The sequence below is a fragment of the Argentina anserina genome, chromosome 2 (assembly GCF_933775445.1).
Source record: "Argentina anserina chromosome 2, drPotAnse1.1, whole genome shotgun sequence".
Classification (NCBI taxonomy): Eukaryota; Viridiplantae; Streptophyta; class Magnoliopsida; order Rosales; family Rosaceae; genus Argentina; species Argentina anserina.
In genome coordinates, this window is record NC_065873.1 from 7,320,239 (window position 1) to 7,464,417 (window position 144,179).

Below are 144,179 nucleotides of genomic sequence, written 5' to 3' on the forward strand. Positions count from 1 at the left end.
AATGTGCTCGAGTTACTGATAGAAACTACAGTACTATTGGTTCAATTGCAAACCCATAAATTGGGCATAAGTATTGACTAGCAAAGCATCCTGATCGGGTACCAACTTGTAATTATTTTTGGATCAAGTTTCAATCGACACATGCTCCCGGTATTGAATAGTTCTCACGATTTGCCAACTCAATTAGGAACATGAACATTGTTGAATAACTTTGAAAGTAAGGCGCGCACAATCTTACTGCATATATATATAGGCGACGACTTCAGAAACCCTAGACTAATAGACATGATATTTTAACATTAGGTTGAGCAAGAACTAGGGTTAGACAACTGACTGGGTTCGACATCAGGTGGTTTAATTTTGCTACCCTTGATTAGCGTAACTGTTAAATTAGTGGATTGGATATAACCTAGAGGTAATCTTGTGCTGGCTTTCGAACTCTGCTTGCTTCAACTCACTTCTTCGAGCTAGTGTGGGCAGAAGCAGCTTGCTTAGCTAGTTAGACCATAGCTATAAAGTTTCTCACGTTTGAAATGGAGCACCAGTTCTAGTGTGGCCCAGCGATGTGTAAGTGTGTAACTCGATCGATCTCACCGCAGTTGATACCAAAGCCTAATTGACTCCAATAACAGTGTCGATCTTAGCGTCTCACAATACTATAGAGCGAGGTATTCATCAAAGCCTGTGGCATCACAATATATAGTATCGTACGCACACAAACCTTCACGACCTAACAATTCCAAAATCAATCAATAACGGTAAGAGGTCGATCAAACAATAAAACTAGATCATGATGGAGCAGATATATATCTCATCAACCATGCATTTTGAATAGAATGAGAAGCGCGCCAAGTCATGAATCAGTTGTATATATGGAAGTCTCTTCCTGTACTCCATATGACTGTTGACCCCGTAGATGTATAAGAACATCAAAACATTGAACGGTATTGAGAAACTATATGATGTTAGAGTAAATCTCTCTGCGGTATAATATGGCTGCAGTTAGGTCGCCCATTACATATATATCAAAACAAAGGAAGCCTTTTTGTGTTTGTTACTCTCAAACCATGCAGGCCAATTTGATTAAATAATGGCAATTAGCATTCTGCGTGTCGTGTATACAAGTTTAAACATCAAACCTGTAAATATGCCAAATAAAGAAGATGTTGAACGTAACTATAGCTGTAAACTGCAGAAATTCGTTTACTACATGGATGCTGTAAATTTTCCAAAAAGAAGTCGAAACTGTAAACTGCAGAGTGCCGACCAGGCGAATTGGAATTACTCATTATCCCGTTACTTTACAGAATATCTTAATTTGGACGCGCATTTCATCACATTTTATAGGAAATAACTTTGTTTAGGGATCGGAGTGGAACTTTCATATATGCCTGCATGCTATTTATCTACCTAACGAAATAAAACAGAATCCCATGCCCTTCTGTAAGAAGGTAAAAAGATTGACCTAAAATTCATAACGTCTTATTGAAGTATTGATCTGCAACTCGATCTTCCACTACCGTATGACCATTGTTGGCACCTAGCTCCAGAAGGTCCATATATAAGAAAATCCACTGTTGTCCTACAGGCATATCAAAATGCACTCCTACATTATGAGAACAGAACCAGAACTGTAATGTTTAATGACCACTTTTACCTAATTTTTTTTTATAGATGTAGGCATTCTATCTTTTGATGTACTCGATCAGGATATATTCCAGAAGGTAGTGTGGATATAAGATTGATACCCACATTTTTCTATAGTTAATGTGTATAGTTGATATGTGAATGTGTCTATTATATTAGCATAACGATATATCCTATCATAGTGTCTACTTTAATTAATACTGCTGCCTCTCTAATGTCTCACATTATCACTATAAGATGCGGGGGCAACTAGCTAGCTAGCTAGTCTTTATACATATATTCTGTACTGTTTAGGTCACAATATAAATACATGGGATTAGTTAGCTTTATGGTTATAGGATTATAGCACTATATATAGATGATCGATTCCCCTTCAGTGGTGACCCAACCTACAGTGTTCCCATGCATGCATGTATGTAACTTGATCAATGATTATATATAGCTAATATTTATCCTATACTTTGCTTCAAATCTTGTTTCAATTAATACATAAAATATTGTTCGTTTAAAAAAAATCATATATTGTTATGTCATTTGCATGTGAATTAACAAGTATGATGCGTTCACATATTATTTTGGATTCAAATTAGCATTACAGTTGCATGCAAGAAAGTTCAGACTGGCAATATGGTCATGATATTGCGTTTAAAGGAGGCAAGAACGAATTGATCTTGAAAGAAAAGTTGACTCGAAGCTCATAATCAAACAACTCTTGAATTAAAATTTACAGTTAGAATTACTTGAATCGATCCTAACATTGAAGATGAGGTTAACGCTGAGCATAGCTATAAGAAGACAAACTTCAAGAAATATAGACAAACCATATAATTCCAGCAGTTAACTAGTATGGTGAAAGCCTGATACCAATGGATTCGAACAAATCGCATATTGTAGACACTGGAGTCGAACAAGATAAGCAGTAAAACTAATACTAAATGGACGATGAGAGCTTGTTATGCAACATATTTGTTCTAATCTGAAGGAAAAATTTGATGAGAACTTGCAATCCGCATACAATTGTGACGATATTAATTAAAGAGATATAATTGCCGTCTCAAAAAAGAAGAAGATATAATTGATGATTCGATCTGCAATTTACATTCCATAATTTTTTTGGTACATTATAATTACGATGTTAAAAACAGGTATAAAGGCAAAACTATTTGAGATCATGATACATTTTTTCCCTTATTAATTACATGAGATGATTTCGAGCTGCAGAACCTTAAAAACTTAAGATGATAGGTTTTGAAAAAATTGCGTACCTGCAGGCATAAAATCATTGAATGGATTAATCAATTCATATGAAGAAGTAGTTGGAAGATGTCGTTGATCTGCTGCAGAAGTTGAAGTGTAGTAACTCATCTGGTGAACAGAAGGGCCTTGATCATAGAGGATGCCGCTGAATACATGGCCACCAATAGTTACACTTGTCTGATAAGCATACTGATCCAGATCCATCATGTCGTCCGTGGAGGTCATCCGAACACCCTGAAATTTCGCCATGGTATTCACTTCAGCAGGAAAGTTAGCTTCTTGATGATCTCCATCCAGCCCTACACTTATTAAGATATATAACTGGAGTAAAAACCCGGCCAATTAACAAAATTAATGAATCAATTAATTATGCTTATCCAATCAAGAAACTATTAAGTAGTAAAACACTGGAAACTAAGGAATTGATTAAAGATTTCTACATATGCAGGAGCTATTCTAGATCTCTAATAATTTCCATGGTTTGTCATTGCCAGAAGTTCAAATGCACTCGATCAATATTAGGGTTTTAGGTAGTCTCATATATATTCCTCAACAGAGAAACCCATTATCCTTTCTCTAGCTAGCTGTTGTGTGTGAAAACCAATTCCAGTACAGAGACACACCCCTCATATACTGAATGACCTAAACAGATCTGTACATGGTGATAAATAACTAGTTAGCTAGTACCTGCAGAAGACGAAGGGCGGCTGTGTTGTCTTAGCCTCTTATTAGGGTTGATGAAGATGTGTCCTTGATCAATAGCAAGGCGCTGTTTCTGGGGGTGATCATTGTAACTGTGCTGCTGCTCATGAAGTAGGCTTCTTTTGTAGAGAGGAACCCAAGTTGATTTGACGTGAGTTTGGCATTGATATCCTTTGTTGTTACAACAAGTCCTGCATCTCATATACACACAGTCTTTCTTTGCTTTATTCCCACAGTCCTCGCACCGTGACCTTGATCCCATTGTTAAACCCCGTCTGTTTCCTCCTTGCCTTAGCCTCGATCACCATTGATTCGGCATCGATCTCTAAGAACGAGTAATCACGATCTTGATCAAGAAATCGTAAAGTTTATAATCTCATGAGTTTCCTTCTGAATTTTTTATGGAATTAAGCAAGAGGAAGAAGACCGGAGGTTCTGGAAAATATCACTTCAATTTCTTTAGGTTGGTGTGCCTGCTGCTTTTTCAGATGCCTAGCTAACTCTTATGAGGTGCTAAAATGCTAAGTAGAAATTGATATCGTACTACTTCATTAGATTAGAACGTACAGTACCATTAATAAAGATATCAAATTATCAATCAATGGTAGTGTTTATACAATATGTAGCAGTAGAAAACTAGAAATAATAAGTTTAGTAGATTAGTGAATATAATGGCAATAAATAACTTAAGACCAATCCGCCATGGATTCTAGGCTCCTAAGAATACGTTTAGTAGTCACATCTTTCAAGTCATTGTCTCCACAGACTACTCAGCATCGGAATAAAAACAATTAGAAAGACATTAGCCAAGGTAGTACGATCGATGGCTGCACGGTGTGTTCTCTAATCTAAATGATTAATTTGATAATTGTGTTTTGGATTTGTGTATCTGTCTTGTACGTGGGGATATATCCATGTGTACGTCCTTATTCCTTAGTTCCTTACACATGAAAATCGTGAATGCCTTTACCCTATCGATGATCATATCGGACAATCATCCTACACATGAAAATCGTGAATGCCTTTACCCTATCTGAATAATTACTAAGAATTATTTGATTTATTTCTAAGAATTACCAATCGAAAATTTTCTGACTTAGCTTGTAAATGATTAAATAATTTAAATTGCCAGAAAAGGCAGTGATCTCTGGCTAAGTTTATAGATCGTAGCTAATTGCTCAGCTGTGATAGTTTTACTGTCACCTAGACACCAACACGTACAGTCATACACTCATACAGCTTTTGTAAATCAAGCCAAACAGTTGAAGCAATAACCTAAACGCCCATAAGAAGTGGATGTCAATCATTTTAAACAGTATAATTGAAAATTGATAGGGCCAGAAACGTGCAAAGTTTCTGAAATCTTACTCAGTCATCATCAGCTTTTTAGGTTGATACAATAATATTCGTCCTTGCACCCCGGAAATTCAGCGTTGATTTGTACTTGACACTTCAATATAGCCCTCCTCACTCTTAATCAACTTAGGGTTTTCCGCATTTCTTGATACTGGGAAAGATATGCAGAATCTAACTATTAATAACCGTCACAATTGTTTGAATTTTGAATAGTTTGGACTGGAATCAACAGTACGTTACAGTACAGTCTGTGTTCAAGAATTTTTGTTAAATCTTTTCTTAAAGTTAAACGACTTTGGGACTTCACCAACAGAAGTTTACACTACACTTGATTTTATCAAAATTCAGAGAAAAGTATTGTTACATACTTATATAATTAGTCCATATCCAGAATGAAGCTTAACTCTGAAATTACAGAGTGAAGTTTCAATTTTGGCACACTTTTCGGTCAATTTTTTTCACCATAAGCGATTCAATATTTAGTTATGTTATTCAAGATCATCTATACAAAATTTCATCTAATTCAGACATCGTTAAAGTATTGAAATTAGATTAAATCAATGAATAAATTAAAACTATTCAACGTGAACCGTTCGTGTAAATCTCAATTTTAAAAGCTCAAATCATTGTTAAATTGGATGAAATTTTGTAGAGATGATCTTGAATAACATACATAAATATTGAATCGCTTATGGTGAAAAAATTTGATCGAAAAATGTGCAAAAATTGGAACTTCACTCTGTAATTTCAGAGTGAAGCTTCACTCTAGATAGAGATTGCTTATATAATTATATGACTTACATCTGATAATTAAGTCATCAACAATAACCTCTGTCTCACACATCAATGGCCTACTAGTTTATAAACAACATCCTCCACTAGTTTATGCAGCTAGCCGAAGAGACTATATACTAATATATGTACGACTAAGTTCTATTATACTATATACGAAGTTGTCAACTGTGGTACTTTAGATTTTAGAATCCTCTTTGGCGCAACGAACTACTCTAAACAATTGGCCGAAGATCAGTTTCTTTTCAAACCAAAGAGTTGGTTCCGATCCCATCCTTGATGTGTTACATTGTACACTTTGTCAACATTGAGGTTGCCATTTCACCCACTTCTCCTAAGCAAACCTCTAAAATACACTCTTCAGGCAACTCTTCGAAGTCCAATACTTTCATTTGGACGATGCCATCAAAGATCTTGTATCCAGTAGCTTTAATACCCAAAATCATGCTCGACTTGCATTGACATTCTCATCCAGACAAGCGAAGAAGCATGTCTCTTTAGCTAGTCTGGCCTCTCTATTGATCTAATTTTCAGATTTCCATCGAAAAATGTCAGTTTTTGAGCCACCTCCTACACTCGAAGACAGCAAGATTGGCAGAAAGATCGATGGTGTCCATCGGAAATTGTAAGCAATGAAGCACCCTCCTAGGCTCAAGGACAACGCAATTGGCAAAAGGAGAATCAATGTTCGATCACAGAACCACAAATAGTGAGCTGGGATGGGCATCTGTTTCTTCTTCACGGTAAGGCATTCGAATCCAAGTTGTTATTGATTATTGAAGTTGTTGTATCGTATCCCTGGATTGGTTTTGTTTGTTCATAATTGGAGCTGACCCCTTGGCTCTGTGCAATCACTATGAACAGCCAACAATTTAAACACAACAACAATTGCACTTGTCCACTTGACCCATTCCCAGCGTATATAGGAATTGACAAATGCTATATTTACCGAGAAAACACACGATAAAAACATAGTTGTGCCATCCTTCTGAAGCTTAACATCTACGAAATCAGATCATTCACATTTTGTGGGTTATGGTCTTATGGATAGTATCACAACACTAAATGACCTCCATTGGCTGTTTTTTCTCCAGTAACAACAGTTACTACCTCTCGAGGTACAAATTTACCACTCAACAATGCAGGCCGAAATGAAAGCAAGAGAAGTCATCCAACTTCAAAAAAGATAAAATCCCATCCCACTCGCACAGACAACCCCACAAGTTCACGGACTACAAATTAGATCAGATTTTTATATAGACAATGAAAGATAGAGACAGAAGCCAATTGCCACTAGATAAAAACACTAGTTCTACCCCCAGTAATTACATCTCTACAAGTTACCCTCCCATCCCTCCTCCCTCTAGTAAATGTGCTTCAAGCCCAAGCCATGCTTGCCGCGAACGCAGCCGGGCCTGACAACCAATAACGACGACCTCTTGGAGCTCTGCATCTTCGCAAATGTCCTCTTCCCCAGTTTCCTCATCCTCTCCCTCCCAAGCTTCTCGCTCACCGACCACGGCACCAGCTCGTCGTCCAGCCCGTACCCGTCCTCCTCCTCCTCCTCCTCCTCCTCACCGCTGACGTCATCGACGTTGTCGTCAAGGCCACATCGGAGAGGAGTCTGGAAGGGAAGGTCAAGGACGCGGACGAGACGGGTCTGGCGACGGGGAGTCTGGGCCCGGGTCGGGTCGGTCGCTGGCGAAGCGATTGGAGTGGTGGCGATTGTGACGTCGGAGTGGTCGGTGGCGGAGTCGGCGTCGGAGATGTCGATGAATTCCCAGAGGGATTCAAGATCAGAGTCTTGATCGAATTGCACGAACTCGAAATCTTCGAAGGTCGCCATGGTTAGGATTGGGGTTTCGAATTTGGGAGCGAAAATTTCGGGGGTCAGGTTTTCAGTTTTCAGAGAGAGAGAGAGAGAGAGAGAGAGAGAAAACGTCTGAATTAATTTCTCTATTTTTGAGATGAGGATGAGTCTGATTTATATAGAAGTTGGGAGCGTGGAGAGTGCAAGAGATCTAGTCCCATTGGTGCACGTGAGCTAGCCAATTACTTACTCCCACGTGGATTAATTGGAAATATGAGAAATGTCGCTGATTTCTAAATTTCGAGAAAATAAATAATGGTAAGGCCGTGTTTGTTTGGATTTTTGCTAATGCATTATCGAGATGAACTTTGTCTACACGTAAAGTTAGCTTCTAGACGTGGTCTGCACGAAAAATGAGAAGATTCCTGCACGAAAAAAAAAATGTGTCACCCACAAATTCTATAGTGTCAATTTTGTCAATTTTTGTGGATGTAAAACTAGATAAAAAGTAAGAATGAACTAATTAAGGGAAAAAAAAAGACTCTTAGCTACTCGGTTAGGAGCGATCAATTCCAAAGGTTGTAGGGGTTCTAATGGTGACAAGAACTCGGGAAGTCTCTAGTTTAAATCTCTATTTTGAGTTACTCATTTTTTAATCTCATATTCATACATCTGAATCATGAGTCATTACAATGAGCATCATATAGTTAATGACTAGTTAATGTAATACTCGAGATTTTTAATCTTGTTTAAGCGACACATTAAGATTAACTAATCGACATTAGTTAAATAACGTAGTTTAATACGTCAATATTAAACTACACGCCACTACGAGCTCGGAAATGTCTTCGGAATATTTTTCCGACGCTTAGTTTTGTTTTTATAAATTTTCAATATTTGAAATATTTTCTGAAAATTAGATTTTTAGATTAGGTTTTGTTTTCCGAATTTTTAAGTGTGCCCAATCCTTTTTGACCCATAACCCGGGCCCAAGGACCAAGCCCACTCACTTTTTGCTAGAAACTCACAAACTCCTCTCTTTTTATTTTTTTCTCACTTTCGACAACATAGACTTATCTCTATTTTCTCTCATCCCTCCACCGAACAACATAGACTGCCTCTCTCCTCTGCCTCGTACCGTCGCCGTCTCAGCGAGATTCACACATGCAGAATCATCATCATCATCTCCTCCTTCTCCCCTTCACGACCATACCAACATATGGCTCATACATCAAAATTTTCTCCAAAACGAATTAAGAGCAGTGAAATTCAATCAGAGGATTTCCGATGAAGCTTGGAGCTCCGGTCATTCTTTCAATCTCTAAAAGGTAAGCTGGACTCTATATCCTCAGCACCCAGTTCGATTTACTTCTTAAAATTCCTGACTTGAAGCCTAATTGATGTATTTTTCTTCTGCTTTGTCGCCACCGTGTTCCGTCGCACCTCCACCATTGAATTCTCCATCTCTAGGTGACGACAAGGGCTCTAGTGGTCTAATTTGGTATATGTGGTAATCTCTTGTCATGTTCTTTGATTATGTATTTGATTTCCAACCCAATTGCTCAGATACGAACTCCTAATCTAAATCCCTTTTATTTTCTCCTTTGTTGATCTTGTCATGCCTTTATCCTCCACCGTCAGCGTCCTCTTTCACTTTCTGAAGACATAAGTTAGATAAAGTCTTGGAGGAGTCGATATGTTGAAGTAGTAGCAGCTTAGGGATGATGAAGAGAAGTGTTGCAAGCTTTGGTCGCATTTATGGGTTGACCATGTTTGTAACTCAAAGACTCTAGTATAGAATGCAAGAGTTTGTAGCTGTAAAAGCTTGTTTATTGAATAACTAGATTGTGGTTTATATAGCCATTACAAACAGGAATGATTCAAAGATGCATCCACGATTTACAAGACTATATTGTGGCTAGGATAAAGGAAGAACAATTCAAAACAAACAACTACTCCCTACAAACTAGGGTTATTCAACAGAAACACAACAAACTTAATCCATGAGCTGCTAGGACTTGGTCAGTAAGTAACCAGAATTCTAACAAACCCTCCCTTAAACTGAACTACCATTCAAGCAGTCAATTTACCTCCTGAACAGAGCACATACCCAGCAACTCCCTCATCTTCAAGAATGCATCTAACTTCAAAGGTTTAGTCATTATGTCAGCCAACTGATCTTTAGAGCCACAATGCACCACATCCACTACACCATCTCTGCTCAAGTCTCGAAGAAAATGGAACCTGATATCTATGTGTTTACTTCTTCCATGCATGACAGGGTTCCTTGAGAGCTTAATAGTTGAACTATTATCACAGTGAATAACACACATTTTTTGACTGAGACCAAGCTTCTCAAGAATTCGCAACATCCATACACTTTGACAAGCACAAGAAGCAGCTGATATGAACTCAGCTTATGTAGTGGAAAGTGTTACTACTGGCTGCTTTTTGAACTCCAAGCTATAGCTCCATAACTTAATTTAAACACATAACCTGAAGTGCTCTTACGGTCCTCAGTGTCTCCTGCATAGTCACTATCAGAGAAAGCAACCAACTGTTCTTCTCCCAAATCAGTTGTTCCCTTTAGATACCTGAAGACTCTTTTCACTGCTGCTTGATGTAACTCAGTATGAGCTTCCATATAGTGACTTATAAGACTCATTGCATACATGAGATCAGGTCTGGTGGCAGTCAAGTACATAAGACTACCCACCATTTGCTTGAAAGTAGTAGAATCCACCTTTACACCACCTTCATCCTTCGTGAGTTTGCAGCCAGGTTCAATGGGAGTCCTAATCGGGTTGCACTCTTCCATTTTAAACCTTTCAAGCACCTCATTGGCATATCTTTTCTGACTAATGAAAATCCCACCTGAGCCTTGCATAACTTCTGCTCTAAGAAAGTATTTCATTCTTCCAAGATCAGACATGTCAAACTCCTGCATCATTGACCTCTTGAACTCTTCAAACATCTCCTCATTGTTCCCGGTAAAGATGAGGTCATCTATATACACACTGACTACAAGTATAGCTCCATCTTCCCCACACTTCACGAAGAGAGTATGTTCACTTGAGCACCTCTCAAAGCCTTCATTGAGAAAATATGACTCAATTTTGCTGAACCAAGCACGTGGGGCTTACTTGAGCCCATACAATGCTTTCTTGAGCTTATACACCTTGTTCTCAGCACCCTTTACCTCATACCCTCTTGGTTGCTCGATGAACACCTCTTCATTGATCTCTCCATGTAGAAATGCACTTTTCACATCAAGCTTATACACCAACCAATCTTTACTTGCTGCAAGTGAAAAAATCACTCTAATAGTATCCCATCGAGCAACATGAGCAAATATCTCATTGTAATCAACCCCATGTTGTTGAGTGTACCCTTTTTCAACCAACCGAGCTTTGCATTTGTCTACCTCACCTTTCTCATTCAGCTTGGTCTTGAAGAGCCACTTAACACCTACCTTCTTTGCTCCTTTAGGCAACTCAGTTAATTCCCAAGTCTCATTCATCTCAATAGCCTGAATCTCTAAGTTTATTGCTTCTCTCCATTTCAAGCTCTTGACGGCTTCTTCAAAAGTAACAGGATCATTTGTTGAAGTAAACATGACAAGCTGTTGGATCAGACCCTCCCCGGACAGGCCTTCACCACTCATATAGTCTTCCATCCAATCTGGTCTTCTTCTAACCCTCCCCTGGCTCAGTGTACTCACATTAATTTCACCTGAGTCAGTAGATGTGGATGAACTTGAGCCACCACTACCACCTTGTGCATTATGTCCTTCAATATCACCTTCTTCCACGGTTGGACCCTTTTCTTCTTCTACTTCTTCTTCTATAGTTACTTCATTCTCTTCAGTGTCACCCCATTCTAACACATCACTAATAGCTTTTTCTTTTGTTTTGCTCCAACTCCATTTTTCTTCCTCTTCAAACACAACATCACGACTTATGACAATCTTCTTTGCCACCGGATCATACATTCTGTAAGCCTTGGATTCTTCACTGACACCCAGAAACACACACCTGAAGCTCTTGTCATCAAGTTTTGACATCTGGAATGTGAACATGACCTACACACCCAAATACTTTGAAATAATGAACTGAAGGTTTGTATCCATTCCAAGCTTCTTTAGGGGTCATATCTTTCACTGCTACTGTAGGACAACGATTGAGGACATGCACCGCCGAATTGACAGCTTCCGGCCAGTACTCTTTTGGAACTTCTTTATCAGTGAGCATACAACGTACCATGTTCATTAGGGTTCGGTTTCTTCTCTCTGCAACTCCATTCTATTGTGGAGAATAAGCTGCAATGAGTTGTCTACTAATCCCATTTGAACTACAAAACTTGTTAAACTCCAAAGAGGTGAATTCCCCTCATCGATCAGTACGTAAACAACATATGAAGTTCCATGTTTCTTTCTCTACCACACTTTTGAAACTTTTGAACATAGTAAGCGCTTCTGACTTAGCATGCAAGAAATATGTCCACATCTTACGGCTATAATCATATATGAACGTAACTATGTACCTCTTGTGGCTGTTTGATTCAGGAGTGATCGGGCCACAAATGTCGGAGTGTACAAGTTGTAAAGGTTGAGTAGCTCTCCACCTGCCCTTCTTTGGAAATGGATCACGATGTTGTTTGCCGGTCACATACTCTGCGCACAGCTTGGAGGAAGCTTTGAGAATTGGTAAGCCACTGACTAGCTTTCTGTATGCCAATGTTCTCAACCCTTTCATGTGCAAATGCCCAAATCTCTTGTGCCATAGACTTGTGTTTGTATCCTCAGAAGTCATCTGAAAACACGTTGATCCTGTAGGTATAGAACCTGTAGGTATAGAAGCAAGCAACACAAACATTCTATTTGCTGACATGTTTGTTTGCATGATCAAACCTCTTGTTGGATGAAAGATCTTACATGCACCATGTTAAATTAAGATGGCTAACTTCTTCTCTTGGAGCTGACCAATGCTAAGCAGATTATTTTTGAGCTCAGGAATATAGTATACCTCAGTGATTACTTGAGTTGTCTCTTGAACTTGCATTCTAATGCTCCCCTTTCCCATGACACTCATCTTTGTGTTGTTGCCAAGCTTCACCATATGCCTGAATGTCTCATCAAGTTCAGTGAACCACTGCTTATCACCACTCATGTGATTACTACATCCGGAATCCAAGAACCATACATCTTCTCTCTTTGACTGGTTCACCTCTACATAAGCCATTAGCAACATCTCTTCACTCTCATCAAGTTCAGCATAGTTAACATTCTTCTCCCAGCTAGGACACTCATACTGAAAGTGTCCTAGCTTGTGACACCTGTAACACTCCACGGTCTCCTTGTTGAAACCTCCTCTTCCTCTTCCACGACCTCTGCCCCTAAAAGCTCCACGTCCTCTTCCTCTACTGCTTCCCTCTCCATTAGTGATCTTTAAAGCTTGCTCTTCCCTTGAAACTCCATTGCTTCGATTCAATCTTTGTTCATGCACCAAAAGACTACTTTGCAGTTCATCCAAAGTCATTGAGTCTAGATCATTTGATTCTTCTATGGAGCAAGCCACATAATCGAATCTAGGAGTTAATGATCTCAGAATCTTTTCAACAATGTCAACTTGTGACATGTTTTCTCCACCATTCATCTTCAACTTGTTCACCAAGGTAAGTGTACGAGCAATGTACTCGTCCACCTTTTCTCCTTCTCTCATTTGAAGCACTTCAAAGTCTCTTTTCAAGGCTTGTCTGTGTGCACGCTTCACTCGGTTTGTGCCTTGATATTTCTGCTTCATGGAGTCCCAAATGCTCTTGGAACTTGACTTATCAAGTATGGTTTCCATGATAGTCCTATGGATGGCTTGGAATGGGAAGTTCTTGACTTTGAGATCATCCTCCTTCAGCTGCTCCACTCTTTGAGCAGCTCTTCCTCTCTTTCTCTGTGCCTCAGTCTGTTGTCTTCCCTCAGCCACGACTGAAGAGAAGGTTGCAACATGTTGATCCACCTGTGCTGTGGTAGGGATGCCTTCATCCATAAGCCTCCATAGCTTCCTTTGATGCAGGAAGTTCTCCATCAACATAGACAAATGGTCATAGTACCCATCGAATATAGGTACAGACACAAGGGCTAAACTACCTTCAGCTAGCAATTTCAATTGCGCAGCACTACTCTCAGCCATCGACTCTCTCTCTCTCTCTCGTGTTTCACTCTTTTCTTCTGCACTCACACTCAGGCCCGTTTCAGGGCTCTGATCCCACTGTTATAACTCAAAGACCCTAGTATAGAATGCAAGAGTTTGTAGATGTAAAAGCTTGTTTATTGAATAACCAGACTGTGGTTTATATAGCCATTACAAACAGGAATGATTCAAAGATGCATCCACGATTTACAAGACTATATCATGGCTAGGATAAAGGAAGAACAATTCAAAACAAACAACTACTCCCAACAAACCAGGGTTATTCAACAGAAACACAACAAACTTAATCCATGAGTTGCTAGGACTTGGTCAGTAAGTAACCAGAATTCTAACAAACCAGAGGTAGCAAACTCATCTAATTTAGCTTATGTGATGTAGTTTTGTTTGTTGGATTGATTGAGATGCATTAGAAGTCTTCTATGTTAGTTTGGAGTTGATCGGATATGGTTTTGGAGGCCGGATTGTGATTGGAGTAGATTAGGGTAAAATTTGGGTTTTACTATTACAGAGTTACCTTTTTACCAATTTACTGACCTTGTGAAATTACCATTTTACCCCTAACAGAAATAACTGTTTTACTATTTACCTTTTTACTACTTACGGTTTATCATTTAACTGTTACAGTTTAACTTTTTCTGTTATTTTTTTAACTAAAGGTAACTTAGTAAAAATGTAATTTTAATCTACGATGAAGACTAATCGATAGTTCCGATTTTCGTCCGGTTCGGAAATCGAGAACTCTCTAACTTAGAAAATGTGTCGGTAATCAATTAAATCGTCGACATGTTTCTAAGTGTCTTTAATAACCTTAAAGCATGACTAGTATCATCCGATAACTAAAGTTAGACTGTTTTTCGGGTTATCTGAGAATTAGTCGATAAAAGGTCAAATAAGGTCAACATAGTCGACTACTGGTGAAACTAGGAAAGACTTAGTCAACAGAAAGTCGAACTTTGACTTACCTAGTCAAACTAGGAAAGAAGGTCGAGTCATTAATCTACGAGTCTCAGATCTGAGATTGACACTTCTATATTTCGTTGGAATTTAGAAAAGGTGTTACAATAGTTGTTCGATCCTTGAAGCAGCAACAAGATTGGAGCAGGAGCTTACGTTTTGGACTCGGGATTTCTGCACGTCATTCCAGGTAGGGGAGCTAATCCTCTCATGTTGATTTGACCATAAATATGAAATTCATAGTTCTGGGATATCGGTCCAGGACCCCTCGGTGTTGAAACCGTAAAACCTCTAGAGGGGCAATGCCCTATTACTTTTCCACCTTGCGCGCTATTCCTTTATTTTAGGGTATTGTCTTAAATGGACACTCTCGCTCCCTTATTGTTTTTAGCAATACGGGTGGTTGAACAATGGGTAGTAATATTCATGAAGATTCTCGACTTAAGAGGTTACTCGTTCGCCTCTTAGTCGTTAGGATCGGTCATGTATTCTATTATATATATATATATATATATTACAATCCTATGAAAAAGCACCTACTGATTTGGCATGATGTGTTTATTAAACCTGCATGGTTTTAGAAAAGAGTTTTAACGGTACCAAATAACTTACCTTCAAACTTTTTATAAAATCTATTTTATATCCTTATCTGTTTTGGTTTTCAAACTCATGGGTGGGCTGGCCCCTACTGGGCAAGCGAGGACGACGCTCACCCCTACTATAGTTTCTTTGCATGTCGTTCTATTATTCGGAGCTAGGAGTCTTCCCTTAGAGAACCATCTTCCATATTTATGCCTATAGTTGTTTTCTTTAATTGGTATCATTATTTGTAGTTCTGAGGTTGTTTATATTGTACTTGTCACCACTTTGTAGTTTTCTAAATTTGGGTTGTTGTTATTTGTTAAACATGGGCCGGTGACATTTCACCGTCTTCCACATTTTTTTTGTAAACTCTGTAATTAGTAGAATTCGCGGAAGTACTTCAAGTTGTTTGTTCCTCATGTCCTTGTGAAAATTTACTCACAGTCTTTCTTTAGAACTAGTGAGTGTACAAACGAACTTCTACGTTTTTTGTGCTTGCTAATCTCTATTTTAAATCAAATGTACTGTTTGCATTCGTTTTCGGGATGTGACAGTTAAGAACCTCTTTAGGGTTTGAACATTTTCAAGATATCCCAAGCTATATGTGTTCTCTTTGTGGTCATGCCTTGGAAACCGTCGAACATTGTCTGTTGTTATGCCCTTGGACTGCAACTGCTTGGTTTGGTAGTTATATTGGCTACATCCTAATGAAGGAAGTTATCACCACTTTTTAGGCATATGCGTTTTTCTTCTAGTATTCAAGACTCTTTATTTTGGGGGTGTATATGATACTTAGGATACGGGTGGGGGAGATGTAAGGAAAATTACCAACCTGACCCTTAGCCCAAGTATTGTATTTGGTTATTTACTAAAATCCCCATTTGGAGGAGAAGGGTGGATCGTTAGTGTGGACGATTTGGAAGATATAATCGTAGAGCATGTATGGATTGATGAAGGGCTGTTGGCTATTCATCAAAACTCTAGTTCCATGGCTCCAAATTTTGAGGATTTATTTCCCTTAGTTTGTTTTCACTTATGGGAGGTGTGGAAGCAACGGTGCTCATCGGTAATGAAGAAATGCTCCCCTGACCCTCATGTTGTGATTGAATGTTCCAATAGAACTTTTAGCGATTGGATGATGGCTAAGGGGTCTCCTCTCGGTGATGAGAAGGTAGTGACTATGAAAAATACGGTCTCCTCCTCCACCTGGGTTTATTAAGGTAAATGTTGATGCGGCTTGGAAATGAGGCAAGAGTGGCATTGGGGTGGTGGCTAGGAACTTTCGAGGTTATTCTATCTCAGGTGCTAGGTTTTTGGGCTCTCACAATTCAGTGATAGAGGCTGAGGCTGAGGCAATTTTGCGAGGAGTCAAGTTAGCCGGCCACTTGAGTCTTAAGAAGGTTATTATTGAAGGAGATTATCATGAAGTTTTCAACCATATCCTTTCTTGTACCTCTACTGGAAATTGGAAGATTAACTCCACTCTTTTGAAGATGGGTGATTTGGGAAGGATTTTTGATGATATTCGGTGGAGATGGATTCCATGTGAAGCAAATCGGGTTGCTGATGCAGTTGGGAAGCTTGTCATGTTGAGGGAATGTTTCTTGGACTGGGCCAATAGGCCACTAGACTCCCTTATGAAAATTATGCAATGTGACAACCTGAAGCCACCTTAGTTTTGCTTGTTCATTCCCAGTAGTTTTCTTTAGCTGCTTTGTTTTTCTTCTTTCTTTTCTCGGTTGTTGTTGGTGCTTGTTTGGTGTTGTTGGTTCGACTGTTATTCCTTTTTCAAAGAAAATTCTCGTATTTACCAAAAAAAGAGGAAGTTGAGGACCTCTTTGATCGGTTTGATTACTCGACATCCATATTAACCGTTTAAGCATCGTTAGTAGTATAAAGCAAGAGGGTATCGTTCACAAACCGGGGATCCAACCAGGGTAACGAATCACAAATATTTAACAACGAATTCATAAGAGTTTAAAAGATTTGAGATATATTTCGGATCAAACAGAAAATAAACCTAAACTAATATATACAAGTGATCAATCAACCAACACATATGTAATCACCAAACAAATAACATAAGAACAAAGAAAATGAAATATAATCTCAATTAAGTTCATGTCGTAGGGTTCATTATACATCCTATAATCGGTTATGTAGTTAAGTTCCTCCCAAGGTTCCTAACTCAATGACACTTTAACACATTCGAACTCAGCCCCAGCCTCATTCGAAATCTAACATATTAACTTATCATGCAACCCAGCCACATAAAGAAATTAACATATTCAAAAGCACAAGTCTAACCGAACCTAGGCAATAATCGGTGAAGGTGACAAAGAACAAACAATTAATCAACTCCCAAGTATCAAAATCATTTATAACTTTGGATTATTACACATGCAACGTCAACTTCCAGGTATTAATCACACACATAGGTAAGAATTCACCGAAAATCCTTTAAATAAATAAATAGAAACTTATGACATAAAACCTAAAATCATTGAATAAAAATCGAAAACCTTAATTCATCATGTCATTCGAAAGTTACAAATATCTCATAGACAAGAATAAAAATAACTTTAACAAAACCTAAACAGAAATCATCTAAGAACAAAAGCATAAAAACCCGAAAACTAAACATGAAAATTATAGAGTTACACTTTATAATTCTCCTCCCAAGGTTCCTTACAAAGGTAGAATGAAATCTTCAAGAGTATGGTATCAGGCTCCCAAGCTTTGGACATAAAATATGGTGAAGGGTGGTGAATTCGGATTCTATGGTTCTTGGTGAATGAAAGTGTTTGGGCATAACTTTGATTATACTTGTGTGCAAGGTTGATGATCTTTTTATGTGGAAATAAGGTGCTATATATAGAGGAAAAAACCCAAGGGAGGCTGCCCGCAAAGTCCACAAAGTTGAAACCAAATTGGTTAAGGTTTTCTAGATTTTCTCAATTCGGCAGAGCTGACATTTGTGTCTTGTTGTCGCCATAACTTTCTCTAGAAATAGATATTGAGGTGATTCTAACTGCATTTAAAAATAGACTTCCGTAGCTTTTCATCCATATATCATACATTGTCTGATTCATTGTGAGTTGTCAAATAGAGCCCGTCAAAGTTGGATGACCTGCACTGGAAGAATTCTGATTCTAATAAGTATTGAACATTAATTGCATATCTTCTTCCTCCTTTAATGTTGATTTTTTTTGCACGAATTTCCTCATTTGAATTAGGGAGGCAGCAAAAATCTTAATTGTTGCAGCCTTGTTTGAATTTTCTTACCTCTTTTCATTTATTTGCTGCACCTTCCCTCACAATCCTAGGATCAAAATCAAATCAATGGCTGAGATAATTCTGCCGAGCTCACTGTACCTCCGAGTAATGATTCGTTCATATCTCCTTGTAGGAATAAGATATTGATTTGATTCCAAATCCTACAGAAACTAGACTCACATAGCTTTCTATCCATATATGATACATCTTCTAATTCCATCTGAGCTGTGCAAGGGAGCCCGTCAAAGTTGGACTACGAATCTTGACAGCTTTTTGATTCTTGCATAGATTGAGCTTTTAAGTGCATATCTTCTTTTCTTTAATAAGTCTGATTTATATACACGAAAATATCTTCATATACACCTTGGAAATCCATCTCCAATTTGGTTTTAAAATCCTACTCCTAATAGGAAACCATTAATGTCGCACGGCCTCTCCTTATTCTACTACGAAACTGATTTTGAATCTCTCATCTTTCCTTGCGCAACTAGGATTGCTTTCCTTCTCCAACATGGATTTGTCTTTCCTAATAAGAATAAATACGTTAGAAACAAATAAATAAGAAATGATGAATCATATTCAAAGAATGAATCATATCACAACAAAGATTCTAAACACTTAGCACGATTTCATCATCAATTCACTCATAATCGATATAAGCTCTACCTAAACACTTATTCATACAAAACAAACTAAAACATATTAAATAAGAGGTAACATAGAGTAAGAATATGACATAAACGTATTAAGAACGTCACACTTTGTACTCCTATCACTTTTGATTCACTTATTTTTCGATCTCATATTCATATCTTGATCGTAAGAGTCTTTTCAATAAGAGCCATTTTGTAAATAACTAGATATTATCTTCAAATTTGCATCCAAATTGAAAATTGTTAACGTATTCATAAATGTGATTTATTCATTATGAACTATAACTATTCAAGTTTAACAGTTTTGATTCGCTCGTTAATTTGATATACTTTAATACTTTCACTATCACTAAATCAGCTGAAAATTTGTATAACATATCTACTTATGCAGACATAGAATCTAAACAACTGAGATGAAAAAAAAATCTGACCAGGAAAGTAGTAATAAGAAAGTCTTCAACAAGTATGGCCCTCAACTTATGCCTACTGTGATATCTAAGCATATTCTCTTTGCATAACTTAAGGAAAGATATACATAAACTTTTGGAAATTATGAAGATCCTATCTGTTTGATAAATCAAAGGATGTTGATTACCAATTGTGGTCTAGTTTAGCACATTTGGTGGAACAGTTAAGTTATAAATAGAAGGTCATGATACCTTTTACCGAAAAGACTTCCGCGCTCTGTGTACGTAGAAATATTTGTATATTGTCACTATTATTTGTATCTAGATTATGTAGGTGCTTGTTGATAACAGGAAGATCAAAGCAAGGTGATCTGAGTGTACTGAAATCTTAGAACTGCTCCATACTGCACTACTACATAAAATCTTTCAATGACGTTTGGAAAACGTCATGAAAAGACTTTCATGACGTTTTTCAAACGCCATCCCAAACGACATCTATACGGGTGCCATCGTAGGGTTATCCTTCGATGACTACATAAAAACGTCATAAAATACCTTTTAATGACAGTTACAAAACGCCATGAAATGAGTTTACCATGACGTTTTCCCACTATCATAGAAAACAATTCCATGACATTTTTAAACTGCCATAGAAATTACTTTGATGACGTTTTTCTACTGTCATTAAATCTTTTTCATATTATAAAAAAATTATTGATTTTCTGATTAAATTCAGAAATCAAATATATTTATGTTTATACAAGGGAGACATAATATTAATACTTCCATTTAGATTTCATCATATAGTTCCACTACATCAAGAATCATCATATAAATCCACTACATACAACTACCCTAAAGAAAACAAAAGTTGAAAACATCTTAAGAGTATCCTATTCAGGAAGTAATCTTTAGTAAACTTCACCCAATCAGTTCTAAGTTCACGTGGTGCAGCTGCATACCTGTCCAAGTTACACAAAAGCATAAGATCGACTAGCAATCCAAATCAAGCATGGAAGACAAACAACCATATAGACCCAACCCTGATACTACGTTTTGGGACAAACGAAAGATCAAATTGATAGATAGTTATAATTTCAAAGAGCATTGAATTTAACCACATGAGTACATGTGAGATTCACAAAAAATGAATTTACTAACCTTGGCATTGACACCATGCATTGATGATGCGTGCCTCTGACTTCAACCACATAAAGTTCCACGTTAGATGCAATCCCCTAAAAATTAACAAAGCCACCCATTAGATTAAGTTCCACAAAACCAACTGAAAATCAATACAATGGACCACCACTGTGACTTTGTACAAACATGTATTCTATAGAGAAAATAAGACCCTCATATGACAATTATTTTCTATTTCAACTCATACATCCCTAGTCTAACACTTATTATAAAAAGAGGAATAAAGTAGCAGCTCAACCATATCAATAATGTCAATCCCTCCAAACATTGAAACAGAGAACATGGCCAACCGGTCTACAAATGCATTCACATCAATGAAGCAGCCACTGTAAACAAATAAACACATAACTAAGGACTAAAGGGAGGGACAAACTCTCATTTTAAAAGAAAAAACTAGGAAAACAAACAGAGTCCACCAAGCTAACAAACAAAAGGAAAAAAACACAGAAATATCAAAAACACAGTTGCATTCCAATGAAAAAGAAACACCAACAACACTACCTTCATATTGTGAAGAATGAAGAGATTTACACCCAAAGAGACCCAACAAAATGACCCCTATGCCATATTGTTAATTTCTATATTATACAAAAATAGTTCAAATCAAAATTATTCAAAAACCCTAGATAAAAATATTTAAAATCAAGAAATGTCAGTGGAAACATCAAAATCTAGGATACATATTTGTTATATAATCTATGAAACCCTAAATCTAAAAGGTATTACAAGCCCAAAAGCAACATATACATGAAATTATATACCTTTGATGAGTGCGGTCTATCAAAGGATGAGAAAGAAGCAATCTGCGTCCAGAACAACAAGAATAGAATAGAAGAAAAAGATTAATAGCAACAAAAACCACTCTCATGCAGTTGAGAAGCTCCATAGGCATAGAAAAGAAATTCCATGTTGAAAGTATCCCCCAAGCATTAGATTCTTTTGATGCTCAAAAAATTACCCTGTGGTTCTTTTGATACCCTAACACATAGGAAAAAAAAACTAATTCTCAGCACTTAATTTGATATCTCAAAGTCACTACAAGCCACATTACAACTTACTAATTTACAATCACATTTCAAATAGTTATTGAGAAATTATGGAATGAGAACTGGAGAAACTAGTCCAATTGTTTTAAGATTAAAATGTAATAATAAATCGGATCACTAAGTGATTATTCTCATTTAGATAAGAAAACAATTATTTTCATGATAACAGTCTAACAAATATAAGGATTAAGTCTGGTACTCTAGTACTAAAGACTCGCACTAAGTGAAATCAGAGAATACAATGTGAAGACATATAATGTTCGATCAGAAAGAATCACCAACTGTCTCACAATAAAGCCAATTCTAGGATCTACTGAACTCTCATTACTATAATTCTACCATTATAATCAATTACATATCCCAAAACCAAATCAAACATAAGTGAACAAAACTTAAACTTTCTTTCTTGATGGATAGAAAACAATAAGTTCCACAAACATTATAGACAATAACCCAAAGAGTAACAACAAAGCAAGCAGATTCGAGATGCCGTACAACTTACTAATAGGCTAGTTTTGCAACTCAAGCAGCCTTGGGTGGCGGAGCTAGCGGAGGAGCTGCAACGCTGATGCCTAAAATCCAAGGCGAGTTAAGAGATTTGAGTGATTAATTACTTTGAATTTGGTGGTGAAGAAGTCGAATTGTTGCAGGAACTTGGAGATCGAATGGCACAGAGAGCTTGAAGCTCCGTTAGTGGTGGCTCAATCTCTTAGCCTCGATTGATACCTAAGCTTATGGGTCGTGGTCTCTTCCATATTCATGGATGTGCGACGAAAGTAATTCCACAGGGGAGATCGCCAGAGGCGAAGGCTACATGAGTTGCCGTAGGCCTTCGATTTTTGGCTGGTTTTGGTGGGAAGAAAAAGCTATATCGAACGGTGGTGGTGGTGATATGCGTGGGTGCCCGTAAAAGAGGGTTATAGGAGTCGAATAGAGAAGAAGGATGGAGGAGGTGTCGGGAAGGAAGAGAGAGAAAGGGAGAGGCATGCTTTGAGAGGAAAGGAGAAAAGAAATTGGGATTTAGGGTTTCTTAAAATGAGAATTGGGTACAGAGGAGAGGAAGAATAGGATGTGATTGTAGATCGAGTTGAAGACGACCTAAACTTGGTTTGGGTTAGTATATATATTTTTTAATCATTAAAATAAGGTCTATTTCTAAAGAAGAGAAGACAAAAACGAAAAAAAGAAAATTTAATTCGGGCAATAAAATTTTTGGGCACGGATTTTAATTTTTTGATTAATTTTTTTTATCACGGTTTATAATTGTGGTGGCTCATGTTAGAGTTTGGGACACTTTTAAAACGTCATAATATATTATTTGCACGACGGTTGATAAACGTCATGAGAATAATTCTTATGACAGTTAACAAACGTCATAAAAACACATTCTATGACGTTTTAAAAATGTCATACTTTTAACGACTATCCATAAAACGTCATTACAAACTACTATTTATAATGACGGTTAATAAACGTTATAAAGATAAGCAGAAATTTAAATCCATGACGTTTGTCTTTTTCAACGTCATGAAAACAACATGTAATGACGTTTTAATAAAAACGTCATAAAATTTATGTCATGAAAGGCTATATTTGTAGTAGTGCTGTGTGAGAGTTTGGCGGAGTGTTCTAGTTGTGTGAGAACTTGAATTAAAGCTGTGTGGAGCTGGGTCAAGCCCAGTGAGAGCTTGTAGAAATAGGTTGTGTGAGAGCTTATTATATAAAGCTGTGTAAGAGTTTTTGTATCTTGATTGTGTGAAAATCAAGTAGATAGGACTGAGTGAGAGTTCTATTGATTACATGTATATATAAAGTTTGGGGTTTAGAGTTATTATTGATTGTAATCTGGATATTGAATTGAGAAAGAAATAATCACAGTGCGTTCCTTGAATTGAGGTCTTTGCACTGTGATCATACAATTGTCTTTGTGTTTACATTGTGTCCTATCTAATACTTACTTATACGCCATGAACAAAGAGCCATAGGATATCTAGACATTACTCATCTACAATCAACAATGAGAGTATGGAATTGACGTCTGCCGTCACAGATTCCGATGGACCTCCAACCCCTTTCCTAGTCACCATGACTCTATGACATCTTTGATTCCCCTATTTATGGTAAACACGAGATTTAGTCTTGTCGGCCGGTGAAAGTAATTTACTATATGCTGCCGATGGGGTTATTCTTACACTTTTCATGATTTTTTTGCCTTAGATGTCTTTGTTATTCACGCGACCGGTTAGCTAAACCCCTAAGGGGGTATATTGTACATGTAATTAGTTGGAGTTTTAAAAAACTCTATGGAATTCAAAAGTCTAGCTGTATTTAATATATATTTTAAAGTATCAACACAAGTCTAGCCGTCTAGGTGTATTTAATTAGGATTTTTAAAAATTATTATGGAATCCATGAAAGTCTGGAGGGATTCGATCATGATTTTTTAAAATGAATAGAAGTCTGTGAGTATTTAAAATATCATTAATAATTATGAAATTATAAGCTCATGGAATCTCATGTACTTTATAGTGTTAATTGTACACACCACAATCCAAAAATTATCTAGCCTCTATACCAAAGGTTTTTATAGACTTTTCCATTGACTTTCTCATTGTATTTAAAAATGTTCGCTCCGCCATTTTTTTATATTTTCTTTTTGTCTTTTTATTACCCGCCCAATTCTTTTTCTTACGACCCAACATGTTTATTCAACCTATGATCATATGATTGTTTTCTTCTTCTTTATGTTATGTTCTTACCTTGTATCTTTATACTTATCAAAACCTCATTCTCATATGTGAACACATGCAGATTCAATGCTAACAATAAAAACAATAACATTCATATAAAAATCAAATAAAAATAATAACAATGAAAGAAATACATAAATATAAAGAATAATAATAATCATATCAATGTTGCATGAACATAGGGGTGTAATTAGGCCCAAACGGTTCGGTTTTAGGCTCAAACCGAAAACCGAACTGAAATTGAACTTCGGTTCGGTTCGCGGTTCTCTAAAAAAAACTGACTGAATCTAGGGCCCGTCAACGGGCCATGCGGGATTTTGAGGGCCGGGTCTTGTATAAGAAAAAATATAATATTCTAATTTAAGGGTTTTAAACAATAAAAAATTATTATAAAACATTCTAAAAAAAAGTCACAAATAAATTATAGTTTTGAAATATTATTGATCGATACCAATAGATGTGATCGATATATATACTTAGGGACCATGTAAAAATTTCATCCGTTTTGAACATGGTTTAACCGTCCGTACCAACGGTCAACCAAAAAAGAGGCGTTTTCACATAATAAAACCTCATTGATCAGGGTTTTGCCAAATAAGTTTCCTCGCTGCGACTACGCACGATTGATGACAAAAATTAGGTGATTTCAAATATGTAAACAATTTTCCGCATTCACATCTTGGTAATGGGTCCTCCCTTAGGGCATATTAATGGTGGTTTTGGTTTACCGGAAATTCCGACGGTCAAACGAGGTCCGAATTGGATGAAATTTTAAAATGATCATTAAATATATATACTGATCACATCAGATGACGTCGATCAATTCCAAAAAGTTTCCTTCATATAGTCGCTTCATAATGTGATAGTTTTATTATAAAACCTAATATAAAGATTATAATACATTTGTGGACACTTCAGCGATCGACAACTCCAGTTCGAAATATGGTCGATCGACAACTCCAGTTCGAAATATGGTCGATCGACACTAGTAGATGTGATCGGTATATATATTTAGAGAACCCGTAAAAATTTCGTCCGTTTTGGACATGGTTTGACCGTTCGTACCAATGGTTAACTAAAAAAAAGGCGTTTTGACATATTAAAACCCTATTGACCGGGGCTTTGCCAAATAGATTTCTTCAGTGCACCCACGCACGATAGATAAAAAAAATTAGGTAATTTCATATATGCAAACGGCTTTCGGCGTTCACATATTTGTAATAGGTCCTCCCTTAGGGCATATTAGCGGTGTTTTTGATTTACCGAAAATGCTAACGGTCAAACGAGGTCCGAATTGGATGAAATTTTTATAGGGTTACTAAGTATATATACCGATCCGATCGGCTGGTGTCGATCGATCCTGATGAGTTTCCTTCATATAGCCGCTTCATAATGCGATAGTTTTATTCTAAACCTAATATAAAGATTATGATGCATTAGTGGACACTTCGGCGATCGACAACTCCAGTTCGAAATATGGTCGATTGACACAGTAGATGTGATCAATATATATATTTAGGGAACTCGTAAAAATTTCGTTCATTTTGGACATGGTTTGACCGTTCGTACCAACGATCAACTAAAAAAAAGGCGTTTTGAGATATTAAAATCCTCATTAACCGGAGCTTTGCCAAATTGGTTTCCTTGGTACGACCGCACATAATTAGTGACAAAAATTAGGTGATTCCAGATATACAAACGACTTTTGGTGTTCACATTTTGGTAATGGGTCTCTTCCCTTATGACATATTAGTATTGTTTTCGGTTTACCGGGAATTCCGACGGTCAAACGAGGTCCGAATTGGATGAAAATTTTACAGGGTCACTAAATATATATACCGATCATATCAACTAGTGTCGATCGATCCTGAGAATTTTCCTTCATATAGTTGCTTCATAATGCTATAGTTTCATTCTAAACCTAATAAAATATGTATGTATAATATTTTATTATATGGTGGGTTTTCACGGGCCGGGCCTTACGGGGTTAAAATTAATATTGTAGGCAACATAACACTCTCAATCCTTTATTTACACGACATCTTGAAATTTTATAGATGCGTATATGTAATTACACATCCGCTTATATATATGTGTAAAAATATTTATTCTTATATTATATATTAAGACGGATTTAGTAATTACACATCTGCTTATATATATATATATGTATGTTTATTTTAGCAAACTTATTTGAAACATACATATATGGGCCTATATATATATATACATAGATGATTATATACATATATAACACTACAAAAGAGAAACATATAATTATATATGATATAAACCTAAAATCACATTAATCAAATCAAATATTCGGTAAGATAAACGTAAAACTATATTGTTTTATGAATAGTTCAGTTTTTCAGTTCGATTCAGTTTCTTATGTGCACAAACCGGAAACCAAACCAATTGATTCAGTTCGGTTCGGTTTTCTAAATTTCAGTTCGGTTTGTGTTCGATTCGGTTTTTTCGGCTCGATATTCAGTTGTTCGGTTCGGAAGTGCCACCCCTACATGAACAACGACTTCCATTTATTTGGTATCTATTGGTTGATATTTTAAATTTGAAAAGTTTCTTTTATTTTCTTATAAATAATTGAGATTCTCTAATTTCTTTGTAATAGACACAAACAATAATTTTTCTTAGCATGCATAAAATCTCTATCCAATAGGACTCACATGGTATCAGAGAATCCATAAGGTCAACCTATATGCTTGTTTATGAAATCTGTAGAAGTTGTTCATAATGAACTCTGTGGATTTTAATAAATCAATAAAAGTCTGTAATTAAAGTCAATGACTTTAAAGAAATCAACAGAAATTTATGTAAGTTTGTGGTCTTTTTAAAAAGTCGGTGGACTATTCTGAAAGTCTATGAATTAAAAAAATCCATATACAATACTTCCTCCTAATTATCAAAAGAAAAAAAAACGAAACCCTGACTCACTGACGTTTATAAACTAAAACTGGACGAATCAAAACAACACCACACAATAATGGAGGGCCTGGAAGACCATCGGACCTCAAAACAGAGATAAATAGGAGGTAGCAAACCATCCAACCTCTTCACCCTTTGAATCAGAGTGTATTGAACTGGTATCCAATTCAATTCAACCATCCCTCCTTCCAAATACAACTCGAAGTTGTCGTCTTTCACCCTAATTTCAAACCTAGAACCGTTGCCGATGAGGAACCTAGTCTCCACATTGATTGATTTGTAAGTTAACTTTTTGTTTGAGCCAAAATATTCATTTTAGAAAATACGAGTTCTGGGCCAATTCCTGTGGCTTAACGCGGTTGAGATCGAGTATCTTGGAATATACGAAATCTAGGATTAATGGCAGGATGTGTGATGAATGCTCGATTACTCGACATCAATATTTAACCCTGAACACATCATTAGTAGTATAAAGCAAGAGGGTATCGTTCACAAACCGGGGATCCAGCCAGGGCTTAGGATCACATCAATTAACACGAATTCATAAAGATTTTAAGGACTGAGATATAAGTTCGGATTGAATCATAAAAACAGTAAATAAAACCTAAACTAATATATACATGTGATCAACCAACCAACACATTAACAATCACCAAACAACTCATATAAAAGAAATTGAACCAAGATCTATGACTCCCTTGATAATCATGCCGAGACTAGTCCATAAACAACTAAGGTTGGATCATGCAATTTAAGTTCCAAATCAGTAACCTGTATGCATAGACACTTAACACATTCAAGTCTTGCCACTCGGCTTCATTGAACTCTAACATGTTCATCTTACCATACAATCCCAAAGCCATGCATATCGAATTCATTAAGTATGTCACCTACTTAACCCCCAATCATGCAATTTCAAAAATCATATAGAAAAGAATAAACATGTTCATAGCATAAGTCTTTAATCCAACAACCTAAATATCATGCTACAATCGTATACACAACACTTAGAAATCGAAATTGATCATACATAGTACACGGCAGAAACCAAACATAAAATTCATAAAACCAAAACATGGATTCGAATCCTTTATATAAATTGAATCAAGTAGCTATTTCATAGACAAAATTGAAACAAGATTACACTACACAAATCGCAACTCATCCAAGAACAAGAATAAAACCAAAACCGAATTGAAATAAAGCGTGAATCATGGTTACACTTTATCAATCAATCGATCCTACAAGGTGTAGCCAAGACTTCTAGGGGAATGAAACCTCTTCTCAATCGTGCTTCAAGGCTATAGATAAAGGTGGAGAATGGTGGAATTTGTTTTAGGATTTCTTGGAAGGGTGAGGGATGAATTCGGCAGAGCTAGGCTTGTGTTTGTGTGTAAGGCTGATGATCAAAATATGGAGAGGCCGAGCCTCTATATATAGGAGTTTAGGAAGCCTCTTGCCGTCCTATAAGGAAGTAGAATCCAATTGGGAAGCTGAAATCCTCTTTGTTATGGATTTGATTTATGTACTCCATATCCAACTTGATGTAGAAAACCAAGTCCAATAGGGAGATCACCAATAGGGCTGCACGGCAACAATCTTGGTCCAATTAGGAGTAGCTAGGCCGGCCTCCTCTTCTCCTTCTTCAACTCGAATATGATTTCCTTGTTCAACTAGGAATGCAACTCGGCAACTTTTCTTCCTTTCCAAATATGATTTGTCTTTCCTGAAAAGAAATCGTCGATTAAGGAATAGGAAAGAATGAAAATAGGAAAGTAGAATCCTAGTCGAGTAAGGAATCCTAGCTCAATAAGGAGTTCTAACACTTGGCACAATTTCATCATCAAATCATCTAAATTCGGTATAGCTCTACTTGGAACATACATATGACAAATATGAACCTAAAACAACTAAATAAGAAGTAACAAAGCATAAGAATAGGGCATATAAACATTAAGAACGTCACACTTTGTGCTCCTATCAACAACCCCACACTTAGACTTTGCTAGTCCCTTAGCAAACACTAAAAAGGGAAATCAAAACATAAAACAAAACACAATACACTAAAACTAACGACACAACATTCTAATGCCTTCAACATTTTGTCTCAGAGATCTTCAAACTCATAGCATCAAGAATAACACTCAATCAAAATAGATATGATGAATTCAATGGTTAATAAACATGAGATTTCGTTTAACAAGTAAGACATGGCAGAAACAAAGGTGAAATTAAGCTCAACATGTTCAAAACAAATTCAAATTCAACTCACAAAGGATATGCACTCCAAATCTTTTCTCTCAAAAACATGGCATATGCTTAAAAGCTTTTGACACACAAGAGTTATGAACACAATGAAATCGCAAACCTCATGAAAGATACCAATCATATGCACAAATGAACCCAAACCATATGCTTACTCATGAAACAAACTCCACAGATCAAGAGCTACTCATTTTAAGAATCATGCGGATCTTTAGAAAAGGGTAGGCTTAGGCTCAGCATGGATATATTTTTCAGAATAAAGGAATCACAAAGGTCATCCTCAAGACTTAGCAGAGCAAAGCATCCACGTTATGTCGCCATACTCCATAAAAAAAGGGTCAAATTTCATCATGTTGGACCCATTCGTCACTTTAAACATTGTGAAAACGAACAAAGGCTAAAATATAACATTATTGAGCCTTCAACAAATACATCACAACTCCAAATTCACATAAACAAGATACCATGCCGTGACATCAATCAATCTTTTCATTCATTTTTTTTCTTTCTTTTCTTGCCGTGTATATATCTTTTTCTCTTCTTTTTCTCACGGCATCATTCATTTTTCTTTCTTTTCATACTCTTTTCACGGCATACATACATACAATAGCATAATCCCACACTTGAATCAAATCATCACTCCATATTAACATCCAAAATCGGCTCTGCCAAGCCTCAAAGACAAGGTAGAGATATAACTATACTAAGCAAGGATATAACATGTTGGTAATGAAAGAAAAGGCTTAACGTAGGCTCAAAGGGTTTAACACTAAGGTGTCCCAAACAGGGCTCAAATAGGAAATACGGCTTTTTGGCTTTAAGTGGTGGAAATCCTAAAAAGATCCAACAATCTTTTTCAAAATCAGAGTATATTATGACATAAAGCTTCGAAAGTTTCACAAAGTAAGTTCTAGCATTCTCTAGTTCATTGCAAATCTATGGCATATGAATTGATCAAAATAGATGTAATGAGGTTATAAAGCCAAGAAACGATAGAATAAACTCTCCAAAGAAAAGCACATATATATGGCTCGAATCTCACATAGGTTACATGAATTCAAAACAAGTAAGGAACATGCTCATTCTGTACCTAAGTTTCAAAATCCTCATCTACTACATATTCGTACAAAATCTACACATTGATTAACCATCAAATAACAATGAAGTTCATTCCAATATCATGATCATCTATCAACCACAAATTCAAAGATCAACTCATCCTAGACAGTTAAAGGCATACATAGGACTCAAAATAAAAACAAAACAACTAAACAACTTAAAAATCGAAAAACAGAACCAAAATGACACTAAAATTCGAAAATCAAAACAACAAAATTGAAACACATAAACATCAAACAATAGAATACAACGAATGATGTATATCCCACCCCACACTTAAAACTTACATTGCCCTCAATGTACAATATGATAAGCAACGAAAATTAAACAGAGATAAGGGATAAGAAAATGCAAACACTCGTTGATGGCTCCTTCATTGGCTTAAGTTTAGAGTCTATAGCCTAGACTATCTCCCAAGCATCACTTGCTTGCCGTAGGATCAAAGAGAGACGTCTCCTCTACATTATGCACCACAAAATTCTCATAGTACGGCTTCAAGCGATGTCCATTGACCGTGAATTCCTTATCAATCACAACACCTTTAATCCTGATAGCACCAGAAGGAAAAATGTGAGTAACAACAAACGGTCCAAGCCACTTAGAACGGAGCTTGCCCGGAAACAATCTAAGTCGAGAATTAAACAAAAGAACTCTCTGCCCAACGACAAAGTGTTTCTTCCTAATCATGCGGTCATGGAATGTCTTAGTCTTCTCCTTGTAAACCATTGCCGAATCATAGGCCTCATTTCTAATCTCTTCAAGCTCATGCAATTGCAACTTCCTATGTAATCCGGCCTCATCAATGTCCATGTTAAAATTCTTCACAGCCCACCATGCACGATGTTCAAGCTCCACAGGAAGATGGCACACCTTGCCATAGACTAGTTGAAATGGTGACATGCCAAGGGGAGTCTTGTATGCCGTCCTATAGGCCCAAAGAGCATCATCCAATCGTTGAGACCAATCCTTGCGTGATGGTCCAACAGACTTCTCCAAAATTCTCTTGATCTCACGATTAGATAGCTCCACTTGTCCACTTGTTTGGGGGTGATAAGGCGTAACAACCTTATGCTTGATTCCATACTTCTTCAACAACGCCTCAATGGTTCGGTTGCAAAAGTGAGATCCTCCATCACTAATGATAACTCTCGGCATACCAAACCTAGAGAAAATGTTAGAACGAAGGAAATCTGCAACAACTCAAGAATCATTAGTCCGGGTGGCCTTTGCTTCCACCCATTTCGAAACATAATCCACACAAACGAGTATGTACAAGAAACCATTAGAGCTAGGAAAAGGTCCCATGAAATCAATACCCCAACAATCAAATATTTCAACATATATAATCGGTGTCATAGGCAGTTGATCTCTAGATCCTAAGTTTCCCATGCGTTGGCACCTATCACAAGTCATGCAAAAATGATATGCATCTTTAAAAATCGTAGGCCAAAAGAAACCACATTCTAACACCTTGAGAGCAGTCCTACGTGACCCAAAATGTCCTCCACAAGATTCAGAATGGCAAAAAGTAAGTATAGAATGGTGTTCATGTTCAGGGACACACCTCCTAATGATTTGATCAACACAATGTTTCCACAAGTATGGTTCATCCCAAACATAATACTTAGCTAATGCCTTGAGTCTATTCTGTTGAGCATGCGATAAAGTATCCGGAAATTTCTTAGAAACAAGATAATTGACAATATCAGCATACCATGGCTCACTTACCTCAACTCGAAAGAGTTGCTCATCCGGAAAGCTCTCTTGGATAGCCAAGGGCTCGGCATCTCTCACCAAACGACTCAAATGATCCACCACAACATTGTCACTTCCCTTCTTGTCCTTGATCTCGAGATCAAACTCTTTGAGTAGAAGAATCCATCGAATCAATCTTGGTTTGACATCCTTCTTTGTCATTAAATACTTCAAAGCTGCATGGTCAGTGTAAACAATAACTTTAGATTGAAGTAAGTAAGAACGAAACTTATCTAGAGCAAAGATCACGGCAAAAAGTTCTTTTTCAGTTGTGGTGTAGTTTTGTTGAGCATCATTGAGTGTTCGTGAGGCATAGTAGATGGCGTAGGGCTGCTTGTCCTTCCTCTGCCCTAGCACGGCTCCAACTGCATAGTCGGAGGCATCACACATCAACTCAAATGGCAAGGACCAATCCGGCGGTGCCATGATTGGTGCTGAAGTTAGGAGCTTCTTCAAAGTCTCGAATGCAAGCTTGCAATCATCATCAAAGTGAAAGGGAACGTCCTTTTGAAGCAATGTACTCATCGGTCTCGCAATCTTGGAAAAGTCTTTGATAAACCTACGATAGAAACCTGCATGGCCAAGAAACGATCGAACATCCCTCACACTTGTGGGGAGGGGTAAGTGACGCACAAGATCTATTTTAGACTTATCAACCTCAATTCCTCTAAATGAAACAATATGGCCTAAGACAATGCCTTGCGTGACCATAAAATGACATTTTTCCCAATTCAAAACCAAGTTAGTTTCTTCACAACGTTTGAGCACAAGTTCAACATTTTCTAAACAAGTTTCGAAATCTTCACCATAGACAGAAAAATCATCCATGAAAACTTCAATTTTAGAACCAATATACTCAGAGAAAATGTGATACATACAACGTTGAAACGTACCTGGGGCGTTGCATAAACCAAAAGGCATGCGACGATAAGCAAACGTACCAAAAGGGCATGTGAACGTAGTCTTCTCTTGATCTTCTTCCGCAACACTTATTTGGTTATATCCACTATATCCATCAAGGAAACAATAGAAAGAGTGACCAGCTAACCTCTCAAGCATTTGATCAATGAATGGCAATGGCATATGGTCCTTCCTTGTTGTAGCATTGAGCTTCCTATAGTCGATACATACTCTATGAACGGTCACTGTCCTTTGAGGCACCAACTCGTTGTCTTTGTTCTTCACCACCGTGATGCCTGACTTCTTTGGCACAACTTGAATGGGAGAGATCCACCTACTATCCGAGATGGGGTAAATCACACCACAATCGTGCAACTTAGTGATTTCATCCTTTACAACTTGCATCATTGGTGGGTGAAGGCGTCTCTGACCTTCCTTAGTTGGTTTGGCACCATCTTCTAGCAATATTCGATGCACACACATGGTAGGGCTAATTCCTTTGATGTCGGCTAGGGTCCATCCTATTGCCGTCTTGTGTCTTTTCAACACTTCAATCAATCTCTTCTCTTGTTCCTCATTGAGTGCAGAAGAAATGATCACGGGCAATGTATCCTCTTCTCCTAAAAATGCATACTTCAAGTGGTCCGGAAGAACCTTAAGATCAAGCTTTGGAGCTTGCACCACAGAAGGAAGATTTTTGTTAGTAGTTAAGAGAATTAGACTAGGAGAGACAAAGCTTACCTCACGTGCAACCTCAAGAGAGGTCACGTTTTCAAGAATGAAGGATGGCACGGCATTGTTTGCTTCTAACTCTGAAATGTTAGAACCATCACTTGTAAATCCGGCCCCTTGGGCAATGGTGAGTGCCAACTTGTCATTAGCCAAGGTATCTAGATAGTTATCTGCAAGGGAATCAAGTATGTCAACTGAAAAACAATCACTTAACTTCGAAAGAGGATACCTCATAGCTTCAAAGATGTTGAAGCTAATCACTTCACCATCGAACTCAAAGGTGAGTGATCCACTAAACACATCTATTTTTGTTCGTGCAGTCCTTATGAAGGGGCGGCCCAACAAGATAGGGACCTCCTTGTCATCTGCCTCAGTTGGTTCCATGTCTATGACATAGAAGTCGGCAGGAAAGATCAAGCTCGAAACCTGCACAAGAACATCTTCAACATAGCCCAAAGGGACTTTGTTGGAACAATCAGCCAATCGAATCACAACATTGTCACGTTTTAAATCACCTAGACCTAGGTCCTCATAGATATAATACGACATTACATTAATAGATGCACCTAAGTCTAGCATTATCTTCTCAAATGTCATGTTTCCGATTGTACAAGGGATAGAAAAACTCCCTGGATCCTTAAGCTTTGGTGGTAGCTTCCTTTGGAGAACGGCAGAAACCGTCTCACTCATTGTGACAACCTCCTTCTCTCGAGTCATCCTCTTGTTGGTGCACAATTCTTTCAAAAACTTAGCATACCTAGGATTCTGTTGTATGCATTCAATAAGAGGCATGTTCACTTCCACCTTCTTGAAAATGTCGAGCATGGCTTGATCAGAGTCATCCTTCTTTTGCTTTGCAAATCTACTAGGGAAGGGAACACGAGGAAGATCATTAGTGGAAACCAAACCACTAGAGTTAGGATCCTTACCTTTGTCATGCACGGCATGATCTCCTTGTGGTAGAGGCACGGCATAATTGGCCTTAGAGGAGGCAGGGTCATTCTCTAAGTCTTTGACATTGAAACTCTCGGCCTCTTTTCCTTTAGAAGGCACGGCCTTCTTGTGTTGCTGTAATGGAGCATCCAAGATCCTCCCACTTCTTGTCATCATGGCCTTCACGTTAGGATTAGGCTCAGTTTGGCTCGGCAACTTTCCTCCTTCATGGATCTTGCCCATGAAGTCGATCACTTGTCTCATCTGCTTCTTAAGCTCGGTTATGTCCTTAGAATGAGCTTGTTGACCTGTAACTAGAGCTTGAGTAGCAGAGTTTAGATTTTGTTCCCCTTGAGCAAGAGACTTCAAAGGTTCATCATAATTAGGTGAAGATGCATTATTCGAACTATGAACATTAGAGTTAAAGGGAGCAGAACCTTGAGGTACCTGAGGCCTCACAAACAAACCTGAAGGATGAGGTCCTTGACCTTGAGCATTGGATGGTTGAGCATTGTTGCTCCAACGAAAATTTGGATGATCTCTAAGTCCAGGGTTGTATGTGTTCGAGTATGGATCGTACCTAGGCCTTTGTTGCCCCATAAAGTTCAACTCTTCTTCAGTCATTGCACCATTTGGACAATTGTCAGTCGTGTGATCTTTGAAAGAACAAATACCACATGCTTGATTGTTGATGCTCGAACCATTGAATGCCTTGACTAGAACGCTAAGCTTCCTTTCTAAAGTAGCCATCTGATTCCTTGCATCAACATCATACACCCCACAGCTCTTGCTTCCTCTCTTCTCCTTGGAACTAAATTGGCGATTGTTGTCAGCCAAGTCATCAATCAAGGTGTAAGCTTCTTGACCGGTCTTGTTCATGAATGTGCAGCCACATGCCGAGTCCACCATGCTCTTATTGGTGGTGTCGAGTCCTTCATAGAAGAATTGCACCAAGTCATCCAACGAAATACCATGGTGAGGGCACTTCCTTTGTAGTTCCTGAAATTTTTCCCAAGCCTCATAGAGTGAATCACCATCCTTTTGAGTGAAGTTCTGAATCTCCCTCCTAAGTCTTTTCGTGAGTTGAGCAGGGAAGAATTGCTTCAAGAACCTCCTAGTCATTTCGTCCCATGTAGTGATGATTCCTGCAGGCAAAGAATACAACCAACGTTTAGCATCATCCTTAAGGGTAAATGGAAACAAAAGCAACCTCAAGCCTTCTTGAGAAAGATGATGAATCGATTGGAGCTTGCAAATGTCCAAGAACTCCCTAAGGTGAACATTAGGGTCTTCCATTGAAGAACTAGAGTACTTAGGCAGCTGCCCAAGCAATTGAACAGGAATGGAGAAGTTAGCTTCATCAGGTGGAGTGAAAGCAATGCATGAAGGTGATTCAGGGGTGGTGGGAATGAATGCATTCTTGAGTGCCATTGGAGCACCAACATGAATTATGTCACGGTCCGCAATTGTGTCTAAGTCTGAATTGAAGATGAAGGAGAAGGAAAACTCCTCCTCTTCTTCTGATCTAGGTGAAGAGTTTAAGATTGAATTGCTTGGAGATGTTTCGAAATTTAAAGCTCCACTTATGAAAGAGTTGTTTGAATCTCTAAGTGCTTGAATTCAATCCTTGAGCTCTTGTGTTTTCTTAGAAAATTCGGACATGCATAGTACCTGTTGTACGAAAGTTAAAGAGTTAGCATTGAAGAATACACAATGAACACATATAATTCGTGCCTTCTCTTAGTCACACACACGCACACTTATGGGGAAGGGCACGGCAACTATGTCAAGTTTACAAAGAGTTAGTTCTTTACGTTTACAAAAGTTCATACAATTCACAAGTTCTTTTTGCCATTTCAATGATTGAACGATCGATTGATTCTAAGTTGTAAACCAAGGTGGACGTGCGGCCTAAGTATGGATGCCTAGACACAAGATCAAGTCTTTGTTTCAGAAGGCCTTTTAGCTCAATCAGAGATAGTGAACATGGTAGGACTCATTTGTTGAACTACGGAGAGCGAACTCTCTATCGACTCCATCACCAAGATGTATGTCAGTCATTAGTTCTCTGAGATCCAATTTTGGTCCCATGCACCAGAGTAATAAGAGAGCGTGCCCCTTACTCAGTTGGACTTAACCTTGTGTGTTAGACAAATCTCCAAGTGTTAATAAAAGCCGGCTCGACCTCATGCAAACTCGAGAGGTAGCATGAAGGGTTAAGGCTAATATTAACAAAAGGGACTTTACCTATTCCGTTCGATTTACAACCTACAACAATCATTCACTCAAGCACCAAAACAACAACCTAAGATACATTACTATATGTACAACGAAACAAGATAAGTATATACAAATGTACAATATACACAATGAATTCGCATTAAAAGTTAGGGATCCATCTCTTATGGATCCCCGGCAACGGCGCCATTTGATGGGTGCTCGATTACTCGACATCAATATTTAACCCTGAACACATCATTAGTAGTATAAAGCAAGAGGGTATCGTTCACAAACCGGGGATCTAGCCAGGGCTTAGGATCACATCAATTAACACGAATTCATAAAGATTTTAAGGATTGAGATATAAGTTCGGATTGAATCATAAAAGCAGTAAATAAAACCTAAACTAATATATACATGTGATCAACCAACCAACACATAAACAATCACCAAACAACTCATATAAAAGAAATTGAACCAAGATCTATGACTCCCTTGATAATCATGCCGAGACTAGTCCATAAACAACTAAGGTTGGATCATGCAATTTAAGTTCCAAATCAGTAACCTGTATGCATAGACACTTAACACATTCAAGTCTTGCCACTCGGCTTCATTGAACTCTAACATGTTCATCTTACCATACAATCTTAAAGCCATGCATATCGAATTCATTAAGTATGTCACCTACTTAACCCCCAATCATGTAATTTCAAAAATCATATAGAAAAGAATAAACATGTTCATAGCATAAGTCTTTAATCCAACAACCTAAATATCATGCTACAATCGTATACACAACACTTAGAAATCGAAATTGATCATACATAGTACACGGCAGAAACCAAACATAAAATTCATAAAACCAAAACATGGATTCGAATCCTTTATATAAATTGAATCAAGTAGCTATTTCATAGACAAAATTGAAACAAGATTACACTACACAAATCGCAACTCATCCAAGAACAAGAATAAAACCAAAACCGAATTGAAATAAAGCGTGAATCATGGTTACACTTTATCAATCAATCGATCCTACAAGGTGTAGCCAAGACTTCTAGGGGAATGAAACCTCTTCTCAATCGTGCTTCAAGGCTATAGATAAAGGTGGAGAATGGTGGAATTTGTTTTAGGATTTCTTGGAAGGGCTCGGGATGAATTCGGCAGAGCTAGGCTTGTGTTTGTGTGTAAGGCTGATGATCAAAATATGGAGAGGCCGAGCCTCTATATATAGGAGTTTAGGAAGCCTCTTGCCGTCCTATAAGGAAGTAGAATCCAATTGGGAAGCTGAAATCCTCTTTGTTATTGATTTGATTTATGTACTCCATATCCAACTTGATGTAGAAAACCAAGTCCAATAGGGAGATCACCAATAGGGCTGCACGGCAACAATCTTGGTCCAATTAGGAGTAGCTAGGCCGGCCTCCTCTTCTCCTTCTTCAACTCGAATATGATTTCCTTGTTCAACTAGGAATGCAACTCGGCAACTCTTCTTCCTTTCCAAATATGATTTGTCTTTCCTGAAAAGAAATCGTCGATTAAGGAATAGGAAAGAATGAAAATAGGAAAGTAGAATCCTAGTCGAGTAAGGAATCCTAGCTCAATAAGGAGTTCTAACACTTGGCACAATTTCATCATCAAATCATCTAAATTTGGTATAGCTCTACTTAGAACATACATATGACAAATATGAACCTAAAACAACTAAATAAGAAGTAACAAAACATAAGAATAGGGCATATAAACATTAAGAATGTCACACTTTGTGCTCCTATCAATGTGGAAACAAGTTTGCAAAGATGCAATTGTCTTAGTTGTTTAAACTTACGTAATATGCATGGAGATGTCAAAATGCAAGTGTTTTGGTAAGTTAACGATGCATTTCTTATGAGCATGACAATTATACATGGAGTACGTCCACGTCTAGAGGCTAGCATGCAAGGTAAAGGACTTGTGAAGAGGATATTTACATTCAATGGTTACCTTAATTGAAGGATTGCACGGCCAGGTGTGATCAGAAGGTATTTACTTTGAGAAGAAGTCATCTATATTCTGAAGGGCAATTAATCTCTAGTTGCCTACAACATCCATGAGCCAATATTTGTGGCTTTATTCCTACAACGTAATCTTATCAAAATCTATTTAGAGGTTTTTTGATATACTTAACCGATATTTGCAGTTAAAGATATTATTCCGGAGCCTAAATAATTATTTAGCAATTGTTTAGAGTTTCTGGCCCGTTAGACCGGTTATTTGGGGAAGCTATAAGCAGAGAAGATATTCTATCATTTTTGGAATAGATTTCGGGGATATTGGAGAATCCGAGTTGAAAAAGGAATTCTGATGACTTGATCCGAAAGAAAGAACAAATTGTGTTATTTATATAATGGGGTCTTTAGCACATAATCAGACATACACAAATCAACCAAACTTTTGCACAACAACAAAACCAAAGCCTCCCAACGGAGCACCGCTATCATATGCACGTTCGCTGCATGTAGCACAAGTCTGACTTATCTCGGCAAATGTCAAGTCCATCGAGTCACTACCTTAGCTTGTAACAAAAACCCAAAGTCTGCCTAGTCAGCAACAATCAATACAAACGTCTCTGCAATCTTGATTATTAGCTCTGCTTATTCCCCAAGTGGTTTGAGTAAGAGTCGGTCATCCTACAGAGGGGTGGAGAAAGATCCTAGCAGCCATCTGCCGCATGTCTTATTGGAACTTAGTTGCAGGTTTAGTCAGCATCTGTACTCAGTCGTTTGAGAAGAATGAAGTACGAGTGTCCATCAACAAGCATAATCAAGTTCTACCTGACTTATAGGTACTGACACACCAAAAGCATACACATTCAAGAACAATGCAAACCGCAAGGATTCACCGCGTGCTGACTGTTCGCGATAAGTGAAATCCAAGCTGAACACTTTCCACCAAGTATTTGTAAGGAGTTCTATATATTATTGGGTTGGTTTCTATTTCTTCTTTTGTTATGGTCATAATAATTAAGGTCGAAGCTTTTGGGAGCTTTTATGATTTGAAGGTGAGTTTTTTTAGCAAGTATCTTTTCTGGTCTCTTGTATTCAATCCCAACAGAGTATTTATTTTATTTTTTGGTCAATAATCCCAACAGAGTAATATCATACTTAATTTGAACAAAATCAGCTTGATGGTGGTTAATAATCAGTGTATCCAACTTGTAATTAATGGGAATGTGAGAATGTGTGTGTATTTATTTTTTTCTGAATAAATGGAAATGTATATGGAGTTGGAAGTTCAGTTTGATCTAAATAAATATCTAGCACGGTGCCAATGTGTCAAGAAGATCCAATACTATATTTCCTCAATTTTTATTTGAGAGGTAGTTATTTGAGAGATAGTCTTCTAATCTTTATTTCTATATGGCTGGAACATATATTGATCAGAATGATCGAACTATCTCAGAAGAAGAGCATAATTGATTTTCAAATCCAACCTGCCTATCCAGAGTTCATATGTTGCTAGGTTTTTTTTTGCAGTATTACAAAAGCACAAATACAATTCAATAAGAAGAGAACGAAATATTGCGAAAAAGGTATGCATTAGAAATTTACAATTCAATTAGAAGATTTTGACATAAGAGAGATAAATACAAAACCAATTACTAAGATCTCTCTAATGTAAGCCAATGTCAATGAATATCTCTAGCCTGCAATGTCCTCCACCCAAATATTGACAAATGTACAGTAGCTAATCTAGTACATGAAACACCCTAAACCTATTTTGAGAAATGAGTATCAAATAACATGCATGATGTTATAAATTCTACTTCAATCAGGCTCCTAAAGTGATGTTAAAAGCTAAAGACTTAATTGTGTTAACCAGCGACAAGCGTAACCTGTTGACTAACTGTACCGATACTATCACAACTTAGCCACCTCACATGTGTTAGGTTTTAATCACAAAAGACCTCGGTGTAATTGGACATTATCCACTCACTTATAAGTTTTATTTTATTTGTCACTTTTTAGATGTGAGATTTCTCCTCTTCAACAAATTGAATGAGTGTTAACACTGCCAATAATTTTGTTGTTGAATGAGAATTCTTATATAATGTTAATCTATACTTCGGTAGATGAAATTGTTGTTTGTTCTTATTGTTTTTTTTTTATGCAAAAGGAGTTCGACTATGAGTTTCTGGGTTACTGAGGAAGGAATGACAAAATGAATCTTTATCTTCACTGTTTTAATTTGGATATAAAGTATTTTGTATGACATGGTGAAGAATGAATAATGGAATATGGACATTGTTGTTATCAATTATCAATTGCGTTTTTTTCTACTGTGAATGAAATTGGGATTGACAAAATTGTGTTTAACTTCAGCTTTTTTTTTAGAATGAATGAAAGAAAAAGATAAAAATTTGGTTTGATAATTGATTGACAAAAAGTGACTTTAAAAGCCAAAGAACAATATTTATCCTGTTTCTTTTTCTTGAAGTAGAAAACGACTCATGCTATTTGTTTCTGTAATTATGCAATGTGCAGTGAAACAATTGTGATACCATTACATTGAAGGATCCGTGTTCTTAGATACAAATATTTCCAACATGTTAATGCAGTTCTATTTTGTTCTGCACTTGAAAAATGCAGGGAGGGACTGCATCGCGCGGGGCATGTTGCTAGTAGGCCTTATGAAGTAAAGTCTGCGTCTTTCACCTACCAAAGTTTGACATCTTTGAAGTTTCACTGTTTCAGTATTCACAGAGAAGATGCTTCCACTATTTCTCCGCCCGCCCAAAACCCTCCCGACCCTCCCACCCAAAACCCTCATCTCCTCCTTCTTCTTCTTCTCCTCCCAACCCAAACCCCACCACGAAACCAGCATCGGCTCCCCCGCCAGAGTCCAAAAGCTCATCGCCTCCCAACCCGACCCTCTCCTCGCCAAAGAAATCTTCGACTTGGCCGCCCGCCACCCCAACTTCCGCCACTCCTACTCCTCCTACTTCACCCTCATCCTCAAACTTGCCCGCGCCCACTACTTCTCTCTCGCCGACGACCTCCTCCTCCGCCTCAAGTCCCAACCCTCCCCCGCTCTTTTCACCCACCTCATCCAAATCTACGGCGACGCCCACCTCCCCCAGAAGGCCCTCCGAACCTTCTACACGATGTTCCACTTCAACTGCCACCCCTCTGTCAAGCACCTCAACAGAATCCTCGGCATCCTCGTCTCTCACCGCAACTTCCTCCGCCCGGCTTTCGAGGTCTTCAGGGACGCCCACCGCCGCGGCGTGGCGCCCGATACGAAATCCTACAACATTCTGATGAGGGCGTTTTGCTTGAATGGGGACTTGAGCGTTGCGTATCACTTGTTCAACAAAATGTTTGAGAGGGAGGTGTTGCCGGACGTGGAGTCGTACCGGATTCTAATGCAGGGGCTGTGTAGGAAGGGGCAGGTGAATACTGCCGTGGATTTTCTGGAGGATATGATGAATAAAGGTTATGTTCCGGATTCGTTGAGTTATACAAGTCTGTTGAATAGCCTGTGTAGGAAGAAGCAGCTGCGCGAGGCGTATAAGCTTCTTTGTAGGATGAAGGTCAAGGGGTGCAATCCCGACATTGTGCATTATAATACTCTGATTTCGGGGTTTTGTAGACAAGGGAGGGCGGTGGACGCATGTAAAGTTCTTGAGGATATGGAGTCTAATGGGTGCTTGCCGAATTTGGTGTCTTATAGGACATTGGTTAGTGGGTTGTGTAATCAGGGGATGCTTGATGAGGCCAAGAGGTATATGGAGGTGATGATGTCGAAGGGGTTTTCTCCGCATTTTTCGGTTGTTCATGGTTTGGTTAAGGGGTTGTGCAATGTGGGTAGGATTGAGGATGCTTGTGGAGTTATGGTGGAGCTACTGAGGCATGGGGAGGTTCCGCATAGGGATACTTGGTTGACAATAGTTCCGGGGATATGTGAAGAGATTGAGGTGGTGACAATGGAAGAAGTTGTGAGAGAGATGATGAAGGTAGAGATCAAGCCTAGCACCAGAATAGTGGATGCAGCTTTAGGTTTGGAGAACTACTTGATCAACAGAATTCATGCCAGTAAATCAAGGAGGGCTTGAATGTTTCGTGGTATGTGGTTTAGTGTTTAATTTCATTGAACTTCTCGTAGAATCTAGCATGAGCGTTGAAGTTATTATCTGTACTTTGTTGTTGTTCACTATATCTGGATATCTGGTGAATGGTGATCCTCCTACATGTTACAAATACTCTTGCATAGTCCTTGTTTAAATTGCACATAACATGCATGTTCGTAGGGCGATGTTATCTATGTGCTGCAGAGTTGCTTGCGTAGGGCGATATCCACTTTGAATATCAGCTCAGTGATTGCTGTGTTGAGTGGCGCCAGTGGTTTGTTGAGTAATGAGTACCATGAGACTTTGCAACAGAAAATGAGAAAGGCCAATCTTGGCATGAAGCTGTTCATGGGTGGTGTTGGTGTTCAAAAGACCCGGAACAGAGATTGCCACAGTTTTGAATAACATGGATGTGAGTAGTGAGTATGTGCTCAAGCTGAAACATGAGATTGAGAAGCAGTGTTTGGAGGTAATTGTAGTGCTTCTACTTTTTAGTTTTTCACATTATACCTCGCTTTGGGTTAGGTTCAAAGCCCCAAATGCATATTTAGATCCTTACAATAGTTGCATTACTGTATCATTGTATTTTAGTGTAGGAAGATATGTGGTTCTAGGTTTTATAATACTGATCTTGCTTGTTATTGCTACGTAGCTCTCTTCTGCTTTTTACTTGCCTTTTAAAATTTCATTTAGAATGCTGCAGTTTATGCTTTTCATATGATCAGATTTATATATATACCAGGAGAAGGTTGTTTAAAGTTGCCTTTGGACACATGCATATCTGCCCTTACGGACCACATGATCTGTTCCTGTAGCTGTTTCATATATCTTGATCTTTTGACACTTTCAAGTCTGTTGCCAAATTTATCTCTAATTTTACTGAACTCTTGCTTATAGTGATAGAGATGTAAATTGAAGACAGTTTTTGGACTCAGTTAGACAGTTGTTTAACCTATCTGAGATCCCTTCTGTTACCTGTAAAATGCTCTTGAGAATATGTAGGTTTTGTTTGGGGTTGTCCACCAACAGGCTTATCACTTTGTTGGCTGTAGAACTACTTCTATGTATTTTTGTGTACCGTCCTTCTGTACGTATAGCATTATGAGCTTCCCTTGACACCATAATTCAATCTCTTTTTCTACGATAATCAATGATGCTTTCATTTGTTAAGTTGGATTAGAATCTATGGTACGAAATGTCCTTATCAATGTTATTCTATTATCTTTTATATATTGATGTTTTTATTTGTGCAGGTATTCCCTGCACCAGCTGACAGATAAAAAGTTCAGTCTTGTTTGTCCGAGATAGGAGATATGAGCAACACATTCAAGCAAGCTTTGAATGCCGGCTTGGAGCAGCTTGTGGGAACTGTGACACCACGTTATATCCGTCCAGTGCTTGATAATGTCACAAGCATCAGCTGTGAGCTGTCAGAGGCTGAATATGCTGATAATGAGGTCAATGACCCATAGGTTCAAAGGCTGCTTCATGCTGTTGAGACAAATGCAGCATGTCTGCAATCACTGATGACTGCCAACAACTACGACTCATTCATACATTTGATAATTGAATTCCTTGTTAAGAGGCTTGAAGTAATTATGATGCAGAAAAGGTTCAGTCAACTTGGAGGCCTTCAGCTGGACAGACATTGTAGGGCATTGGTGAGCCACTTCTCTAGCATGACTCAAAAACTGTTAGAGACAAGTTCGCTCACCTCACTCAAATGGCAACCATTCCGAACTTAGAAAAAGTCTCTGAGATTCAGGATTTCTGGGGTGAGAATTCAGGACCTACTAACTATTCTTCTAGTGTACTTTAATATAGCAAAATTTAGATCATACTTCTTCCTGTCGTAAGTGCACATTCTTTTGTCATATTGCACTCCAAATGGGTTCAGAACCTTAAGTCTTTATCTGCTTGGGGATGAATGAAAGCCGCCCTCATCCCCTCATTGGAGAAATTTGAGGCTTAATAGAAAGCGCAGATGTAACTCCTGCAGCAGTAACTGACAAGCGTATAACGAGTGGTGATGCAAATGTTGTTCTTCAAGGGATTGTCAAAGTCCTCAAAATATGATAAGGAATAGTTGGAAAAGGCTACAAAGATACAATGAGGGAGGGAGTCATGGGGACTAACAGAGCAGAGAGGCCATAGGTTCCTCCAGATCGAGTCGGAAGATCAGGATCTCCGAGCCGGAGCAGCACGATCAGCTCATGGAGTCGAAGAGGCTTCTCGAATCGATTGAGAGGAAGAGGCTTCTCTAATCGATTGAGAGGAAGAGGCTTCTCGAATCGATTGAGAGGAAGAAGCTCTCTGCCGCCGTGGACCACAGAGACCATGGCAATGTGCTGAGATTCATTAGGCTCTACACACCATCAGGGATAGAAGAGGGCTTACAAGCCTATGTGAGTAACCTGAATGTGTGCCATTTCAAGTATTAGGAGAAGCCATCAAACCGTTTTTGCGTTGACTACAGAGCTGACTGATCCTATTGTCCTATGGGTCGATGTTTGGGTCTCAAACCTCAGCGTTAAAACGCAGCGTTTCGTAGTTCTGTCCATGTGGCAGGCACGTAATTCTCCATTTTCGAACATGAGAAATGATAATAAAAGTCTGTTTCTCTTTCATTTCCATAAATTAGAGCTAGAAATCCAAAGGCCGTAACTAAAACCCAGACAACAAGTTACATGGTATATAATCATATACCATCTAATTCGCTAAGCCTTTTGCTAAACCTGTCATAAGTGTACTTGCTGATTTTGATCCAAAATAAAGTCACTCGATGAATTCTTTTAACCAAAATTGAAACTTGTTTATGACGCCTGGTTCTCTGGCCAGATTGAATGCAATAGATCTTTACCTGACTTCCTAACTCAACATACTTCATGTGAAAAGGAATCAGGTTCCAGATCGAGTTGCCTACCATTTTCATTAGTTTCCAGCCAATTGAAAATTGAACACATCCATCAGCTGCTTTAGAGTTTAGACTAATGGTTCGGATGAAGAAAAAAACGGAAAATTGTACTCAATTCCTCTCTAACCAAAATGTTAAAGTGTGCAGCTCATGTCAGATTACTTGTGTGAAGGAAATGATTACTAAGTTGAACAAACAATTCATTACTCTCAGACTCAGTTATCATAGCACGCGGAAGAGACCATGAGATCATAAATATGAAATTTACAACATCCTAAAGTAGGCAATACAGCATAATGTGAGTTTCCTCTTCTCTTTATTGACCAGCTCTTTTCCTCCGTCACTATCCTCAGACAGAACTACTACTTTTCCTTGGTCATTCATAGAAACTACAGCAATCTGTACTGCAATATGTGGGAGTTAAATGCTACACAACTGTTTAAATTATAATTATAAATGCTCTCTATTCACTTGTAGTGTCATTTATGCAATCTTCTTTCCCAACCTAAGTCTAACTCTTTTTCGGAAGAGGATACAACTCCTCTGACAACACTATTATAGGAACAACATTCTATTTATTACTGATGAATAAAAATAACCTTTCTTTTCTAAATCAACAGACTAGGGGCCTCACATGTATGAAACAATACCACAGATACCAAAATAAAATTTTGAGCTAGTTTAGTGGTAGATCAAAGTTACCCTTTTTCATTTCAAACATCATATAAACGGGTTTTATATAGAAGAAATTTTTCCAAACAAGTACAAAACATAAAGAAGAATAGACACTCAAGAGAGAGATGCAAACAAACATTCATGACAAGAATATACAGCATACAGCAGCATTTGTGACTTATTCTTTCCTTTCCTGCCTTTTGCAATGCATATATATGAAATTCAAAGTCTCAATAAAACCTGATAATTTGAGTAGTATAATGGGGTAGTTGGATGTTGGGAAACTATAATAATTCTGTACGGTGTAACCAACCAAGCTCGTCATACAGTGAGAAAAGGCAGCGACTGCTGGCAGCATCAAATAGAGCACCATCGGCATCCAAACAGTATATGTCCTGAAAGTTCCAACAGAAAGTCTTTCTTTCAGCATCAAATAAGTATAAGAGTATGCTTTATTTGTGTGGTAAATCAAGCAACTTGTGCTACATCAGGTTTTAAATTTTTGGTTTTTGTTCTCCCATATAATTTCTAAGGGTTCCAGATTCCAGTATATGAACTGTAGATATGTTTAGCAGATCTGTGTCCACCAAATTACCAGAAGTAAAAGAAATTAAGAAAACATGAATCTGTCCACTTGTCCTGTCCTATCTAGATCTGGATTCTTGTAGCAAACTATGAAGAGTGAAGACTACGGCAGGGAGTCTTTGTTGAAGGAGAGATCAACTTGTATGATTGTGACAAGTCAGGACCTGCAATTGCTGGAAATTATCAGTTAACCATACATCGCTCTAGTAGAGATAAGTCCCAGAAACGACCCAATGTGACACTTGTGGTTGGTGTCTCTTTAAAGTCTTTGGAGACTCTTCAAAGTCATTAGTTCTTGGATTTACTAGTACACAACTCATATCAATCTTTCTCACCTAATTACTGATTGAGGACTTGCGAGTCATTTTGTAACAATAGTGGAGAATGATGAAATCAAAATATCCGGACAATAAGGCTATAAAAATTCACTTGTGCTATGCATCCCATGCATCAGCAACAAACAAACATAGCCTCATATTAGTTATGGATTTCTATGCTTACTTCAACCCCTCTCCCGGCTCACTCTGCACTTGCTGCTCTTGTTATTTTTGGACTCTTCATGCCTAAACATTAATAGTACTGTGAAATCATGCATGGAGGAAGAGAGACTGGCACTTCTTAGCTTCAAACAACATCTCACTGATCCGTCTGGCAGACTTTCTTCTTGGGTTGGTCATCAATGTTGCCGATGGAGGGGGATTTCATGCAACAACCACACTGGTCATGTCACAGCCATTGATCTCCATAATAAATATCCAGACACCGTTTCTGATTACCTGTGGAACTCCACGGAGCATGAAGAATCTATATTGTTTGGTGAGTTGATTAATCCTTCATTGCTTGGCTTGAAACATCTGAGTTGGATTTAAGCAAAAATGACTTCAAAGGGATTCACATTCCAAAATTCATTGGGCAGCTTACGAGTTTAAAGTATCTCAATCTCTCATATTCCAACTTTACAGGAGAAATTCCCTCTTCTCTTGGTAACCTTTCAAACTTGAACTGCGTAGACCTCAGTTCTTCATATTACAGTGATGTGTCTTCCAAAAACTTGAATTGGCTTTCTCATCTCTCTTCCCTAGAATACCTCAATCTTGGACGTGTTAATATCAGCAGCACGGGAGCTAGTTGGCTACATGATGTTAACATGCTTCCTTCACTCTTAGAGTTGCATTTGTCAAGGTGTCATATTCAAATCATTCCACACTCACTAGAATTCAATAACTTGACATCAATTGCAGTCCTTGATATGTCAGGGATTGATCTTGTCAATTTTTCGTTTCCTAAATGGATTTTCAATCTTTCTAGCCTTTCAAAACTTGATCTAAATTCTAATTCTTTCAGTGACCTCTCCTTTGTTGATGAATTAGCACCACTCATATCTCTAGAACACCTTGAATTATCTAGCACGGGACTCAAAGGTCAAGTTCCCAAATTCGTTGGAAATTTGTGCAAGCTCAAGTCATTAGCTCTTTCAGAAAACATCTTTGATGGGGGGATTGAAGAGTTTTTGAGTGGTTTTTCAAATTGTTCATTTAATAGAATGGAGTCACTAGATTTCTCTGATTCTGGGATAGTAGGCAAATTGCCTAGTTCGTTGGGAGTGCTAAAACGCCTGCAGCATCTTGACCTGCGAGATAATGGTTTCTGGGGATCTATCCCTCAAAGTGTGGGACAACTCTCGCATCTAGTTTCTCTTCATCTTAGCTATAATGATTTCAACAGTTCCATTCCTGAAAGTCTGGGACAACTCTCGCAACTAGTTTCTCTTGATTTTAGTAATAATGCTTTCAACAGTTCCATTCCTGAAAGTGTATGACAACTCTCTCAACTTGTTACACTTCATCTGTCGAGTAATTCATGGGTTGGGAGTTTAACAGAAGCTCATTTCATAAATCTCACAAGATTAGAGTCTTTTACAATAAGCACAGACCAACATGTGCCTGTCATTTTCAATTTGACTGATTCTGAATGGATTCCTCCTTTCCAGCTTCGTGAACTTTTCATGGTGAACCGCCGAGTAAATGCCCCAGGCTTCCCTCTGTGGCTTCAATCTCAAACTAAGCTCATTTATGTCAGACTTAGGAATGCTGGAATCTCGGGTGCAATACCAGATGAATGGATGTCTAATATCTCTTCTCAAATCCGATACCTGGATTTACCTAACAACCAAATAAGCGGGATGCTTCTGTTCCGTTTCAACTTTCCAAATTTATATTATATAGATTTAAGAACTAATCAATTTGATGGGCGCCTCCAGCTTTCCTCCACTAATGCTCCAACGTTAGAATATCTATATCTTGGTTATAATTACTTGAATGGAACTATTCCATCATCTATTTGCACTATTCAGTCTATATATTGTATTGCTCTGAACAACAATCAGTTTTCTGGGAAATTCCTTCAAGAATGGGGTTCTTGGAACTCCATAGGAGTTGTGGATGTCTCGAACAACTTTTTGTCTGGTAGCATTCCAACGTCAATGGGTGTTCCGAGTTCTTTGCAAGTATTAAGAATGGACAACAACCATTTTAGCGGAGACATTCCTTCTTCCTTGCAAAATTTGTCAACTTTGGACAGACTTTATCTCGGAGGCAACAACTTTACCGGAAGCATACCTTCTTGGATAGGATCAAAAGTATCTTTATTGGAAGTGCTACAATTGCGATCCAACTTTTTAAGTGGACATATACCTATACAATTGTGCACTCTTTCTAACCTTCGGATCCTGGATTTGGGTCACAACAACTTATCAGGGACTATTCCAAAGTGCTTTCTTAATCTGACTTCTCTAGTCAATGATCGTGGTTACTGGAACTCCTCAAGTTATTGTGGTCATGATTTAACAGCTGTGACATTAAAAGGAAGAGAATTGGAATATGAGGAAGAATGTGCTCAACTTCTAACCTGTTGGCGTGAGTCAATATACAACAACCGGATCTCACCAACCAAATCTCTAGCCGTAGTAATTGACAAACAATCTTTGGTTTCATACTTGATAATTTGTAATCTAGAATCCTATAAATACATTGATCAATCAATAAGAATTCAATCTATATTCTTTTCATCTTGGTATCAAAGCAAACAAAAAATGCTCTGTTTTTCTGGGTTTTCTTTTTCCGGCAGATTTTTTCTTTGGAGCTCCTCCTGCTCCTTTCTTCCCTGCCGGCCGCCCTCACTTCCGTCGAGCTCACACGTGCCAACCCACCGGACATCTGCTAGTCACTTCGCACGTACCCCGACGGTTTCTTCTTATTGTATACACCCTGCGACGACGACGTACTCCACCCCCGGCGCCGCTCTCTACCACTGTGCGTCAAACGACGCGTAACTTCCAGCCGCACGCCATCTTGGAGCCGACTACCTTGCTGTCACCGCCAGCTCGGAGGAACCGCACGCCATCTCGGAGCCGACAACCTCGCTGTAACCGCCAGCTCGTTCTGGCTCACCCGTTCCAGCTCACTCCTCCATCTCCGACGACCACCAGTGGACCGCTCCACGTTCTTCCCTCCGCCGCATCCAGTCCGACGCTCACCCGTTCTAGCTCACTCCTCCATCTCCGACGACCACCGGTGGACCGCTCCACGTTCTTCCCTCCGCCACATCAAGTCACCGCCAACCGGTATCACGCTCCGACGCTCCGGCGTCGAGTTTTTCCTCCGATCGAGCATCTCTAAAATCTGCAGTCGATCCGACCCGGCCTGCAGTCAATCCGGCCCGACCCACATACGATCCGACCCGGCCTGTAGTCAATCCAACCCGGCCCGCAGACGATCTGACCTGACCCGCAGACGATCTGACCCGGAAAGCTCTGACCCGGACCAGATTCAATCCGACCCGCTCCAGCCCAGAATTGATACCTTTGTATTGGCAGTGTAGGTGCACCGACAGTGCACGTGCACCCAAGACAGATTCTTATCTGTTTTTTGGTGTTTCCGCTGTATAATTCCTAATTCTGTTTTTTCCATTTCCTTTTCAATGGGTTTTGGAGACGAAAGTGATGTTCCGAAATTTGAAGTATCTGTCAAGAGTTCTGATAGTGGGTCTTTTGGGGGTACTAAACTCAATGGGACCAATTTGCGTAAATGGAAGCGACTTATAGCGGCTCATCTTCGAGGCATGCACAAAATAGGGCATGTAACCGGAGTCACTCAGGCTCCTAGTAAAGATGATATTATTGCCTACACTAAGTGGGACGATGATGATGGCCTTGTGATGTCCGTCTTGTGGAAAGCTATGAATGACGAGATAATTGATCTGGTGGAGGCATGTGACACTGCGCAGACAATATGGCTGACACTTGAAGACTTATATACTAATGACTCTGATTTTATACAGGTTCATGAGTTAATGTGCACCGCTTTGGCGATGCAACAAGATGGGCAACCGGTGGCGCAATATTTCACCAAATTAAAAAATATTTGGGCTGAGATTGATGTGAAACGTCCTTGCATGATCAAACATCAGGAGGATATTGTTTGGTACCAACGTGGGAAGGAGCTTGAGCGAGTTCACCATTTCCTGAAAGGTCTTGATACTAAACATAACAATGCGAAGGGGGAATTGCTCCGCCAAACCGAACCCCCAAGTTTAATTACAGCTTTCACATATATCCGTAAGGATGAATCTCACCAGGAAGGCCTTCATCAGACACAAGTTGAAGTTTCCAGCCTTACTATTCGTGCTAGATCTTCAGCACCACCTCTTCAGCAGGCCACTTCATCTCCACTTCATCATTGAGGACCACCACCAGGCTTCGGGAATCAGCCCCGCCATCCTTGCTCTTATTTCCATGATACAAACCATGCTCGTGCAACCTGTTGGAAGTTGTATCCACACCTTAGGCTCCAAAGGCCTAATTATCGTCCTAAGGCAAAAGCAGCTATTCAACTAGTCCAAGAACCAGATATTTATGGTGTAGTTGGACATGATCATCATACGGCAGGAGGAGAAACACCCACAGCATCAATAGCTGGTCGTGGTAAGATTGGTATGGCTTTACATATTTCTCACTTTGTTAGATTTGATACATGGATTATTGATTCTGGTGCGTCCGATCATATGACTTATGACAAATCTTATTTTACTATATTATCTCCTCCACCAGTATCATATGTTACTAATACTAATGGTGAGGCCTTCCCCGTATTAGGGAAAGGGTCAGTTCGTATTACTCCCACAATAGAGCTTCACAATGTCTTATATGTACCTACTTTATCTCATCATTTGATATCTGTCCCACAGTTGAACACTGAAGCTAAGTACTCTGTGACATTTTTTCCCATGTATGTGATATTTCAAGATCTTCTCACCGGGGAGTTAATTGGTCGGGGGTATCTACAGGGCAGGTTGTTTCATCTGGATCAGACATATGCGGGAAAGAAACCAGGGGCACAGTCTTGGATAGCTTTACTCTCCACTTCTGATAAGCTAAGTGAAGTTTGGTTATGGCATCGTCGCTTGGGACATCCTTCATTTATTGTTATGAAAAAATCCATGCCTACTTTGTTTATTGGTGTGGATGAGTCAGTTTTTCGTTGTGAAACTTGTGTTTTGGGCAAGAGTCATCGGTCTACATATTCCCCTAGTACTTCTGATAAAAGCATTCTTCCTTTTGAATTAATTCATTCTGATGTTTGGGGGCCCTCCAAAGAGTCTACTGTGTCGGGAATGCGGTATTACGTGTCATTTATTGATGATTGCACACATCTTTCATGGATTGTTCTTCTGAAAACCAAAAATGAGGTTTTTCCAGCTTTTCAAGCCTTCTATACCAGTGTCCAAACACAATACCATGCCATAATTAAAATTCTTCGTTCTGATAAGGGGGGGGTATGTGAATCGTGTCTTTCAGGAGTTCTTTAACGCACACGGCATTGTTCATCAAACAACGTGTCCTTACACACATGAGCAAAATGGAGTTGCCGAAAGAAAAAATCGTCATTTACTTGATATGGCTCGGTGTATTCTCTTTAGTGCTCATATGCCTAAATACCTTTGGGGTGATGCTGTCATAACTTCTGCTCACCTCATTAATCGTCTTCCATCTCGTGTCCTTGACGGCAAAGTTCCATATGAGGTGCTTGAATCCCATGTTTCTTTACCCTCTTTTCATAATCTTCCCGCCCGTGTTTTCGGTTGTGTTGCTTTTGTCCATCTTCCAAAATATCAGTTGTCTAAGTTGGATGCCCGAGCAGTTAAATGCGTGTTTGTTGGATACGGAAGACATCAGAAAGGGTACAGGTGCTATCATCCACCTACCAGAGAGTATTATGTCACTATGAATGTTACTTTCTTTGAGGACATGAGCTATTTCACGTCTTTTGATACTGCTCTTCAGGGGGAGATTTCATATTTTGAAGAGCTGTATCATGGAGAGGGGGAGACAAGTCATCCAAGAGATATGGTGACAGGTCCGGTTGAGATTACTGATGATTCTGGCTATTTACTACAGAGATTCAGGTACTGGAAGCTGACCTGGAAGCTGACAGCACAACTGCCCCTCCTGCCTCCCCTACTGTTGTTTATACCCCTGACCAACGTTCCCCTGGTACAGAAGATCACTCATCTGAGGTTAGTCATTCTATTGGGGCTAATACTAGTAAAACTAATGGTAGACAATATGTCTTGCCAAATAGGTCTACTCGAGGTCAGCCAACAAAAAAATATGAACCTACCATTCATGCTAAAGCTAAGTATCATGTGGCAAATTTTATGTCTAACAAAAGATTGTCTAAGTCATATGAATCATTTGTGAATCAAATTTTCTGCTATATCAATACCTAACAAAGTACAGGATGCATCGAGAGATCCAAAATGGAGGAAAGCGATAGAGGAAGAAATGGAAGCATTACATAAGAACAATACTTGGGAGCTTGTATCTCCACCACATGGCAAGAAGGCAGTGGGATATCGTTGGATGTTTACAGTGAAGCATAATCCAGATAGGTCAGTGAGCTGGTATAAAGCATGCCTAGTAGCAAAAGGGTTCACCCAAACATATGGTATAGACTATGATGAGACATTTGCACCTGTTGCAAAGATGAACACTATTCGGGTATTGCTCTCCAGAGTTTGAGATGAAGGACTTAGGTACACTCAAGTACTTCTTGGGCATTGAGGTAGCCCGGGGAAGTGATGGTATCTTTCTATGTCAGAGGAAGTACATCTTTGATCTACTAACAGAGACAGGTATGTTGGATTACACTCCAATTGATACTCCTATTGAGCAGAACCATCGGTTAGCAGAATACCCAGATTAGGTGCCTACTGACAAAACTCATTATCAGAGGCTAGTTGGACGCCTGATTTATTTATCACATACCAGACCAGATCTTGCGTATGCAGTAAGTGTAGTGAGTCAGTTCATGCATAATCCCAGTGTGGATCACATGGATGCTGTTGTGAGGGTTTTGAGGTACTTGAAGTCAGCTCTAGTGAGAGGAGTAATGTTTTCTAATCACAACAATATCATTGAGGTTTGTGGCTTCACAGATGCAGATTAGGCTTGAAATATTACAGATCGGAGGTCCACATCAGGGTACTTTACCTTTGTTGGGGGTAATCTTGTTACTTGGAAGAGTAAGAAACAAAAGGTGGTAGCTCGATCTAGTGCTGAAGCAGAATACAGAGGTATGACTCATGGAGTGTGCGAGTTATTATGGCTTAGAAATTTGCTACAAGATTTGGGTATTAAGCCTAAGTGTGTTATGCAGCTGTACTGTGACAACAAGGCAGCTGTTGATATTTCACAGAATCTTGTACAACATGATCGTACAAAGCATGTGGAGGTTGATCGTCACTTTATTAAGGAGAAACTAGATGCTAAGATCATTAGTTTTCTTTTTGTTCCTTCGGAAGATCAACTTGCAGATATACTCACAAAAGGAGTGTCTAAGAAGACATTTTATGACTCACTTAGCAAGTTGGGCATGATCGATGTGTATGCACCAACTTGAGAGGGAGTGTTGGCGTGAGTCAATATACAACAACCGGATCTCACCAACCAAATCTCTAGCCGTAGTAATTGACAAACAATCTTTGGTTTCATACTTGATAATTTGTAATCTAGAATCTTATAAATACATTGTAATTACATTGATCAATCAATAAGAATTCAATCTATATTCTTTTCATCTTAACCATCATTGATATTTCGTCAAATGGTTTGGAAGGTGAGATTCATGAAGAAATAAGCGGTCTCATGGGATTGAGTACCTTGAACTTGTCCATGAATCAATTAAGTGGAAATATCCCCTCAAACATTGGAAACTTGAAGTTGCTTGAAACTCTTGACCTCTCCCAAAACCAGCTTTCAGGCCACATTCCTCAAGGTATTTCTTCTTTGACATTCTTGTCTCACATGAATGTATCCTACAACAAGTTGACAGGTAGGATTCCTTCCGGGAATCAACTTCAGACACTGGATGATTCATCTATTTATGAAGGCAATCCTTCACTATGTGGATTTCCTCTTTCAAAATGCCAAGAAGAAGAAGATGATGATGACACGCCTCATGCTGAAGAAAATAAAAATCATGCAGATGCTGGTGAAAAGCTTGGTATCTATAGCAGCGCCGTGCTTGGCTTTATTGTAGGCTTTTGGGGTGTTTGTGGTACACTAATTTTGAACAGGCCATGGAGGTACGCCTATTTCCAATTCTTTGACACTGTCAAAGAGAAGATAGCACTAGCAATTGCATTGAAAGTAGCTGGTTTACAAAGAAGAAATTGATCAAGAATGAAAACAATAAAAAGTAGATTAATATGGGTGTTATTCTCTATCTAGCTCATAATGCGTGTATAATATCGACCTTACAAACAGCAGAATAGAAAGCAACAAGGCCGTGATCCACGGAGTGATATGGCCTAGCCTCCCATTTCTTTTTTGCACCTTTTTATCAATAAATTTCGACTAAGGGCGAAGAATTAGTCTTTATTTCACTTTCTAAAGAAAAGAAAAGACAAATTAGTAAGCGATAATAATTCACAATACTAGTATGACCTTTTTATTCTTCTGTTCATAGTTGTCTAAGATAAGAACTTGATAATTGTCATGATCATATGGCAGATAGTAGAATTGTATAATGACAATGCAAGTATTGTTGATTGTAATTAGCTTGAAACAACAGAGTAACTTTAAGCCTCTTCAAGCACTCTTATCTAGTATGGAATATCATCTCAGTGCATAGCAGTTCAGTATATGACTATTAATGCTACTTTTCTGAAGCCTTTCACTAGAGTAACTAATATCGACATTCTTGCAATACACTTCGCGAGCTTTGGCTGCAAGTATCTGAATCTGAGGCCAGTGGGCTGCACACTTGATTGTTTCCACATCTATTAGTTACTGTGTTGCACAACTCAGATTCCTTTGCAAAGAATCAAATAAACACAGTTCACAGTCAAAACAAAACACCCTTTATTTCAGTAATTAGGAAAATTTACTTCAAGGTAAGGTAGAATGAATATCCCTACCATTTTGGCTCCTGGTATAATTAGAATCAACTGAAAATTGTAGGATCTTTATGTTGTTCAGTTTTGAGGGTATAAAAACAACCTAAGGCACTTAGCCTTAATCATTCAAATGTAGAAGACAATGATGCGTAGGCCGTTTGATACACCTCTCTGATCTAGGACTTCAAACTGTCCACATGCAACATAGATATGTCTGATTCTAGAGTCAACAAAGAAGATCATTTGCTACTGAAGTACTACAAAAGATTATTGCAAACGAAAAACAAGTGTCCTGGAACAAGCAAAACTGTAACAGAAGCATTCATGCATAACTCTGGTTAATCTAATTTGAAATTGTAAACGATGCTTAGTTAGTTGAGTAAAGCTATGCTCGTCAAAAATTAAAGTTAACTGAACAAAAAACTAGTCTTAAAAGGCATTATAATCTGGTGTCTTTGCTAGTACATTTGGCCATTTTGGCTTTGCTATCTAAGCTATAACAAAATCAATAGACCATTTTAAGAGTAACTCTCAACATACATCATGTGAAAAGGAATCAGGTTCCAGAGTTGCCTGCTATTTTCATTAGTTTCCAGCCAATCGGGTGAAGAAAAAACTGGAAAATTATTCTCAATTCCTCTCTCACCTTTTGGTGCAAGTATGCAACTCATATCAGATGACAAGAAATAGTTTTAAAACCTTAGTGACTAATGTGTGAAGGAAATGATTACTAAGCTGAACAAATAAATTATTACACTCAGTTATCAGACCATGAGACCAGAAATCTATAATTCATAACCGGTCCGCTTGGCTTGTACAGAGACACCAGTTGACCAGATGAATCCAAAACCACGGTTACTAGAGTTTCCATAATGGACACGTTCTCTGCCGTGGGTCAGCCAAAATGTAATTCTTATGGAGTAAGCATGTTAGTGAAAATGGATACAGCATAATGCGAGTATCCTCTTCTCTTTATTGACCAGCTCCTTATCTCCCTCACTTTCCTCTGACATAACTACTACTTTTCCTTCGTCATTCATAGAAACTACAGGAATCTGCACTGCAAGATATGTGAGTTAAATGTGTAGACATATGAAATTTAATGAAGTAAATTATCTTCCTTAAATAATTAAATTGACCAAGAACCCGACAAAATTGCACACGTGACCCAAAAGTCAACAAAGTTTGTGCGGATCCGAATAAAACTCGTGTCAGCACATAAACGGATTAGCGTAATTGAAGCTACATGATTCCGACTTAAATCGAAAAATTGAATATCATTGACGATTCAAAATGATAATCGGACATTTGATTAAATTAATAAATTCTTTAACGGTTATAATTAAGTCAATTATTTTATATTTAATTTAGTTATGAGAATAACTAATTTTAATTTAATCGGAAAATACATATTGATTTAATTATACAATTAAAGAAATTTATTATTTTAGTGTCATTAATATATTCTACAAAATAGAAACATTGACATTATAAATACCCCCATCAACATGAAGAGAGGGGACTTGAGAAGAAGAGAGAAAATCACTTGAGCAAGATCACTCTCGAGAAGTCCCGAAATCTCCCAAGTCCACGAAGAATCGTCAAGCTACCAAATCGCTCGTTCTTCAATAAATCCAAATTCAAACTCAAGTCCACGAAGAATCGTCAAGCTACCAAGTCGCTCGTTCTTTATCAATCCAAATCCAAACTCAAGTTTATGAAGAATCGTCAAGCTACCAAATCGCTCGTTCTTCATCAAGTCCAAATCCAAACTCAAATTCTCAAGATCAAGTGCATGTCACCCTGGAGCCAAGTTACATACGGAGATAGAATCAAAGGAATTCACAAAGATTGTAACCCCGCGCTTGATTATCAATAAATCACATTTTATTTGTACACGTGTCTGCATTCTCATTTGTTTTCAGATTTTCATTCTACAAATTGGCACGCCTAGTGGGACATTTTTGGCCTCTCATCTCCTTCTCCGAAGAAATCTTCAAATTCGTTTGTGCGATGGCTTCCAAGAACAACCAAGCTGTTCCATCGACGAAACCCAAGTTCACAACCGCGAGGTCAAAGGAGAGGCTGAGCCGGTCAAGAAATCCAAACAAACATTCTCCAAATCAAAGAGTGAACCGATTGCCCTTGTTACCTAGAGAGTGGCTAGAGCTCAACCCACAACATTTATGGCACTTGCTAGTAAGCCTCGTCAACCAATGATCACCTTGGAGAGCTTGGGAGCAATAAATCATGCCTCTGAGAGTGGGAAGAAACAAGCGTCGAAAGAGAAGGAGCCAAAGCATCAATCTCCTCTATCCGTTCATGGTGATGGCCCTATCCTGGAAGACGTTTTCTCTGATGATGAATCAAGCACGGCATCATACCATGGAAGTCCCAAAGAAGATGGCGATAACTTTCATTCTATGGCGCATGAATCCTCTTCTGACAATGCGTAGGTCTTGGTGACGGGGGCATCCATGATCGAGGAGCAACTCTCCAATCTATTTGAGATGGTTTAAAAACTCACCCGAACGGTTGAAGAAAAGGATGTGCAAATTGCTGAACTTTATAGCAAGTTGGAAGATCACGATGCTGAGAACTCCACCAAAGGGTCACCTGGCAGGAGCAAAGTAAATGAAAAGGGAGAAACGTCCAAGAACGATGGCGACTCGCTTGGTTCCTTATCACTCCAGCAATTGCAAGACATCATCACCAACTCAATTCGGGCACAATATGGAGGTCATTCTCGTGACTCCCTCACTTACTCCAAACCTTACACTAAGAGAATCGACATCTTAAGGATGCCGCTGGGGTATCAGCCACCAACGTTCCAACAATTTCAAGGTAAAGGGAACCCAAAGCAACACGTCGCCCACTTTGTGGAGACTTGTAGTAACGCCGGGACAGAATGCGATCACCTTGTCAAGTAGTTTGTTCGCTCGTTGAAGGGAAATGTCTTTGAGTGGTATAATGACTTAGAGCCGGAATATGTTGACAGTTGGGACCAAATGGAGCGCGAGTTCCTCAATCGATTCTATAGTACAAGGCGGACGGTGAGCATGATGGAGCTAACTAACACGAAGCAACGAAAGGATGAACGCACGGTCAACTACATCAATAGATGACACTTACTTAGCCTTGATTGCAAGGATCGACTATCAGAGGTGTCAGCCGTTGAAATGTGCATCCAAAGCATGCACTTTGATTTGCTATACATCTTGCAAGGAATTAAGCCTCGTTCTTTCGAAGAGTTGGCTACTCGAGCACACGACATGGAGCTAAGCTTGGCAAGTCATAAGGGAAAGAATGAGTACATGGTTGACCAATGAAAAGACAAAGTCTTCGGAAGCAGATTTGACAAGGTTGTGAAGAAGCCTTCCAAAGAATCAATGGTCATCAATACTGCTCCAGTTAAGATCTCTATGCGGGATAAGAAGGAGTTCAATAAGGTGGAACCTCCTCGAACCTACAATAGGAGTAAACGCACATTGAAAGAGATGGAGCGAAACACATACCCATTCCCAGACTCTGATGTGGCGGGCATGTCAGAGGATCTGCTCGAAAACAAGATAATAGATCTTCCGGAGTGCAAGCGTCCAGAAGAAATGCATCGAGTCAATGATCCGAAGTATTACAAATATCATCGCCTCGTTAGTCACCCTATAGAGAAGTGCTCTGTTCTCAAGGATTTGATAATGAATCTCGCCAAGAAAGGGAGGATTGAGCTGGACGTTGACGACGTTGCTGAAGTCAATTGCACTACCGCTACATTCGGGTCGTTCGAGCCAGTTCCACTCTATTTTCACCCAATAAAAGCACCGTCCCATTTCACAAAGGATGAGCGCGAACATAAGAATACCAAAGAAGTTAAAGAATGTCCTGCTTCCACACCTATCCTCTAAGTGGACCCTAATGCCAATGATGAAGGATGGATATTGGTCACCCGGAGAAGAACTCGCAAAGGTATGATGTCAAACTCACCGGTTTCCCAACCAAGTCATAAGAAATCACCTCCACGATGGGAGGAGAACGGACGAGGACGTTTTGAAACGAAAGTCGTTCCATATTTGTGGAAGCCTCTTCGCCGGAACTTGTCAATAGAGCAATTTCCTACAAAACAACTAAAGGTCACTTCAATGGCCACAAGTTGTGAAATCAACTCCAAAGAAGATGAAGAGCCTGAAGCAAGATAAATAGGTGCAAGTCAAGTGTTAAACAAAAATGAGGTGTTGAAATAATTGAAGAGTCTACCTTTCCAACTTAGCCTCTCTGACTTGATGCAATTGTCAAAATCAACGAGATGCGCACTTGTGGAGTTGCTTATCGACGTAGGAAAACACTCCACAAGCATGAAGGAATGTGGCGCGTGTGATGCATATTGTGATACCATTCACTTCACAGACGATGACCTCCAATTGTGCTCTAAGCCACATAATCGCCATCTTTTTGTAACAGGGTGCATACGAGAGCGGAAGTTGAATCGCATGCTCATAGACTGAGGGTCAGCAGTAAATATCATGCCCAAGTTAACCATGTCTCAACTCGGCCTCAACGTTGATGAGTTATCAAGGAGTCGTCTCATGATCCAAGGTTCCAACCAAGGAGGACAAAGAGCGATAGGGATGATCAGACTAGATGTAGACATTGGAGAGCTAAAATCAAACACCTTGTTCCATGTCATCGATGCGAAGACCTCGTACAACTTGTTATTGGGATGACCATAGAAATGGCATCGTGCCATCCACTTTACACTAATGCTTCAAGTTCTATCGCGAATGTGTGAAAACTGTGGTAGGAGATACCAAACCATTCCAAATCAAAAGACGTTGAATTTCATGGTGAAGTGTTGCAAAAAGTCTCATCTGAAGCAACAACATCATCTGCGGAAAGAAAAGTCAGCCATGCCTTTCCAGTCCTTCGCTATATTCCGAAGTCTAGACGAAGGGAGGGGGAGTCGCCATTTGTGGGGGACAAAGTCACAAGAGAGCCCACGAAAATTAAAAGATGATGATGTGAAATTGTTGAAGGAGGAGTCAACATTGCCATTAATAAAGGTGATCAACCGAAATCCTACAAAGCAGCCACTAAAGGGGTTTGTCAAACCAATTCAAGGTAAGACGGAACATGGATTGTTTCCCAAGAAAAGAACAAGTGAAGGGTTCGACCCTAACGCATACAAGCTGTTAGAAAATGCTGGATACGACTTTAGTTCATCAAGCAAAAAGGACGACCAAGCTGCAGCAAAGATGGCGCATGAGCTTGATGAGTCACAAAAGAAGTTAAGAGAGCAAGGGGTAACATTTGATTCTTCTAAAGCTAGTCTCGGTTTCACTTCGAACAAGCCAATCAAAATTTTAGGAAGAAGAAGGGCGGAACGAGGCAATGTTCAACATATCAGTGTCGAGGTGGTTGAAGAGAAGAGTCAAGAGGTCCAGTCAACCCCTCGCATTTCATTGTTCAATCGCATTCGTCCAGGTTCCCGAAGAGAAACATTTGAACGTATCGAAGGGTCAATCACAAAGGCGTCAGTTTTTGACCATGTGAAGATGACATCAAGTAGAGGTTCAGTCTTAATTCACATCGGTAGTACAACTACTTGGACTTCCGTATTCAAAAGGATGTTAAGTTCAGACAAAGATAAGAAAGAGTCAAACCCCATTCCGCGAAAGCCTGCATTGGAAATGATCCAAGCACCTAAGGAACGACAAATATGCAAGAGGAAAACGACTTGTAGTCGACCAGAGAGCAAAGAAATCTGAAATCTTATCCCGTCACGCATGAAGAGGCATTGTGTGTTAGAAGTGGATTCCATGGATCAACTCAAAGTGAAGCAACATACCATCATATTCACTGGCCAAAAAGGATATAGCAACCTCGATAATGGCGATGAGGATGACATTATCCAAACCTCTTATGTCACGGTGGCAGAAGCAAATGATGTAGAGGAAGACGGCCATGAAGATTTTGAAATTGAAGTAGACGAAGCTCCTCCAGAACTTGAAGACGGGGGGCAAGCCACTATGGACGAACTTAAGGAGATTAACTTCGGAACAGAAGAAGACCCAAGACCTATTTTTGTGAGTGCGTCTTTAAGTTCTGAAGAAGAAAAAGAATATATTGATCTGTTGCTCGAGTACAAAGATGTCTTTGCTTGGACGTACAAAGAAATGCTTGGCCTGTATCCAAAGGTAGCAGTTCATCGACTTGCTGTCAAACCGGAGGCTCGGCCAACCAAGCAAATACAAAAACGCTTTCGAACATAACTTATTCCTCAAATTGAAGCAAAAGTTAATAAGTTGATTTCCGCAGGCTTCATTAGAGAGGTTCAGTATCCCAAGTGGATCGCAAACATTGTTCCTGTCAAGAAGAAGAACTGACAAATCCGCGTTTGTGTAGATTTTCGTGACTTAAATGAGGCATGTCCAAAAGATGATTTCCCTCTGCCAATCATAGAGCTCATTGTGGATGCGACAACCGGGCATGAGGTTTTGTCATTCATGGACGGATCATCATGTTACAACCAGAAATGGATGGTCTTAGAGGATGAGGAACTCACTGCATTTCGAACTCCCAAAGGAATTTATTGCTATAAGGTCATGCCATTCGGGTTTAAAAATGCCGGTGCAACGTACCAACGCGCTATGCAGAAAATTTTCTGTGACATGCTGCACAAATATGTAGAATGCTATGTTGATGATTTGGTTGTCAAACCAAAGAAAAGAAGTGATCACCTGCAAGATCTATGAAGAGTGTTCGACAAGTTACGCAAATACCAGTTAAAAATGAATCCTTTGAAGTGTGGCTTCGGCGTTAGTTCTGGAAAATTTCTTAGATTCATCGTGAAGCACCGAGGCATCGAGGTAGACCAATCCAAAATTAAAGCCATCTAGGAAATGCCAAAGCCAAGAAATTTGCGCGAGTTGAAAAGCCTCCAAGGACGACTTGCCTTCATCAGACGGTTCATATCGAAAATGGTGGGCCGTTGCCAACCATTCAGTCGACTCATGAAGAAAGATGTTCCATTTGTATGGGATGAACCTTGTCGCAATGCTTTTGAGAGCATAACGAAATACCTAGCGAATCCTCCGGTGTTGGGTGCACCTATCGCCGTGAAACCTCTTATACTTTACATCGCGGCTCAAGAGAGATCACTTGGGGCCTTTCTTGCCCAAGAAAATGAAGCCAAAAAAGAGAAAGCCTTGTACTACTTAAGTCGGACCCTCACCGGACCTGAGCTGAATTATCCGTCGATAGCAAAGATGTGTCTTGCACTCGTCTTCGCCATTCAAAAGTTGAGGCATTACATGCAAGCTTACACAATGCACTTGGTGGCGCGAGCCGATCCATTTAAGTTCATATTATCTAAACCAGTTCTAACTGGGGCGCATGGCTAAGTGGGCATTACTATTACCAATACGATATTGTATATGTGCCCGCTAAAGCAGTGAAAGGACAGGCGTTGGCCGACTTCCCGGCATACCACCCTATTCCAGCGGATTGGGAAATCTCAAATGAATTCCCGGACGAGGAAGTTTTCCTTGCAGAGATCCTCTCTACTTGGAAGATGTTTTTCGATGGCTCATCTAGGGCAAACAGAGTAGGGGCTGGTGTTATCTTTGTCTCTCCACAAAAATAAATATTGCCTTATTCTTTCACTCTTGGGGAACTGTGCTCCAACAATGTCGCAGAGTACCAAGCTTTGATCATGGGATTGCAAATAACATTAGAAATTGAAATCCAAAGTCTTGAAGTGTACGGAGACTCGAAGTTGGCGATTGGTCAACTGCTCACTAATTACGAGGTCAAGAAGGAAAATTTAGTACCTTATTTCCAACTCGCCACACAACTCTTGAAGGTCTTTGATAATGTTACACTCATACATGTGCCACGGAAAGAAAATCAAATGGCAGACGCATTGGCAAACTTGGCGACAACTTTAGCATTGTCTGGAGACGAAATTTTGGACATCCCAATTTTCCAAAGGTGGGTCATGACAACAAAACCTTCACTCCAGTGTGCTAGTTCTCATGTAGTGTCAGTTTACACCATTGATGTTAAATATTGGAAGCATCCTTTTATCGACTACTTTGAGCACAACAAGCTTCCTGAAGATTCGAAGCAAAGGTGGAGCATCAAGAGGCGAGCACCGCGCTTACTCTACTACAAAGAAACTTTATATCGGAGGTCATTTTCCGGAGTACTTCATCGATACTTGGAAAAAGATGAAGCGGTTAAAGCCATGGAATAGGTTCATTCTGGAGTGTGTGGAGCACATCAGTTAGGACCGAAGTTACATTTTCAAGTAAGACGACTAGGGTATTATTGGCCCGCCATGGTCAAGGATTGTATGGATTATGCACAAAAATACCAAGCTTGTCAGTTTCATACCAACTTCATTCATCAGCCACCTGAGCCGTTGCATCCGACAATTGCTTCGCACGCATTTGACGTATGGGGAATGGATGCAACCGGACCCATCACTTCGAAATCATCGGCCGGTCATATGTACATTCTGGCAGCCACGGATTCATTCTCAAAGTGGGCAGAGGCGATACCACTGAAAGAAATAAAGAAAGAAAATGTTGTGTACTTCATTACGGGAAGCATTATACAACGCTATGGTATACCACAGTGCATCATCACAGACAACGCCAAATATTTCTCGAATACCGCAACAGAAAAGTTGAGCAAGAAATTCCACTTCAAGCTTCACCTTTCTTCGATATACAACGCCCCGACAAATGGTTTGGCAGAAACATTCAATAAAACGCTTTGTAACATTCTGAAGAAAACTGCCAACAAGAAGTAGAGGGATTGGCATGAGAAATTGAGCGAAGCTCTCTGGGCTTATAGAACGACGTATCGGACAGCCACAAATGCTACACCTTATTCTCTCGTCTATGGTGTCAAAGCCATGTTACCATTAGAGAAAGAAATTTCGTTATTGAGAATCGCTTTAGAAGAAGGTCTCACAAATGAGGAAAATGTCAAGTTGCACCTACAAGAGTTAGAAGTTTTGGACGAGAAGAGGCTTGATGCACAACAACACCTGGAATGCTACCAAGCTCGGATGTCACACACCTTCAACAAAGGTGTTCGACCGCGGTCATTTCAAGTTGATGATTTAGTTCTTGCTGTTCAAAGACCCATCATTATGACACACAAGACTGACTCCAAATTCAAGTCAAAGTGGGATGGTCATTACGTCGTCAAAGAAGTATACACCAATAGAGCTTACAAAATTGTGGCGGAAGACGGTCTGAGGATCGATCCTATTAACGGCAAGTTCTTGAAGAAATACTATGCTTGAAAATATCAAAGTATGCTCTAAGTCTGCACGAGCATAAAATGCACAAGACAAATGATAATAATAATAATAATAAAAACTCTTGAACTACGTGATGACTTGATTCCTTCTTTAGAAGGATATGTAGGCAGCTTGAGAATAACAATCTAAAGTTCAGTCACACCAAAATAAAAATAAGGGTTTGTCCATCAAATAACATAGAAAATTCTTATTTCATTGATAGTAAGTTGATTTTGAAAATCAACTTATTACAAGATGATTGAAAAAAAAAACATATAACAAAAAAAAGGGCAAGTCTCGATCATTCAAGTCAGCTATCATATCCAGGTCAAACCCTTGAAGCTACTACGATGTTCTTCAAAACTAGCTCGCAACTTCTTTGCCTCTTCAATCTCTGCTGTAGTCAATTTTAGAATCACTCGGATTTGACACATCTTCTGTTCTAGATCAACAAGTCTCGCATCGTGAAGAACTGCATCTAGCGAGTCCAACGTCTGCCCTAGCTTCTGTTGTTCTTTCTTCTAATTCTCAAGGCACTCAAGCGTAGATTGATGCTGATCAAAAGTAATTTGTCGAATTTCTTAAGCTGTCTTGATTTTGGACTCTGTCTCTGCCAATTTTTGGGCATTTGTGCCCATGACGCATTTGTGAGTGCATGCAAGTCTTGCCGAGTCATACAAGGTAACGCTTGTCATCAACTACTCCAATTTGTTTTTTATTGTTGATGGGTCGACTTTATATTTGCAAAGTTCATTCGTCAACATATCAAGCTCATTCTTCCCAGCAATAATCATCTTTAGAGAATACGTCGTTATCAAGCCTTCTATCTTTACACAAACTTCCGCATCTACTCGTATGCGGATATCGCGAAGCCATTAAATTGTATCCACTATCACAATATCGCACACAAAAGCTTCAGGAAATATTGTTCTTTCTGAAGGCTTTGTACTCTCCGTCGCCACGGACAAACCTGAAGAAAAAAAATTATTGAAGAAATACGGGAAAATAATATATAAATATGTTCGCGTGTACCTCGCTGATCAACTGGTTGTGGTTCACTCTCCTTTAGACGTAGTTCTTTTTCTGGGAGAGTATTAGCTGCACACTCCTCAAAAGGATATTGAACGCCGTCACCTAAGCAGACTTCATCAAAATAACCGATATCTTCAAGCTGGGAGGAACAAAATTGAGTCAAGTCGGCAATAAGTGAACTGTTGAATATGATACATTCAACATATTTAAATGGGACAGAGTACAAAAGCAACTACAACAAAAAAATTTACCTCAACATGAGCATGCACGAGTTTTGAAAGACCAGGAGCATCCCCAAGAAAATTGCCGCCAAGATCAAAATTAGCATTGAGATTGTAGTAAATAGGGCCAAGATCAGCATCATCCCACTTTTGACGTTTGAAACGCACGTCACTATGGGTACTACTGCTGCTTCTGCTATGCCTTCTGGATGTAGCAATCTTCTCCTTCGGCCTGGGGCTAAAATCTGATGCATCTTCGATTCCTTCCAAAACTGGAGGAGGTGGAATCTGATAGTTATCAACCGGAAGCAAAGCTTCGGCAGAAACAAAAATTTGAAGAGGAGTTGTCACATAGTTGTCTCGTTTAGCTTTTGGAGGCTCTTGTTGCGGCAAATTCACAATGGTTATCTTCATAGGCTTCTTCAATGCACGATGATGGACTTTGAACCACCATCGGACGTAGTCCAGAGTAACCATAAACTTCGTGATGTCGCTTTTCATAGGCAGGATTACCTCATTCTTTGTGCCAAGCTTCGTCAAACTATCCCAAAACGAGTATGTCTGAGCCAAAGTTACGGGCCGATGATCTTCGTGGGAACCTCAGGGAACACCCTGAACATATCTGAATTGTCGGCTGAATCGTTGAGGGCTATAGGTTTCGACTACTCGCCGACTATCTTGTCGCAAGGACACAAATCCGGAGCGAAGACTAATCAGATAGGCAGAATCCGAATGAGAGGCTCCATGGGTGTCAACAACCAGTTTGCGCACACTCAGGACTTTGGCACGTCATCACAACCAGTGAACAAGGCACGGGCTTGCCCATCCTCGAAATCTGTTGCCGAAAATTCCCCTGAAATATGGACCATCAAGGGCCTGAAGCTTTCTGGATGCCGAAAGAAGAAATGGGTGCCAAAATATTCGCCCAACCACCTATACAAGCAATGAAAAGGAAGCGCGATTGGACAGCTTCCTGGATCATTAGAGACAGATATGGCATTCAAACCCTGATATATACTCGCCAATACGGGAACCGCCAAACAATAGTTTTGACCTCGGGACATTCTGTGAGCGATCCTAAAAACTCTTGGACGAATAAAACCTGCATCATTCTTCGGGTAAACATATTTCATGCTTGCTTCTTCTACGCTTAAATCCTCGAATGGTGAAAGGTCTTCCAGAGTTCGCTGGCGAATTCCCGAAACGACGCCTGATGGATTGTGAGTACTAGCGGGCACGTCCCTCTTTTTCGTGTACTCTTGGCGGGAGGTCTCTTGTATCTCATCTTGCATTTATACCAATATTGTATCCATGTAGTTATCTTCACGTTGCTACGCTCTCTCTTGCACAATCTATGGTAAGCAAGAAACAAATAACGACAGCTTTTAGGGATGAGAAGCTCTCGTTCTTTGCTCTTTGCAGAAAACTCACCAATGGGTGGAATGACTTCTTCATAAAACCTACCAAGGATAGGCAAGCCTCCAATATGCTCAAGGTCCAAAACTTATATACACATCTCTCCTTGCGATGTGTGTAAAGTGTTCGTAGCAGTGCACCAATATTCACAAAAAGCTTGCACCACGGGAGCAACACGATCATAGGTGAATAATGACGCAAACACTGCTCGATAGAGGCCCACCTTCTTGATGAGGTCTTTGTTTCGGCTTAATACATCTTCTACCCACTCCCAGTAACACTATGTATACGTAAAGCCGTCGGTAGTTTGAAACGTACCCCATCGCACAGAGTTGTTGGATATAGAGTTGTTGAGAAGCTTGAATGACACCATAAGAGCATCTTTGTCAGGATGTGCAGACTTCAACATCAAAACGTCTGAACTTAGCTCCTCGTTGCCTGACTTGGGTGATTGGAAGCTGGCTACTTGGTAATTCACTGCGTAAGTCCAATGCGAGACGGGAGTTGAGCTGCCATAGAATGGAGCTTTAAAGGCGAATGGCCCAGTGAGAGAGGGGTATACGGTTAAAGTGGTGCCTTCTTGTTGCTCATCTTTAACATTGTCGAGGATAGTGATCGTCTCGTCCTTAAAACTCTTGAAAGCCGCCATGGTGAATGTGATGCGTAAAGCCTAAAACGCTTTTATTGAGTGCTGTCAAGTTTATGAAATGAAAGCAGTCAAGCGATTAGGTCGTTTACGTTCTTCAAATTCACAAGAAATCAACGCGTTTCGAAAGCAGTCGAATGGCTAGATTGACCGCGGCTCTCAGATTATTGTCAAAATCCTACAAAAAAAAGGTCAAAGTCAGAAAAAATCAAAAGTTAAAGTCAGACTAAAAAAAAAGGGGTCAAGGTCTGAAAAAAAAATCAAAAGTCAAAGTCAAACTAAAGAAAAGGTCAAAGTCAGACCAGTAAAAACAACTGGTTGCACTAAAGCACAACCGCACTGAATGATTCAATTATACTGCTCTCGGCTCTACTCCGATCCCCTTGTGTTTTTACCTAACAATGGAGCTGGTATAAAAGCAGATCCTCACACTCTGTGTCAAACTAAGCCAACTGATGCCGAGGGAGATGATGAGGATGGTGGACTTGTCGAAGGAAATGTACGACGCCGGAGATCACATGAAGTTGGTCTTCCAATGGTGTTCACTGTCTCGGTTCTGTCTTGGTCGGTTCTTGAGTATGGTGATCATATGGATAAGGTGGATCAGTTGGACAAGGCTAAAGATTCGTTGAAGTGGATCACTGACTTTCTTGTCAATGCTCATGCCGATGACAGTGTTCTACATTCAGAACATTTACAATTCCACAGGATATGGAGATGAGCTTCTACGGGCAGCTGGATGGCTTTACCATGCAACTAAGGATAATACTTACCTTGACTTTGTGACAGGGGATGGAGTAGAGTTTGCTGGATTTGATTTCTTGTATTCGTAGGGGATTATTATTTGCAAGGGATGGTGAGTAAGGAGGCGAAGCTGAAATTGGTATTGAGAGCAGAACGCAAAGCTTTAAATAAAGTATATGCAGAACTTGAAAAAGAGAGGAGTGCTTCTGCAATAACATCCAACCAGACAATGGCAATGATAAAGAGGCTACAAGAAGAAAAGGCAACAAGGCAGATGGAAGCTTTGTAGTACCAAAGGATGAGTGATGATCACATGCATGACTTTCCATGTATTATAGGCTGGACCTTACTTATAAGAGGAATTTTGCAAAAAGCAAGAGCCTTGTGGGTGCGCATGCGTAGTGATGAATTGGTACCTCTAACGTGCGCATGATTAAGAACAGGTAGCCATGTGCCTTCTCTCACTCCTCTCTTTTAGATTCCCATACCTTCTGTTTGCTTGCCCTTTTAGGAAATCCAACTTATTCAACTACCTGGCCCTTTTTATTGTGTGCGACATTGTGGCTTCCATGTGTGATCGAAATTGGAAGCAATAATAATAATGTTGTGGTGTGGATGAAAAAGCATGCGCACTTGAAGCTTTTTCTTCAAGTGTTTGGCAGACCAAAAGAGCAATGGTGGAACTAGTGCTGACCTGATTGTTTCTCTTGGCTTTAGAAAACATCAATCTCTTCCTCTTTGGAGCCTATACAATTCACGATTCCATCATCAATGCAACATAAAAAGAAAGATCCATCCCCAAATCAATGAATATCAGCTCAAGCTTGAAGTGCAAAATGCTGGGTAAAACATGGAAGACAATGGCTTTATGTTTGATCAGGAATCTGATGATCGTCGGAAACATAAATCTCATAGAAGTAAAAAGAAGCATTCTCAAGAAGAGCACTCAAAACTTCAAAACAAGATGGATCCGATGAAAACACTGGTTCAAGTTATGAAAGTGAAAATGATGATCATTTGCAGAATGGTAAAAGGCACTCTGGAATAGAGCAGCAGTATAGGAAAAAGCAGGGGCACAAGTCCTCAAGAAAGGTTGTTATCCGCAATATTAATTATATAACCTCTAAGAGGGATGGAGAAAGTGGGTCTGAGGAAAATTCATCCAACGAGGACGGATATATTAATGGAATTCCATTAAATAGCAGGTAGAGGAAGTTGTTGGTTCATTGGAGAAGATACTTAAATCAAGCTCACGTCGTCAAAAAAAAAAGTGGAGGCAAGTTGCATGGCAGTGTAGATAAATCAAATGGAAATAAATTTAAAAGTGAAGATGCAAATACACCCGAGGGAGAAAAGTAAAATGCCAACTGTAGTGCTTTCCAGAATCTTCTTCATGAGGGATGAGGGTCCAAGTTCTTTTGCTACAAAATCACATGATATGCAGATTGAGAATGAATATATTTCAAATAAAACATCTGGTGAAGGGCGATCATATGAATTTAACCAGGAACAAGAGAAAGTAATGAAGCAAAGAGCAACTTCAAGCGAGTATCCAGTGGTGACTTGAGGGAAGATCGTGATAGGATGGAAACATTTATTTTACAAATAAAATAAATTGACGGAGAGATCAATAATTTTCCTTCATGTCGAACTAAATCTCGGAAGTCATAAGGAAATATTACTACAAAATTTGCGGAGCCTCGGAAGTCAGTTCCACAAATTCTTCAAATCAAAGTGCATACTTCAAACTGCGCTTTCGGCACGTGATGACGACATGTCTACAACACGACTTGAAGTAGGGGCATTTGTAGACATAACAATTTATTGAATAAGAAAACGCAACTACTTCATAAAAATTGATAAATCATTAGTTACATAACAATTTAAGAACTAACCAGAAATATATGAAATTGCACACGTGGCCCAAAAGTCAACAAAATTGGTACGCATCCGAATAAAACTCGTGTCAGCACATAAGCGGATTAGCGTAATTGAAGCTACGTGATTCCGACTTAAATCGAAAAATTGAATGTAATTGACGATTTGAAATGATAATTGGACATTTGGTTAAATTAATAAATTCTTTAACGGTTATAATTAAGTCAATTATTTTCTGTTTAATTTAGTTATGAGAATAACTAATTTTAATTTAATCGGAAAATACATATTGATTTAATTATATAATTAAAGAAATTTATTATTTTAGTATCATTAAAATATTATACAAAATATAAACATTGACACTATAAATACCCCCTTCAACATGAAGAGAGTGGACTTGAGAAGAAGAGAGAAAATCACTTGAGCAAGATCACTCTCGAGAAATCCCGAAGTCTCCCAAGTCCACGAAGAATCATTAAGCTACCAAATCGCTCGTTCTTCATCAAATCCAAATCCAAACTCAAGTCCACGACGAATCGTCAAGCTACCAAATCACTCGTTCTTCATCAAATCCAAATCCAAACTCAAGTCCACGAAGAATCGTCAAGCTACCAAATCGCTCGTTCTTCATCAAATCCAAATCCAAACTCAACTCCACGAAGAATCGTCAAGCTACCAAATCGCTCGTTCTTCATCAAATCCAAATCCAAACTCAAGTCCACGAAGAATCGTCAAGCTACCAAATCGCTCGTTCTTCATCAAATTCAAATCCAAACTCAAGTCCATGAAGATTCATCAAGCTACCAAATCACTCGTTCTTCATCAAGTCCAAATCCAAACTCAAATTCTCAAGATCAAGTGCATGTCACCCTTGAGAGCCAAGTTATATACATAGATTGAATCAGAGAAATTCACAAAGATTTTAACCCCGCGCTTGATTATCAATAAATCACATTTTATTTGTACACGTGTCTGCATTCTCATTTGTTTCCAGATTCCCGTTCTACGAAATGCTACACAACTATTGAAATTATAATTTTAAACACAACTACTAGCAACATAAGATTTTTGTGATATACATTATGCAACTCCCCATTTGCTCAGCTAGATGATATTCATTGTTTCCTTTTTAAGTATGATTATAGGAAGTACACTTCATTTACTTCACCCCACATCACTTGAATCATTCATCAACTTCACCTCTCTATTCACTTGTAGTGTTATGCAATCTTCTTTCCCAACCTATATCTAACTCTTTTTCGGAAGAGGGTACAACTCCCCTGACAACACTATTTGATCGGTTTGATTACTCGAAATCAATATTAACCCTATAAGTATCGTTAGTAGTATAAAAAAAGATGAAATCGTTACAAACCGGGGATCCAACCAGGGATTGGATCACAATCAAATAACAACAAATTCACAAAGAGATAAAAGTTTCGATGGATATGGATTAAGAACAGAAAAATAGAACCTAAACTAATATATACATGTGATCAACCAATCAACACACAAGTAATCACCAAACAGAAAACATAAAATAACCAATGAATTCGCATTCTCATCTTATGCATGCCGAGCCTTAGGGGTCAATTAGAGTTCACACATCACAACTAGGGCATCTCTAAATCGAAACATGATCACTGAATTCCTAACTTAGGGCATTAGAATACCTTAGCATGTCATTCTCAATCCTACCACTTCATTTATCTTTTAAGCATGTCACCTACTTAACAAATCAATATTGGTTATAATCTAGTGATTACTAACAAGTCAAGCATGTCACTTACTTTAACAAGTTAACAAGAACACTAGAGAAACCTATATGCAAAACTAACTTAGGGCCTTGAATCACATATAGTTTAAGCATATGAAAGAAAATCATTGAATTATGGCACATAAACTCACGACATACATAGAAAATTATTGAATAAGAAAACGCAACTACTTCATAAAATCTTATAAATCATTAGTTACATAACAATTTAAGAACTAACCAAAAACATAAATCATTACAACAAAAACCAAGGAAATCACAAACATTGTAAATAGAAGAAATGAGTTACACTTTATCAATCTTCATTAGGGGATTCAAGACAAAGAGCACGGTTCCTAATTGAATGAAAATCCTAAACTTTGGGCTTATGATTGAATAGAGAGGAACAAGATGGTGTTTACGGCTTGAATGACTTTGTAGTAACAAGGATGTGTTTGTGGGCAGAGCTTTGGCTTTCTTTGGTGCGAGTTGATGATCATTCTGATGTAGATACTTGCCTCTATTTATAGGAGAAACAAGGTCTCAACTTCCCCTCATAACCCTTGAATCAAAAGCAAATCAATTGCTGAAATAATTTTGTCGAGCCCACTGGATCTCCGAGTAATGTTTTCGTCACAACTTCCTCCATGAATAAGATATTGATGCGATTCTAAATTCTACATAAACTAGACTCATAGATATTTCTTTTCATATATGACACATCTTCCAATTCGTTCTTAGCTGTCCAGGGGAGTCCGTCGAAGTTGGACTACGAATCCTGGTAGATTTCTGATTCTTATATGAATTGGGTTTTAAGTGCATATCTTCAACCTCCTTAATATTAGAACATTTATGCATGAAAATATCTTTAATAACATCATTGGAAAACGAACTCCATGTCCAATATGGCTTTGACTTCACATCTCATGCTTCTCCATCTTCAACTCGGAGATGGTTTCCTTGTTCTCCTAGGAAATAGTCACAGCTTCACTTATCCTAATCCATATAGGATTTTTCTTACCTGAAAACAATAAGCAAGTTAGAAATAGGAAAGAATGAAAATAGGAAAGTAGTGTCATAGTCCAATAAGGAATCATATTTCAATATGGATTTACAACACTTAACACGTTTCGAACATAGAATCATACATATTCGAGTTAAGCTCTTCCTAAACACTTATTCTAACAAAATGAACTAAAACACACTAAATAAGAAGTAACAAAGAGTAAGAATAAAACACACACACACACACACACACACACACACACACACATATATATATATACAGTTCCTATCCAGACTGAAGGTTCACTCTGAAATTTCAGAGTGAAGTTCCAATTTTGACACACTTTTCGGTCAAATTTTTTCAGTATAAGTGATTCAATATTTAGGTATGTTATTCAAGATCATCTCTACAAAATTTCATCCAATTTAACAATGATTTGAGCTTTCAAAATTGAGATTTACACGAACGGTTCACGTTGAACAGTTTTAATTCATTCATTGATTTAATCTAATTTCAATACCTTAACGATGTCCGAATTAGATGAAATATTGTAGAGATGATCTTGAATATCATACCTAAATATTAAATCACTTATACTGAAAAGATTTGATCGAAAAGTGTGCCAAAATTGGAACTTCACTCTGAAATTTCAGAGTGAACCTTCACTCTAGATAGAGACTATATATATATATATATATATATATATATATATATTAAGAATGTCACACTTTGTGCTCTTATCACTATTATAGGAACAACATTCTATTTATTACGAATGTGTAACATAACCTTTCTTTCTAAATCCAACAGACTAGGGGCCTCACATGTATGATACAAAACCACAGATGCCAAAATAAAATTGTGAGCTAGTTTAGTGGCAAAAAAATGTTTGACAAATTAAAGATACCCTTTTCATTTAAAACATCATATAAACAAGTTTTAAACCTTTTTCTATAGAAGAATTTTTCCAAACAAGCAGAAAACATAAAGAAGAATAGACACTCGAGAGAGAAAATACTGCACAAGCTTCAGCAACATTTTTCGCATATTGTTTCCTATCCTGCTTTTTATAGTGCAATATATGAAAAATCAAAATAAAACCTGATAATATGAGTAATATAATTGGGTAGTTGGATGTTGGGCAACTATAATAATTATGTATGATGTAATCAAGCTACTTACACAAGGAATTATTATAGTTGCCCAACATCATACGGAATGCTTCAAGAAAATGAACCAATATGTCACCAATATTTGGGTATTGGCTTCAAATAAATTATTATCTAAACTATGATTCACCAATATGTCAGCCACTATATTTCTCTCATGATGAACATGCATTATGGAGCAAGACTCAAAATGATTCATCAAGAAAAATAGGAAAGGCTAGGTTTAGAAAATGAAACCCGGTCCTATCCTCTGGCACGACCCTAAAATCCCGCCATATATAGTCCACTTAGGCCCTTTTAATAATTGATTTAAAAAAAATATTTTTTCATATCTTATTTGCAATATAACTTACCATATTTTGTCATAGATTATATAAGGTTTATTTCTATAATTTCTATTTGTTGTGAGTAACAATAATTGATTTTGAATGATTTAGATAGATGATATATAAATATAACTACTTATACTTATATTTATAAATGTACAAAGTTGAAATTAATCTACAAATATATGTAAAATATATTTGTATAATTAATAAAGAATCTTGTGTAACACGTATGCACCAATTAACAAAATTTTGATGAAAAAAATTTAATAAATATATTATTTTTGTTAAATAAAAAAATTCATGTTTGGCAATTCTCGACTCTATTTAGTCCTATTTAGAAAGCCGGCTTGATCCGTCCTTTTAGCCTTAATGGAATGGGCCTTTAGGGCGTGTTAGGGATTGCATATTGAAGTCTCGACCCTATCCTACCCAGCCCTAAAATATGTTAACCAAAGTCGAGCCCGGCCCAACCCTACAGGCCGGAGCCCATGATGACCCCTACTTCTCTGGATAAAAAAGAAGAGGGGATTATTTCAGAACTGCTTATAATGTTGCTGTTTTTCGATGTGGATTTAGAACACAGTATTTCAAAACAGAACGTTGATATTTTTCACTCCTTGTGTAGGTCAAGTTGATATTTTTTGGAGCAGCTTGTGGGAACTGTGACACCACGTTTATATCCGTCCAGTGCTTGATAATGTCACAAGCATCAGCTGTGAGCTGTCAGAGGCTGAATATGCTGATAATGAGGTCAATGACCCATAGGTTCAAAGGCTGCTTCATGCTGTTGAGACAAATGCAGCATGTCTGCAATCACTGATGACTGCCAACAACTATGACTCATTCATACATTTGATAATTGAATTCCTTGTTCAGAGAGGCTTGAAGTAATTATGATCAGTGTTTTAAAACGCGAAGGCGTACCTGATAGGAGCACTTTGTGCGACGTTTTTAACATGTTTTTACCTCAATTTATACTTTGCTTAGCCCTTATTGTTGTATTATTGAGTCATTGAGTCGTAATAAGAGTCTTGAGCGGTATTGGATGCATTTTTGTGCTTACATGAGTTAAAACGCATAATTGGTTTAGAGTCCTAGTTTGACTAGGAATCCTTGTTAGATTTTGAAACTAATTATCTCTTACTTATGATTTTATTTTCTTATTTTCAGATTGGATTAAAGAGATAATTAAAGAAAAAAAGATGGAGCCAAGTCATGCAACAATTAAATAGAAGATGATCATTAAAGGCATAAAACATGGCATGTTTTAGGGAATAAAACATGACATGTTTTAGGGATTAAAACATGACATGTTTTAGGGATTAAAACATGACATGTTTTAGGGAATAAAACTTTTCATGTTTTATGGATTAAAGCATGGCATGTTTTAGGGAATAAAACTTTCCATGTTTTAGGGATTAAAGCATGGCATGTTTTAGGGAATAAAACTTTCCATGTTTTAGGGATTAAAGCATGGCATGTTTATAGGAAGAAAGAAGCAATTTCAAACCCTCCATCTTTCCTCTATATATACATGGCTTCACCTCTCAAATAGGATCACTTCTCATTAGCATTCAAGAGCCAAAACTCTACCAAAACACCACCATAAACTTCCCTCACAAATTAGCCAAGCCGTCCACCCCAAAACCATCATCATCTCCACCGAGTTTCACCATTGAAGACACACCTCCAAGGTTCCTACAACGTGTGATTCTCGCAACTCATCTCCATGGCTTCGTCTATTTGTGTTAATCTACAATTCTTTGTCTATGAAGATTGTAAGTTGTTGTTTATGTGGAAATATTGGTTTTGTATTTGTTTTAAATTTCAGTTGTATTTGATATTTTTTTGAGACTATGCCAAATCTATGTTCTTATAATTAATGAGTTGGTATTTCTATTGTTGTGTTCTAATCATCTTTCTCATATTTTTAGATAATTTTCAGATATGTGCATATGAATTTAGTGGTTGGATGCAATCCCTAAGATTGTGTTTGAGTGCTAGATTCATCAACCATATTGACACAAATCGAATCATGCCCTAAGTAGGTTCGGTTTGTGTTGATTAAAAGTGGTAAAAATTCTGAAAATTTGCATGTGAAACCATGGTGGGTGACGCCACACATGAAACATGTCTCCAACAAAGATTTGGTGTTTAAATGTAATCTTGTTTGATTTATACTCTAAGTGTTATTGAATTCGATTGCATGCAAATTTAGATTAGGCCCTAAGTCAATCTAAATGTTAATTGAAATCTTGCATGATTAGATGATCCCCTAAGGCTCTAATTGTATTGGTGTCTAAAAAGTATGTAATTGGTCGAATTAGAATGCATGATAGGTTCGAACTTGTAATTATGTGCTGTAATGGTAAATTGGTTTAAGTTTGTTAAAGAGAAGTCGATCATGTAAATAGTAATTTAGGTTTTATTTTAGTAGTTAATAATCAATCTCAAACTCCTCATTATTTGTTAACACTAAAAGTTTAGAATTCCCTTCAATTCCCCGGAAAGAACGATCCCTGCTTATTCTATACTAACGATGATGTTTTACAGGGTTTATTATAGACGTTTTAACAAAACGCTCTATCAGTACCTCAAGGCGTTTTTGCGAGAGCCTTAAGCCTTAACGCTTTAGGCGTAAAAGGCGTAAGCCTTACGACATAAAAATGATAAACACACCTATTTAAATGTACATATTATTCTTATACATACCACTTGAAGAATAACTTGAAAAACATAATAATTGTCATGCATATATATAATAAGTCAAGTAGCAAAAGTCTAGAACCATACAATTCAACAAATCTACCAACATAGCTTGAAATCAAAGTTTAAATTCTCAAAATTGAACAACCAAATATATAGAACAATTGTTAAAATATGCTTCATGCTTCAAAATCATCATCCTCATCAATTAGAAGATCCTCATCCAAACTATCTTCACCACCATCAAACTCATCAACACCATCACTGCAATCACTATCATCATCATTAATACTAACACGGTGTTCAAAAAGAGGGTTTGTATCATCATATGGATTCTCTCTAATGTCATCATCACCTATAATGTCGGCAAGGCGCATAGATTTTCTTCACCACCATCAAACTCATCAACACCATCACCGCCATCACTATCATCATCATTAATACCAACACGGTGTTCAAAAAGAGGGTTTGTATCATCATATGGATTCTCTCTAATGTCATCATCACCTATACTGTCGGCAATGTTCTAAAAATCCCCGCCTAGGACCGCCTAGGCGGCGCCTAGGCGCCCGTAGACCCTTGGCCGCCTCGATTTTAGGCCGATTAATCCCCGATTAATCCTCTGGGCGCTGGTTTTTAGCTGTCCGCCCGATTAACGCCTAGCATTTTTTAGAACCTTGAATGTCGGCAAGGCGCATAGATTTTCTTGGAATATTTTTTCTACCTATATAAAAATATGATAAACAATCAATAATAAAGTTAACAAATTATTTTCTAATAAAGTAAAAGAACATAGGCTTTTATTTACAACTTACTTGAACTTGTCACTTGAGTAGATTTTCTTTTGTAATTTCTAAGAGACTCATCAAGAATAGGCTCATCAAGAGGAGGAGTAGGCTCACGGGGAGGAGGAGTAGGCTCACGGAGATGTGTAGGCTCACGGGGATTAGATGCTCCTTCAGTTTTTTTATGTGATTTCCACAAACCAAACAGTTCAATAGAATGCCAATGACAATGTAACATAAGTACTCAAGAATGTACAAGAACGTTTCTAGGTATGGGGTTAAACATGGCCAATATTACTCCAACTGATGGCAATTCTCAGGTTATCTAAAACTTTATGTTACCCTATATCTCATCATCGAGCAACTTATATAGATCACAGGTCCCTAAGAAACTTCAAAGTCATACAATATTGTTATCTGTATTTCGTAAAATAAGGGGCTTCCCTCATATACATGCTTAGCTATAATGATCATTAAACAAAGATCAACGGTCACAGTCTGTAAGGCAGTTCTCCAATAAAACCCAAAACTGTCACAGCAAGGAATGCCATAAAAACGTGCCTGCAAACGTCGTGCCTCATCTGCCCAAGGACATAACCCAGGAGAACCATCTAGAGTATTGAACCATTGACTCTTCAGTACTATATTCAACTAATTTCAAATGTTTTGCAAAGGCTATAAGAATGTGCAAAGATTTCCAAGATATGGTTATATGTGATTGATGATCCTATCTTTTGTCTTCAAATCCACTGCAGGTATCTAACAAGCGACAAAGGAATTCAACCAATTCCGATGATCAAGATGCTTTTATTCCTTCTAATCCAAGGTTTTTCAATATTTTACTTCTGGAATGCATACCATTTAATAGATGACGATATCAAGCAAGAGATTTCAACAAAAACATTTTGGTTAAAGCTTCTGCTTTGTTCATCTAATGAGTTTAGCTTACCTTTCTATCAATAAGATTTGAGATTCCACTTTATCACAATTATACAAAGATATATCAGTGGCAGCATCCGAAATCAAATCAATGGTAAGATGAGTTAGATATATTATATACAAATAAAAGAGTGCTTTGAGGGAGGGGGTTTGGATCGGAGAGTCTCAATATCAAGATAGGATTATGGTACTTAACCGTAAGAACATCACAGTGAATTTCAAAAAATAAACAGAACCCAGCCCTCAGTTGAAGTGATTGAATGAACTCAATGAAGTCACTAACAAAATTAAAGCAATTTGTATCATACCTTCAAAGCCCAACCAACCGAAACTCCTGAAAAGAAGAATCACGATCTAATCGTTTGCTTCTTTGCAATGCAGCTCTTGAAGAGGAAGAAGAATAGGTTTGGCTGAGAGCTTGAGACTTTTCTTCTGTTTGTAACTTTGTATTGAGGGTCGAAACTCTAAAAGAGAAGAATCACCGATCACGATCTAATCGTTTTTCGTTTTCGTCTTTGCGATGCGGTGCTTGAAGAGGAGGAAGAATAGATTTGACCGAGGGCTTGAGAAATTTTGTTCTCTTTATTTTCGTTAACCCTCAACTGAAAACGACATCGTTTTTTGTCTTTCGGGTTTAAAAAAAAAACTTGGAAGCGCGCCTTGTATGTGCGTTTTTTACGCCTTTATGCGCTTTTTTTGCGCATGTGCGCCTTTCTAAAAAAGGCGACTCATTTTCGACTAAGCCTTGAGCTTTTTAAGCCTCATGCGAGTTTTAAGGCGAGTTTTTTAAAACACTGATTATGATGCAGAAAAGGTTCAGTCAACTTGGAGGCCTTCAGCTGGACAGAGATTGTAGGGCATTGGTGAGCCAATTCTCTAGCATGACTCAAAGAACTGTTAGAGACAAGTTCGGTCGCCTCACTCAAATGGCAACCATTCCCAACTTAGAAAAAGTCTCTGAGATTCAGGATTTCTGGGGTGTGAATTCAGGACCTACTAACTATTCTTCTAGTGTACTTTAATATAGCAAAATTTAGATCATGCTTCTTCCTGTCGTAAGTGCACATTCTTTTGTCATATTGCACTCCAAATGGGTTCAGAACCTTAAGTCTTTATCCGCTTGGGGATGAATGAAAGCCGCCCTCATCCCCTCATTGGAGAAATTGGAGGCTTAATAGAAAGCGCAGATGTAACTCCTGCAGCAGTAACTGACAAGCGTATAACGAGTGGTGATGCAAATGTTGTTCTTCAAGGGATTGTCAAAGTCCTCAAAATATGATAAGGAATAGTTGGAAAAGGCTACAAAGATACAATGAGGGAGGGAGTCATGGGGACTAACAGAGCAGAGAGGCCCGAGGTTCCTCCAGATCGAGTCGGAAGATCAGGATCTCCGAGCCGGAGCAGCACAATCAGCTCATGGAGTCAAAGAGGCTTCTCGAATCGATTGTGAGGAAGAAGCTCTCTGCCGCCGTGGACCACAGAGACCATGGCAATGTGCTGAGGTTCATTAGGCTCTACAAACCATCAGGGATAGAAGAGGGCTTACAACCCTATGTGAGTAACCTGAATGTGTGCCATTACAAGTTTTAGGAGAAGCCATCAAACCGTTTTTGCGTTGACTACAGAGCTGACTGATCCTATTGTCCTATTGGGTCTCAAACCTCAGCGTTAAAACGCAGCGTTTCGTAGTTCTGTCCATGTGGCAGGCACGTAATTCTCTCCATTTTCGAACATGAGAAATGATAATAAAAGTCTGTTTCTCTTTCATTTCCATAAATTAGAGCTAGAAATCCAATGGCCGTAACTAAAACCCAGACAACAAGTTACATGGTATATAATCATATACCATCTAATTCGCTAAACCTGTCATAAGTGTACTTGCTGATTTTGATCTAAAATAAAGTCACTCGATGAATTCTTTTAACCAAAATTGAAACTTGTTTATGACGCCTGGTTTTCTGGCCAGATTGAATGCAATAGATCTATACCTGACTCTGACTTCCTAATTCAAACTGTGAAATTGCTCTCATCTTAGTTCTGAGAATCAGGCAGCGTTTCTGCATGCAGTCCCAAATCCATATTCAACTCATGAACATGTACAACTATTGCGGCTTGCCCTCTAGTACTTGAACAACTTGCTCTGCTCTCGATTGAATGCCGTTCAGGTACTCAGAAAGAACACGTTGCTGGTATGAACCACCCTCCTGATAAAGAAAATCACAACCAACTAGCTGAAGCCTCGGGACCGAGAAAATACAACCGAAATGAATGCCAAAAGGGTTGTTCTCACCGTTCGGATCAGAGTCCGTTCAATCCTTTTCTTGATGACAGCATAGAGGTCTGGTGGTGGAATATCACCTTTGCCAATTGACAATCCATTGAGTAACAGCTTGTTCCATTCTTCCTCAGGTGCTGCAACAAATAAGAATGCCTATAAATGGCCCATATACACCAGACATGAACTAATTAAATGGAGCTCCCACTTAGCTGTTATAAAAAATTTAAAAAAAAAAGAAGATAAATTCATGAGGTGAACCTACATCCATCCTGCATATTGGACCTACTATAAAACGTATCTTCAAGGACACAGCGAAATAAAAATAAAATGATCAAAATGCAGAGGGAAAATCTTCCACATATTTCCTTTGTGCATCACAATTACTTGACACTAAACTACAAGTAAGCAATTCAATCAAAACTACTGAGGCATACATAATCAAAGAGTAAAAGCTAACGACCAAATTGAACAAGTACTAAGATAAAAACTCTAGCAGCAGCTGCAGCATTCAGTGTGCCATATACCCGACACTCGGAGCGGAAGAAAATTTGGGTCCCTCACTGACCTTGAAACAGACTCTTTCCACTGTTTCAACCCTTAGATAAGAAGACATTCTCAATGAGAGTTCAAATTACATCAGCCTAAAGGTGTTGATGTGATCTGAACTTAAGTAAGCTCCTGACCATTGAGTTGATAATATCTCTTGGGAGTACAAGATGCCTTCATCCGCTGTTGACACTTACACAGAAACCCAATGTGTTTTTTTCTTAAAAAGAAGATTCAAATTTACAACCTCATCTCCAAGGTATTACTTCATTATAATAGGAAGAATTGTTGATTTTAAAATACCCTAACAATAGCAAAACCCTCTAACACAAGACATACAGAAATCAGTTAACCAGGCATTCCAACGTCCCCATTACTTATTTACTATACATTGAGTCTATAAAGATGATCTAACAACCTATGCAGGTAATAACCTATGTAGCACAACAGAAGATAATGAGATGTGCAAATTCTCTTTAGTAAGAATCCAGAAGCTTCATCAAATACATGATTGGCAAATAAATAGTAGTAAAAGATTTTCTTACTGAATCTGAAAGAAGAGCAACACACCTTTAATTATGGTTTCAAGAAACTCCTCAGCCTTCAGAATTTCATCCCCTGAAAATTAGTAAACACATAAAATTAGCAAAACCAAATTCTGAGACAGTTCACAATTACTGAAAAAAAAAACTTGATGATAAATTTAAATTTTCTTTTGGGATGGATATTTCATATTTTATAAACAAAGAACAAACAAGGACAATGAATTTTGGCAGCAGGAACATTTATTCTGAGATATAATAGTTTTTTTTTTCTTATGGATAGGAGATAAATACTGTAAGCATATATTCTTAAGATAAAACGTGTCATGACTTATGACTCATGCCCCCCATCCAGTCACTTCAACCTTCTTGACTATGTGCCTTGGCTAATCAGTGTTTTGGTCAAATGCATTGACTCGCACAGACACTTCTTAGGCCATACATCTTTTTGTGAAAAATGTATCCACATGCCTCCAGAAGACCTTAAGTTCTGATATTATTTTGTGAAAAATGAGAGGCATATGGTATACCTACGATGACTTCACTTTGTTGTTTAGGAAGTCTAGATCAACCCGACACACAACAGATGTGCGAGTCAACAGATGTTCCTCCAACTAACACAACAGAAAAGATATCATAAATCATGGCTCAGACTTTTGACCAATGTTCTAAAAATCCCCGCCTAGGACCGCCTAGGCGGCGCCTAGGCGCCCGGAGATCCTTAGCCGCCTAGATTTTGGGCCGATTAATCCCCGATTAATCCTCTGGGCGCTGGTTTTTAGCTGTCCACCCGATTAACGCCTAGCGTTTTTTAGAACATTGCTTTTGACAGTGTGCAAACATGTCATTTCTCATGATGTGGGGGAACTCACTCATCGAGATCACCTAGGAATACTAGTGAGTAAATCAGTCTCCAAGAGATCGCTCAAAATACCCATAGATAGGTTTAATAAACAAGCAATGCAGAACTAGAACATGCTCATGTAGATCACACCAATAGACCAATGTATTTACCTGGTGCACAGAGTTCCCTAGTTGAAATGTCACCAAAAATAACAAAACTCAAATACATTAGGATTACTACCAAGGCATGCTCACACAACTAGCCACTACACCATATCACTTGCTTTTGTACAAGTTCAAGCAAACTATATGATGTGAAAACACAATGTGGACGCTGGAACTACCTTTCTTTGCGTAACTACGTTTGGATAGAACTTTAGAAGCGTAGAGTTGCAAAACCTTTTGTAACATAGCCTCAAGCCCTGGCTTATCACCATCTTCTTTTGCCTGCAAAAAAAAAACATTTAGCAAGTGTATCATATATGATGATCTTGAGATCCCCTAAAATAGTAGATTCAAGCCATACAACAAAATAAGTTTTCAGCTTGATTTGAGTTGGACAGACGCTTAGAAATTAGCATCTAACTCATCAGAGTGAAGGTAAAACTTTGGTAGCATTTGTGACAAGTATTGATTTTGAGTTTAAAATCTTTCCATTTCTTTATTTTGATACGAACTTTTACCCAGAATTTTCACATAATTTCCACATATTGCTTTGACTTAAACCATAAGGGGCTGTATGAATTTCCACATGAATTTTCACATCAAAACATATGATTGTAGTAGTATCACTTTGAACAAAAACAAAGAACATAGAATGAATGGCAATACTGAAGATAATGCAAATGTAAATAGATGTAGTAAAAACCCAAAATGCAGTTTTACTGCAACGGAAAGGTTGAGAACTTTACTAGTAGTATGAGATTTTACAGTTCCTACTGCAGAATATTCAGGCAGGTAGCACTACAAGCATTGAAAAAACTAACTTGTCTAAGCTGAGCATTGACTTCTGAAAGGAAGCCTTCATCCAGTAGCCCTTCTTTTTCCTTTTCAGTGATTTCCTAATGATAAAATAAATAAATAAATAATAATAATAAAAGAAACATGGAATAAACGATATTAAAAAAAATTCCCGGGTTTGCGTTGAAAATTAGATGAAGATGGACCATCAAACCGAAAGTATATTAGTTGCAGAAGAATGAGTAATAGATTAGTACACAACAATTTTACCATCTGAGGTCAGATTGGGCCAAACATGTGGATCAATATATTTGTTGGCGTGGACCATATGCACCTAAGTTGCACCTAAATGACTAAACGTAAATTGGAATAATGGAGCATGTCTTAGAATATTTGATGTAGTATTTTCATGTCCGGAGAAACCTAGGATTTATACAATGAGATGCATGTCTTAGAACATTTGATGTAGCATTTATTTACTCGTAACACAATTAACAAGCAATAATTTCATTTCTGATAAAACATAAATAGAAAAAGGGAATTGAAATCCACATACTACAATCCACACTCCTTTCCTCTTTTACTAACTTTAAATTTGTCTCTAGTAACATGTTTTTTGTCTTTTTATAAAAAGTTCGACTGAAAGAAAAGGAGTGTTCTGTAACCTGGATATCACTCCCCAAAGGGAATTCACTTCCCCCTATCTGTTTATTCTTGCTGAGAAGAAAAAAACAAGCAGATATATAGACTATTTTAACCGGTTAATCAAAATCAATTTTTCAGAGAAAGAATTAGAAATGCTAGTCATTAACTTCTTTAGTTCTCAGATACGTCATTCTCATCCGAAGAAGTGTGTTATAATCTATGACATCATTGCCAAACTAAACTTGTAATCCAGTAAGAGCAATAATAAGGACGGAAAAAAAAATTAACAAGACAAAGCTTGATAAGGACCCGCCTCCAAAGGTTACACGCTAGAACTAACCCTTAAAACACAATTGACTATATGCAATAAAGTGAGTTAAAAAAAAAAAGGACTCACTTTCTCCATTAATTTTAGAGACTCAGGATCTCTAGGAGGCCACTGAATCTCTACAACATCATCAACTACAGGTTTCAGAATCCCCTTGAGGACATCAGTAGCTGAATTTATCTTTTCCTGCAGGGAAAGGGGGTAAAAAGAGAAAACAAATAAAAAAAACTACGTCGTACTTGAACCACTCAAGAATAAGTTCTCTTTCAGTATGAGAGAAGAGAGAGGGGTAGGTACATTGGTCTTGTGAACAAGGCGGTCCACTATGCTCATTACAGATATAGCCAATTCCTCATAATCTTTCTGAAAAAATGCAAAAGAGTAAGCATTTTTACACAATTCTAGAACTGGAAGGAGACCAACAACGACATTATCATCATAAAATCAGAATTGACCAAGTTGAAACCATGCTTTATCATCTTCTGATTTGCAGGTATCAGTTCTTGCTGCAAGCCGTATCCAAAAGCCCTCGTTAAATGCCAACACATTTTCTACAACAAGCTTCTGAAGCTGTTCACAAAAGGTAACAAACAATAAGTTCCAGTGACATACGTACACATGCAAGTCAAACAACGCTCTGCTGCCTCTCAGGTAAGAAAATATTGATTAGCAATTGATCAGACAATTTATCCCTGGACTGAACATCTTTATAGATGAATCACATGATAGATAAATTTAGAAACAGTAGTGAAAAAAAGTTTACTTTAGTCCAAACTCCAAAGGTTTCCTAGCAGGCGAAAAACAGTACCAGATCTGAAATACTGACAGAATTGCCTTTATGGTCTTATGACTCTCATCTCAGTGTCAATTAACTCAAAAATTTAAATGCTCACTTACAGCTACTAATACTTCCTTCAGAAAACAATGCTAAAATAGGAGACGCAAGTAAGAGAATCCAATTCAGTTGAACTAGTTGCTAAAGAAAATGCAAAACACATATCTACTTACTTCAATTGGATTTGCATCCCTCAATTTGTCAATCAACCTATCAACTTCTACAGTCTTTTTAAATGCTTCCTCAGCATCTTGATTGACTGCACAGATCAAAGTTCTCCTGCTTTATTAGATTGAAACACTCAATTTACTATTGACAGCTCCATCAACCAAATTCAAAAATGCTGGAACCAAACGAGAGATAATTTCCTAATCAAATTACCATCCGCGGGTTCTATACTTGAAAATAAAAATAATTAAGACGACAATAACAGTACACCACCAAAGGAGAACAAACAGTTAGAAAGACAGAACAAGAATAGTCATTTCTAACTAACTGAATGGTACAACAGTTATTATTGTTTTTAAAGTAGTTTCAGTTGTCAACGAAATAGGCAGTACAATTTCAAGTAAAACATTCTACCGATGGCTACATGATTCATCGACTCATATATTATGTCAACTAAGAAGCTGATCAAATAAAATCGAAACACAAACGGCGGCACTCATTGACAGTGAAAGAATTACCTCTTCTTACAATCTATCAAATAAGCCGAACGCAACAGCCTCGGCCTCCACATCCCCGAAACCACAACATCTTCCGAGTTCTTTAGCAACGAAAAGCTTATACCAACCTATTCAATGTGTGAAACAAAGCGCAGAAAATCTGAATCAAAATCACTCACAACAGTATTGGCTTTCATTGGATTTGATACAGTAGAGACATAGAAATGCAGAGAATGAAGTAGGAAATAGTAAAAGAGTGAGAAGAAGAAGTACCTGGTGACGGTGAGAAGAGCATCGGGGAGGTTGCAGGGAGAGAGAGGAGGGCATGGATAGTGATGCGGAGGAAGCCATTGGAGTTGTGGCGGGCTACTGATGACCGTTCAAGTTTTTTCTTCTTGTGATTTTCTTGGCTTTATCACCTTGTGTTTTTGTTGTGGATAATTTTCAGAGGACGGGAGAGTTTGGGCCTAGAGGGGGTCCAAAAGTCCATGTTTCATGTTCTATTTTTTCCTTTCTTTTACATCTAATTAAAGACAACAATCCTTCAAAAAAAAATTTAAAGACAACAATCAAAGTAATTGGTCGAAATTAAAGACACTTAGAAATACTATTCTTCATATTTGTAATCTCATCGAAAATAAATTGACTTTACAAGGAACATGCTAAAAGTCTCTCTTTTAAGTTTGATGATAAGAGTTAATTGTCTTTTAGTTTGATGATGTGTGTGTGGTCAAGTGACTTAAGAGTCCCTTTCAGTGCAAATTTTAAAAATCATAGAGTATCCAACATACTGAGTTCTAGCTCTAATGACAAAACCTACAACATACTTCTTGTTGTTGATAACTAATCGGGTGCATCTTTGTTTGTTTGTTTGTTCGGGCTAATATAACTATGCCGAATAAGGAATCTAATTTAGTTAGTAACAATGTTTAGTGGCATTAGGTACAAACTGAAATGAGCTTATGTAGCGTCTGGTTTTCATTTTGACATCTTTAATTGGTCTTATGGTGGATACTTAAATGAGTTTCTTATAATAATAAAAAAAGTCGCATTTCATACGTGAAATTAGAAAAAAAGTCAGGTAAGATTTCAAAATTAAAAAAAAAAAGAGTCAAATTCTTAAATCCCTTATAGCGTTATCACTGAAGTTTGAAGTATTTACAAGAATGTCACTATGGCTATCTCTTGGCCTAAAACAACAATCAGTCTTTGAACCAATATCGCATCTACGCTTGCAGATGCCTTAGTGGGGAGGTATGAGGTTCATTGGCGCAAGGTGAAGGCGTGGGTTTGCAGGCTCAGTGGAGGCACCAGATCGTCGGCACGGGGTTGACATGTGGTCTGCAGACGCAAGGGATGTGTAGAGTGGAGGCGTGAGATCTTCGGTGAAGGGTGGAGTCGTGGTTTGCAGACGCAGTGGAGGTACCGGGTGGAGGCGCGAAGTGGAGGTGGAGGTGTGGGGTTGAGACACGAGGTGGAGGCGCAGGTTTACTGCACTCAATTAGGGAAGATGAAGATATGGGTACCCAAAGCAATTCTCTAGGTGGCCATCATAAATCCAAATGTCAACCCCTTCAATCCTTCACCCCTTCTTGTGTGTCTGATTTGGTATCATATCTCATATTTACCTGTCACATTATCTGTCACATTATCTGTCACACTACTAGCCACACTACCAGTCACACTAACTTTCTATTGTGACAAGTAGTGTGATAGCTAGTGTGACAGGTATTGTGGCTGGTGGTGTTCTGTACGATAACATGTGTGTCAATTTAGATCGTATGAGTTGATTTGAGAAGTTCAAGATCACATAACAATAAACAAAGGTTCATTATTTATAGTCATTCTTCTTCTTCTTCTTCTTGTCACAACATAGTATCATAACAGTGTGACAACGAGTGTGACATGGGGTGTGATAGGTAGTGTGACAACGGGTGTGTTAGGTAGTGTGACAGTGAGTGTGAAAGGTAGTGTGACAGGGAGTGTGAAAGGTAGTGTGACATGAGGTGTGACAACGGGTGTAATAGGTTGTGTGATAGTGAGTGTGACAACGGATGTGAGAGGTGGTGTGAGAAATTTTTTAAATATGAGAAATTTTGTTAAAATTCAAAGGAAATTAGTATGAGTATGCTCAGAATGAAGAGAATAATTAGAATTAAAAAACCTTGAGCTCCGATTTCGCTGGAATTGCTTGGAACACCGCCATCAACGGCGGCGACCCCTTGCGAGGATTGTTGCGCCTTGTACAGTGGTCGGTTCAGAGTCGGTATGGTATCAAATGAAAGAGGGGAGATAGATCTTTCCAACGGTATTAACCACACTCAAATCCATTGACAAACGATAAAATTATGTCCGGAATAAGAAAAAGAAGGAAAAAGAAGAAGACAAAGAGTATAAAGAAAAGTAAATAGTTCGGAAAATATAAAAGAAGTGATTATTTTCTAAATTTTGTTTGAAACTTTTTGACTATTTTATAATTTCAATTAAAATGAGATGACATTTTTTAATGGGAAAATAAGTAGTGACATTTTTCTAATTTATGATGTGAGATTGTACTTTTTTTTTTCTAACTTGGCTTACTTAAATTTGTCATTCTTAGATAACACCTTACTTCAAAACCATAACCAAAACAAATTACTCTCTAATAACACCAAACATAAGTCAACATTAGTTCTCATTAGTCTGAGATAGACTTAAAAGATAAATAGGTCTAATGCAAGAAATACAATATCGGTCATTTACGGAAATATTGAAAGTCTAAAAAATGGAATTTTTTACGGAAATTTCAGAAAAATATCGATCTTGAAAAATAATTAAGAAAATTGATGGAAATTTGAATTAAAACATGGAAATTTTGAATGCAATTTTGAGAGATGTGTCTTTGTTCAATTATCTACTATATTACATAAGAAATTATTGTATGACTATTAGTCTATAATGAATTATAGTAATTTGAGGTGAAACAGTCGTCGGGAATTTTGAAAAATTGACACTTAAAGGTTTAAACATCTAATTTTTTATAACTGGGAACCCAAAAAAAGGCTAGACCATCACAACTTATATACATATGAATATAATAGATTGAGCATGAAATTGCATGAGTGATTTATAACAACATAGATGATGTATGAGATATAAAATTTAAAATTATTAGGACTTTGTACATAATTTTAATTATTAGAACCTTATACCACATAGAGAATTTGGTATAAATATTAATTTATAGTTATAGTGAGTTGTATTATAAGTTAACATTATGGTACATACTTAACCATTGAGAATTAACAATAATTTACTTTATTTATCTAATTCATGACCCAATAAGACATGAAAAATAGGATAATGATCATGAAAGGTGTAACTAAGAATGTAGTGAAATTGAATTTAATTAAATAGAAAATTATATTAAAAGGTACTAAAAATTAAATTTATTAGAAATATCGGAAAATATCGGGAAATATGATCGGAGCACTTTACGCGACGTTCTTAACATGTTTTTACCTCAATTTGTACTTTGCTTAGCCCTTATTGTTGTACTATTGAGTCATTGAGTCGTAGTAAGAGTCTTGAGCAGTATTGGATGCATTTTTGTGCTTACATGAGTTTAAAACGCATAATTGGTTTATATTCCTAGTTTGACTAGGAATCCTTGTTAGGTTTTGAAACTAATTATCTCTTACTTATGATTTTATTTTCTTATTTTCAGATTGGATTGAAGAGATAATTAAAAAAAAAGATGGAGCCAAGTCATGCAACAATTAAATAGAAGATGATCATTAAAGGCATAAAACATGGCATGTTTTAGGGAATAAAACATGGCATGTTTTAGGAAATAAAACATGGCATGTTTTAGAGATTAAAGCATGCCATGTTTTAGGGAATACAACTTTCCATGTTTTAGGGATTAAAGCATGACATTATTATAGGAAGAAAGAAGCAATTTCAAACCCTCCATCTTTCCTCTATATATACATGGCTTCACCTCTCAAATATCATCACTTCTCATTTGCATTCAAGAGCCAAACCTCTACCAAAATACTACCTCAAACATCCTTTACCAAAACAGCAAGCCATTCTCCCCATATACAAATTCCATCTCCACCGAAATCACCATTGAAGACACATCTCCAAGGTTCCTACAACGTGTGATTTTCGCAACTCTTCTCCACGGGTTTGTTCGTTTTTGATTTTTTACAATACTTTGTCTATGAAGATTGTAGTATGATGTTTGTGTGGGATTATTGTTTTGTATTAAGAATCGAAATTTTCAGATTGTTTTATTGGATTTTTGGTTCTTTGCCAAATTAATGGTTTCCTATAATTAATGAGTTTGTATTTCTATTGTTGTGTTCTAATCATCTTTCTCATACTTTTAGATAATTTTCAGATATGTGCATATGAATTTAGTGCTTGGATGTAGTCCCTAAGATTGTGTTTGAGTGCTAGATTCATCAACCATATTGACACAAATCGAATCATGCCCTAAGTAGGTTCGGTTTGTGTTGATTAAAAGTGGTAAAAATTCTGGAAATTTGCATGTAAAACCATGGTGGGTGACGCCATACATGAAACATGTCTCCAACAAAGATTTGATGCTTAAATGTAATTGAATTTGATTTATACTCTAAGTGTTATTGAATTTTATTGCATGCAAATTTAGATTAGGCCCTAAGTCAATCTAAATGTTAATTGAAATCTTGCATGATTAGATGATCCCCTAAGGCTCTAATTGTATTGGTGTCTAAAAAATATGTAATTGGTTGAATTAGAATGCATGATAGGTTCGAACTTGTAATTATGTGGTGTAATGGTAAATTTGGTTTAAGTTTGTTAAAGAGAAGTCGATCATGTAAATAATAATTTAGGTTTTATTTTAGCAGTTAATAATAAATCTCAAACCCCCCATTATTTGTTAACACTAAAAGTTTAGAGTTCCCTTCAATTCCCTGGAAAGAACGATCCCTGCTTATTCTATACTAACGATGATGTTTTACAGGGTTTATTATAGATGTTTTAACAAAAGGCTCTATCATTTTGGCGCCGTTGCCGGGGAATTGAGAAAATCTCAATTCTTTGAAGTGTTAATTTTGTACTATATTGTATATTTGTAAAAATAAATTCGTGTAAATAGTACAGTGAACAGTAACATTCAATAAAAACAATTATAAGTTTTTTTTACATCTAAAAAAAAAGTAAATCTCTGTAAATTGTTTTTACTTTTTTTTTTGTAAAGTGTAAAAATGTAAAATACTTGTAAAAAAAAATAAAAATAAATTTTGTACAGTAAATAAAAAAAAGAATAATAAAAAAATAATATGTATATGAACAGTAATCGGTAACAGTAAAGTACTCACAGTAAATAAACAACCGTGAACAGTAACTTTGTAAAAAAATTAACTTTTTTTTTATTCTATATTTTAGTGATAAATGTTTTAATTTTGTTGTAGTATGCATATATGATACTTGTTACAGTTAGATAATTAAGGAAACTAAAATGTTTATTTATGCTTAGTTTATTGTAAGTTATAAAATGAACGGAATAGGTAAAGTCCATTTTGTTAATATTCGCTTTAACCCTCCATTTGTATCTTGCTAAGGTCACTTGGGGTTGAGGGCGGCTTTTATTAACACTTTGCGAGCAGTTTAACACACAAATTTATTCCAAGCTGAGTAAGGGGCATACTATTTTCATTACCCTGGTTCAAGGTTTACAAAATTGGATCTCAGAGGCCCATAGACTGACATACATCTCGGTGATGAAGTCGATTGGGAAAGCATCCTTTCGAGGATGTGGCCCCCGTGGTGTCCAACAAATGAGTCCTGCCTTGTGACTATCTCTGATTCTAGCTATCCAGTCTTCTGAAACAAAGGAATGAGTTTGTGTCTAGACGACGTACTTAGGCCGCACGTCCACCTCACTTTATAACTTAGAAAATAACTTTGTATAAATAGATGTATATAGTTTCAAAAGAAAATGATATTGTAACTTTTAAGGTATATCGGATAAAGCAAGACTCTTACCTGGGACTATTTCAGTCCATTGCACAGTTAGCTCCTCTGCTCCACGTACCCTAAATGTTAGGATTGTGTGTGAATAAAATCAATTAGACTTAGTAATACTTTACACTTGTAGATTTTGTAACAAAAAAAAACAATCAATCAGTAACAAACAAAAAAAGAAAACGAAAGTGAAAAAAAAAAGTTTGTATTTACTTATACTTGTATTTCATACTTTGTAAAGTTACTAATAATTGTTCTTTTCAGGCTCATGAATGTCCAAGATTAGTGGTTGGTCCGAAGAGTTTAGTGCACACTTGAAAAGAATTCAGCCTCAAGATCAGTTTGATAACGTTTCCATTGAGTCAGATTCATTTCAAGAAGAAAGAGACTTTGGGTTCATTTCGCCATTTCCAGGTTCATCAAGTTGTGGTAGGCTCAATCCATTGTTCTTTGAGGATCCAGAGTTAGAATTGTTGACAAGTCTGTGTCCTTTGGGCCAATTGAATTTCGATTTACCTGATCCAGTGCCCACAGTTCAAAGCCGAACAAAGGAAAACCTAGTTCCAAAACCAGAAATGGCATCGATCAGAGAGCAAAATGGCCAAGTAGAAGGAGCAGTTGAGGGGACATCATCCTCTAACATAGCGTACCTTGTTCCAGAGGAGGGCAAGACGAGTGATTTTGAGTTGAAGAGTGGGTTCCTACATCATTTGCCTAAGTTCCATGGACTCTCAGGAGATGACCCCAATCAACATCTCACTCTGTTCCAGTTCAACTGTGAGACTATGTGCCCTAGAGGAGCAGACATTCAGATTGTAAAGATGAGAGCGTTTCCTTATTCATTGGAGGATCGTGCTCAAAAGTGGTTGTTTGAGGTACCTGCTGGTAGGATTACTTCATGGACAACAATGGTCAATGAGTTTTTGTCGAAGTATTTTCCCTCATCAAGGGTGACACACATCAGGAAGCAGATAACAGGAATCAAGCAAGGACCAGATGAGTCATTCTACAATTACTATAAGAGGCTCAAATCTCTTGTAGCATTATGCCCAGCCCATGGGATTAGAGAAGGTATGTTGCTTCAATATTTCTATGAAGGATTGCTACAAATGGAAAGAGAGTTCCTTGATTCAGCTGCTGGTGGATCGTTTTTGGACAAGAGCAATGTAGTAGCAAAAGATCTTTTGGAGAAGAGAGCTATGAACAACCAACAATTTAGAACATCTGCTAGTTCTACACGGCAAGTACATGAGACTAACTCGAGTTCAAGCTCTGCTCTAGAGGACAAGGTTGATAAGTTGTCCAAGATGATGAATCATTTCATGAAGATTAGTGGAGCTCAAGTTTGTGGAATCTGTACGGATGGGCACCTTACTGATCAGTGTCCTCAAGTTGCTTCTAGTGGAGGGTATGAGGAAGTCAATGCCCTTGGTTATCAAGGAGGTCAAATGTATAATCCATTTTCGAATACATACAACCCTGGCCTACGTGATCATCCAAACTTTCGGTGGTCCAATAATGAGAATGTACTAAGGCCACATCAGAATGCTATGCAATTTGGGCCTCGTCCGGCTGGTTTATTTAGACCACAAGCTCCATTACTCAATGTTCCACCTCCCAACGTGGCTAGTACTCCTAATTATGATGAGATGTTGAAATCTTTAGTTGCTGGACAAAGTCAATTGAATACCGTGATTCAAACTTTGGTGGTGGGTCAACAAGCGAATAGCAAAGACATTGCGGAGCTAAAAACGCATATGGGTCAGGTAGTAGACTTCATGGGCCGTTTTTCTGAGCAAGGAAAGTTGCCAAGTGGTGTCATACCTAACCCAAAGAATGAGCAAGCCCAAGCTATCATGACAATGAGTGGACTCGAGCTAAAGGAGCGGCCTAGTATTGCTAGGAAGGCCCAAACAACCCATGTTCTTGAGGAGGGTGACGAGATGACTATGATGAATGTCTTGGAGAAAGATCCATCTACCTCCAAGAAGGAGAGTGTGCCGATCCATGAAGCACACAAAGGTACAAATGCTAACTCAAATGAATTAGTTAAAACTAATCCTATTTCGTATGTACCTTTCCAATCTAGGTTTGCAAAGAGCAAGAAGGATAAATCTGATGAGGAGGTGTTAGAGGTCTTTAGGAAGGTGCAAGTTAACCTTCCATTGTTAGAGTGTATCAAGCAGATCCCTAAATATGCGAAATTTCTTAAGGAGCTTTGCACTTCAAGAAGACAAATTAGGGAAGAAAAGGTAGTGAAGATGAATGAGACAGTTTCAACTGTCATACAAAGGAAGCTACCCCCTAAGATGAAGGATCCGGGAAGTTTCTCTGTCCCATGTAAAATTGGTAACACATTATTTGATAATGTTATTCTTGATCTAGGTGCTTCGATAAATGTCATGCCATACAATGTTTATCAATCACTAGGATTAGGACCTTTGAAGAATGATAATGTGATTATCCAATTAGCAGATCGATCTAACAAGTACCCTAAGGGGTATGTTGAGGATGTCCTTGTGCAGGTCAGTCACTTGATTTTTCCTGCAGATTTCTATGTGCTAGACATGGAGGTATCACCATTAGAGACAACTCCACTACTTTTGGGGAGACCGTTCATGAGAACTGCAAGGACATGCATCGATGTTGCAAATGGGAGTTTGACGATGGAGTTTGATGGAAATGTTATCAGCTTCAACATTTTTGAGGTAATGAAGTACCCAGTTTCTGACATTAACTCGTGTTATTCTGTGGATGATTCTATTGCACAGGTTATGTCAGAGACGTTGGAAGCATAGCAATTAGCTATGGAGCAAGGGGCCGGATTTGACAAGCATGGGGACCGTGTCCCAAGAGAAGAGTGGGCTGACTTTGAGCCCAAAATTTTTGAAATAGTGAATGAACTTGAAGCTCAACCATACAAAAGGTATCCCTCTTTCTTGTCAATTCCCATTTCCACTAATAAATTGTTACCATATGTGGTACAAGCCCCAAAGTTAGATTTGAAGGAGCTTCCAGATCATTTGAAGTATGTGTACCTTGGAAAGAATGATACTCTACCAGTTATTGTGTCATCAACACTGAGTAAGCAGCAAGAAGCACTACTACAAAGTTCCCCATTAGGGACTCTTAGCATCAGTGTCTATTGGGGACAATACACACTGATATCAGTGTGTAATCTCATTAGCACCTCTGTAGCCACTAATAAAATATCAGTGCCCTCTATAAGAGGTGCTAATGGGGTATTACACTAATAATATATCAGTGGCAAAGTAACAATGATTTATTTAAAAAAAAATGGGTGCCAATAGGCACCTCTCTAAATTCTTACAGTGTTATACACTTATACAATACAACCAGTAACAGTAATATCAAAAAATATACATAACCCTCAAAATCTAAACACAGGAAATGATAAAATTCTTCCCAGGTAACCAGCTGTCTTTAAAACACCACATTTTCTAAGCAAATGCAACCTGTGTCCAATACCTGAAGAAAAATCAAAGAATTAATTAGTTCTAGCTACCTAGAAATCTTAGATAATTAAATTATGTTGCAAATGATACTTGTTATATATTCAGCACGCAATCATGAACGTGGTACAGTTATGACAATTTCATTTACGCACAACTTTCAGACAGATATGCTAAGTAAAGGAAAATCTCTAGTTTTACATATAATAGCATCAATATATGTCAGAATCTATCATCATGATTTAACTATATGTGCCAAAGGCAATAAGAAGGTTGTCCGACGTAACCAACCTATGTAAGACCATAGATCAACTAAGTCACATATATTTACATGTCAAGAAGAAATTTTACAAATGATAGATGCAACAGAAAGAAAAAAAACCAAGGCTGCAGGATTTGTCAACATACAACTGTTTTTAAGAATATTTTCACTATACATACAACTTAAATAAGCAATTGTTCCATTGAGGTAAGAAATTTCTCTAAAAAAGATATATATTGACAGCCAACACTACTAAAAAATAGTAGCTACACTTCATGACTAAAACCAGAGAGTTACCAGTTCAATAATGCTTGGATCATACTCCCAAGTTTTCAGGTCTCGGATCTCTCCCTGCAGCAAACTGGACATGTGGTTTAAAAATTACATATTAGATACCTCATATTGTAACAGAACAAAAAGGAGCGATGGAGGAGAACACGGAGAAATAAATATGAAAGCAACACAAATCACGAACCTCAAAGCATCTTCTTAACTTGTCCAACTTTCCTCTTACTATGCCCTGAAAGAAACCAACCAATGTAATAGTCAGTGCGTTTCTCCTTCATGTTTCAATACATTTTCATACCATCCACATAACATGTTATCTTTAAAAGGTTATCTACATTACCAAGTGAGAGAGTGATTTACTTGGTTCCAATCAGGATATCAAAATGTTCAAGTTTTATTTTTATAAGATATTAGTGCAATTGGTTCCAACATCACTCATGTGTTATATACTGGTTTTTACATTACAAATAGAACACCAAACTCATTACTCCTATCATAAGTTCATAACTGAAGCTTATTAGTTTTGTTTGATATATTGCTTGTCTCAGACCCCACTACAATATGATTCAGTACAGTAGGCTAAGAAATTGGGGTAGAAGTACGAAAGAACAATTACCGCATACATGCACTTATTAATGAGAAAATTCTCGAGTTCACGTACATTTGCAACATCTAACTCGTGCATTAGCTGATCATATGGTAGTACCTGGATAAGCAGCACATAAGAATATATTAGAAAAGAATATCAACAAAGGCAATATGAGACACTTAAACATGCTACACAGAGGAGGGGGTCTCAAAATCCACCAGATTACCTTCATATCATCTACTTTCTAGCAATGGAAATTGCCTTTCAATTATATGTTTCTTTTACAGAAAAATAATAAGCGTATGTAAACAAAGTAGTCTGACTTCCGGTAATCACATTGAGAACCACATACCAGTAACAACTCTGTTCAATTAGAAAAGTAAACCATTTACAACTTATGTTAAAAATAGATAAAGATGATTATGAGTAATAGGAAGTACATACTATGTGAGAAGAACATAGTTGAGAAGCTAAACCTGCAAGGCAAAAGCAGTTTCAGTGATCAATAAAAGGAAAAAAAAACAAGCAACTACAAAATCACGTTTTTACTCTCACAATCGTAAGTACAGAAATCTCAAGTCATTATCACGCCAATTGCTGACTGTCAGGTTAGACCACAATCATAATTTTCAAGACTTTGTTGGTTTTCAATTACATCACCAAGTGGTCTAATTCGCACCAAGGCAAAAGCAACAGATGTATGAACCTTTAATAAGTGTAGTGTAGACTATCGAAAGATGAGAAAGTGAGAGGCGTAATCAAGGGGAGAGAAAGGTTGGCTTACAAGCACTCCTACATTGCTAAAAATCAGAACGCGGATGAGGGTGTATTAATCGGTGTCAGACTCGTGAAAGACGATGGAGAAGTGGTCGGAGGTTTTGAGCTGGTCGAAGGTGTAGACGAGTTTGACAAGATTGGACTTGAGAGCGCCTGACGTGGATCCATGAGTCGCAGGTGCAGAGGAAGAACCTGACCCGGTAGAGGTCTGGATCCGAGCCGGTTGGTTGCTGAGAGAGGGAGATTTTGGAAACGTTGAGCTCGAGGCGGCCTTTGTCGTCGAATAGGATGATGGGGCGCTAGTCGCTGTGGATGGAAGAGCTAGATTCGGATCTCAATGGAGGAGAGAGACAAAGCGGCGAAGAAGAGAGTGAGGAAGAAGATGAAAGAGGGGAGAATGTGGATTTGGATCTGAGGGTTTTGAGAGGAAATTGGGAATGAGACTCTTCTCAATTTTTCTTTCCTTCTCTTTTCTTTAACAGTCGCAGTGGTTCTATTGGACGGGTTCCACAATTTTTTTTCACACCAATTACCAATATACAGATTAAAAAAGTATTTTTGGGATCAATTTTGTGTGGAATAGATATGAGAGGGAAGAAAAAGCCCACTGATGGTGTTCATCAGTGTGATACACAAACGATAAGGTAAACTTCCACACCGATGTACTGTGTAAGGAGGTGCTAATGGGCCACTTTGTAGTAGTGAAGCTAGATTGATTGATGTGCTTAAGACGAACAAGATCGCTATTGGATGGACTTTGGCGGATATCAAGGGGATCAGCCCTACAACTTGTGTTCATAGGATACTTTTGGAGGATGGCGCCAAGCCTACACGTGATGCTCAGAGGAGATTGCACCCACCAATGATGAAAATCGTGAAAAATGAGGTGATCAAGCTGCTTGATTGTGGAGTGATCTATCCTATCTCGGACAGTCGGTGGATTTCACCAGTGCAAATTGTGCCTAAGAAGAATGGGGTGACTGTTGTGAAAAATGAGGCGAATGAGTTGGTACCCCAGAGGTTGGTGACCGGTCATAGGATGTGCATTGATTATAGGAAGTTGAATGCTACAACACGCAAGGATCACATGCCTTTACCGTTCATGGACCAGATGTTTGAGAGATTAGCTGGACACGAGTTCTATTGTTTTCTAGATGGGTACAGTGGGTATAACCAGATATGCATTCATCCGGAGGATCAAGAGAAGACGACATTTACATGTCCATTTGGCACTTTTGCCTATCGACGCATGCCTTTTGGTTTGTGCAACGCACCAGGTACATTTCAACGATGTATGCTTGCTATTTTCTCTGACTTTATCGAAAATATCATTGAGGTCTTTATGGATGGTTTTAGTGTTTATGGAAAAAACTTTGATGCATGTTTAGAGAACTTAGAGTTAATCTTGAGAAGGTGTGTAGAAACTAACCTTGTTCTTAATTGGGAAAAATGTCATTTCATGGTGAATCAAGGGATAGTTTTGGGACATATTATATCTGCTAAGGGTATTGAGGTAGACAAGGCTAAGGTTGATATTGTGCATCACTTACCCTCTCCCACAACTGTGAGAGAGGTTCGTTCTTTCCTTGGTCATGCAGGATTTTATAGGAGATTCATCAAGGATTTTTCCATGGTGGCGAGACCTATGTGTACCCTATTGCAAAAGGAGGTGTCGTTCATATGGGATGATGCATGTGAGAAAGAGTTTGTGAAATTGAAAGAGTTGTTGACTAGTGCACCCATCATTTGTCCTCCGGATTGGAACCTACCATTCGAATTGATGTGCGATGCTTCAGACTATGCAATTGGGGCAGTGTTGGGCCAAAGAAGAGAAAAGAAGCCTACAGTAATTTACTATGCGTCTAGGACTCTTAATGAGGCCCAGATAAATTATTCGACTACTGAAAATGAGCTTTTGGCTGTAATCTTTGCTTTAGAAAAATTTCGATCATATCTTTTGCATTCTAAAGTTATTGTGTATTCTGACCATGCCGCATTAAGATATTTGATGACTAAAAAAGATGCTAAGCCCAGGTTGATCCGGTGGATACTGTTGATTCAAGAATTTGACCTTGAGATTCGAGATAAGAAGGGAAGTGAGAAAGTGGTGGCTGATCATTTGAGTAGGATCGTGCGAGATGAGGAAAGAGAGCCACTACGTGAGACTTTCCCAGATGAGCAACTCTTTGGGATGGAGGTAAGTGTGCCTTGGTATGCAGACATTGTCAATTATTTAGTTACTAAGACTTTTCCTAGTACACTTTCGCATGCTAATAAGGCTAAATTGAAGAAAATGGCTAGACATTATATGTGGGATGAACCGTATTTATGGAAACAATGTAGTGATCAAGTCATTAGGAGATGTGTCCCAGAAAATGAGCATAGGTCAATTCTTAACTTTTGTCATAATGAGGCATGTGGAGGTCATTTTGGGCCTCGTATAACAGCTTTGAAGGTGTTTGAATGTGGATTTTATTGGCCTACTATTTTTAAAGATGCATACATGTTTTGTGTTTCTTGTGATAGGTGTCAACGGACAGGTAAGATTGGTCCAAGAGATCAAATGCCCCTTACTCCTATTATTACTGTCGAAATTTTTGATGTGTGGGGTATAGATTTCATGGGTCCATTTCCTTCATCTAGAGGATTCGTGTATATCTTATTGGCTGTTGATTATGTGTCAAAGTGGGTGGAGGCAAAGTCTACCAAGTTTAATGATTCAAAAGTGGTTGCAGGTTTCTTGAGAACTAACATATTTTGCAGGTTTGGAGTACCACGTGTTTTGATAAGTGATGGAGGTTCTCATTTCTGCAATCGGACAATTGAGGCATTGCTCAAGAAGTATGGAGTAACCCACAAAGTTTCGACACCATATCATCCTCAGACAAGTGGCATGGCAGAAGTGTCTAACAGAGAAATCAAGAGAATTCTGGAGAAAACTGTAGGTCCAACAAGGAAGGATTGGAGTGATCGGTTGGATGATGCATTATGGGCCTACAGGACCGCGTACAAGACGCATATTGGGATGTCACCATTCAAATTGGTGTATGGAAAAACATGTCACCTTCCAGTAGAGTTAGAGCACAGAGCATGGTGGGCGGTGAAGAAGTTCAACATGAGCTTGGATGAAGCAGGTCTACATCGAAAGTTGCAGCTCAATGAGCTTGAGGAGATTAGGAATGAGGCTTACGATGCTTCGTGGATTTACAAGGAGAAAACCCGTGCTTACCATGACAAAATGATTAGAGGAAAGAAGTTCCAAGTGGGCCAGAAAGTTCTGTTATTCCATTCGAGGCTTATGTTATTTCCAGGGAAACTTCGTTCGCATTGGGTTGGCCCATTTGTTGTTACTAACGTGTTTGCTCATGGTGCAGTTGAGATTAAAAGTGATACAGCAGGGAAGGCATTCAAGGTGAATGGGCATCGACTTAAGTCCTACTATGAGCCATTTGAGGAGCACACGTATAAGGAGACAATTGTGAGAGATGCGCCTAATGGAGAATGAACATGAGAAAGTCTAGGCTGAGAGACTATAAAACTCAAGCGCTACATGGGAGGCAACCCATTTCAACCGTATCTGTGGAGGAGTCGTCTACGGGAGTTTGAATTTTCTAATCCCTTCACTCTTATGATTGACATGTATATGTGTTGATATGTGATCTTATTCTATACTTGTGAATTACATTCTTACTATTGAGCTTACATTGAGGACAATGTAATTTTCTAAGTGTGGGGTAGGATTGCAAGTTCATTAATTGTTTGTGTCATGATATAAAAAAAATCCTAAAAAAACAAAAATTATTGCTTTATTGAGTCTTAGGATGCCCCTAAAGTCTATGATGATTAAGTCTCTAAAATACATAGATGATGGTTTTGCATTTCGTACGAATTGAATTGTAAGTTTCATTGATAATGTGGATTTGGTATGAACATGTGAGATTTGGATTAATTGATTATGACATACATGTTTTGGTCAGTTTAAAGTCCATAACAACCTGTGAGTTTTTGAGCCTATATGTACTTTCTTCATGAGATGTAATTTGAAATTTCGTGGTTGTTTATGAACCTCACTATTCTTTGCATATTCAATAACTATGTGTCATAGCTTTTAATGGACTCTAGAATTTACTAGAACTCACTTTTGTGATTGTTGAAACATTTAAGTCATAAAATGCTCTGATTTTGAAAATGACTTATGGATCATTTCTAGGAATACCACCACTTTAGCCAAACAACCATGTATCCCTATATGTGCCATGTTTGGGACCCCTTAGTTGAACCACATTTGAGCCTACATTGAGCCTTTTATTCATCACCTATGTTATCTCCTATAGTTACATCTACCTTGTCCTATAGATTTGGCAGAATTCTTATTGAGATGATGTTGTGATAATACATGAAATAAGTGTGGGGTGGAAGACATTTGAAAAAAAAAATCAACAAGATTTTAAGCAAGCATTGCCAAAAAAAAACAAGAAAAAGAAAAAAAAATGAATGATGAACTCGGCAAGAAAAGAAAAAAAGTTATGTTGTCTTTCATTTGTGATTTGGAGTTGAGTTGTAATTGAAGGTCTAAAAAATTTTACTTGACCTTTGTCCATGTTCACTTTGTGGTTAGAATGATGATTGTGCCCAACTTGTTATATTCGGCCCCTGATGGTGTGTGGTGTCATAAGGATGATGTTTACTCTGCTAAGTCTATAGGATTACCTTTGTGATTCCTTGATATTCCATGCCTTTAGCTACGCCTAAACATTTACCTTATCTAATGATCCTAATGATTCTTAAAATGAGCAAATCTTGATTTGTGGAGATGATCACAAGAGTTGAGCATATGGTTTTGGTCCATTTGTACACTTAGTTGTTAAATGAGGTTTTCCTATGTTATTCACAAACTGCTTTCATTTGTTGAAATATGCAAGTTATTTGATGCCTTAATATCTTTTCTCTTGCATATACTTATGTGTGAATGATAACCATGAATCTGAGTGGAAAAAAGAGAGTATGCCTTGTGAGGAGGATTGGATTGACGAAACATGTTAAATGCTTATTGTCTAGTATCTGACTAATTCATACTATGAAGCATGTTTATGAAACTTGGAATTTATGTGCTTACATTCAAATGCTTAAACTTGAAAACTATGTATTTTGAGATTCTGAGACAATCATTTAGGGGCAATAGTGTCTCATTTAGTTTTGTTTTGCTAAGGGACTAGCAAAAGCCAAGTGTGGGGTAGTTGATAGGAGCACTTTGTGCGACGTTCTTAACATGTTTCTACCTCAATTTGTACTTTGCTTAGCCCTTATTGTTGTACTATTGAGTCATTGAGTCGTAGTAAGAGTCTTGAGCAGTATTGGATGCATTTTTGTGCTTACATGAGTTTAAAACGCATAATTGGTTTATATTCCTAGTTTGACTAGGAATCCTTGTTATGTTTTGAAACTAATTATCTCTTACTTATGATTTTATTTTCTTATTTTCAGATTGGATTTAAGAGATAATTAAAAAAAAAGATTGAGCCAAGTCATGCAACAATTAAATAGAAGATGATCATTAAAGGCATAAAACATGACATGTTTTAGGGAATAAAACATGGCATGTTTTAGGGATTAAAGCATGCCATGTTTTAGGGAATACAACTTTCCATGTTTTAGGGATTAAAGCATGACATTATTATAGGAAGAAAGAAGCAATTTCAAACCCTCCATCTTTCCTCTATATATACATGGCTTCACCTCTCAAATATCATCACTTCTCATTTGCATTCAAGAGCCAAACCTCTACCAAAATACTACCTCAAACATCATTTACCAAAACAGCAAGCCATTCTCCCCATATACAAATTCCATCTCCACCGAAATCACCATTGAAGACATACCTCCAAGGTTCCTACAACGTGTGATTTTCGCAACTCTTCTCCACGGGTTTGTTCGTTTTTGATTTTTTACAATACTTTGTCTATGAAGATTGTAGTATGATGTTTGTGTGGGATTATTGTTTTGTATTAAGAATCGAAATTTTCAGATTGTTTTATTGGATTTTTGGTTCTTTGCCAAATTAATGGTTTCCTATAATTAATGAGTTTGTATTTCTATTGTTGTGTTCTAATCATCTTTCTCATACTTTTAGATAATTTTCAGATATGTATATATGAATTTAGTGCTTGGATGTAGTCCCTAAGATTGTGTTTGAGTGCTAGATTCATCAACCATATTGACACAAATCGAATCATGCCCTAAGTAGGTTCGGTTTGTGTTGATTAAAAGTGGTAAAAATTCTGGAAATTTGCATGTAAAACCATGGTGGGTGACGCCATACATGAAACATGTCTCCAACAAAGATTTGGTGCTTAAATGTAATTGAATTTGATTTATACTCTAAGTGTTATTGAATTTGATTACATGCAAATTTAGATTAGGCCCTAAGTCAATCTAAATGTTAATTGAAATCTTGCATGATTAGATGATCCCCTAAGGCTCTAATTGTATTGGTGTCTAAAAAGTATGTAATTGGTTGAATTAGAATCCATGATAGGTTCGAACTTGTAATTATGTGGTGTAATGATAAATTTGGTTTAAGTTTGTTAAAGAGAAGTTGATCATGTAAATAATAATTTAGATTTTATTTTAATAGTTAATAATCAATCTCAAACCCCCCATTATTTGTTAACACTAAAAGTTTAGAGTTCCCTTCAATTTCCCGGAAAGAACGATCCCTGCTTATTCTATACTAACGATGATGTTTTACAGGGTTTATTATAGACGTTTTAACAAAATGCTCTATCAAAATATCGGTAGTGAAATTGAATTTAATTATATAGAAAATTATATTAAAAGGTACACAAAATTTAAAATTATTGGAAATATTGGAAAATATCAAAAATATAGGGAAATATCAGAAAATATTGAAAATTTCGAACGAAATTAATTTAGTATAACAAAGATATATCCTTACCTAAAAAAAAATGAAATTATCGCCGAAATATCGACGATAATTTCGATTTTTTAGTCCTTGGTCTAATATAGTTCCACGTACCTAACATTCACTTAAAGTATCTCTCATAATGAATCTGGGCTATGGAACAAGATTTATCAGAGGAAGTATCTCCATTATGCTTGTTTGGTGCTAAATTGCTCAAGCAAGGTCTTAAATAGAGAATTGGTAATGGTTTTGCTGTTAAATTTTGAACTGATAGATGGTCCCCTTGTGGTATTCTAGAAAAAAATTCTCTTGATCACTCTGTTATTAATCGTAGCGCCAATGTGAATGATTTCTGGGCTAATGGTATGTGGAACTCCTCGTTGTTTGCTATTCATTTACTTGAGCATATAGTTGATATTATAATTACTATTCATATTTCTAGTTGTGATTCTCCTGATAAAATCATTTGGAGATGAACTGCTTCTGGGATTTTTTTTCTGTGAAATTTGCTTACCAGGTCATGTGTGAGGATATAAACTTTCAAAGTATCCCTGGTTGAAGATTTGGTCTCTAAATATTCCTCCTAAGCTTAAGATCTTCTTTAGGACCTTTATTTCATGCAAGATTCTTACTAATGTCCAAAGATTCAAGAGGAAGCTCACTGGTAACCCTTCTTGTATTCATTGCAATGATATTCCTAAAACTATGATTCACTTATTCCGTGATGTCCTAAATCTATGCTGGTTTGGAAGTCTTTCAATATCCCCACCAACATGTTAGCTACTTTTTCTTTAAATTGGGAAGATTGGTTGTATGCTAACTTGATGCAGAATGATTATCAATAACTTGAACTGGAATGTCTTCTTTGTATTTTGCTGCTGGTATATTTGGAAATGGAGATGCAAGAATATTTTTAAAGAAAATTATCAATACCCTATTAACCCTGCATATTTCATTCTCAGCTATGATTCTGAATGGTCTAAGGCAATGGCTAAATCTATTGTTCAAATAGTAAGACATGTGGAATTATTATCTTGGATTAAACCTGCTTGTGGATTTATGAAACTGAATGTGGATGGCTCAAGGAATAGAAATGGAGAAATTGGTGTTGTAGGTGTGTTGAGGGATAGCAGTGGTGCTTGGATGGGTGGTTTTATGATTAATATTGGAACTGGTGAAGTCTTGCAGGCTAAGGCATGAGGTTTCTTTTATGGCCTACAATTAGCCTTGAGTCAGCAAATTGCTAAAGTTGAAGTGGAATCTGATTCAGCCATTATGATAAATTTGTTAAAAAGATTCTGATGTTGACATGCACCCCTTAGGCACATTTGTGATGAATTGCAGAGCTATGATGCAACACTTTGAATCTATTCACATTAGACATATCCATCGTGAAAAAAATACAGTAACAGACCTATTGGCTAATAATAATAACCTTAATACTAAAGGAATTTTTCTTTTACATGAGCCACCAGTCTTGGTTACAGAAACTTTGCTTGATGACATTGTGGGAACTCAAAGGAGTAGAAGTTTTAAAACCAACAATGCTGGTTAAGTTCTTTTTAATTTTCTTTGTTTTGGGCTTCTAGCCTCATCCGTATCAAAAAAAAAAACATCCACTTAAAGTTCAATATGACAAAGAAGTCTGGGTCAGTCAAACAGTTAAACTAGCTTCTCTTCTTGGCCGATTGAATTCCCACGCGGAGTGCCCATAATAATTAGGCCTAGGCTCTTTGTGGGTTCGATTTTTTGTTTTCGGCTTGCAATTTGTGATGAACCTTGGACATGCTGCAATTATGGTGGATTTCGACAGTGGGCTTTGGTGTTGGTTTTGAATCTCCATGGTGTGTTAGACGACCACAGTTGATAATCTCAATAACAACTATGCCATTTTTCTTTGCCTCCTACAAGTCTCCAAGGTTCTTAAGATCTAAGAAGACCATTCCCTTCCATTTGCAGGGGTTTTAAATTTTTTCGGATTTTTATTTTTTCATTTATTGGAATAAAATTAATGTGGGGATTGAATTGCAGCTGGTGTGGGTACAGATAATGACAAAATGCTCTATGATCAAGTGAATGGCAAGCAACAACTGGCTACCAAGAAATAATTACAAGCACAAGTGCTACGGTGGAAAGAGGTGTATATATCCAATGTCCAATTTGTTCTTTACTGGAATTGATGAATTGGATTTTAATTAGATATGTTTCAAGGTAGCTAGTTAGAGTGATGTGCATTTATAAATGCTTTACTAGAGATAAGCTAAATTTTGAATGCGTAATTGTAATGGCTTCCTCAACTAGCTTTCTATTTTGTTTTCTTAACTAAATTTCTAGCTTGAATGTTGCTTGAATGTCTAATTGGGATTTTAGGGTTTGAGGTTTGTCTACTTAGATTGCTAAATGCTAATAATTAGTTTCCACCTAGTATCACCCATATTGACCCCAAGTACTCCAAATCGATCTCCAACCTTTGCCTCCATTTGTTCTCCATCATATTACACTTCATTGCTAACACACTTAAATCTACCCCAGCAACACCCTATGAGAAAGACCACCGAAGTTTTCTGATACGAAAATATGTGGATAGAATAGTACATAAGCCTGCCTCTATTTTTTTTTGGAAATGACATAAGCCTGCCTCTAGGGCAACCACAATTTACAAAGAAAGACCGACGAGATTAAAGATTACTCCAAAGGGATATGATATTGAAATATAGGTTCTTTTATCAAAGCTTTAGCAATTTTTGATTAATTTAACAGTGAGAGCAAGCAAACCTCTAGCTAATTGATCTTACTGTGTTATCTGGTCTCCCCATGATCTAACACTGCTCAATCAACATCATCTATCTTTCTCTCTTAAATATTATTCTTCAGTAGAGAAAGGGGAAAATTCTACTATACATCGCATATCATAGAAAGGCTGGGTTTCACACTTTCACCTCTCTCTCTCTCTCTCTCTCTCTCTCTCTCTCTCTCTCTCTCTCTCTCTCTCTCTCTCACGTTATAAAGTTCCATCCTTTGATTGTTTGTCAAGCCTCCATCTCCAACTTCGCATATTCTTCGAAATATCATTAAAATCTATTGGGTCGAGTACAATATTAGCCAAGAAAAGCCTGATCGCTACCTCCTCTTAACTCAAACCTGTATGTTTATGTGTGTGTGTGTATATAGTCACAGTGAAAGAGACAGCATCCAGAGCTTTCTCGAAGAAGTAAAAGCACCCCCCTCACAGAGATCTTAGCTGTTATCTCTCTCTCTCTCTCTCTCTCTCTGGTCCCTGAAAACTCAAAGGCCCCATAACTAGTTTGTCCTGCCCGTCCCCATCTCTCCCCCATAACCTCATTCTTTGCACCCATCAAGTACTTAAAAAGATCAAGGACAGAGAGCAAAGCACAGAATCAATCCAAGTGACAGCATGAAGATCCGGTGCGATGTCTGTGACAAAGCTGAGGCCACTTTGTTCTGCTCAGCTGATGAAGCTGCTCTTTGCGACGCCTGTGATCGCCGTGTTCACCATGCAAATAAGCTTGCAAGCAAACACAAGCGCTTCGTTCTTCTACAACCAACATGCAAAGACTCTCCTCGTTGTGATATCTGCCAGGTACTATGCTCTAATCCTTGTTATTATTGCTCAGTTTCTAGTTTCTAGTTTCTACTTCCCTTGATTTTCCATTAATTAATTGTATACATTAGAAGTTATGACAGAACTATAGTAAAGAACACTAATTAAGCAACCTACCTTTGATTCTGAGATTGTTAGACTACTACCGTACCGGCTGTACGTTTCAAGTATCTTGGTAGTGTGCAAAATTGACTAGACAAGAGGAACTTTTCTAATCTTGTCTTTGTATTAGATTTAGCTTATGAGACAAATTCCATTTCAAGACTCTGGCATATATATACAAAGCTTGAGAGTCCTAAATTAGTTTTGGTGGGTTAAATTTGCAGGAAATACGCGGATTCCTCTTCTGTCAAGAAGACAGAGCGATTCTTTGCAGGGACTGTGACCATTCAATCCACAAAGCCAATGAACACACGAAAAAACACCACAGGTTTCTTCTCACTGGCGTGAAGCTTTCGTCTGATTCTACTCCATATCCGACTTCATCATCATCGTGCTCTACCTTCTCTGATGAAGTAGACATCACCAGCAGTACTGACCATGCAAGAGTAGACTCCAAGTCATCGACAAAGAGACCTAGAACAGGATCCAATGAACAAACCTCATCGTGTAAGGTAGAGCATAATTGTTCTATCAGCGACAATGGTTCAGTAATTTCGACGAACAGCATGTCTGAGTACTTGATGGGAAATCAGATCACCGAGTGGCGTGTGGAGGACCTTCTTGATGCTTCATTTGATTTTGATAGCTTCTATGAGGTTGGAAGTGCACCTTACTTGTAGAGAGCTAACAAGATCAGTTTTGCAGGCATATTGCATCTGGGAAACGATAGTTATACTTGTTAGAAAATGATTATGAGTCCAACTATTGTTTCCTAAGTTCCCAAAGCTATCACATTAATTCACGTATGAGATACTCAGATATGTGATAATATTAGGACCCATCTTGTAACACAAGAATTGGGAAGGAGTGATGGAGTTGGGAAAAATATTAGTAAAATGAGTTGGAGTTTCTGACATGTTTAGTGAAGGAAGACTTCATAGGAACATGTGATATTGCCTGTTGTTTCACCTCAATCCCATCTACCAAGAACTACAGCTAGAGGGGCCATTGAGACTCATAGCACTATTATATAAGGATCGGAGTTCAGTTTTTTCTTTTCTTTTTCTGAATCTTGAAAATTGTATGACATTTCGTTCAAGCTTTGATGTGATATTGGGTGCCTGGATAATAAGTTATGGGAGTATCACGGTTGTTATCTCATATAGATGTGTACCTAAAAGAAAGAGTATTTCTTTGGCTGTAGAAAGGAGAACTAAGTAGGAGGTATAAAGTATGGACTTTGCGTATTCGTACCGTAAAGACATATTCTGGTAGTCAATTTGCTCATGTGCAGTCATTGGATGTAAATCCAAGGTCTAAGAGATCGAGCATGGCAATTGCTTTTCACCAATGAATCCAACAACAGGTGAGCACACTAGTCAATTAGATTCAACGGAAAGTTGAGCACAAGGTGTTTATGAACCAACCCGCATCTAAACTCTAGCAATTGCGCACTGGAAATACTTATTACCTGAGCGAGACTGCACACCATCAATAATCTTCACTCTGAGTTGTGGCCTTCTCTCAGACTCGTTTCAGGTTAAAGAGTTGGAGAAGATGGAGAGTAGCTATCACTGTCCCTTTGGAAACTACATGCCAACAATGAAGCCTTCTTTTTACACGGCTACTGGAGCTGCAAAAGTCAAGGACCAAGAGCAGTTCACAACTTTGTTTCAAACAACCGAGTAGGTAAGCAGTTTAGCAAGTGAAATTGCCTACAACGTTATAGTAGTATTCTCTATCACGGAAAAGAAGAGGTCGAGCCTACAATTTCTAGAAGAAAAGAACGCCAAAGAAAGAAAGGCAAATTCTTCTAACAGTATGAATACCTTTTAAGGCACACTACATTTACACAAAATGCAGAACTCTGGAACAGATTTATGAAGTCCCGCTTTACAGTTCAAACTATGTACAATTGCCAAGTGAAAGAAGAAAAGCTTACATATGGTTTCAACTTTTAACATCTCTAAAATGTTAAAAAGTTGAACTCACACAACTTTTGTTTACCGCAAAAAAAAAAATGTACAAGTCAATAAAAAGAGAAGTAATGAATTGATATTGCAGAAATGGATGGAGCATTGCTTCTTAAGCATACATTGTTCTATACACGGCAAAGTAACAATATAACACCAATCACAACATCTTGCTGCATGCTGAAGAAACAACGCATTATCCTGCATCTCATACTCCCAAATGTGCCGGTTTCTTTTTCCCAGTTCTGTACCCTCTTATTTTACAGCCCCCTAGAGAGAACAACGTATAATATACCTTTCGGACAGTCACACTTACGTACAACCAAACTAATTAAAGAATTGCACCCCCTATATAAAGGAAAATAGCAAGCCGGCAAATGATGACAAAGCCCTGCAAAATAAATGTGAAAATACAAAATGTAAAATACCCATGTAAACTACAGTATGACTGCTCATCCATCCTTTCAACAAAGAAAAGAAAATGACTTATTATCCATATAAAGTACTAAACCAACCAACTAGTCAAAGCAATCCTAACCCACATAAGTAACACAAGTTATACTGTCACCATTTCAAACTCATACAACCAATTTGATAAATAACAAGAAAAAGAATGCTGTTACCTTTAGTTGAAGCATATAACAATGTCATGAAGTAAATGCAAAAAGCCTATCTGCAATCTTTGTACGACATATTGGGCACTCGGAACAAGCAAGTGAGCATGGTTTACATACTGCAAAAGACGTATATCATAGTTACCATTAGAATCACAAGTGGAAAGAGCTGAGAGCTTCTTTACATAGAAGTTCAAATTCACTTACAACAAAAATGCCGGCAAGGCAATAGAATTGCTGCAGTTGGCGCTTCAAAGCAAACTTTACAGAAATGGGAATTGGCATCACCATTTCCCTGGTGTTTGAGCTCTTTTTCCTTCATCTCTTGCATTCGAGCCTGAAAACATGAAAGAAATATCTATATATAACACAACCTTCTAAACTCTTAAGTACTCCAATCCTTCACAATTTGCAAACACTCGCTTAATTCTCTTTCTTTATTCTTTTATGCTACACCACCCATTATATGCCAGGGGTGTGCCATTTTTGACTCAAAGGAATGACAAAACAAGTCTGGCACACTACAGTCAAAAGATAGTGCACACTAAGTTTTACCTTGAGGCGAAGAACAAGGGGTTCTTCTGTGCGAATTCCATCAGTAGCTGGTTTTGAAACATCCAATGGTTGTCTCTCTTTGTGGATAGTATTACTTTCACTATCAATTACTTTAAAACCATTATTGTTTTCCATGGAATCATTGTGTCTTTCTTCTGTTGTTGTCTCAGGGACAGCTCCACCTTCTTTCTTTAATTTTGCAACCAGAACCCACATGTTTGCCAAGTCGTTTTCAAGAGCTTCTTCTCTTTTCTTTGCATCTTCAACCTTTTTCCTATATTCCTCCTCTACAAATTCCTTTTCAGACAGAGCTGCCTCAAGAGCTGCCTCTCGCTGCTTTCTAGCCTGGAGTTCCATCCTTAAGTCATCAGAATCAAGATTCCATGACTCAAAGTCATCGGACAGGATATCATTACCACGACCAGAAAGTCTCCCTTTTCTCCCAGGTCTTAGTCCATCATTGTACTTGCGGTTAACGCCATTACCAGCATACATGTTAGAACTTCTAGAATTATTGGCTTGCTCACGAGCAGCTAACAACTCTTTCTCTAGTTTGGCATTCTGTAATGAAAGTTTTGTCACTTCACCGGCCAAATTTTTCAACTCAACAGCAGCAGCAGATGCCAGTTCCTTAGCATAAGAAGATTCTTCAGCCAGTTTTTGATTTTGCACATGTAACCCACTATTCTCCTCTGAAAACTGAACGTGCTCCAGCTTTAGTCTTTCATTCTCAATTTCCTATAACAAAAGCATGAATTAGTTAAAGACTACTTTGAAATGGAAGCTACCTCTTGTATTAGTACAAGAACATTTTCAAACACAAAAGATAAGGGGAGTTATTAACAGTCCCAATGTCAATCTACACTCCAATTAGTTACACTCACATGAAAAGTTCAAAAGGATTGTTTGTTATATGGGGAGTATCAATAATAATCCCCTAGAAGCAAAAAAAATCCTAAAGATAAATATAACCTTTACCCAAAATGAAAATGATATACAAATCTAGGGATTGCATGTTCTTAACAGCTGCTATTGGCATGAATGACAGCAATGTCTACATGAAAGCTCACAAGAAGCATGAACAATAAACTAATGCAAAATAGAAAGCGCAACTCTTGTTACTTGGGCAGAATATCACTACAGGAAGAGAGTACCAGCAATCTAGGATATACAAATTCAGAAGCTAAGAAAGATCAGCAATCACCTGAGACTGGATTTTCTTTCTCAATTCATCAACATACTCTTCAGATACACCATACTCAGACGACGCTGATGATTTCTCACCAGGCACTGAAGCTAAGCGGCGCTCCAACTGATTGACTTTCTCTTGCAATTCCAAGTTCTCTGCACACTGAAAAGAACAAAAGATATTATTACACACAAACACATATAAATATATAGCACATGAAATAAAGGACAAAGCTAGATGGAATGATATTCTAACCTTATTTTGTAATTGCTCCTGAAGAATACGATTGTCTGCCGATTTTATCTGCATGAATTATATTTAAAGGAATAAATTTCAATTACCATTATGGAATATTATGTTATCACCTATCATTTAGGGTTCATCAAACACCACTAGATAAAAAAAGGGAATAAGATAATGTAAGCACTCACTTCCAACTCAAACCCCTTCTCATCGCATTGTGTCATCAGTCTATTAACTGTCTGTTGCAATTAAAACAAAAATTCAGCTTGCGCAAAGTAAGACACAGTCACATGGGGTAACTAAAACCACATGAAATAATGAATTGAGAACATAGAACAACCTGCTGCATCTCAACCAATGTTGCATTTGAGACTGACGCCTCACCACTTTCATTGATGCGCTGTTCTAAAATCCTCATCTGTCTTCTCTTTTCGTGGATATCATGTTCCAAGTTCTCAATCTGTAGGCAAGTGTAGTTATATAATCAAGGACATTTTTAAGTACATACACGTCAGCTGCGTAATGAAACTTTCAACTAGTAAATTTTCTAGATAGCAGAATGCTGCATTGTAATGCATGGAAAAAGATTGCATATCTGATTATCAAATAATGTGTAAAGGGGCAATAAATAACACTTATAAATATAACGGCACAGGATAAGCTTTGGCTACAATGAATGAAAATTTTACTTGAACTTTGGAGCTATCAGGGTCATTTGCTGACTGCTCCATCATTCGCTTCAAGGTGCTGGTGCCAAGTGCTATCTCTCCAGCAAGCATCTTTACTTGCTCGACAAGCAGATCTCTATGATCTGTCATTGTCATCCCTCCCTATATACATATAATAAAAATTAATAAAGCAAACATAATTGAATCATAGAACTTGTTAATATTCTATGAGAACACATACTAATGTCTTAAAACATAATTGAAATTATTAATAACACTTAGCAAAAGTAATTAAAGATTTATACAGTGATAAGTTCCGAACTTACTGTTGAAATTATTAGTAACACTTGGCCAAAGTAATGAGAACAAGAGATAAATAAAGTAGAACTTACTGTTGTCAGTTTTGAACCACTGATAACTTCCCCGGCGTGAGTTAAGTCTGTAATTGTACTGCCAGCTGGTGAGAGCTCTTCATTCCACCTACTGGAAGATCTTTTATGTCTGATATCATACGACAGATCCGATGGGACACCAGAAGCAGAAGAAGGTGAGTCCTTATTCTCACTTTCTATTAACAAGGACCCGTCTCGCACTACTTCCAGTTTCTGAAAGAGAAATTCCACAATGGTTAACAACTCTCTTTATGATTTTCCTCTGAGGGAACTAGTGTTGATAACAGTATAAATTTGTAGAGGGTGATAGAATGGACAGATAAAGTAACAGAAAAAGAAAAAGAAAATGCAGATTAAATATGTGAGAGGAAGGCAAATCCTGTATTCAGTTTTAAAATTAAGACACCAACAGTGGCATAAACATGCACCGGCATCCCCTTATCATTCTTGTCTCATGAGGAAATAACAGTAATAACCAGCATTCAAGGCTTAACATAATAGGATAAAACGAAGGAAGAAAAGACAAAAGCAGATAAAATGCTTCTTTTGCAACTTTAGTTCAGCAAGTTACTCACATCGTCCTCCCCAACAGAATAATGCCGTTGGTGGGTGGGAATATCACTCAGACATCCGGGAATTGTATTTTTTGATGAGACAAGAATTAGCTTCGTCAGCCTCTGAATTCTACTCATAAGAGCAGCCTTTGCTTCCTCTTCTTCCTCCAATCTTGATTGCATTTTGACTTGGCCCTCTTCCAACTAGTTAGAAAATAGCAGACAATATAGGTAAATCTTAATCATGAAATAATATTAAGCCATCTCAAAATCAAGCGAAATTGAAATGTTTGAGAAGAAAACCTTCTGCTTTAAAGTGATAATTTCCTCGTGACTGATACCAACAAGCATCCCCTTCCTCAGCTGATCAAGCTCTTCTTTAAGGACTGAAATTTCTCTTTGGTACTTCTTAATTAATGACTTCTCATCTATAATCTGCTAGAAATAATTTAGAAAACGAAAACAGAGAACACAGGAATGTTTAGCTACATATGTGTTTAATATTGAGTCGATTTTGAAACAATAATTGTAGCCCACCTTATTACGTGATGCGTAGATTTCCACTCGCTTTGCTCTGTTTGCGAACTTCAATGTATTATGGGTTTCTTCCATGCTACTTGATGCAGGAGTAACCGTGCAAATAAGCTGAAAAATAATACAATGATAGCACAAAAGGAAGCAAAGTTTAAAAAACTCAACTACATAAATATTTTCAGGAATTCTTGATTCAAAAGCACATAAATAGACATTAAATCATGGATGAATGTCTCATTTTTTAAATTACATGATTTACAGTAACAAATCAATGCGGGAAAACAAATGTAGCATCTGAAACTCACTGAAACATGCCCGTGCCCACTTAGTGAAGATTGTAGAAGGCGGGTGAGCTTAGAATCTCGATATGGAACATGGGATGCCTTTCCCTCACTCAGCTTCCCAATTACCTGCATTGAAACCAAACAAAGTTAAAAACATAAACATTTTCATGATTTATTAGTTGAAACATCAAACTGATTCATAAAATTAGAGTGACCATAATCAGGGTTTATTCCTTCATATCTGCTTTCTCTTTTGCTCATATACATAGTGACCATTAAACAATATAAGATGTAAAGTTCACCCCTGCTAAAAATGGAAAGTGCATCGGCTATGATATTCCCAAAACAAAAATGGTATCCAAAAAAGTTACATATATTTGAGTGCATATAAGCTTTTGTAATTCCATACATATGTGACTAAAGAAATAACGCACTGCTATGAAGCTAGAAAGTACTTAAAAGGATTGGCGCATACAGTTCCAAGAGTTAAAAGACTCTTATTTATGTAAGATCCTTCCTTTCTTCTTAGTCCAGTTGTTTCAGTTTTCGAGCTCTCAGATCCAGCTAGATCGATCAAGTTCTGAAGAACAGAAATAAACAAGACATTTAGGTGAAACACACATGGATACACAGAGACAATCTGATATTTAGGAATGTTAAGCATCTTAACCATACAAGTTGAGAGAAGATAACTCCATCATATTCATCACCATGGGCACTACTTTCAATCATCTGCAAATGCATAAGAGTTAACAACTTAGCAGCAACTGACATATATATAGATGGAATAATTGGCATCTCATTACAATCGTATCAGTTCAAAATTTAATTTATGAAGAATATTTACCAGAGTAAATATGGTGTGGCTTCTACTACTGAACAGATTATAATTGTTAGACCCAACATGACGATGCTCTGGGATTACCATACAAGAACAAAAAATGCGAGTCAACAAAATTTGAACAGTGAATCCGTTTGAGCAAATAACCTGATGGATGAAAAAGAAAATGTAAATACAACCAAAGCCATCATGACATATACCTTCTCCAGCAGCAATAAACGAAAGTGCGTGCCCAGGAGACAGAACTACTTCTTCTTTTATACCCTCCACATAGGTACCCTGAAAATCCAAGCATTATTGTAAGTTTGTAACCAAAGAGAAATAAAGCATATCAGCTATTACTATAACCAGTCCACCAGAGAAGGAGGAGGGAGAGGGGGGCAAGGGCAACAAGCAAACATAATTGATGCTGCCTAAATATATTTTATGTGCATGCAGTAAAGCAAAAGGCATGAAGAAAAAGTTAAAACAAACAGAGAGCAGATGAATAACGATAAAGGCCTTTAGAAACAAAATAAATCAATGATGTTAGAATAACGAAGTATGAATTTCAATAAAGAAAAATTGCAAACCTGTGAATCTTCTCTAACACGCAAATTTTGACCTGTTGGATCAAGCAAGTCATTTATCACCTGAATACATATGCAAAAAAGGGCACCAAAATCAATTACCCGAAAACAATAAGGATAAACACCAATATAAAGAGATATCAGTCAAAAAGAAGAACACAGATCATGAATATAAAGATAAAATGATCGCAAGCATATAAGACTGACCTCATTGTAGATCTCAAGATATGAGACACGAAGTAAAAACTCCCTTCCTGGGGTCTGAAATCGAAGTTATACTATCAGTCTATCAATTAACAACATGCAAATCAAGCCGGTCTTTCATCAGTAAAAACAAAACCAGTTATTTAAGCAGTAAGCAGTGATAAAATCTACTTATTTAAGCAGTAAGCAGCAAGAAACAAATACAAACTGAACAAAATCACAGAAAGTGATGGGTGAAACTCATGTCTGTTAGGTTATTATGCCAGTACAAGAACATCACAGATTCCAAAGAAGAACCACATATATGATTAAGTAAATTACCATCCATAATTTGCTCAAAGCATTTCACAATCAAAATTAATATGGTGTAAATCATAATTCCAAAGATGGTACATAATTGCTTCTCTAGAACATGCAAAAAGGAAAACACAGAGATGGTGTAGAGACAATTGTGTGTATGATGAAAAAAATGGCAACATTTACAGCATCTAAGTGATCTAACATCATAATTAAATAAACAAAAACTTACATCCTGGATCATACTGAATACATCTTTTATGGCCAATGGTATAACACCTGGAGCGTTTTGATCTCCCTGTAGAAAACAAATGAGACAAATAAACTATAGTCCAAGGATATTGCATTATCCATGGTGAATGAAAGGGAAACACAATTTTTATACTAAGCTCTTACTACAGGAACAAGAAAGATAAGGTATGGTGAAAGAACTTGCAACAAAAACTACCAATTGACTTCAGATCCTCAGAGAATTGGATTAAAATGATTCTACCAATAGTTTAATAATCAGGGTTCTGCTGTGTAATAGACTTTGTAGAGAGTTTTAAACATGAGCTAGTATGGAGGACAGCATTGAAATATCAAATATCTTGCTACCGTTTTCATTTCAGTCAGCATTACCATTTCTTCACTATTATTTTGCAAAAACTTAAATTTCACCGTTTTCCAAATTTAACAACTATTTTGTGCAATCATTATTCATACAAAAAACTAGTATTCACATTAAACAGATGTTATTAAGGTTTAGTTAAGACATAGGATTGTACTGCATTATCAAAGAAAAAATGAGTACAGCAACATCTAAGATCACTAGCTCCCAAAACTCTTCTTATCCAATGTCAAGATGTAGAACAATCACAACAGTATCATGAACGCATGCTATGGATTAGCCCCTTAGCAAAACCAAGAAAACACAGTGACACTTACATGCATTATCAAAGAAAAAATGAGTACAGCAACATCTAAGATCACTAGCTCCCAAAACTCTTCTTATCCAATGTCAAGATGTAGAACAATCACAACAGTATCATGAACGCATGCTATGGATTAGCCCCTTAGCAAAACCAAGAAAACACAGTGACACTTACATGCATAGTGTGTGTCTTTCCACTACTTGTCACACCATAGGCGAAAACAGTGCCTGCGAAATAGCAACCAAGTGATTAGAAATGGAAACTTTACTAACAAAACTGAATGCAATTAATCGATTCAGCTTTTCCAACTAAAACAGACATTCCCAACACGCAGAGTTCTGTTTAAAATTTGTAGAATATAACTGAAAACGCAGTTATGTCATACCATTGACACCTTCCATGGCAGCTTTGACCACAGGTTTGGCAGCAACCTCATACACCTCCTGCGAAATCGTATCCTCTCCGAAAACTTTATCTGCAATTCCAACAAAAACAATCCTCAAATCCAACTAACATCAAAATCGACTCCACCGCATTAATTACTAGCCATTCTTACTTGTGCATTTTCACATTAATCAGCATCCGAAATAAAATTTCAAATTCATACTTACCGAATGCATAAGCCGTAAGCGGATTGTACACATTGCGCACGATCTTATCACCATCAGCATACCAAGTGACCTCATCGCCTCTATGATACTCCCTCTCGCTGCAAACCAAAACCCCCAAAAATTTCAATCACATTACCTCAAAACCCCTAAGATCAAACGATTCAAATTCCCCCCACCGCAAACTCCGTAGATCCGATCTTGCCCCGCGGATCTAACCGAAATTACCTGAGCGGCCGAAACCGAATCGTGACCGAGATACTATCCCCGGACCTCGGTGCGTCCACCGCCTCGGCCATGAGCTCGTCGGCGGCGAACCCGACCGGCGAGACGCCGCCGAAGGAGCGGGAGCCTTGGTACATTGATTCGGAGCGGGAGCGGCTCGGCGTGGCGGATCGGGGACCGAGTCCGCCTCCGGAGCCGTAAAACGAGGTGGCGGAGCTGGAGCAGGAGCGCGGGATGAGGGCGGCGCGGGCGGAGGAGGTGGAGGAGGTAGAGGAGTAAGGACTAGAAGGCTTGCGGTAGGACGAGAACGGCGAGCTGCTCCTTGCTCTGGAGGAGGAAGAGGCCATCCAAGTGAGTCAACTCGCTCGGCTGACTCGGTGGAAGAACGAATAGACTATAAGCGAACAAAAACAAATCTAAGAAGAAGAAGAAGAAGAAGGGAATAATGTCAGAGGGAGTCACATGGTTTTGTGAGGGAGGTGGGAGGCGAAAGAAAGCGAAGAGAAGAGTGGTGCAGCTTTATTTATATATAAATTCACACACTGGCACTGCTTGTTTGTTACTGAAGCTATGACTCAGAGTGTGAGTGCGAAGCTCTTCTTCTTCTTCTGGTTCTCTCTGTGAGTATCAGAGAGAGAAGGATGGAGATGGTTTCGTCTTCTTTAAGGCAAAGTGAGATGCAGAGAGAGAGAGAGAGAGGGGGACTAATAAGCGGTGAGGTGGGGGAGTGGAGAGAGCGAGTGTGATGCTGTGTGGATATTTGGAATTTGAAAATAAATTAATTACTGGAGGGGGAGGGTGACGTGGCAGGGTGGTTTAAATTGAGTGGAAGCACCCGCGCTTGCAAGAGAACAAAGTTCACTTTGAAAAACTGGACGTTTGCCAGAGAGCGGGAAGAACACCGGCCGCCGATTGGGACGATTTTACAAAACGCCAATAATACTATCATTTTTTTATTTGATTTTAAAATATTTCAAAAAATTATTGAGACACAGTTACGCTAACTCCCTAACGCACTCATCTGATCGCTATTCATATTGATTTGTATGAAATTAACCCGATAAAATATAAAATTCTATATTACAAGCGCGAGAACTTAAAATACTCTTACACTTACTAATTAGAGGGCACTTCACGCATAAAAATTTCATACTGATACTAAAGATGGGCACCAGTTTTAGTATTTTTTTCTTCTAAAATTAGATAGTAAAACGAGTTCTTACAATTATTTTAAGCAATTTGGAGTTGGGAATCAAGATTAGAATCAAACCGAGGTATTGAGTTTGATTAGCTTTTATTTTGAATTCAGAGAGAATCAAAATAGTGTAATGGCCTTTTTTTTGTCGATATAATCATGGTTTAGAAGTTGATTAAGGTTGTTGAACGAATCTATTTAGGGTGTGTTTTACTACAATGAATGCTAGTTTAATGTGAGTGGTTGTAACTAATGCGTTCCTCTGTTGGGAGTCTAATTACATAATGCATGAAACGTCAAGTTGAGTGGGGAACCGGGTACATGAAGCTGCAAGTGGCAAAAATATTCGGATGGCCTAAAATATTGGCTATGAGCAATTTAGGGAGGAGGAAAGGGAAGTACCCAATCGAACTAGTTTCAATGCAATAATGTGTACATTTGGCAAAAATTTAGTTATACGGCTTAGGTGTACATTTGCCAAGAAGAGTACAAATGTGACTCTGTCACCACAGTAACAGCTACTGTGTTTGTGGACTGTGTGCTACCCAGCCGAGCATACAATTGATCTGTTGAGTGCTCAACTTCAGTGATCATTATTCATTAATATTTTGTATCATTTTTTTACATATAAAAAACTAGATGTTAATCATGTTAGAATCGTGTTGTGTTAGTAAAATATACAATTTTTTTTATGACAGAGCCATTAACAGTTTAATGAAACAAATCAGTCGTAATAATAAGAAATTCTTAACAAAAGACTTGTGGAGTCATGAGTACTTGACATGTTTCTTATTTCAGAACATTATTTAGAGATTTAGAAACAGTTCTAGAACTGCTCATTTTACAGAATAGATACAAATTTGTTAATACGGTATACTAAGAAATTTTAGTTTAATTAAGGATAAAAACATGAGGAAACAAAAAAATGTTGAAATGATAATCGTTGCACATTATATTTTTTGTGGTAAATCACTCTATGCTGCCTCCAATATGCATTTATATAATTTTACATGTAATATTAAATAGACATGAATCATGTGATCATCTTAATTTTGAAGTAGATTTCACTAGAAGATAAGATTTGCTCTCACCTGGTTTCTTGTTTTGCTCCGACCAAACTGGTTTTATATTAATTGATTTATGCACGTAGAAAATTTATGGAAGATGTGACAAGCACTCCTTTTTGGGATGAGAAAATAATTGTGAATTTTTAACTACCAACATGGGGGATTATTAATTTATTACCTAGTCGCATGGATAGTCCAAAGACAAGTGCGTGTCCACACGCGGTGGGTTCTGGGCGGTGAAGATTTAGGATACTTTCCCATGTGATGGGCTTTCTTTACCTCTCCCACCTTACACGACAGATTTGGAAAGCCGACATGACGATGGCAAGTCATTTTGATCTTCCGGTGGGGCCACTTTCGTCTTTTTCACATGATCCGCAGGCTCCTTATGGTGAAACACTGCAGCTAAGTAACATTTGCGGCAGCTCGTTATTGCTCAGAGCTCTGGTAATTTATACATCAAGAAATTCAAGGTGTCAAAATTTTGGGTTCGTGGAGTTTGCTCAATCCTTTGGAAGCTAAAATCTGTTGTTCGTGTTGTTTTAGTCTTAAAAAGCTCATTTCAAGATGTTTCTTTAAGTTGATTTTTAGCAGGCTAACTTTGTCTTTGATGTTGTTGTTGTTGATCACTCTCTCCCCTCCTATGCCATTTGGAGTGTAATTGTGTCCCGGTTCAAGATAATCTTGCCGTAGTGTTTGATTTGTTCGTTGAGAACCCTAGAGTTGCTTCTCTATAATTTTTTTTCAAAGAAAAATTACTATCAATACCTAAATTCTGGTGGTAAGTGATAGGAACACAATGTGACGTTCTTAATGTATATATGCAATATTCTTATGCTTTGTTACTTCTTATTTAGTTGTTTTAGTTTCATATTTTTCATATGTATGTTCTAAGGAGAGCTATTTCGAATTTTGAATGAATTGATGATGAAATTGTGCTAAGTGTTAGAACTCCTTATTGAGCTAGGATTCCTTACTCGACTAGGACTCTACTTTCCTATTTTCATTCTTTCCTATTCCTTAATCGACGATTTCTTTTCAGGAAAGACAAATCATATTTGGAAAGAAAAAAGAGTTGCCGAGTTGCATTCCTAGTTGAACAAGGAAATCATATTCGAGTTGAAGAAGGAGAATAGGAGGCCGGCCTAGCTACTCCTAGTTGGACCAAGATTGTTGCCGTGCAGCCCTTAAGTGATCTCCCTATTGGACTTGGTTTCCTACATCAAGTTGGATATGGAGTACATAAATCAAATCCATAACAAAGAGGATTTCAGTTTCCCAATTAGTTTCTATCTCCTTATGGCACGGCAAGAAGGCTTCCTAGACTCCTATATATAGAGGCTCGGCCTCTCCATATTTTCATCATCAACCTTGCACACAAAGCACAAGCCATAGCTCTGCCGAAATACTCTTCCATCCTCCAAGAAATCCTAAAACCGAAATTCTTCCTTTTTCACCCTTTGGATTCGAAGCAAGTAGCCTAGGATCTGCGTTTGCTTGAAATAAACCCCGTAGGAATATTTCAAAGTGTAACTCTATGATCTTCATGTCTTATTTCGGGTTTTTATGTTTTCTTGTTCTTGGATGATTTCTGTTTTTGTTTTGTTAAAGTTCAATTTAATCTTGTCTATGAGATAGTTGTTCTTTCGAATTGTGTAATAATTAAAGATTTCGATTTTCTTTCAATGATTTCTGTTTTGATGCCGTGAGTTATTGTTCTATGTTCTTAATCAAATTTCGATGTGTTCTTATATTGCATGTGTGATTAAGACAAGTAGTTGATGTTGCATATGTTAATCATTCAAAGTTAGTACGATTATGATACAAGTAGTGGAGTAATTGTTCTTTGGTTTTTCACCGATTTTTGATTCTAAGTTCGGCAGTGGATAGGTACTTAAACATGTTGATTTCTCTATGTGATATGTAATTGCATGATGAATTGGTATGTTAGATTTCGTAGCAAGACAAGTAGTTAAGCTCGAATGTATCCATGTGTTAGGAACCAAGTAGGAACTTGATGCATGATCGAACTTAGTGTGGAATCTTGATACCTACGGCATAAACATGAATGAGAAGGGAATTTGATGGTCTTTGTTCTTACATGATTTTTTTGGTGATTGTTTATGTGTTGGTTGGTTGATCACATGTATATATTAGTTTAGGTTTTATTTACTGATTTTATGATTCAATCCGAAACCTATATCAACCATGTATATCTTTATGAATTCGTGTTAAGTATTGTGATCCTAAGCCCTGGCTGGATCCCCGGTTTGTGAACGATACCCTCTTGCTTTATACTACTAATGATGTGTTCAGGGTTAAATATTGATGTCGAGTAATCGAGCAACCATCAGTAAGGTCAATGTGGTACCCAGACTCACAAAATTATCAATGTGATACCCAGACTCTTATTTTGCTATCAACGACGTACTTCCGTCAAATTTTGTTTGACGGCTCCGTTAAAAAAGTGACGTGGCATACCTTGTCCGAATAAAAAATGTCATATTTTTCATTATTAGTACCTGAACTCTAATGACAAGGTCAATGTGGTACCCAAACTCACAAAATTATCAATGTGATATTCAAACTCTTATTTTTCTATCAACGACGTAATTTCGTCAAATTGCTTTGACAACTTTGTTAAAAAAATTACATGGACACATCTGGTGGGAATAAAAAAATTCCCTCTTTTAATTAACCACTGACTTAAATTAATTCTTTTTATTTTATTTCTTTTATTTTTTTATTTCTCTTTCATCTCCTCACTCTATTTCACTCTCTCTCTCTCTCTCTCTCTCTATTTTACCCTCAATTCCCCACCTACATTAATATCTCCGGTGACTTCCTCTCCCTTCCAAACGTCACCGTTTTGGCCTCGAATCACAATCTGGTTTCCCGTGACTGAAACGATGTCATCACTCGACGGCACTCCGCGAGAGCCCAACAATCTCTTGAATCTCAAAGAACCATCAACAAGACTCGGTATTTTGCAAACCATCAACCAAGGTAATTTTCATTTCCTTCAAATCAAATCTCCGGCCGAGATAGCCGACGTTAGGATCCGATTGCAAAACACGAGAAACAATGAGTACTTGAAAAAGGCGTGGTCTTCCCCATAAGGCACTCTCATGATCTTCTCCTGCATTCAAAAAACACCAAAAAATGTTTGGCTCTCACGGAGCGCCGTCAAGTGATGACATTATTTTGGTTATGGGAAACCTGATTGTGATTCGAGGCCAAAATAGTGACGTTTGGAAGGGAGAGGAAGTCATTGAAGATATTAATGTAGGTGAGGAATTGGGGGTGAAATAAAGAGAGTGAAATAGAATGAGGAGATGAAAGAGAAATAAAGAAAAAATATTAATTTAGGTTTGTGGTTAATTAAAAGAGGGACTTTTTATTCCCATCAGGTGTGTCACGTCACTTCTTTAACAGAGTCATCAAAGAAATTTGACGGAAAGTACGTCATTGATATCAAATATGAGTCTGGGTATCACATTGATAGTTTTGTGAGTTTGGGTACCACATTGACAGTTTTGTGAGTTTGGGTACCACATTGACATTGCTACTAGAGTTCATGTACTGATGGTGAAAAAAATATATTTTTTATTCCCACAAGGTGTGCCGCGTCACTTTTGTAATGGAACCGTGAAATAAATTTGACGGAAGTACGTCATTAATAGCAAAATAAGAGTCTGCGTATCACATTGACAGTTTTGTGAGTTTGAGTACCACATTGATCTTACCACCAGAGTCTAGGTACTGATAGTGATTTTTTTTTTCCTATACTTCTCATACAATAAAAGTTAGGGGTCATTTTATTGTCAATGCAACGAGTAAAACTTTAGGTAGCAACTCTAGGCAGGCTAGGTACGCTTCATATGGATGCATAAGTGGAGGTCAATGATCTTAATGCTGACTCAATAATGGTCAAACTAATAGAATATAAGTATACAACTAACAAAAGTGAGGTTATTTTTCCGCTTTTGTTTAGTTAGTTATTTATACATATACGTAGTTTTACAGAGAAAAGAAAAACATTACATAGCTCAGTTATGTGTTCTATACATTTCAGGTTTGGATTGTGAATAAACTTTTGTCTGCTCGACTTGATGAAATAAAACATCGAGCAGGTGGTCCGATGTCTAGCAAAACATCTAATAGGTCCAAAGCAGCATAATCATACGTTGTAAACATCAACGATGTCCAGGAAAATAAATATTAAAACAGAAACATATGGCTGAACTAGGTATCGGAAAGGTGGAACGATTCAGTTCGTTATTCCGCCAAAAAAAGCCAAATGCACCCGGAGTTGAAAAAGAGTAGAAGCCAAGAAACAAACGTGAATGAAATGGGTGGTCATTGCTCACTCATTTTTTTCCTCTCTTGGAGGTTTCAGCAGAAAGCAATAGCAAGCCAAGTATGCAACATTTTGTTCTTTGGTGGTCCTAGCATATGTGTGTGTGACCGTGAAGAGAAGCTAATGAGCTGGGTGTGACCCTCCCACAATGTTGTGACACTCAAAAGGGCTCTCACGTGCATTTGGGGACCTTTAGCATTTCCCATGTGGCTTCCCTAATTAGCTCTCGCAAATCAAATCTTCCAACTCAGATCACTCTTCTTTTATATCTCCATCCACCTGCCTATTCTTCTTTCCTTTGCTTTCATTCTCACGACGGCACAAAGGAAATGTCCCCCTGATCTGATCTTACTCTTGGGAATCTGTTCATAGCACAACTTCGTTGCGTACTAATGTTCTCCTGGCGAATGTTGTGCCCTCATAAACAAAGAGCGTTTGTCGAGGTTTTCTCGTGAACCATGAGAGTATTCGAGCAGAAAGAGATTCCGAACTTTTTATTCACTGCGTGAACAATATTACGTAAAGTTTCTTAGTACCTAAAAGTCCATCATTAGAGATATCAAACAACTTGCTAGACAGATCAAAGTGATTTAATTTTCTCCTATATTCCTTAGGAAACTAACTTCCTAGACAATATATCACCCATTGCCATTTGTGTGTAGCTCACGTACAACTAGCAGCAATTTTAAATTTGGTACCATGATCTGCTTCTTGGCCTGCAATTTTGCGCCCCTTAGCTTAGGTTGTCCTCGTTACTATCGTTTGCAATTCCCTTCCCTTATCGAATAACCAAAAAAAATATCTCACTCATGGTCTTTGTACAATACATATATACACACACACACTCATAAATAAGTACTTCATATTGAAGTAACAACTAACAAGACTACAAAATAGTAATGATTATAACAGTGCTAAAGGGGAGATGAATGAGCAGCCTTTTAAAGTCTGTATCTTTTGCTACAAAGAGATCAAACCTCCAAATGAGAGTAGCATCATTAATTGTGTATTATTTATTATTATTATTATTATTATTATTATTATTATTTTACTCTTGTTCTAAATTACTAAATACCTCAACATTTCTGAGAAACTTTTGAAAGTTCCTTTCCTCTTCTTTTGGCTACATCTTGGTCATCTTCCACTCTCACACCGTGTGAGTTACATTCACAGCAGAAAGGCAAAGTATGCATACTCTCTTACTGCCCTCACATACGAGTTCTAGGGCGTAGCCAGAGTCGGAGCTTATCGGGGCTCCGGGTACCCAACAAAAAGAACAAAGCAAGCCCCCTCCTCCACTGCTCAGCGGCTGTCGCCACTCGCCATCACCACTGAAAACCCCTCTCATTGTCACACAAGCGACCTCAACTACCTAAATGCGGACCACATTTTGGAACTCCATGCCGGCCAATGTATATATTACAATTTACAACCTTGCTACAATGTAAACACAAATATGAATGACTACAATGTATATTACAACCTTGGCTAAAATTATCTAAGCCATCTAGGACTCTAGAGGTATGTTTAATTTATAGCTGTATGGTAGATTTGGTTAACAACAAATATCAAACAAATTGGAGCATTTTGTATAGTAAAAACTTGAGTTAATATTGATCATGCTCTAGATCGAGGAAGAATATGATCCTTTTTTCTTTTCTTTTTTGCAAATCACACAGTTGGAGCACATATTATTTTGAATTGAAAACAACATTTACGCATTTGGTTATATATTTTTGGCTGCAAGAACAAGCATTATGTTATATATTCCTCTTTTTCAATTTTTGGTTTGAATGTAATATATTGTATAATGTGGATATCCAGCTCTAACTTGCACTGATCAAGTATTTTTTTTGTTAATGAGTAATTCATAAAAGAGACTAAGATCAACGTATTGGACCCGCACATACGCTAGGCTAAAAAGAAATAATACAAAGAGTACAACTCGCCAACTCAATCAATCTCGAAAGAGTGAAAGGAAACTAATGACTCACTAATCTATGGGTCAGAGACCCTACAACCGAAAGCTTAAAAGGCACATGTGCTAATAATTCCGCCACACCCACCACTGAAACTAGCTAACATTAACGTCGACATCAACATTGGCAGCCGTAGGGTAGTAGAGTGTATTGAAACGGAGCGAAGAAGCTTGCATACCCGACGCCAATCTATAACCAAGATACAAATCATATGGAAAACCCACAAATAAAACAACATCATACAAACCACCATCGAAACTCAACATATGAATGAGATGTGCCTGACGAAAAGGAACCAAGAAAAGTAACCATAACAAAGAGAGGAAAATAGGGGGTGATGAACTCATGCATGAGCATAAAAGCGGGCACCCATAATCCAATTGGTAAGTACCAAAATGCACTTCAAGCGTGCAGACACACAAGCACACATGGAAGAATACAATAGTAGATGATGAGTTGTTTTAGTGTAGGATAGCTAATAATCCATAAACAGTTGGAATTGATTGACACCGATATGATGAACCGAGTATTCTCAATCTGGACCAGGCTAGTAGTAGAATCCACAAAGAGATAAAACACCACATAACGGGTGAAACATATACCACATAATGGGTAATACAATTAGAAATAGTAATAAATAGAAACATAAAGATAGCTACCTCATATAGGTTAAAAAACTAAACCTAGACCAAGGCCAAGGCCCAAGCTCCAAACCTATGAGGCGAAAGCCCAATGCACCGATCAAGTAGTTATCTTGCATTGATAGATACCGCGGCAAAACGCATGGACCTATTATGACTACAGTCTCGTTCGCACGGTCAGTAGCTGATCATGAAATTCATGCTTAACCGCTATTGGATGTTAATCCAAAGGTAAGGAAAATCTTTTTAAAATTAAATTATTTTATTTTCAACCCTTGGATTTACATCCAATGGTGGTTGAAAATGAATTTCATGGTCATCAATTGGCCGTGTGAATGTGATTGAATCTGACTATATATAATATGGGCAAATTATAAAAATGTACTATCTCCCAACTTATATTAGAAAAAAGTCATTACTTATGAATTAATTATAAAAAGGTCATCACATTTAAGTGGAAATTAGAAAAAAATAAACAAAATTAGAAAAAAATCACTTTAAAAATATTTTCTTGACTGTTTTGTCCTTTTTCACTCTTTTTCTTCTTTTTCTAATTTCAGCCATAACTTTCCCGTCCGGCGATAGATTTTGACGAAATTGGACCGTTAGAAATATCTCGCTCCTCTCTTTCATTTGATATACTACCAACTCCGAATCGACCAACCGTAGAAGGCGCAACAACCATCGCAAAGAGTTGCTGCCATTGATGGCGGTGCTCCAAGCAATTCAGGCGAAACCGAAGTTCAAGGTTCCTTAATTATAGCTATTCTCTTCATTCTGAGCATGCTTATACCAATCTCATTTGAATTTTAATAAAATTTCGCATATTTTCACATTTCCTCTCGGCATGTCACACCTACTGTCACAACCACTGCCACACGTCTCAGAGCGCGGTGAACACGGGTTATGACAATAAATACGGTGTTTCTGGCCCCTGGCAAGACGATATTTCTCGAAGTTGGGGACCCAAGACAATGAAAAAGGTCTCTGCTGACTCTAATGTTTTATAAGATAAGAGGTTATTATATTCGCTCCATGCCTACGTCTTCTTTCTTAGATGCTAATAGTAAATTAGGGAGTTATGCTTACAATCCTTAAAGAAAGATACATTGGGTCATTCGGTCACTTCCTCATATGCTCTCCCCCTACGCTTTGAAGGGCTACGGGAGAAGAGCTATGAGTCCGTTCCTTCACTCCCACCACTACCTCTTACACTAATTGTCACACCTACTGTCACAACCGCTATCACACCCACTATCACATAAGCTGTCACACTATCTATTTATACTAACTGTCACAGCCTCTGTCACACTACCTGTCACAAGCACTATCACACTACCTATTACACTAAGTGTCACACCCACTGTCATATCTACTGTCACAACCACTGTCACACACATTGCCCATGTCACAACCCCTGTCACACTACCTGTCACAACCCATGTCACAACTTCTATCACACTACCTGTCACAACTACTACCACACCCCTTGTCACAACCTCTGTCACACTGTTTTTTTAAGAAGAAGAAGACTATAAATAACGAGCATTTTGTTTATTGTTATGTGATCTTGAACTAATATGATCCACATATCGACACTTATGTTGTCGTACAGAACACCACCAGTTTCATTGCTTATCACACTACTTATCACACTAGCTATCACACTACATGTTATACTGCCTATCACATTAGCTATCACAATACATGTCACAGTACATGTCACAGTACATGTCACAACACAAAGTTAGTGTGACTGATAATATGGTTGGTAGTGTGACATGTAATGTGACGGGTAGATCGGTCAGCTACATTTCTAGTCACAAAACAAGTTACTCAAATATATGGAATCAGAAACTAGTATTCAAAACTGGGCACCCAAAATCTGCTTTGGGCACCCATGTCATCTTCTCCAATCACCGACTTCATGTTAATTTCCCATATGACTTCCTTCTGCCATATCTTTAGCAACTACAACATTTCCTTACGACATCATGTTTGACCTTAGCAACTGCAATAGTCTCGATCTGCACTTGTAATTCATGTGGCTTTTTCAAACCTCACCTACTTCATCTCCACGATTTAGCTTCCTTTGGGTCATTCTCTACTTCACCCTATGACTACCTAATCTACGGCTCCGTAGCGGCAAGACCTCGATCATCGATCCCCAAGATCCGCTTCTTTAGATTTGGTAATAAGGAGGAGGTTGGGCCTGAGGTTGATCCTAAAGAGGGCGAAGAGAGAAAGCGAAGCTGGCTGAGTCGAGGTGGAGAGCTCGACAACGAAGCAAGTGGAACCGGAGTCGTCGGAGTTGGTTGTGCAGGTGGATGGAGATCGGGGTGGACCCTGGAGAGAGAGAGAGAGAGAGAGAGTGTGAGTTGTCGAATTTGGTCGGGGGCTTGGCGCCTCATGCTCCATCTCCGTCGCAATTCCCAAATTGCCGACGATGGTTTGAAGTTTTCTTTAATTTAGGATTAATGGCACATGTTGTAAATATTTATAAAATTATAGGCAACGTTTTAAGAGTTTTAAGAACCTGACATTTTTATAATTTGGAAACTTCAGCGACTTTTTTAAAATTTAGGGTGTCAAATGTAACTTTTTTATAAGAAGCCCTATATAATATTGGCTACTCGATCATTAATAGCACATGAGATTAATGGATGTTGTATTAATTTCTCCAATTCCTTAATTTTATATCATATAATCAAATTTCCAAGAAAAAAAATTATAATGCACGAGGTAATTCCTTAGTGTTTAGTGTTGTAAGGGTTAAGTACTAGTCATTTATCGTCTTTATGACATCTTACCCTCTAAATTCGATTAGTATTGCACATACTTATATTTTGTTATCCTACAATGAATTGCAGAGATACCTTTCAAAAGAAATCTTGCTAAATTCATGTTCACAAACAGCATTAAACTCACAAATTGGAAGTGAAGCTGTCAAAAAATTGAATCGCATGTTTTCCGAATTTGTGAACACACAATTTATCAGATAAGTAATGAAATTTAATACTTGAGTACTTGACTGTTAACATGTTTTTTTTTTTGGTATTGATCCTTAACAGAACTCATTCTAAGTAAAAGAAACCATAAGGTATTGGTTTATACATTAGATTCAAAGTCTATGAAAAACACAATTAATAAAATGAGGTCGGAAGAGAATCTCCTGAGACTCCTCTTCAAGAAAATCAGAGTTTAGAGCATGTTGCAGACAAATCTCATTTGCTCCCTCCCTTTGTTTTTTTTTTCTTCTTCTTCTTTCTTCTTGGTTTTGCTTTCAAGTCGAGCATTTTACAAATAATGGGACCCGTCACACTAGTCCTCTTAAAAAAAAAAAGCAAATGACATAAGTTCCTTCTATGATGTTTGAGGTATGATAGATTGGACAATTTATTAGTACCTATTGTTTGAAAGAGGACAATTTGATATATGAAGTTAGGAAGACAAAATCCAATTGGTCCAAGCGTCAAGTATTTAGTAGAAGGGATTTACCCCAAACAAATGTTTTTCACTAACCTACAACCATCACATGTTGTTAAGTGGGAAAGAGCCGATGTATGAGATCTTATACTTAAATTCAGATACCGCCACCGCTGTTTCTCAATTTGTTCAGGGCGGTTAAGGTGAAGGAGCGATCTAACAAGAATTCTCGGCTCACGTTAAGTTCTAGAGCAAGACCACCATTAATGACAAATATAGTTGATTCTATCAAAATAAAAATAAAAAACATATGCAAAAAATAAAAATTAAAAAAAAGAAATTGTTTTCACTCTTGTTCTAAAGACGACGAGTCGCATGTGCACTGCACTTCCTCTCTTCTTATCTGCTCCATCTTCCTTCCTTCCCTCTTCTTGGTCATCTCACTGAGACCGTGTGAATTACACAGCAGAAAAGTCAAAACATGCATTCTATATCAACGTCTTCACCAATGAGTTCCAGAGCAGTCAGAGTCGGAGCTTCTTGGGACACCCAGCAAAGACTCCCTTACAACCGCAACGCCCCACGAAAGTTAAAGCAAACCCCGTCCTCCACTTCTATTGCCATCACCACCGAAACCCCTCCAACTGTCACCCTAACTGCCTCAACTACCCGTTCTTCCGACCACGTTTTCGAATTCCTCAAACGCCCAACTCAAGGTAATCAGTTTCCCACATTCGTATGTAATTTGAACATATGATGTTTTTCTTGGTTGAAAATGTAAGACTGTTTCTGTTGGTTGAGGAATGTGTTTGAACTTTCGTTTCCATTTTCTGTACCATGTTGTTGTTATTCTCAAGAAGAGAGTTTTGGTCATTTTGAAAACACATGTTCAATGGAAAATGATGTTCATAATCCAAATGATGCAATGTGGAAATGTTCTGAATCCTATGTTGTAGAGGAGGAGAGAGTGAGAATGGATGACTTATATATGGGTTATGAGCGATGGTTGCCTAGTCCTCCCAAGATTCAGAAGCCAAGTTCTCCGAAGGTACAGAAACCTAGTCCGCCAAAGGTTCAGAAGCCGCAGACTGTACTCAATGCAGTCTCATTAGCTTACCTCGGTGACTGCATATATGAGGTAGGACGCATATAATTTTCTCTTTTCATTTTTTTGTACTGAAGATAGAGCTGCTTTGTGTTCTGGTTGCGACAAATACAGTTATGCAATGTTTATATATGGACTTCACTGCTAGTTGAAAAATCAGGTTAATTGTTGGAAGCACACAGTGTTCTAGAAGGAATCATTAGCAATTAGGCTCAATACATTTTGGTCTGAATTTTTATATGAAAGTTGTTCTTTTTTCCATCTTAAGATAGAGTAACGTGTCAGTGTTTGTACAAGTTCACTATGAAACAAAGCTACATTAGCAAACATGAAATGCATAACTCCAATACCACACAACAGTTGTACTTCACTTAGAGAAAATTGTAGAAGGAACTCTCTCTGAACTCTTTAGAAGCTAATGCTTAAAGAAACCCATAACGAAACCTTCATCCTCTCCCACTGATCTAACTACTTTTCAGCTGTTAAAAAGATCTATGTTTTGCCATCCTAATGTCCCAAAGAATATACTGCCATCAGCACACATATTCTGAGACCTTACTTAAAAATTAAAATTCTCCAAGTCTTTCTCATAGTAATATGCTTCTGGAGTGTTTTAAGTCAACACAGCCTCCCAGCACAACATGTCCAAAGAGCAAAGGCAGTTGGAGAGATAAAACTTGTTCAAAGATCAACGATTGCTTTGAGCGCAGATGAATGGGGTAACAGAGAAAAAGTCTACTGCAAACCTTATTACCTTAAAGCATCCAAAATTTAGCCATTAACAAAACCTACCTGAGTATGAGAAACAAGATCCCCCAAAATTTAGCCATTAACAAAACCTACCCAAGTATGAGAAACAAGATCCCCCAAAATTCTCTTGATCTAGAGTCCTAAACATTGGGAATGTGAATTCACTGGTGGCTGCCACTGACACTCCCACTTCCTAATATAACTCAAAACCTTTACTGAAATTTGCGGTTATGATAATCTGGATTGTTAATTGCAATAGACCATTGCAACCAGGTGACTCATCTGTGTAATAAAATAAATTAAGTTACATATCTCGTTTTCTAATGAAGTTGCTTTAGCTTTCTAATCTATCTCCAATAAATCACTCAAACGTTAATTTTGGGACCTCTTTTGCGGGAGCCTTTAGAAACTTGACTATTTCTTTCTTGATTGTCTTGGACTCTTCTTCACTCTTAGGTCACTGGCCCTGTCTCCCAACTGCTTCCTCTCAATCAGGATCAAAGTACCATTATCACAACTCCAAAACAGAAACAAAAAGAAGATTTAGAATTGCACCCAAAGTTGTACTCTTAATGAGAAAAGGTCTCAGAAACTTTTAAATGATAATAATATGCTGATATTAAATATATTTGTATGCTGCCCGGTTTGATTTAATATTATATTGTTACCCTACTTTTGGAGCTCAACCATACTTGATCACTTACTATCATTATTTCTGATGCAGCTATATGCTCGCAGACACTTCTTGTTCCCCCCCTTGAGTATCGAAGAGTACAATGATCGTGTGATGGCTGTTGTACGCTGTGAAGCACAGGTGTGATAGCATTCTTACTTCTAGCATGCATCTCTCAGTTCAAGATCCTTTTTATAGAATCAAAAGAAAAATTGGTAGATCTTTCCCACCCTTATTTAGTTGGGCTGGGTTTATGAATATATAATACATTATAATATGATGATCAAGTCAATTTTCATGATTCTAAGGTCAAAAGTCAAAAATTGTGGTGTTCTAATTTTTTGTATTCTAGGAAATTTCTTTGTTTTTTTTTTCCGTTCCCCTTTTGGGCCTGAATTGCTGATAAGACAGCTAGGGAATATCATGGTGCTGCAATAAATTTTTGTTTCGCTGATGTGCATTCGTAACTCTCTATGTTAATTCAAGTGTAACCTTTTTCTATCCCTAGCTATTCTCATGCTAGCGACATTTACCACCAATAAACTGCATTAGCTACTGTTTATTTAGAATATGTAATGCGATTTCCTTTATGTCTTCTGTACACTGTCAAAGAAGGTATGAGAATGTTATACAATTCTGTAATCCTTTCTATTTCAGCTGACAATACTTCAACACATATCAGTCCCCTTTACTTTTGTACGTACTAATTTTATATAGATACTTGTTTGTGACTATTTTGTCAGTATTTGTTGCATATTCAGCTTCTCTTTCCTTGAAAGGATATTGGACTACATATGTGTTAAAAAAACCATATTTCTCAGGATAAGATAAAGAGTGCATACCTTGGAAAAAGAGGTTACTTTTGCACTCATGTGTTCCGTGCAATAGATCTCAAGGGTGTGGTTCATAAATTTGTTGACTAAAATACCTGACCTTTTGCTAAAATAACTTCTGCGCATTTCAGGATGCATTGCTCCAGAGACTTTTAAAGGACAAATTTTTATCAGAAGAAGAGAGGTGCGCAGATACTTGAAGATAGATTTATAACTTTGTTAAGAGCAGTTGTATTTAATGGATCATGATTCCCTCCTACACCATTTCTTGATTGTTTGATATTCTTCTTCAGGAATGTCCTTAGGTGGGGAAAGAACATAACTTCAGCTAAGACACGAACTAAGAAGCGTGCTGGTGCAGCAGTCTATAACAGAGCATCTTCACTGGAAACATTAGTCAGTGCCCCTATGCTTTCCCTGGACTTTTTTTTAAAAATTAAATCTAGGTTTCAGAATATATTGTGTTCCAATAGGAATGTTGAGATGGCAGTATTGGTGCATTCTTGCATATTTTTACAGATATATATAATGTATTTTCCTCATAGAAATACAAAAAGTGATCCTCATATTACAAATGTATCCACACTGATTTTTCCCTCTTTTAAGTCAACATGACACATGCACATGCACATGCACCAGCAGGGATTCAATCCCTGAATTGACTCTCCACCCTTTCTGTACAGGCAGGAGGTTCTAAAAACCTAATTGCCACTGGCATGTGATTTTCCACTTGGTACCAATACTAGATAAGGATATGCACCAAAGACACGCCTGCATAACTTGTAGTGTGTGTATAAGTATTATTAATGGGAAAGGGGGTAAAATTCCAGTGTGATAATAAAGCATTCAGTCTGTTACTAATGGATATATCCTGGATATCTTCATTTTCTATTCAACATGTTTAATTAAGTACAAGATCTTGAGAGTATGTTGTGATCCTCTATTCAGGAGTTAGCTAGATGAATTGTTAACATAAAGCGACACTGAATGGTTGTAGGTTGGACATCTCTACCTGACAGATATGAACCGTTTGGAAGAAGTCATGGTGAAGTTGGGATTCTCAACTGATTCTTCGATGCAGTTGACATCAGAGGATGCTAATGGTAAGTTTGCACCACCTTTCTATGTTCAGTTTGCATGCATTAGTGCTTACTTTGCTGAAGTACTTCTTCTTCAAAGATGGGGCTATTTTGTTTTGTATACGTCCTTCCAGCTGTGGTTTCCCTTAGTTTCTTTTACATCCATCAAGTCGGTCAGTTAAACAACCTGCTTTATTCTTATTCATCTTGGCAGGGCTAGCATCCTAGTTGATGAAGATGGCACTGATCTAGTTTCCGGTGGGAAAATTTGGGCGTGGTTTGCGAATCTGTTTAGTTTAAGAAATTCTACAACCCAGAATTTTTGTTTAGGCCAATATAAAGTAGTCATGTATGCATCAAAAGCTTAAAGCTTTGTGCTCAGACAATATTGTGCAAGTACTTGTAAATTTATCAATTCACAGTTATTCTAGGTTAGGTTTAACAGGGTTTAGAATCTCCAATGGTGCTAGAGTTTGTCAATTAACAATGGTAGTTTCAGACTTCAGCATAAACAGAGGTCAGTAGACAAGGGATGGCAAAGAAACCAAATGTTAGGGGCTGGGTCATCCCTGTTTCTGGTAGCAAATTAGATACCATGTCCACAAATTACCACCTTAGTAAGAAGATCAAGATAATTTAGCCACATGCTGAAAGCACAAAGAAGAGTCTTGTGTTGCAACTCAAAAATGTTCAACAATGATCAGAACAAGCCTTAGCAAGTGTGCAACATTCAGAGTACTAAGCTTCAATCCATTCCTTAGATTCGCGTTTAAATTTCACAATAATCGGACTTCCATTCCAGGTGTAGACAACACCTTTCAGTGTTAAATTCACCCTAGACTAGCCGGAGACCCTTGAATGGTGATCTCTACGTCTCAAATGATGCTAGAGCTCAAATCCACGAACAGTGTTAGCTCTAACATAACTGAGAATACAATCCATTGGATGGCTACTGAAATCTGTTGTGGGCTAACTTGAGTAATGTCAGCATTCTAGTAGAAAATTTAGTACAAGTCTAGAAAATTTACTCACCATATTAAGTTAGATTAAGGTTAAAATTTATGATAAAAAACCATTGCAAGTGGTTCAGGGGTTCTTATCTAAAATTACGTGTTTTCCAAGCTTAGCTCGGAAGTAAAAGCTGTCAAAATGACCCATACATTGTGTTGCAATGGATAGTTGAAGAGATTTTCATGTGTCGAGAGATTAACTCATGAGGGCTAGGGAGCCACGAAACTGATCAAATTTTAGAGAACTTTAATACAATATCTGAATTGTACTCATTTTATTCCTACCGTGTTTTTTTGATAATATTTTGAGGAATTAAGAGTATTCCACAAGACCGATCATCTCTTGTGGTTGAAAATCCAGTCACCCCTTTATCCTAAGCAAGACAAGAGTGACACACACACACACACGACACAACACAACACCTTCTCCTAATCTCGCTAGTCGTAGCATCATCAATGCTCTCTTCACTTCACCCTCATCCTACATTTGCAATCTCTTTTCTGTTTCCCTGCTCACATGGTACTCCTCCATTTCATCTCTTCTTCTTTTCATTTGCTATTACTCTAGCTCTGTGTTGAGTGTTTGATCATCGATGTCCAGGGTTCCCCAGTCCAAAAAGGCAGTCTCCACCAACTGGGTTGGGCTTGAACAGAGCTCTGATCAAACTGAGAACACCAAGAGGTCCGAGGCTGATGGCTTCTGGGAGCAATGGAGGTGTACATGAAGTTGGGGAGCGGCTTTATCTGGGAATGGACTTTGGTACTTCCGGAGCGAGGTTTGCTGTCATTGATAAACATGGGTTAATTCATGCTGAGGGAAAAAGAGAGTACCCTCTTTTTATGGTATGCTACATTTTGTTTATTTTCAAACTTGTTGATTCTTGGAGCTATACACTTGATGATTGATGAGATAGAAACACATTTAGAAATGATCTAGTCTGATGGGTAGAGATCAGATTTGTGTTATTGAGTAGTTTGTGAGTATGTCACTGTATGTGTGCATAAAATTTTAACAAAGATGATAGTGAGATGAACTGAATCCGTTGTATGTGTACTGTCATTAATTATTGACTACACAGCTTGAGAAATTCAGTGTCGACCATTCTTATGAAGCAAGAACTTAGGACATGGGTTGAGCAGATAATGGTTACAGAGTTTTGTGAGAGATGAGTAAAGAGACGCTTAGATGCTGTTAGTCATTGGTTACGTTGGTCATTGGTTACGAAATTGTATGGATGCTTTGGTTCATACAAAGAAATGGATAGCTAAAAGATTACAGTTAAGTACTGCACACCTAAAAAGAAGATGATTTAAAAAAAAAAAAATTTAGCAGTATGTTTTCTTCCCCAAGTAACTGAGATTCTTTTCCATTGTCTAGAAAGAGTGAAGAAAAAATGGATTGGACGCGTTCATGGAAGGCGACACTCTTCTCACTTCTTGGAGACATTCCATATCATCTTCGTAAATTAATTGCTTCCATTTCCATTGATGGGACTTCCGCAACTACTCTCATTGTTGACAGGTGAATACGTTAAGGATTTGATGCACATTCTTGCTCTTGTGAGATCCCATTTTCCACATCAAGATCAAATTTGAATTAGGCGTTTGGCTTTGAATATGCAGCAACACAGGAGAACCAATATGGAGACCTTTCCTTTACAATGAAAACTGTCCTGATGCTGTACCAACAGTTAAATCTATTGCTCCTCCAAACCATACAGTCTGCTCCGGTTCTTCTACTCTGTGCAAGCTTGTCTCCTGGTGGAAGAAAGATGCCCCAAATAAAAAATTGGCACTATTATTGCATCAAGCGGATTGGCTTTTGTGGCTTCTTCATGGAAAGCTTGGAGTGTCTGATTATAATAATGCTCTGAAGGTAATTTTCTGTAATCCTTTTTTCTAGTTTATGCTTACATCTTCTATCTTTGAACCATTAAATTTCTCTGTTTGAATAACGTAGTTCCATTTATATGCTTTAGGCTGGTTATGATCCTGCGCTCGAATCCTATCCACCCTGGCTACTCTCTCAGCCCTATTCACAACTTTTACCTTCTGTTAGAGCTCCAGGAACAACAATCGGTCATTTGAAAGAGGACATAAGATCAGATTTTGGTAAAGTTTTCTTGCAATTGGCTTAGTAATAGGACTTGAGCAATTTTTTATAAAGCAAATCATTTTTCCATTTATGTATGGATCATTAACTTGTACAATAGCAGCTGACAATATAGAAGGCTTTCGTTGAATGTGCATGTATAAACATTCAATCTAAGAATGTTTTGTGTTTTTTCCCTCAGAGTACGGTTCCCAAGATATAATTCTTTTACTGTTTGGCACAAAAATAAAGTACTCATCAGGCTTTCAGCACAGCTGGTGTGCTTCTGATGCTGCTAGATCAATTAGAATCATACTACACATAAAATACAATAGTATACTGAAATATGGTGTTCAAATTGCTAAGGTATCTGATAGGGCCAATACATTTATGGCTTTATATTTAGGTTCTATCATCAGGTTAAGTTGATTGAGAAATATTGCAAGCCATGTAATACATATATTAACAATTTTAACCTGATGACGTATATAATATGTGATTGCAGGTTTCCCAAGTGATTGTGCTGTATGCACAGGAACCACTGATAGTATAGCAGCTTTTTTAGCAGCTCGTGCAACACAACCTGGGAAAGCTGTGAGTTCCTTCTGTTCCTCTTACTCAGTCAGAAGTTTTTGTATGGCATTGCCTAATGGTTAGGCCACTAAATCACATGACACTATTTTTGTTTCCCTCAGGCCTCAACTCCTTGAGCGTTATTTTGTTTCTGCTTTTCCCATTCCTGTCCAAGCATGCTTGCATACAATGAAGTCAAAATGCTGTTTTATAAGTTGTCAAATGCTGCATTTGTATTTTCTAGAGATCCTGTTGCTTCCAAATGTACACGTGCCCATTATCGATTGTACTTATAAAGATTCTCAAAATATCTATCCAGGTAACTTCTTTGGGTTCGACACTTGCCATAAAATTGCTGAGCACAACTAGGATCGAGGATGCACGGTATGGAGTATATAGTCATCGCCTTGACGATGAGTGGCTTGTTGGAGGTGCTTCAAATACTGGTGGAGCAGTTCTTAGACAACTTTTTACTGATGAGCAACTAGAGAAATTGAGTGAACAGATTGATCCCATGGAAGCTTCTTCTCTAGACTACTACCCACTGCAATCAGTTGGTGAGAGATTTCCAGTGGCAGATCCTAATATGGCTCCAAGGTACTTGGTTTTTCTGTTATTCTCGAAGGGACTAGGAAACAAATATAGGAGTTGTGCATGATTGAGAGTAATATTATTTGCATGTATCATAGATTTGATGTTGGAAGTAGAAGCCAATGACCATATCCTTTTACTTTTTTTTGTTCTTTTTGAGAAGAACCATATCCTTTTGTTGGTAATAGAATAAAAATAATCAGATGCGGAATATTGATTTTCATTCCTGTGCAGATTACATCCACGTCCAGAAAGTGAGGTGGAGTTTTTGCATGGGATTCTTGAATCCATTGCGCGTATAGAGGTAAGGACAATAGACATTGCCTTCTCCTCTAGTCGAGCTTTTTCAGTTGTGACAGAAATTTTAGATCTGATGACTTTAGAACCTTCTCTTACTTGTACAATAAGCAGGCAAAAGGGTACAACTTACTCAAGGAATTAGGCGCAACCCAAGTTGATGAAGTGATCACAGCCGGAGGTGGTGCCCGAAATGAAAAATGGACAAAGATAAGAGAGCGAGTACTTGGCTTGCCTGTAAGTTCTGCAATTCAAGCCGAGGCTGCATATGGAGCTGCTTTGTTGGCTTTGAAAGGAGTCCATGAGAAATGAATCTAGTTTATGTAAGATTATATATACAGTTCCTCATCTGGACTGTTTAATACTTTAATTGGCCTACTGAATAGCTTCTGATTAAGTGGCCTATGTTCTAAGGAAATGTTGCATAAGTAAGCTACTTTATTTATTTATTACTATTCTGAGTATTTTCACACATTGTTTTTATTTACATATTTTGTCATTATTTTCTCAAAAGCATGCTTCCTGGACTCTCCAGATGGAGGGGTCAGCCTGATCTGTCTCATTTGGACTAAACCCATTTTACCAGACTAATTAGCGGTCTATCCCAATGCAAATAATTGATTCCCTTCGCGAATTATGTGCATAACCCCCAGCATATGTTATATTGTTTTCTCTGGTATGTAAGCAGATAATCAACTATATTGATGCATAATAGTTGGCTGTCGTAGCGGTTTTCTCCAAAGTCCCCATAATGCTGAGAAGAAGTAGAAGTGAAAGAGAGCAAAGCTGAGGAAGTCAGGAAAGCACATTTCTTTTGGTTTCTCTTTTATGAATTCTTCTCACTTTTATCTCATTTCTTATTTCCTTCAAAGAATCTTATTTTTTTAAATAAATTTCTAACCCTTAAGTATTGGATTCATCATGAACTGATGAGCTGGAGTAGAATCTTATGGAAAAAAACTAACTTGGGTGCTTAT

The 144,179-nt window shown here is 37.9% G+C and overlaps 10 protein-coding genes and 1 non-coding gene across 19 annotated transcripts; 7 read left to right on the forward strand and 4 right to left on the reverse strand.

Moving 5' to 3' along the window:
- Window positions 1-2,768: 2,768 nt before the first annotated feature.
- LOC126782930 (protein SHI RELATED SEQUENCE 3) lies at window positions 2,769-4,055 on the reverse strand. Its single transcript, XM_050508286.1, has 2 exons — window positions 3,592-4,055; window positions 2,769-3,203 (listed from the first exon to the last, which is right to left on the reverse strand). Exons 1-2 carry the CDS (start codon window positions 3,866-3,868, stop codon window positions 2,881-2,883), a joined length of 600 nt encoding a protein of 199 aa, XP_050364243.1. The 5' UTR covers window positions 3,869-4,055; the 3' UTR covers window positions 2,769-2,880.
- Window positions 4,056-7,117: 3,062 nt separating this feature from the next.
- Window positions 7,118-7,600, reverse strand: LOC126783893 (uncharacterized). The gene has a single exon (XM_050509432.1). It carries the CDS (start codon window positions 7,598-7,600, stop codon window positions 7,118-7,120), a length of 483 nt encoding a protein of 160 aa, XP_050365389.1.
- Window positions 7,601-36,258: 28,658 nt separating this feature from the next.
- LOC126785554 (small nucleolar RNA R71) lies at window positions 36,259-36,365 on the forward strand. The gene has a single exon (XR_007671084.1). It is a non-coding gene; the product is annotated as a small nucleolar RNA R71 (small nucleolar RNA).
- Window positions 36,366-42,150: 5,785 nt separating this feature from the next.
- LOC126785020 (pentatricopeptide repeat-containing protein At4g01400, mitochondrial) lies at window positions 42,151-82,282 on the forward strand. Of its 4 annotated transcripts, none has more exons than XM_050510588.1 (3): window positions 42,151-44,092; window positions 44,877-45,235; window positions 82,005-82,282. In XM_050510588.1, the coding sequence occupies exon 1, from the start codon at window positions 42,262-42,264 to the stop codon at window positions 43,606-43,608; it is 1,347 nt and encodes a 448-aa protein (XP_050366545.1). In that variant the 5' UTR covers window positions 42,151-42,261; the 3' UTR covers window positions 43,609-44,092; window positions 44,877-45,235; window positions 82,005-82,282. The 4 variants fall into 4 exon arrangements, with proteins under 4 accessions (XP_050366545.1, XP_050366546.1, XP_050366547.1 ...); XM_050510589.1 differs by lacking the exon at window positions 82,005-82,282 and having other exon boundaries at window positions 42,151-43,618; window positions 43,804-44,092; window positions 44,877-46,096; XM_050510590.1 differs by lacking the exon at window positions 82,005-82,282 and having other exon boundaries at window positions 42,151-43,618; window positions 43,842-44,092; window positions 44,877-46,096.
- On the forward strand, window positions 48,266-51,128 carry LOC126783899 (receptor-like protein EIX2). The gene is made up of 2 exons (XM_050509440.1): window positions 48,266-48,613; window positions 49,788-51,128. The coding sequence occupies exons 1-2, from the start codon at window positions 48,521-48,523 to the stop codon at window positions 51,126-51,128; spliced, it is 1,434 nt and encodes a 477-aa protein (XP_050365397.1). The 5' UTR covers window positions 48,266-48,520.
- LOC126783901 (uncharacterized) lies at window positions 65,586-66,062 on the forward strand. The gene has a single exon (XM_050509441.1). It carries the CDS (start codon window positions 65,586-65,588, stop codon window positions 66,060-66,062), a length of 477 nt encoding a protein of 158 aa, XP_050365398.1.
- Window positions 82,283-83,145: 863 nt separating the features above from the next.
- LOC126785021 (uncharacterized) lies at window positions 83,146-89,240 on the reverse strand. 3 transcript variants are annotated; one of them, XM_050510592.1, is made up of 11 exons: window positions 89,106-89,240; window positions 88,854-88,960; window positions 88,341-88,446; window positions 87,804-87,902; window positions 87,630-87,695; window positions 87,402-87,518; window positions 86,386-86,460; window positions 85,744-85,846; window positions 84,585-84,632; window positions 83,481-83,602; window positions 83,146-83,394 (listed from the first exon to the last, which is right to left on the reverse strand). In XM_050510592.1, exons 1-11 carry the CDS (start codon window positions 89,181-89,183, stop codon window positions 83,293-83,295), a joined length of 1,023 nt encoding a protein of 340 aa, XP_050366549.1. In that variant the 5' UTR covers window positions 89,184-89,240; the 3' UTR covers window positions 83,146-83,292. The 3 variants fall into 3 exon arrangements, with proteins under 3 accessions (XP_050366549.1, XP_050366548.1, XP_050366551.1); XM_050510591.1 differs by having other exon boundaries at window positions 88,341-88,449; XM_050510594.1 differs by lacking the exon at window positions 86,386-86,460 and having other exon boundaries at window positions 88,341-88,449.
- A 21,221-nt stretch (window positions 89,241-110,461) lies between these two features.
- Window positions 110,462-111,896, forward strand: LOC126785022 (B-box zinc finger protein 20). The gene is made up of 2 exons (XM_050510595.1): window positions 110,462-110,744; window positions 111,092-111,896. Exons 1-2 carry the CDS (start codon window positions 110,559-110,561, stop codon window positions 111,545-111,547), a joined length of 642 nt encoding a protein of 213 aa, XP_050366552.1. The 5' UTR covers window positions 110,462-110,558; the 3' UTR covers window positions 111,548-111,896.
- A 1,006-nt stretch (window positions 111,897-112,902) lies between these two features.
- Window positions 112,903-122,218, reverse strand: LOC126785019 (kinesin-like protein KIN-7D, mitochondrial). Of its 2 annotated transcripts, none has more exons than XM_050510585.1 (25): window positions 121,535-122,218; window positions 121,310-121,407; window positions 121,084-121,173; window positions 120,873-120,925; window positions 120,017-120,082; window positions 119,491-119,544; window positions 119,287-119,346; window positions 118,915-118,993; window positions 118,721-118,788; window positions 118,549-118,605; window positions 118,349-118,453; window positions 117,895-117,999; window positions 117,593-117,700; window positions 117,359-117,493; window positions 117,077-117,259; window positions 116,502-116,714; window positions 116,131-116,271; window positions 115,782-115,901; window positions 115,630-115,680; window positions 115,454-115,501; window positions 115,214-115,360; window positions 114,010-114,747; window positions 113,662-113,791; window positions 113,464-113,573; window positions 112,903-113,231 (listed from the first exon to the last, which is right to left on the reverse strand). In XM_050510585.1, the coding sequence occupies exons 1-24, from the start codon at window positions 121,876-121,878 to the stop codon at window positions 113,488-113,490; spliced, it is 3,279 nt and encodes a 1,092-aa protein (XP_050366542.1). In that variant the 5' UTR covers window positions 121,879-122,218; the 3' UTR covers window positions 112,903-113,231; window positions 113,464-113,487. The 2 variants fall into 2 exon arrangements, with proteins under 2 accessions (XP_050366542.1, XP_050366543.1); XM_050510586.1 differs by having other exon boundaries at window positions 117,359-117,490; window positions 121,535-122,217.
- Window positions 122,219-134,646: 12,428 nt separating this feature from the next.
- LOC126783711 (uncharacterized) lies at window positions 134,647-139,037 on the forward strand. Its single transcript, XM_050509227.1, has 7 exons — window positions 134,647-134,915; window positions 135,156-135,337; window positions 136,779-136,868; window positions 137,692-137,744; window positions 137,854-137,956; window positions 138,558-138,663; window positions 138,854-139,037. Exons 1-7 carry the CDS (start codon window positions 134,681-134,683, stop codon window positions 138,865-138,867), a joined length of 783 nt encoding a protein of 260 aa, XP_050365184.1. The 5' UTR covers window positions 134,647-134,680; the 3' UTR covers window positions 138,868-139,037.
- A 1,011-nt stretch (window positions 139,038-140,048) lies between these two features.
- LOC126783619 (D-ribulose kinase) lies at window positions 140,049-143,666 on the forward strand. 3 transcript variants are annotated; one of them, XM_050509121.1, is made up of 9 exons: window positions 140,049-140,169; window positions 140,251-140,492; window positions 141,032-141,171; window positions 141,273-141,525; window positions 141,629-141,761; window positions 142,247-142,335; window positions 142,634-142,911; window positions 143,140-143,209; window positions 143,314-143,666. In XM_050509121.1, exons 1-9 carry the CDS (start codon window positions 140,106-140,108, stop codon window positions 143,512-143,514), a joined length of 1,470 nt encoding a protein of 489 aa, XP_050365078.1. In that variant the 5' UTR covers window positions 140,049-140,105; the 3' UTR covers window positions 143,515-143,666. The 3 variants fall into 3 exon arrangements, with proteins under 3 accessions (XP_050365078.1, XP_050365079.1, XP_050365080.1); XM_050509122.1 differs by having other exon boundaries at window positions 143,317-143,666; XM_050509123.1 differs by lacking the exon at window positions 140,049-140,169 and having other exon boundaries at window positions 140,347-140,492; window positions 141,028-141,171.
- The last annotated feature ends 513 nt before the right edge of the window (window positions 143,667-144,179 follow it).

What these genes read in the sequence shown, in the direction of transcription:
- LOC126782930 (XM_050508286.1), bottom strand. Translation starts at nt 3,868, where the DNA reads ATGGGATCAAGGTCACGGTGCGAGGACTGTGGGAATAAAGCAAAGAAA. An exon ending in CCGCCCTTCGTCTTCTGCAG is followed by an intron (nt 3,204 to 3,591) that starts GTACTAGCTAAC and finishes TAATAAGTGTAG; the next exon opens with GGCTGGATGGAGATCATCAA.
- LOC126783893 (XM_050509432.1), bottom strand. Translation starts at nt 7,600, where the DNA reads ATGGCGACCTTCGAAGATTTCGAGTTCGTGCAATTCGATCAAGACTCT.
- LOC126785020 (XM_050510588.1), top strand. Translation starts at nt 42,262, where the DNA reads ATGCTTCCACTATTTCTCCGCCCGCCCAAAACCCTCCCGACCCTCCCA.
- LOC126783899 (XM_050509440.1), top strand. Translation starts at nt 48,521, where the DNA reads ATGTCACAGCCATTGATCTCCATAATAAATATCCAGACACCGTTTCTG. An exon ending in TGAAGAATCTATATTGTTTG is followed by an intron (nt 48,614 to 49,787) that starts GTGAGTTGATTA and finishes CCTCCTTTCCAG; the next exon opens with CTTCGTGAACTTTTCATGGT.
- LOC126783901 (XM_050509441.1), top strand. Translation starts at nt 65,586, where the DNA reads ATGGTCAAGGATTGTATGGATTATGCACAAAAATACCAAGCTTGTCAG.
- LOC126785021 (XM_050510591.1), bottom strand. Translation starts at nt 89,183, where the DNA reads ATGGCTTCCTCCGCATCACTATCCATGCCCTCCTCTCTCTCCCTGCAA. An exon ending in GCAAATCAGAAGATGATAAA is followed by an intron (nt 87,696 to 87,803) that starts GCATGGTTTCAA and finishes GCATTTTTTCAG; the next exon opens with AAAGATTATGAGGAATTGGC. An exon ending in TCAATGCTCAGCTTAGACAA is followed by an intron (nt 85,847 to 86,385) that starts GTTAGTTTTTTC and finishes TTTTTTTTGCAG; the next exon opens with GCAAAAGAAGATGGTGATAA.
- LOC126785022 (XM_050510595.1), top strand. Translation starts at nt 110,559, where the DNA reads ATGAAGATCCGGTGCGATGTCTGTGACAAAGCTGAGGCCACTTTGTTC. An exon ending in CTCGTTGTGATATCTGCCAG is followed by an intron (nt 110,745 to 111,091) that starts GTACTATGCTCT and finishes TTAAATTTGCAG; the next exon opens with GAAATACGCGGATTCCTCTT.
- LOC126785019 (XM_050510585.1), bottom strand. Translation starts at nt 121,878, where the DNA reads ATGGCCTCTTCCTCCTCCAGAGCAAGGAGCAGCTCGCCGTTCTCGTCC. An exon ending in AGAAGGGGTTTGAGTTGGAA is followed by an intron (nt 115,502 to 115,629) that starts GTGAGTGCTTAC and finishes TAATTCATGCAG; the next exon opens with ATAAAATCGGCAGACAATCG. An exon ending in AGGAGCAATTACAAAATAAG is followed by an intron (nt 115,361 to 115,453) that starts GTTAGAATATCA and finishes TGTTCTTTTCAG; the next exon opens with TGTGCAGAGAACTTGGAATT.
- LOC126783711 (XM_050509227.1), top strand. Translation starts at nt 134,681, where the DNA reads ATGCATTCTATATCAACGTCTTCACCAATGAGTTCCAGAGCAGTCAGA. An exon ending in CCTCAAACGCCCAACTCAAG is followed by an intron (nt 134,916 to 135,155) that starts GTAATCAGTTTC and finishes CCTATGTTGTAG; the next exon opens with AGGAGGAGAGAGTGAGAATG. An exon ending in TTTTTATCAGAAGAAGAGAG is followed by an intron (nt 137,745 to 137,853) that starts GTGCGCAGATAC and finishes ATTCTTCTTCAG; the next exon opens with GAATGTCCTTAGGTGGGGAA.
- LOC126783619 (XM_050509121.1), top strand. Translation starts at nt 140,106, where the DNA reads ATGCTCTCTTCACTTCACCCTCATCCTACATTTGCAATCTCTTTTCTG. An exon ending in GAGAGTACCCTCTTTTTATG is followed by an intron (nt 140,493 to 141,031) that starts GTATGCTACATT and finishes TTGTCTAGAAAG; the next exon opens with AGTGAAGAAAAAATGGATTG. An exon ending in AATCCATTGCGCGTATAGAG is followed by an intron (nt 143,210 to 143,313) that starts GTAAGGACAATA and finishes TTGTACAATAAG; the next exon opens with CAGGCAAAAGGGTACAACTT.